This window comes from Cricetulus griseus, chromosome 4 (assembly GCF_003668045.3).
Source record: "Cricetulus griseus strain 17A/GY chromosome 4, alternate assembly CriGri-PICRH-1.0, whole genome shotgun sequence".
NCBI lineage: Eukaryota > Metazoa > Chordata > Mammalia > Rodentia > Cricetidae > Cricetulus > Cricetulus griseus.
The window spans coordinates 186,696,509-186,817,513 of NC_048597.1; the positions used below are offsets into that span (position 1 = coordinate 186,696,509).

At 41.6% G+C, this 121,005-nt stretch overlaps 3 protein-coding genes across 6 annotated transcripts in view; 2 read left to right on the forward strand and 1 right to left on the reverse strand.

Annotated features, from left to right (window-relative positions):
* The window catches only part of Leo1 (LEO1 homolog, Paf1/RNA polymerase II complex component), a 24,606-nt gene extending 6,654 nt beyond the window's left edge, over positions 1-17,952 (forward strand). Inside the window, exons 3-12 of the mRNA XM_027411141.2 lie at positions 54-158; positions 2,096-2,190; positions 3,420-3,565; positions 4,735-4,819; positions 6,549-6,643; positions 7,120-7,254; positions 8,196-8,331; positions 9,655-9,841; positions 12,243-12,340; positions 17,712-17,952. Of these exons, the coding sequence (XP_027266942.1) occupies positions 54-158; positions 2,096-2,190; positions 3,420-3,565; positions 4,735-4,819; positions 6,549-6,643; positions 7,120-7,254; positions 8,196-8,331; positions 9,655-9,841; positions 12,243-12,340; positions 17,712-17,813 (1,184 nt within the window). The 3' untranslated portion in view covers positions 17,814-17,952. The remainder of the gene's footprint in view (positions 1-53; positions 159-2,095; positions 2,191-3,419; positions 3,566-4,734; positions 4,820-6,548; positions 6,644-7,119; positions 7,255-8,195; positions 8,332-9,654; positions 9,842-12,242; positions 12,341-17,711) is intronic.
* Positions 17,953-22,836: 4,884 nt separating this feature from the next.
* Positions 22,837-35,089, forward strand: LOC113839453 (RNA polymerase-associated protein LEO1-like). The gene is given in 9 exon segments (XM_035443812.1): positions 22,837-22,916; positions 23,463-23,690; positions 24,613-24,697; positions 26,472-26,566; positions 28,469-28,603; positions 30,291-30,432; positions 31,323-31,509; positions 33,620-33,718; positions 34,755-35,089. Coding segments are annotated over 9 exon segments (1,098 nt in total). The 3' UTR covers positions 34,802-35,089.
* A 5,938-nt stretch (positions 35,090-41,027) lies between these two features.
* Positions 41,028-104,375, reverse strand: Tmod3 (tropomodulin 3). Of its 4 annotated transcripts, XM_027411137.2 has the most exons (11): positions 104,237-104,375; positions 88,821-88,953; positions 73,473-73,643; positions 69,255-69,411; positions 58,954-59,076; positions 57,685-57,774; positions 56,535-56,665; positions 55,040-55,147; positions 51,859-52,002; positions 48,887-49,031; positions 41,028-43,472 (listed from the first exon to the last, which is right to left on the reverse strand). In XM_027411137.2, exons 3-11 carry the CDS (start codon positions 73,596-73,598, stop codon positions 43,438-43,440), a joined length of 1,059 nt encoding a protein of 352 aa, XP_027266938.1. In that variant the 5' UTR covers positions 73,599-73,643; positions 88,821-88,953; positions 104,237-104,375; the 3' UTR covers positions 41,028-43,437. The 4 variants fall into 4 exon arrangements, with proteins under 4 accessions (XP_027266938.1, XP_027266937.1, XP_027266939.1 ...); XM_027411136.2 differs by lacking the exon at positions 88,821-88,953 and having other exon boundaries at positions 104,237-104,369; XM_027411138.2 differs by lacking the exons at positions 88,821-88,953; positions 104,237-104,375 and adding an exon at positions 104,017-104,126.
* Between the last annotated feature and the right edge of the window lie 16,630 nt (positions 104,376-121,005).

The window sequence follows — 121,005 nt, forward strand, 5'->3', positions numbered from 1 at the left end:
TCTCTATAAAGCTTGGATGTGCTTATGCACACTTCCTAATTCTGCTTTTTCAGAATCTGCCAGAGGCAGTGACAGTGAAGATGAAGTTTTACGAATGAAGCGCAAGAATGCAATTCCCTCTGATTCGGAAGCGGATAGTGACACTGAGGTGCCCAAAGGTAACCCTGTTTCTTTTGTGCCCATGTCTAGTTCATAACTCTGTGCTTTTAACTGTGGTGTACTCCCAAGCCTCAAGACTGCATGACTCACGGAAGGCTGTGTGTGTGTGCTCAGTGTACTCTGCAGCTCACACGGTTAAGAACCTGTTTCTTTGTTTACAGTTTGAGTGGCCTTCTGGGGGGTGGGGGGCTGAGCCTCTGGTCCATTTGGGAGTGACACTGTGTTCTTCAGTCTGAATAAGGATAGTTCTGAACTGACTGCCCTTACTGTTCTCAGACTTTAACAATTTCCTAGGTGATGAAGGAGTGGCCTTTGACTGGGTTACACGAAGAGCTCCATTCAAATAAATGCGGGTTACGGCTGTTGTAAAGGTAGAGATGCTCATCTGTAACCTGTTTGCAGACAGCAGATGGTCACACAGTGAAGATGTTAGCATGGAAATTACAGCAGTCCAGATGGGTGGTGGTGGTGCACACCTTCAGTCCCTGGGAGGCAGAGGCAGGTGGATCTCTACAAATGAGTTCCAGGACATCCAGGACAGAGAAACCCTGTCTCGAAGAAGAAACAACAACAGAAAAAAAAGTTACAGCAGACACGATTGTGATAGATGCTTGGCTATATGCAGGTGTTACTATGCTGCATGGTAATTAGGCATCACTCCAAAGGTTCGAGAAATTATCTTAAGGAACACAGTAACTAAGGCAGATATTTAGAGGGTCAGCTATAGAGAAAAGGAACACTAGACAAAATAGCAAACTCCAGGGTTTACTTAAATGTCTGCTTAGTAGTTCCATGAGTGCACTTTGGGATCAGATAACCTGCTGTGTTTGGTCCATCAAATTTCTTGCTAGTTTTTTCTTTTCTCTCTCTCTCTCTCTCTCTCTCTCTCTCTCTCTCTCTCTCTCTCTCTTAATAGTTCTAGTTAAGGAACAAGCTTGTTTCACATGTAAGTCCCTTCTCCCTCTCCCTCCCCTCACCCCCATCCCTCCTCCGCTAGTTTTTTTTAAGATATAAAATGGGGTGATGCAGACCCTCTTGCACAGTTGTGAGAATTAGGTAGGCTGCGTCTACTGTTTCATCTTGTTCACTGTTGTTTTTTTGAGGCTCTGCTGAATACCGCGACTGTTCTAGACACTGGGAGTATAGCCATGTTTGAATTTGCCAACCGGTACCTAGGCATGCAGATTGATGAGACAATTAAACCTCACACGTACAGTAGTTGGATGGGTTATGAGCTGAGAAGGGAATACTGAGGGAGCTGGCAGGCAGGGACATGTTCCTGTTTTATCATACAGTGAACTTCAGTACTATGGTCCCCTTTGCCTTGCTGCCCAGCAATTTTATTCTTTGCCACATCTCTGTAACTCAGTCTCATAGTTTTATCCTAGATCATATCTTTACCAGTAATCCCAATTTCTCTGATCTCAGTTTTAAACAGATGGCTCTCTGACCACTCATCTGTCTTTCTGTTTACTTGCTGTTTTGATGGGTACCTCAGTGATGTTCTGCCTGTGAGGGTGGGGCCTGGCTAAACACAGATGTGTAACTCTGACATAGAATGTATTAGCCCACATATGAGGGTCTAGCATGGGAGAAACAATTTCCTGGACAATAAGGGAAAATAGAAGAAGGATTCGGAAGAAGGAAGAGGAGCTTCCTGTTCTTGTGCCTGTCTCTGCACACACATGCCACCGTGCCTGTCTCTGCACACACATGCCACCATGCCTGTCTCTGCACACACATGCCACCATGCCTGTCTCTACACATATATGCCACAGTGTCTGTCTCTGCACACATGAGCCACAATGCTTGTCTCTCCACACACATGTTACAGACTTAGGTTTGAGCCATTCTGTGGAGCTGGCCCAGAGCTCTTGGGGATATTAAAGTGAAGAATGGGTGTTAACACTCTATATTTTTTCCTTCTGCACTGAAGACAATAATGGAACCATGGATCTGTTTGGAGGTGCAGATGACATATCTTCAGGGAGTGATGGAGAAGATAAGCCCCCTACTCCAGGACAGCCTGTGGTAAGTCAGAGTACTAGTGTGAGCTGGCCAATATTCAAGTGAGGCAAAGTCTCAGGGGTAAGGGTCTCTCTCTCTCTGAGAAGAGGAAGTCGCTAGCTGAACTGTTGTATGAAAATACAGTGAGGAGATGACGTCCTGTAGGAAACTTGGCTACAAGGAGGAGTAGATGTGGCTGTGGCTGACATGAGGTGGTGCTGTGCCTCACAGCTTGAGATCATGAGGACCCGGCATTTGAGAACCTTTCACTTAATTGTTTTTCTCATTCATGCAAGTAAATGTGTGCTGTAGGGGCTGGAGTGATGGCTCAGCAGTTAAGAGCACTGAGGACCCAAGTTCAATTCCCAGCACCCACATGGCAGCTCACAACTGTCTGTGACTCCAGTTCCAGGGGATCTGACACCCTCATACCAATGCATATTAAATAAAATGTTTTAAAAAATGTGTGCTGTCTTAATAATTTTTCTTTCATTCCTTTCTTTTTAATTTTTTTTAAAGATTTTATTTATTTATCATGTATACAACATTCTGCTTCTATGTGTATCTGCACACCAGAAGAGGGCACCAGATCTCATTACAGATGGTTGTGAGCCACCATGTGGTTGCTGGGAATTGAACTCAGGACCTCTGGAAGAGCAGTCAGTGCTCTTAACCTCTGAGCCATCTCTCCAGCCCCTTTCTTTTTAATTTTTTAAAGTTTAGTTTTGGAAATAGGACCTTGCTATGTAGCCCAGGCTGGTCTCAGACTCACCATGTGGTAACAGTCTTCTCTGATACCATTAGAGTGTTTGTGTTGGTGCTGACTGATCTGAACATTTCTGTCCATGAAGGTTTGGAAGATACTAGATCACAATGCTCTGTGTTGGCACAGCCAGCCTTGTCTTGCTTTTCCTGAGATGGTCTGCAGACAGATGAGTAGTGTTGAGGACTGAGGGTACATTAGCCCTAAGATAATATCTCAGTATGGTTCTTGCTGGGCATGGTGGCTCATATTTGTAATCCCAGTACTTGGAAGGTTGAGGCAGGAGGATTTCAGTAAGTTCTAGGACCGCCTGGATGACAGAGTGAGATACTGTCTCAAATGAAACAAAGAACAAAATAAAAACCACAAAGAACATAACAATAAAAACCAAACAGTGTTTCTTGCTCTCTTGAGTAATAAAATGTGGAGCTTGAACCCTAACCCTGATGCCTGGTCCCCACAGCTCTAACATTCTGCCTTCTTACACTAGGATGAAAACGGCTTGCCTCAGGATCAGCAGGAGGAGGAGCCAATACCTGAGACCAGAATAGAAGTAGAAATCCCCAAAGTAAACACTGACTTAGGAAACGACTTATATTTTGTTAAACTGCCCAACTTCCTCAGTGTGGAGCCCAGGTAAGGAAAATCAAGATGCCTTCTGGGTATTGGCTGGAAATATGTGGGTATTAACCAGGTGGTGGTGGTGCACACCTTTGATCCCAGTACTCCTGAGACAAAGGCAGGTGGATTTCTATGAGTTAGAGGCCAGCCTGGTCTACAAAGTTTCAGGACAGCCAAGGGCTGTTACACAGAGAAACCCTGTCTCAAAAAGAAAAGAAGAGAATTATGTGGGTATATGTGAATGTGTTTTGCTTTCTTTCATTGAGTTGATGAACATTTATATGTCTGAAAAAGTAAATCAAGCATCCTGCTACAAAAAGCATGGCCTAGTGTTTAGGGAGACTCCCTGATTGTGGCTGTTGTTAGCAATTTGATACTCTCTTATGAATGAGGGGACACCAAGTCTCCAAGATACTTAGTAACTCCTGAAGTGAGAAGCAGTGAGATCCACTGGCCACTGTAGCAGCATTGTCACACTAGAAAGCTAATGGTAAAACAGGGCTGATGGGGATTCCTAAGTTAACACTCAAAGTCTTGGGTAATTTTCATATCCCCCCACCCAAGGAAAATGATGTATGCAGCTACAGTGTGTGTGGTCCTTTTCTTTTCTTTCTTTCTTTTTTTTTTTTTTTCCTTTTTGGTTTTTCGAGACAGAGTTTCTCTGTGTAGCTTTGGAGCCTATCCTGGCACTCGCTCTGGAGACCAGGCTGGCCTCGAATTCATGGAGATCCGCCTGCCTCTGCCTCCCGAGTGCTGGGATTAAAGGTGTGCGCCACCAACGCCCCGCTCATATGTGGTCTTTTCTTTGGAAGACTTATATAATATGAAAAATTGTGAAAAAATTTCCTTTAAACATTGTCTCACTATGTAGCCCTGACTGGCCTGGAACTCACAGATCTGCCTACTTCTGCCTTCCAAGTACTGGCATTAAAAGTGTATACCACCACGTCTGCTATTTGCAATGTTTAACCTTGTTTATAATTTATTTCAAGTAATATGTAACAGCATAAAAATTTAAATATTAGTATATTTTGAATACTTTCAAGTTGAGCTTCAAACTATTTTTGAGCATTATGGTTTTTAAAGTTATGACTTTTGGTATAATGGGCTGTGATAACTAACTACATCATGGCAGTGCTCTTTATGAAATAGGATTAATAGCTTATTTTAAAAACACCTTCTAGGCCTTTTGATCCTCAGTATTATGAGGATGAATTTGAAGACGAAGAGATGTTGGATGAAGAAGGGAGAACCAGGTTAAAACTGAAGGTACCATGCAGTCTTTGCTTCCCTTTTATAGAGTGAACCTGGGGACACTAAGCTAAGCCTTGAGCTCTGAAGATCATTTTTTGTGTCCCTTGTTCTACTAGCCAGATTAACCATCTGTCTTCTCAGAATCCTTTTGGTGCTGGGGATTGAACCTGGGCCTCTACATACTCTTCATGGAGCTGCATCTTTGGTCTCTGACATGCTTCCTGGGGACTAAACCCAGGCCCTTGCAGTTTAGGTTTTTTGTTTTTAATTTAAGGCAGAGTCTTGCTATGTAGCCCAAGTTGGCCTTAAACACATGATCTTCTTAGCTCTGCCTCCTGAATGCTGGCATTACAGGCATGAGCCAGCATGCTTGACTTGAGGTTGAGCTTCTGCATGCCCAGTAGCACCATCCTCACCACATGGGACAGCTTCCTAAGTATCTACGTAATATTGGTGAAGATGGTCCCTGTCTAAGGGCACAGGTGTCTAGAGTTGTCAGTGACCATTGTGGAAATGCAGATCAAGTAAGAAGGAGGGGATGAAAATGCCAGTGATTTGCTCAGGATCATAGAACTTCGAGGTTTAGACTGATGGATGGTTTGGACTTTTTATTTGCTCTGCCCTCCACTATCTTTGTACTGCTGGCTCATTTAGCAATGTTATTTGTTTGGAACGTGTGTGTGTTGGTTTAGAATTGGCAGTATTAATTTCTCATGGCCATTTTAATGCCTCTGACTTCTTTTTGCTGCTTTTCATTATTTCTATCATTTATATAAATGAACGTGGTAGATCTTTACTCCTTTTGGAATTTTTCCATTTTCTATCATGGTGCAGCAATACGTATCAATATACTCACTATATGTTCCAGTGTGAACATCATAGTTTAGACATCAGCATTTTGCCCTAAAACCTCAAGTGCTTTCAAGTGTCAGTGTTTGATAGAGGTAGCTCTCCTTCAGACTCCTGGGGTGTGAGCGAAAGTGACCCTAGATTTGTTTCTTGAGTGACGGTTGAGACTAGGTGAACAGTCGTGGAGTTAATTAGTGGCACAGTTAGTTCTTTAGTGAGCCTGGAGCCAGCTGTGTGGCTCTGTGAGGTTTTGTGTCTTTAGAAGTACTTCCATGTGCTCCATTCCTGAGGAAAGAGATCTCATAGTGCACCCTCAAAGACATCTTCTAAAGTGTCTTTCCAGTTGCTAATACCTATGCTGGTTTGAATGAGGACGGCCCTCATAGGCTCATTTCGTTAACTACTTGGTCCTGAGTTAGTGGAAGTGTTTGGGGAGATTTCAGAAGCCCACATCATCCCCAGTAAGTTCTCTGCCTTGTGCTTGTTGATGAAGACGTATGCTCTCAGCTACTGCTCCAATGCATTGCTGTTCACCTGCTGCTGTGCTCCCAGCAATGCTCATGCCATGCTGGACATGAACTCTGACTCTCTGAATCTGTGAGCCACAAATTAAATTCTTTCTTTTATAAGCTGTCTTATCTTGGCGTTTTACCACAGCAATATAAAAGTAACTAAAAAATATATATATATACATGTTCATATATTTATATGTAGCTAACTGTCTTAGAGCTTCTGTTGCTATGATAAAACACCATGATCAAAGAAACTTATTTTTCCCCTGCTCTTAATTTATCTATTTTCTGTCTTGTACCTACATATGCCTATTCTGTGACTGCATGTCTCTGGAGGGGAATGCCATGAGAACGGTTTTCTAAGATTTGGTATTTTAAAACAGGTAGAGAATACAATAAGATGGAGGGTGCGCCGAGATGAAGAAGGAAATGAAATTAAAGAGAGCAATGCTCGGATAGTCAAGTGGTCAGATGGAAGGTGAGTGCCGTGTGCCTGGCATGGAGCACCCACTGGAGCACCCACAACAGTGGGGAAGAGAGAATGTCACGGGCTCCGACCCTACTCAGGAGCCAGCTCCGGTTAGAGAATCTCCATCTTTACTCCTTGTGATTGCATAGAGAACCTGAGAGAAATGACAGCTGGAGGTTGTTGGGGCTGGTGGGAGACAATAACCTGATGTGAGTTTGGAATCTGAAATCCTCCTCTCAGCACCATTGCATACTACTCACAGCGGGAGGAAAAGTGTCCTTCACTGGGAACAAGGTAGAGGCAGGGCCTGAACCCAAGCAGGTGTGACTTCAGGGAAGTCATTTTTCCCTCATGGTATCTTCCTCCTGCATTTTGTATAAAGAGGAAAACAGTGATTAGATCACATTCTCAGGAAAGTAAAGCTGGAGAGTGAAAGCCTTTACATTTTTCACATGCCAAGTGTTTGTTTTTTTATTTCTCTCCAGCATGTCCCTGCATTTAGGGAATGAAGTGTTTGATGTATACAAAGCCCCACTACAGGGTGACCACAACCATCTTTTCATAAGACAAGGTACTGGGCTGCAGGGACAGGCTGTCTTTAAAACGAAGCTCACCTTCAGGTAAGTGCTCTTAGTAATGCCATTTGTTTTTTGAATCCTGGTCCCTGTGAGCTGGTCCACAGCACAGTCCAGGAGCTAGTTCTTGTTTCTGGAGGCTGAGACTTCTGTCAAGGATAGCAGAGGCCACTTTCTCAGGAGCCTGGTCCTTCCAGCCAGGCTTTCGAGAGGCTGTGATGTCAACAGAATGTTAGTGTATCAGTTCTAGTGACTACTGTCCCTCCAGGAGAGCTAAAGTGCTTGTGTCTATTCTGGTCAAATGTACCCTTTGTTTTCAGTAAATGTGACCTGGAGACAAACTGATAATTAGGGCTTGTGTATGCTACTGTGAGAGGAAAGGCACTGAGCTGGGGAATATGAGTCCTGGGGCTGTCCCATTGCCTAGTGCCGTTGCATCCAGACCTTTGTGGGAATGTGTCCCCTGGTAAACTAGACACCCTGGGCACTGGTGAGGGCACTGTGCTTTTTTTCTTGAAGATAAACAGACCCCCTTCCTGGGTGACACTTAATCTCTAGGGAACACCAACTTTCAGAATTGTAATGCTTACACTAGGCTTTGGGATCTGGCCTGTGTCTGTTTCTCCTTGTGTGACCTTCGACAGCTTTCATTTTGTGGGATTATCTCATGGAGTAGCTGTGACAAGTCAGATGCAGGGTGACTTGCAAAGCACAGTGTCTGTCCATAAACAATGCCTGAGTTTGGCTGTCTCCTGCCTCTGGTGGTCATGCTATACAAGCCACTTTCACCCCAACTTTCTCTTTTTCATTTTTCTTGTCCCACTGAGCTAGAGAAAAGAAAGTTCACAGTCCTCCAAGTAGAATATTCAATTCTTGCTTACTTCTTTGAATAGGAGGTAGCTGCTGTCTTTGTGTTTTTGTGATGTGGGTATGACTGGCTCACAAATATATTGATAAACTGGGGAATTTCTGTTCATTTCCCACAGGCCTCACTCTACAGACAGTGCCACACACAGGAAGATGACTCTGTCACTTGCAGATAGATGTTCAAAGACACAGAAGATTAGAATCTTACCAATGGCTGGTCGTGACCCTGAGTGCCAGCGCACAGAGATGATTAAGGTATGTTGGATAAACTTCACTGAGGAATAGTTTTGTGTATTAAGAACACACTGTGGGAGCTAAAGAGATGGCTCAGCAGTTAAGAGCACTGACTGCCCTTCCAGAGAGAAGACTTGTGTTCAATTCCCAGCACCCACATGGCAGTTCAGCACTGTTTGTAACTCCAATTCCAGGGGACCCAACACCCTCACCCAGACATACATGCAGGCATATGAAACTAAGAAAGAAAGAAAGAAAGAAAGAAAGAAAGAAAGAAAGAGAGAAAGAAAAGAAAGAAAGAAAGAAAGAAAGAAAGAAAGAAAGAAAGAACAAACAGAGAGTAGTCAGGTGTTGGTGGTATCCACCTTTAATGCCAGCACTTGGGAGGCAGGGGCAGGTGGGTCTCTGTGAGTTTGAGGTCAGTGTGGTCTATTGAGTGAGTTCCAGGACAGCCAGGGCTACACAGAAAAACTCTGTCTTAAAAAACAAGCAAACAAAAAGGACAGATTGCCCAAACCATGTGTTCTTCTGTATATTGTGTCTTGTTTGGACTTCTCTTCCTTCTCCCAGTGACATGGGCTAGGTTAATTTCCTAAGCATTTATCAAGCAAAGAGATGTTGGGATGGTGATAAAATAGATGCAGGCTGTTGGTTTGTCCCCCAACAGGGCTTGAAAGTTCCACAAAACTGGTCACTGAAATACCTGAGTTTTCAGATATCAAATCTCACTACGTCATCTACACTAGTTTATCCTGTCAGAACTCAGTCATCAGACTGAGGAGGAGGTGCACCAGTACGAGTGAAGACAACCTAAAGCAGAGTCTTGCAGAGTTGTGTGAGTTTTGTTTTACGGTGCTGAGGATTAAGCCTAGAGCCTCAGTCATTCCTGGATTGTGAGTTCTGGGCCAGCCAGGTGTATGCTAAGGTCTTGTTGGAAAAGCAAGGCAAGAAATTTATTCCACTTGAGCCTAACAACCCAAGTTTAATCACCAGCACCCACACGGTGGAAGGATAAAACCAGCTTCTGTAAGCTGGCCTCTGACCTACCCCTCCCCCCAAAACTAAGTAAATAAAATTAATTAAAAAAAAAATTGAAGGCTAGAAAGTTCAAGAACAAGTGAACAGCAGCTGGTGAGGGACTTCTTGCTGCATTCCAGCATGGTGGAAATCATGGTGATGCAGAGAGAGCAAGCTCACTTCTGTAATGGCCAATCACGTGACAGCCCATCAGTCCATTAACTTACCAGTTAACCCATGAATTAACTAGCTAGGGATTAAGTTTCCAACACATGAAATTGGGGTCACTTTCAAACCATAGCAACTGGTTTATTTGCTTTCTTACAGAAAGAAGAAGAACGCCTGAGGGCCTCCATTAGGAGGGAGTCGCAGCAGCGCCGGATGAGAGAGAAGCAGCACCAGCGGGGGCTGAGTGCCAGCTACTTGGAGCCTGACCGATATGATGAGGAGGAGGAAGGCGAGGAGTCCATCAGCCTGGCAGCCATTAAAAACCGATACAAAGGGGGCATTCGAGGTGAGTGTGGCGTAGAACCTCATCATGTGTGTCACCTTGCACATGAGCTTGCGGCCGGCCGTTGGACATCTTAGAGTCAGGGTGACTGAGTGTGTCCTGCCACGTCTCAGTGATGAAGTCATTGTATATTTGTTTGAGGCTGTCCTGGAAGGACGACTGTGGCTCTCTTTGTGGTTCTCTTTCAGGTGTTTTGTTTTTTACGGCTTTCCTTGGATGGGTCCCTCTTGCCTGTTTCTGGGGATTTGGGGTTACAGGCATGACACCACATCAGGCCCCTTGCAAATTTATCTCTCAACCTTCTGATTTCCAGTTTGAAAGTTGACGGTTTTTATTTTGAGAAAGGGTCTCATTCTAGTTCAGGTTGTCCTCAGACTTTCAGCAATCCTCCTGCCTCAGCTTCTTTAGTGCTAAGTTGCTGTTTATCAAGAAACGCAGTTGCCGGGCATTGGTGGTGCACGCCTTTAATCCCAGCACTCAAGAGGCAGAGGCAGAGGATTTCTGTGAGTTTGAGACCAACCTGGTCTACAAGAGCTAGTTCCAGGACATACTCCAAAGCCACAGAGAAACCCTGTCTCGAGAAACAAAAAATAAACAAACAAACAAAAAATGCAGTTACGGAGAACACGTGGTGCTTTCTTTTGCCTTGCTGCCTGCTTTCTCTAAACTGTGCTCTGCAGATCCCCTCCTCTTGGTGCTTATTCACAGTGCTTTGCATTTATTCAGTACATACTGGATCCTAGACAAACACATGATACTCTGTTTGGTCTCTACAGTGTTCTGATGCATTTGCTCTTATTGATGAAACTAATGGCTCACAGCTGTCTGTAACTCAATGCTCTCTTTTGGCCTCTTAAGTACTAGGCACACACATGGTACACAGATATACATTTAGACAAAACACCCACACATTAAATAAAATCAGTAATGCATTAAAAAAAAGAAAAGCAGACTCAGAAGTAGCCTGGATTCCTGAAATCCCCCTGCCTCAGCTTCCTGAGTGTAGATTACAGGCACATATCACCATGCCCATCTAGTTCTGCCACTTTTTACCAGAGTGACTTTTGAAAGGCTCCATAATCTCTGGGAACTTCTCGTGTGTCAACTGAAATAAAAGTTCAGGAGTGCATTTGCTGCTGATGCCAGTACGTAGTAATGGATGTTCCTAAAGCCACTTTGCTTATCTCATCCACTCTTTGAGCAAGAAACCTCTCACTTCTGAATGCCATTTTCCTTGTTTGTAAAATGAGAAATGAGGTCTGCTGATGCTTTGGGTGGTGTGTGGCAAGGGTATAAAACTCAGGGCTTAATGCATGCTAGGGAACTGCTGTAGCACTTGTCTTCATCCCAGCCCTTCCCTGGTTCATGCTGACAGAGCTGTGGAAACCATAGATAATCCATAGGTACCATAGTACGAGGATGTGGATACATGCATCCTGGCTTTGTCTTGGCTGAGTGATAAGTTTTACAAACACCTAAATTCCCCTTTATCTGACTTTTCTTGCAGGACTGCAATTGGCAAGCTGACCTGTTACATCTTACCTATTTAGAGAACTCGGTACAGCGGCCTTCATTTTGCCAATGCTAATTCATCACAAAAATCTTTTTTTTTTTTTTTTTTTTTCTTGGTTTTTCGAGACAGGGCTTCTCTGTATTGTTTTGGAGGCTGTCCTGGAACTCACTCTGTAGACCAGGATGGCTTCGAACTCACAGAGATCCGCCTGCCTCTGCCTCCCAAGTGCTAGGATTAATCACAAAAATCTTAATTGTAACATTTTATCAGAGATGCATTCAAGGATTAGGGTATTTAACATTCAGCTCACTTGAGATTAAAGCCTGGTAGACGAGTTCAGTGGTTTCCAGCACAGTATAGTACTCACCTAACAAGGATCTGGGAAGGCATTATATTTGGAAGAATAGTTCTGGTTCATTTTAACATATTTTAAACTATGAGAAAAGTTTAACTGGGGTGATGGAGGCTCACTTGTTATAGAACTTGCCACGAAAGCATGAGGACTGGAGCTCAGGTCCCCTGTGTGATCTGGGGACCTGTAATTCAGTTTTGGAAGGTAGAGACAGGAAATCCCCAGAGGAAGCCAGTTAGTTAGACCAGCCGTAATGGTGAGCTCTGGGTTTATAGGAAGACCCTGTTTCACTGAGTAAGATGGAAGAACAACTGAGGATGATCCCTGACACCAACCTCAGGCCTCCACATGCATGTATACACATGTGCACACACATGCCTCAGACACACATTCAAGAAAATGCAACAAATACAAATTATTTTGTTCCTCAGTGGAAAATGTACAGAGAGAAGAGAACTGAAGGTATTTATTAGAAGGAAAATTTAGGAATGAATAGATTACTGTCTGAAAATGATTCAGTCTAATTCCTTTGTTTTCAGAGGAACGTGCTAGAATCTACTCCTCCGATAGTGATGAGGGCTCGGAAGAAGACAAGGCTCAAAGATTACTCAAAGCAAAGAAACTTAACAGTGATGAGGTAAGCTGCATGTACTGAATTCTAGGTTACCTTATACTTAGGGCTTGGTTTCTGGGATGACAAAAGAGCCCTGAGACACATACAAATGAGTTCTCCACGAAGGTCCTAGTTCACAAGCTGCATGGGGTAAGGCCCACATTCGTGTAAATACTTACTCCATTCATGAGGCCCTGCCTTTGTTCTGCTTACTATTGTGTGACAAAAATTTTCCCTGGGGAGACACACAAGTCTACTCACCTCAGATAGGGAACTCATGACACACCAAAGTACGGATACCACCAAAGTCCAATTTGGGGAACCAGTATGTTCTTTGGGGATTACAGGAGTATGGGTGAGGGGTTACTTACATATCAGAAATGACTCAAAAGACAGCTGCATCACCAAGGCCCACCCAGTGTGGTGACCGCTCACAGAAGCCAGGAACTTGAGCACATTGCTCAGCCTGCAACAGGTGGGAGAGTGTCCTTTCCAGGTTCTAAAATTCTCCCAGCAGCTCAGCTGGTTTCTGCTTCTTCCTGACAGCTGGTCTGGTCTCAGAGTCGTCTCCACTTGTCTGAATCCTGGCAGCTCTGTTCATCTCAGTCTTTGTCGCTCAGCTTCACTTCATCTTGAGTGGGACTCTCAGCTTTTATTGTTTACTCTGATAGGGACAGGTGTAGTGAGTCTGGTCAGTTTCAGGTACTTCCTCGAGATATTTTGAGTTGACCTTCCTGGTGAAGGAACTTTGTGCAGGATAAAATGTTTGAATCCTAGAAGACTGCTTGCTACACAAGGCTAACCTTCCAGAAGCCCTCCTAATCTTGGGGGTTAGCATTTCAGCAGAAGAATTTTGGAACACAGACTACAGCATCTCCTACTGTTTCTTCCAGCTGTATCTTATGGTACCATATTTTTTTGTACATTCTATGATGGAGTGATGATATTGATTTACTGAGCTCATAGCCATTGGACTATTTTTTTTAAGATTTATTTTTATTTGTCTGTGTGTGTCTCTGTATGTGTGCACATGTATGTGGGTGCCCACAGGAGCTAGAAAAGGGCATCTGATTCCCTGGAGCTGGAGTTACAGGTTTTTGTAAGCAACCAGGTGTTATGAACCAAATTTGAGTCCTTTGCTAGAGCCATACATGCTCTTACCCCCTGAGCCTTCTCTCCAGCTCCTCCACAATAATTTTTTTGGGGGGGCGGGGGCAGGTTTCGAGGCAGGGTTTCTTTGTGGCTTTGGAGATTGTCCTGGAACTAGCTCTTGTAGACGAGGCTGGTATCAAACTCACAGAGATCCGCCTGCCTCTGCCTCCCGAATGCTGGGATTAAAGGTGTGCGCCACCACCGCCTGGCCTCCACAGGAATTTTTGATGTCTACATTGATTCATTTCTCCAAAGATGATTTTTGGGGTTGGGTTTGGGTTTGAGTCTTGGAGTTGCATGTAGTTCATGCAGGTCTTGAACTCACTGTGCAATGTGGCCAACTTGAATTCCTGATCCTCCTGGTAGTGCTGAGATGACAGGTGTGCAAAACCAGCCTGGCTGACTTATAAGATCAGCTGCCCAGGACCCCCTGAAGCTGCGTTCTCAGACTGAGATCTTGCTGATTTGGCTGCCAAGCCCAACAACTAGGTTTGATCTGTGAATCCCACAAAGTGGAAAGAGAGCGCTGACTACCAGATTGTCTTCTGACCTCCGCACGCATGCTGTGGTACATGTCCCTCCCTCCCCCCACTCAACACAAAGAAATACTTTTTGTAAGTTTTCAGACTCCTGGCTCAGAGAAACAGTGCTAGACTTACATCCTGGTCCTTTTGTACACGAAAAGCTTTTGGCTCTTATCTCCTGCCTTGCCCCCCTTGCACTCCATAAAGGCCAGTGTTGATGATCATAGCTCAGTGTCTTGAGGAAGAGCCTGCTTCAGTGCCCTGCTTCTCTTAGTTTTGGCCTCCGCTAATGCTTTTGTTTTATTTTACATATCATTAGTTGCTGTTTTCAGTGAGGGGACTGCTTTAAGTACTGGTCTGCCATATCGCAGGAAATGGGTATTTTCCTGTTTTGCTTTTGAGCTGTTTTAATTATTTTGGGCTTTTGTGAACTCTTTTCTCATGGGAAGCAAAATTATGTTCTCAGGTTAAAGTTGATTACCACATTTAATATTTGGTGATGTTCTTGAGAGTAGCTTGCTATAGACAGAATTTGTTAACATTATTCTGCAGCATATTTGTTGTGAATTAAAAGAAATAACATCTTAATAGTGCATTTACAGTGTGATGAACAGTTGGCAAATGGGGCTCTCATCCAAGCAGATGCTTAATCCTTGGCAAGCGGCAAGTAGAACTGTGAAAATCGAGAGGTGTCATGGAACTATTTAGTCCTCGTAAAAGATATGCCTGTCAGTCCCTCTTGTGGCTAGCTGGGCTGGGAGAGTGCCATCTCCCACCTCTCCCTTACAGAAGCTTCTCTTCCTGGTTGGTCTCCCCAGCACTCTCTCAGAGTCGCTTTGTACCCTCCCTGTCTTTTCTGACAGCTGTGTTTCACCTCTGCCTTTTGCTGCTGCCTCTTCCTAGTGCTGTAGCTCAGGCCGTGCCATGGGTGACAGTGAAGAACTGAGAGGAGCCTCCTGCTCTGTTTTGTACAACAGCCTCACCCCACATCCATATTCCAGGAACCTATGTTTCTAAGCTTAATGTGGGGAAGCGTTCCAGTGTCAGGATGCCCACATCAGGAGCTATGTGAAAACCAGCTTTGATGGTAAGGGCAAGTCTAGATTGCCCAGGCATGGTGGTTCATACTCATAGCTCCAAGATTTAGGAGGCTGAAGCAGGAGGCTACAGAGTGAGTTCCAGGCCAGCTTTGCTTCCTGAGACCCTGTCTTAAAAAAACAAAAGGTAAAAAGACAAGACTATATCATCAGCTGGATTGTTGAATTTGGATGCTGCCCAAACTTGCTAGTTCCCATTTGCATTGCCTTGGGGCAAGTCAGCTCACTTCTCCAGCATGGCTTATACTTCCTTCCTTGGAAAGTTACTATACTGTAGTAAATACGAATAGGAGTGTGGGAACAAAGTGACATCTAGCTATTCAGAAAATGCTGCCTTTCTTTCTCAGCTAAATGGAGAGCAATGTAAAGGAGAGTGCTTTATCCAACTCCTCCATTTTTACAAGTAAAACCTGTAGAAAATAATCTCCTTTCTTTAAAGACAGTGAAACAGAAGGTGGACTATCTGTTGTTGGCTTGCTGTTGCCTGGCAGGCAAGGAAAGTTGAAAGATTCAGATGGAGCTGGAAAGTGAAGGCAGGAGAGGTCCAACTCCTTTCTTAGCAACAGGCTGCCTGCTGAAAAGGGTTAGTTAGAAGGGCCTGGTCCTCTCTCCCCACTTCTGCCTCTCCTTTCTGGAGCCCTGCCTTATGTCACAACCTGTGGACTGCTCGTGTCTGTTGGAGCCTGTGGTCATGACTGCATTATCAAGTGTTAGTTCAGTTTTAGTGTTTTTATTGTTTCACTGATGTGTGGCACAGGGATGTGTGTTTTAGCTTTGTTCAGTAAGGCAGCATTCTGCATGCCTAGTTTCATGAAATAAGGTCATCCTGGAAGCTCCTTTGTAGATCTGGGGTTTCTGTGCTGTGCTGTGCTTGCTTGTAGCTTCTGGGGAGTCAGTCTTGGCAGGGTTTTCACCGCTCTGTTTACCCCTGACCTTGACTTGTTGCTGTTTAGACTTCCTCTGGAGAGCCCTGACCTCAGGCTGCTGCTGGACCTTGTCCAAGAGGTTTTAGAAAAATACCATAAGTGTTTAGAAGTACTGTGGCAGTTCTTTCTGCTACTGAAATCTAGTCTCTAACATTAAAGAATTTTAGAGCTAGACACGGAACACTGTTTATGTGCAGGCATGCAGTGTGTTTGCAAGATTCTACAGCGGGAAGCAAAGTCAGTGTTGCCTTTACTGACAGGACTGGGGAAGGGGGTCACTTGTCACATCCTGGGGGCAAGAGCCTTCCAATATTGTTAACGGGGCTCACTTCAATGCCACCAGCTGGGGTGTACATAGAGGAGGACTTTCATGTTCTTGAATGGGTTCATAGCTTTCTTGAACCCTCCTGTGGCACTTCTAGTCTATAGGAATACATTTGGGAGAAAAAGGTAAGAAACAAGTATTGGCTGTCATCTTGTTCTCAGAGGTCAGCCAAGGAGGTCAGGAAAAACATGGGCATGCCAGGTTGCATTTTGCATCTTGAAACATTCTGTGGCCTTCCCCGACTAACTTTCAAAGTGTTTGTCTGTCCACTGAAGTTGTGTTTGTGGTGCCAGTAACCTGGTCCAGGGTCTCGCTCATCCTAAGCAAGCAGCCTGCCTCTGGGCTATGTAATCCAGTGCCATCATTTCTTTAACTCTGGTAAGGGCTTGGTTTGTGACAATTCTGAAGTGTTAGCCAATGTCAGAGTTTCTTGAAGGAGTGTTGACTTAAATGTGAAGCTGAATTCTTCCTGTCAAAGTTGTTTCTTAGAAAACTTCCTGAGTTATGTTCCTATTGGAGAGCTGTGCAGGACGAATTTAAGTCATTTTAATAGATTCTCCGCTTGTATATACAGGCCTTTGATGTCTTTAGATATTTTCTCAAAAACCTTTATGATGTGGGCTTTTAGTATATCCAAACAAAAAATATTTTTAAAAATTGGCACTTACTAAAATAATGAATTTTAGATGGAAAAGAATGCTGGGAAAGGAGAGATTCCGTTAACAAACTACCTGATTATGAGGAAAAATGTTTAACAGGACAAGTGAACCTTCATTTTAGATTGAGACTGTGTGTGTGTGTGTGTGTGTGTATGTGTGTGTGTGTTGTGTGTGTGTGTGTGTGTGTATGTTTAGGTGTATGTGTGACATACCTGATGAGCCATCTTGCTGGCCCAGATAAACCTTGTTTGAGTCTTAACCTTTTCTAGGGCAGAGCCCATTGCCCATGTCCTTGTGACTTTGTGACTACAGTGGTTTCCTTGTTCAAGACAATTTGCTGAGCTTGAACTCTGCAAAGTTGTCTTTTTTTTTTTCTTTTTCTTTTTCCTTTTCTTTTTTTTAACTATTTGAGAGAGTCCCACTTGTAGCTGGCTGGGCTGGAACTCACTCTGTAGACTAAGCTTGTCTGTACCTCACAGAGATCTGCCTGCCTCTGCCTCCCAATTGCTGGAATCAACCACCATATGCCCTGCTTTTTTTTTTTTTTTGTAAAATTATGGACAGGGGCCATACTAATCTTCCTGTATCATTCTAATTTTTAGTGTATGTGCTGCCAAAGCAAGCACCTGCAAGATTTTTTTTTTTAAAGCTACTTTAGTAAAGAATCATTCAGCTTTGACATTGAGACTGAAAGGTATTTTTGTCTGTTTAGGAAGGTGAGTCTTCTGGAAAGAGGAAAGCCGAAGATGATGATAAAGCAAATAAAAAGCACAAGAAGTATGTGATCAGTGATGAAGAAGAAGAAGATGACTGAAGTACAAACTGTGAATGCATTTTATATATTTATTGTACAGCTTGTCTATAAATACGATGTAAACATGAGTTATTTTGATTGAGATTCATTGATTTGTGTTTGTGAAAATTTAATTGTAATAAAACATTTTAAAAGCAAATCCCTGTGCTTAAGAAATCTGTTTTTCAGGGGTAGCAAGTTGATTTTGCAAGCATTTTGCAGAGTCCAGGTTCATTGAATTTCTCCTGCTCTGCCACCCTATCCTCTCATCCCACACAAAGGAGCCTCCTGGCATGGCTAGGGCAAGACAGAGCAAGGCACTCTCCTCTCACACAGAGTTCGTAGAGTACAGGAAAAAACCCCAGTAATTTGTTTCCTTGGTCTGCCCTAACAGATGATCACAAAGTTGGTTGGCTTAAAACAGTAAAACCAGGGCTGGAGAGATGGCTTAGTGGTTAAGAACACTGGCTGCTCTTCTAGAAGCTGGGTTTCAATTCCCAGCACCCACATTGTGGCTCACAACCATCTGTGATCTCTATCCCAGGGGATCCTGTGCCCTCTTCTGGTCTCCTTGGGCACCAGACATGCACATAGAGGACAGACATACATGCCGGCCAAACACTCAAATTCATAAAATTAAAAACCGTAGAAATACACTCTCAGACTTCTGGAGACTTGAAGGTCTGAAATGAAGGGGAGTGCAGAGCCAATGCCTCCCACAGAGCCTCCCTCCCTTGTCTTCAGCTCTGGCTTGTGGTGGTGTAACACCTGTATGTTGTCAACATCCGTGCTTTCCTGTGCTCCTGTGCACGCCTGTTCCAGGCTTTATACCGCACTCTCTGTTGGCAAGAACAAGAACCCATTGCGCCAATCTAAACCCAACTTGTCCCCGTTTTAACTGATTATATCTGCAGAAACCTATCCCAAGCAAAGTCACATCCTCAGGTTCTGTGTAGACATGAATTTGTGTGTGCGGTTACAATTCAACCTGCTTGAGTCATTACGATAATCATATATAGTTTTTAAAAATTAATGTGAAATGGTTTGCCTCCCAAGTGCTGGAATTAAAGGTGTGTACCACCACTGCCTGGCTAAAATGAATGAAATGTAAAAAAAAAAAAAAGAAAGAAAAAATTAGTTTTAAGATTTTTATTTATGTGTATGTGTGTGGACGGGTATCTGAGGAGGCCAGAAGAGGGCATCAGATCCCCTGGAACTGCAGTTCCAGGTGGTTGTGCGATGCCTGGTGTGGGTGCTGGGACCTGAACGCAGGTCCTCTGCAGGAATAGCACATACTCTTGACCACAGAGACATCTTCCCAGCTCCTAATTTTGATCTTTAAAAGACTGCTTTACAGGAGCTGAAGGGTAGCTCTGTGATTAGAGTGCATCGTAGCTGTTTTTCTTTTTAAAAGAAAAACCCCGCATCACGGTCACAGTCCTTTCCCAACTTAAAATATAAGTTCTTGTGTGTATTTTGTGGCTCACTGAGTTGGAACCCCTGTACCTAACATTAGAACCCTTGTTTGCTTCCATCCTTCCCAAGACAACATGCGCCGGAGTGTGTCCCCACTACCAGCCGCCCCCGTCTCCAAGCCCATTTGTGATGCTGTGCTCACCTTTACCAGCCGCCCTGTTGGGGGCGCCATAGGGAGACTGCAAGGCTTAGACATCAAAGGAGAGACTTGCTCCTTCCTGTTTGCTCTTGGGGGGCTTCAGGGGGCTTCCTGTTGGCTTGGAGTTTCTGTCAGGGGTCCTGCAGTCCTTCCCCTCGGGAGAGGCAGTTCTTCCCACAGCACCCGAGTCTGGTGTGGCGTGTGATAGGAAAACCACCACCTTGTACCCCGGGAGTCGTCAGGACGGTGGACAGCTCTTCCCTCAGGTAGGAGGGATCTTTTAAAATGTCTGCCTTTGAAAAGACTCCCGCTTTGCGATCCTCACAGGCTGACCACACATGAAGTTGTCCTGCCTCAGCCTCCAGAGCTCAGATTACAGACGTGCCAGGCCCCTCGGGGCCACTGTCCTGAGCTATTTGAAGTTTGTTTGTTTTGTGGGGGAGGGTATTTTGGTTGGGTTGGCTTTTGAGACAAAGTCTTATTCTGTAGCCTAGGGTGGCTTCGATCGCACAGCATTCCCGCTCCTGTCTCCCAAGTGCTGGGATTACAGGTGTGACCCACCATGCCTGGCTAAATATTTTAAATTCTACCTGTGTTTTCTCTCAGATCTGGAGTTGAAAGTTGTTCTCTGTATTTAGTTACCTTTCTGATTTTTTTTTTTTTTTTTTTTTGGTAACCTAACAACTTTAAGCTTACTTGTAACTTTGGTTTGTTTGTTTCTCCCGTCGTGACAGGGCTTCTCTGGATAGCTGGGATTACAAGCGTGTGCCGCTACCATCTCGCTGCCTAATTTTAACTTTAAATGTATTAGATTTTTATTTGTTTTTAAATTTTTATTTATGTGGGCAGTGTTTTTGCTATATGGCCCAGGCTGTCCTTGAATTTATGTTTGTTTGTTTTCATTTGTTTGTATTAAGCTCCTAATTGCTAGGATTATAGGCATGAGCCATCACCATGGTTTTTTATTTTTATTTTTTGAGACTGTTTTCACAATGTAACCTAGCTCCCAAACTTGGCCCTCCCTCTGCTTCACCTTCCTGAGTGCTGAGATTTTAGGTGTGCTACTATGTCTGGTTTGCTGACACATTTTTAGAAAGAAAACAACTTAGGAAACATTTATAGTATTTATTTTTTTCTGTAAGGATAAAATACTAGAAAATTGCCTTAAAGAATCTACCACAAGTCTGCTAAATTGATTTGTTAGGGCTCATATTAAGTATGCCCAGCTCTAAAAACCCAATGGAGCCTCTGGACCTCAGGTTTTTATTTATTTATTTTTATTTTTATGTTCATTGTTGTTTTGCCTGCATGCGTGTCTGTGTCAGATCTTGGAGTTACAGACAATTGTGAGCTGACATGTGGGTGCTGGGAATTGAACCCTGGTCCTGAGAAGAGCAGTCAGTGCTCTTAACCACTAGCCATTTCTCTAGCCCCCCCTTTTGTTTTTGTTTCTTTTTTGAGACAGTTTTGCTGTGTAACCCTGACTGTTCTGGAACTCGCTCTGTAGACCAGGTTGACCTCAAGCTCAGATCTGCCTGCCTCTGCCTCCTGAGTGCTGGGATTAAAGGCATTTGATACCTACCAGGCCCAATTTTTTAATTTTTAATTTTTATTTTTCTGAGACAGGGTTTCTCTGTATTGTTTTGGAGGTTATCCTGGAACTTGCTCTGAAGACCAGGCTGGCTTCGAACTCACAGAGATCTGCTTGCCTTTGCCCCCCCCCCCCAGTACTGGGATTAAAGGCATGTGCCTCCAACGCCCGGCTCCCCCTATTATTTTGAATAGCTGCATTTTGTAGTATAGTCCTCTTTTACACAAGGTATTTGTTCTTGGCTTTTAGGAGAGCCACTGAGGTGGCTCAGTGGGTATGACACTTGCTGCCATACCTGATAACCTGTTTGATTTTTGGAAACCACACAGTAGCAGAGAACTGACTCCTTCAAGTTGTCCTCTGACCTCCATATATATACACACAGATAAATGTGCTAAAATATTTAAAATCTACAGTATATTTCAGGGCTAGGATTGGGTTTTACTTTATCAGCAGGCTGACCTGTTAGACTGTTTACTATTTCAGGATGCCAGTCTTCACATGCCCAGGTAATTTGTGTAAGTGTGAAGCGGCGTCTGTCAATCATGGCAATAGCAGATAGCATGGCTTTCCGGAGTTGATAAGGCATATAGAGGAACCGATGCAAAGGCTCCAAATTTGAAAGCAATTCTGAACAGTGATTCTATGGACAGAATTTAAAGTCAGGTGGCCTCTTTGCCCTGTGTCTCCTTTATGTCTTTATTGGACAAGTTGACAGTCACTTGCAAGCTGGTCATTGTGGTGAATCCTGTGAGTGTGGAGGATTCAGCTTCCACTTTAAGTATTCTGAGACTGTAGGAAGCCATTTAGGATCCTGGAGAATAAAGAGAATGGGAAAAAATATAGACAAGGGAGAAAGTGCTTCTTGGGTGACTGTTGGGTATCTTTGCTGCATGATAAATTATCCCAGTGCACAACAGCTTAGAACAACAAGCAATTTCTCGATCAGATTTTTGGGATGAGGGATGAGATGGCTTAGCTCCGAGGTTCTGATTCAGGCACTCTGACAGGGCTGCACTCTTTGAAGGCCAGTCTGCATGCAGCTCAGGAATCTGTTTCCAAGCAGGCTCATACACCTCCTGTTTCTCCTCACATGGGTGGGAGTCCCCATAGGGAGTGGGCATCTTCATATCAAAGCAGCTGCTTCCCTCACAGTGAGTGACCCAAGAAAGACAAGCAAGACAGAAACACACACACACACACACACACACACACACACACACAGCATTATTCACAGTCCAACTTTAGAACTGAGGCTATAGCTCGTTGATCCCACAGATCAGCTGTGACATGATGGAGAAGATGAAAGAAAGGGTCACAATCAGTGGAGTCACTGTTTTGGAGACAGGGACTCATGTAGTCCAGGCTAGCCCCAAATGTTGGGATTACTGGTGTGCACCGCTCTGCCCAGCTCTCTGGGAACTGTTCTCAAAGTAGTTACCCTGGTGACTTCACCTCCTTCCTTCTCTGACTACATTCTAGTGATGCTGCTGAAGGCCAGGCGTGGAGATTTGGTCTGTGAATACTGGAAATGTGTTGAGGAACTACATAGAGAGGCTGGGGAAGCAGTTGCTCTTGCAGAGGACTCAAGTTCAGTTCCCAACACCCATGCCAGGCAGCTCATAGCCATCTATAACTCCAGCTCCAGGAGACCTGACTTCCTCTTTGCCTCCACTGGGCACCTGCACTCGTGTGTGTGTGTGTGTGTGTGTGTGTGTGTGTGTGTGTGTGTGTATCCCCCACCCATGCACATAATTAAAAACAAAAATTTAAAAATAATGTGAGTTAGAACAAATAATAATGTCTGTTCCCTCCACACTGAAGATTATAGTGGGAACATGGATCTGTTTGGAGATATAGATGACATTTCTTCAGAGAGCGATGAGGACCAGAGAACACCTGTTCCAAGACAGCCTGTTATGAGTACAGTCAACCAATCACATCTAATCACAGAATTGAAAGCTAGGAGAAAATGTTCAGAAAAGGTTCGTGAGAGTTTTGTCTCATGTTGAGAGGGTGTTCATAGAGGACTAACTGTGTGGTCACATTCTTAGCTGAATTGGGCATCTGGGGAAATAATTAGAAGGCAAAGGAGGAACCATTAGAATAAGATGAATGCCAAACTTTAGGCACAGGGCTGAGACTCTTGACTTGCAAGCCTTTGATTTAAAAGGTCTTTCTTATCCACGACTGTGCTGTATGAGCAATGTTGATAATCTCTTCTGATTTTAGTAGTTACTTAGTAATGAAGGGTTGAATTATGCTTCTTGAATGTCATGCAAAATAGAAAAACAGCTATGCCAAAAAAATACATCTCCCTAGTAATGCAGGAGAATATATTTTATTCCCCATGTGAGTTGTTGTTTTTCTTTGTGGTTGTGGTTGTGGTGGGGTTTGGGGGAGAGGCTTGGACAAAGGAATGGCTGGCTAGCCCTAAAGTGGTGTCTGACTTGACTTCCTTTCAAAGCTGTGTCTACCAAACGCAGAGCACAGCTGGAACATCCCTCCTGTCTCTTCACGATCTCCCATTCTGACCCCTCCCTTAGGGCGGACGTGGAGTACCTCCGAACCAGCATGTGGAACGGCGAATCTCTGAAACCAGAATAAAAATAGAAATTCCCAGCATCAACTCTGACTTAGGAAACGAATTGTATTTTGTTAAACTACCAAGATTTCTCAGGATAGAACCCAAGTAAGAGAAAAAAAGAAAAAAAATCAAGAGATTGAAAAAAAAAAAAACTGTATAAAAAATGTCAATTAACTGTTACAAGTTGATCCATCATAAGATGAAAGGTTTCTTGTGTGACTGAAAACAAGAGAATAAGTTAGTGCAGAGAATTAGACCGATAGCAGTCTTCCTAGCCACTGGTCCTCCGCTGTAAATGAACAGGTGTCACGTGACAGTGTCACTCGTGTAAAGCTGAACATATGGAATGAGAGTGAGTGAGATGCCGGAAAAATCACGGGTGACCAGTGAAAATGACACTGAATGTAGACCAGATATTAACTTCAACAACAAAATAGTGTTGGCTGTTCTTACTCACTGAGAGAGGCACACAGGTACAAACTCCATGGGGTAAATTTTTACCCCTGAACTAAACAGAGGTTTCAGGTTTTAATTTGTTGTTAATTTTTATTTATTTATCCTTTTAAAATATAAAAATGTCATGCCCAGATATTGGCTAATTAAACTAAGGGACTTTTTTGTTGTTGTTTTTTGAGACAGTGTCTCACTATGTAGCCATGGTTGTCCTTGAACTCCATGCACAGACTAAGCTGGCCTTGAGATCCATCTGTCTCTGCTTCCTGAGTGCTGGGATTGAAGGCAAGTGCCACCGTACCTGGCTCAAGATGTCTTGCTTTTTTTTTTTTTTTTTTTTAATGGATGGGTCAGGTATTCATAAAATCTGTTTCCTCAAAGAGGATTTTGAATTAGAGTTTAGATTTTATTTCAGGAAGTTTGTCTTAAAAAAGAAATTTCAAGAAAGTAGTCATTGGCATATTTCCTGACGATTCTCATGAAGTTATCTGTCAACTGTGACGTATGTAGTAGAGACAAATGGTTTATAGTGTTAATCAGTAATTAATTATGGCTAATTGGCAAACATTTTTAGACCTTTTGACCCTCAGCTTTATGAAGATGAATTTGAAGATGAGAAAGTGCTTTATGAAGAAGACAAAACTAGGTTAAAATTAAAGGTACTATTCCGTTTCCAGTTCCTTTTTTCTTCTAGTCCCCCCCACCCCCCCACCTTAGCCGTCTGAGTAGCTGTGGCCACAGGCATGCACTACCATCCCAGGCTAAGTTCTTCCATACATGTTTTTAGAGACTTACTTAATTCATGCGTTTGAGTGTTTTGACTGCATGTATGTAGGTGCACCATGTTTGTGCCTGGTACCTGAAGATGTTGGAAGAGGACATCCAGTCCTCTGGACCTGAAATTTATGGATGGTTGTGAATCACTCTGTGGATGCTGGGAACCAAACCTGGAGTCACCTCTCCAGCCCCCTAAGTTTTTTCTTTAGACAGTAAACACAGGGATGATAATATGAGACCTAAGCTTGAGAATGTTCCTAATGCTTCCTGCTTACTCAGCAAATAACTCTAGAACATGGAAGTAATGGCCTTTCCAGATATTTAGGGCAGTAAAGCACACACATTTTCTCTGTCCTCTATAATAACATTTTTCTTGTTTTCAAGAAAACATTTCAATGTTTTCAGTTTTTATTTCTTTCCTTTGTTATTTGTTCTTTGTTTGTTGTTGTTGTTTTGTTTTGTTTTTCAAGACAGGGTTTCTCTGTTGCTTTGGAGGCTGTCCTGCAACTAGATCTTGTAGACTAGGCTGGTCTCAAATTCACAGAGATTCGCCTGCCTCTGCCTCTGCCTCCCGAGTGCTGGGATTAAAGGCGTGCCCACCACTGCCTGTCCTACTTTTTATTTCTTTGAGACAGGGTTTCTCTGTGTAGCCCTGGCTGTCTTGGAATTCGCTCTGTAGACTAGGCTGGCCTCGAACTCACAGAGTTCCACTTGTCTCTGCCTCCCAAGTGCTAGTATTAAAGGTGTGCACCTTCATTGCCCGGCTCTCAGTGTTAAACTTTAACGGAAACAAAGGTAGTAACTGTTGAAACTCACTAGCTTCCCTCAGATAAACAATGTTGTAGGTGTACGCTCCTTCTACACACACTTCCTTCCAAGTATATCCCAGCAGCCTCCTCCCACAGAAGTGTCTCGTCATGGAGACTGACTTTGTGCACAGCAGCAGACCTTGCCATTAGGGGATTTCTCTTGAGAATACCTGGGATGACAAAGTACTACCATTGTTCATGCAGACATGTTACCTCCCCAAACTCTAGGTGGTAACTCTAGGTGTGGTTCATTTTTAGTGCTCTTTTGTGACTTGGAGTTTTCTATTTCATAAGTTAATTTGGACTCAAACAGAACTAAGTATAGGTCTCAGCTTTTGTTTTTGTTGTTTCCAAGACAGGGTTTCTCCTGTGCAGCTTTGTATACCAGGCTGCTGCTTCCCGAGTGCTGGGATTAAAGGCATGTGCCACCACTGCCTGGCTAGGTCTCAGACTTTAACTGGCTGCAAGTTTTTTTTTTTTTTTTGGTGTGTGTGTGTGTGTGTGTGTGTGTGTGTGTGTGTGTGTGTGTGTGTGTGTATGAGTGTGTGTAACAGTGCTCGGAATAGAACTGGGGGATCTCATACATGCTAGGCAAGTGCTCTACAGGCTACATCCTGTTCAGCCTCTCCTCCCCTGACCTGGGCCTCAGGAAAAGTAAACGGAATGCAATGTCTGGTTAGCTTAACCAACATGTCCAGACACCTGTAGTAAATTGGTGGGTGGCAGCGCTGCTGAGTCAGCCATTTTCTTACCACCCATCAATCCTACCATATGCCTATGAATCATTTGAGGAACAAAAAAACCAGATAGCTAGTTAAATTTGTTGTCTAATACCTCTTCGAACCAGGTGGAAAATACTATACGCTGGAGGATATGCCGGGATGAAGAAGGGTCTAAAATTAAAGAAAGCAATGCTCGCATAGTTAAGTGGTCAGATGGAAGGTGAGTGTTGGGATGCCTGAGGGAGGCCTGGGTAAGTTGGAATTTCCTGTGTAGAACTTTATTGAGAAAATCTGGGCTGCTGGAATTACCTCAGAAACCCGAGATAAGCAGAAGTAAGGCCTTACTGCTGGGCTAGTGGGAGAGTGTAAATCTGACTTAATTGGATCCGATCCCTTTGCTCTGTCTTCTTGGCTAAAAGCCTAACCTTTGAAACCTCGGTAATTTGAAATAATCTTTGTTGGCAGTGCTGGGGATCAAACCCGGTGCTTCATGTGAACTTGGCAAGTGTTGTACCTGCTGAGCTATGGCCCTAGTCCCTAAATTGAAATTATTTGAGAATTCATTTCAGTTTGCCAATTAGAAGATATAGATTGAAAGATATTGTAAGACAACTCTAAGCTGAAAAGTATCTTTTACCACTTTTTGTCTGAAGTGCGTATTAGTTAATTTTCCATTGCTCTAATAAAACACCATGACCAAGGCAACTTAGAGAAGAATGACTTACAGTTCCAAAGGGATGAGTCCATCGCAGGAACTGTGGCAGCAGGCAGCAGGCATGGTGGTACGAACAGTTTAGAGCTCACTTCTCTCAAGCCAGGCAGGAAATAGCAAGCTAACTGGGTCTGGGGCTTTGAAAACTCAGAACCCACCCCTAGTGACATACTTCCTCTAGCAAGGCCACACCTTTTAAACCTACCCAAGTAGCAAGAAAAGGGGACCAAGTATTCAAATGTCTGAACATTTAGAAGTCATTCTTATTCAAGCTACCACCTAGAGAACAGATTTCATTTGTTTGTTTCTTTTTTGTTTTTCAAGACAGGGTTTCACTGTGTAGCCCTGGCTGTCCTAGAACTCACTCTGTAGACCAGGCTAGCTTTGAACTCACAGAGATCTGCCTGCATCTGCCTCCCAAGAGCTGGGATTTAAGGCCTGTGCCACCATTGCCCAACTAAGACCCTTTTCTTTCTTTCTTTCTTTCTTTCTTTCTTTCTTTCTTTCTTTCTTTCTTTCTAAGATTTTATTTATTTATTATGTATACAGCATTCTGCTTCCATGTACATCTGTACATCAGAAGAGGGCACCAGATCTCATATCGGATGGTTGTGAACCACCATGTGGTTGCTGGAAATTGAACTCAGGACCTCTGGAAAAGCAGCCGGTGCTCTTAACCTCTGAGCCATCTCTCCAGCCCACTAAGACCCATTCTTAAAAAACAAAAATGAAGCCAGGCGTTGGTGGCACACACCTTTAATCCCAGCACTTGGGAGGCAGAGGCAGAGGCAGGTGGATCTCTGAGAGTTTGAGGCCAGCCTGATCTACAGAGCAAGTTCCAGGACAGTCTCCAAAGCAATACAGAGAAACCCTTTCTCAAAAACAAACAAACAAACAAACAAAATAACAAAAAACAAAAATGAAGCTGGGCAGTGGTGGCTCATGCCTTTAATTCTAGCACTAGGGAGGCAGAAGAAGGTGGATCTCTGTGAGTTCCAGGACAGGCAGGGCTACACAGTGAACTCTGTCTCAAAAAATAAACAAAGACAACAACAAAAAAGACAGGGTCTCACCTAGTGTGGTAGTGCACATCTTCAACCTTAGCAGGCTGATCTCTGTAAGTTTGTGGCCAGCCTGGCTTACATAGCAAGTTCCAGGACAGCCAGGGCTACACAAACAAGACTGTATTTCATAGCCCATCCTGGTCCAGAACTCACTTTGTAGCTGACCCTGACCTTGAGCTCCTGGGCCTCTCGCTCCACCTCCCCAGTGCTAGGGTTATAGACAAACACTTGCATATCCAGCTTGGAGGGAGGCTATTGAGAGCATCTTTTGTTTCTATGAGTTCTGTGAGAAGGATCCTGTGCTCCTCACTAAGCGTCCTAATACCTCATTGTCTCTACTCTCCAGCATGTCCCTGCATTTAGGCAGTGAAGTGTTTGATATCTACAAGGCCCCACTGCAGGACAACCACAACCAGCTGTTTATACGGGAAGACACTGGTCTCCGGGGACAAGCCATCTTTAAATCCAGACTTACTTTTAGGTAACTTTCTATACATGTTGCTACTTGCCATTGAAGAACAAAGCAGAGCTGTGATGGGGAAAGCCTGACCCATCGGACTGTCGTCATTCTTATTGTGTAGCTCACCAACAACCATGTGTGGTTCCAGGATGAGTTTTCAAAGTTAACTACAAGTTTCTCAGGGAAGCAGCTCATGCTATGAAAACTTACAAGGAACTGGTTCGTGGTTTCTCAATGGCCGGTACACTTGCAAAAGATGCGCCATTGTAGCTTGCTACTTGGTGTGTCCTTACCCTCTAGTGAAACTAACCCAAGAAAGCTAAACAGTCATCAGAATATGGTACTGGTGTGTGTGTGTGTGTGTGTGTGTGTGTGTGTGTGTGTGTGTGTGTGTAGAGACATAGGGCCAGCTTTGCTTTGGCCCATCCTCTTCTTTTTTTAAATTATTTATCTTATTGGTGTTTTGCTTGCATGTATATCTGTGTGAGTCTTGGCTCTCTTGGAACTAGATTTAGAGACAGTTGTGAGCTGCCATGTGAGTGGTGGGAATTGAACCCAGGTCCTTGGAAGAGCAGGCAGTGCCCTTAACCACTGAGCTGTTTCTCCAGCTCCCTGGCCCATCCCCTTAAGGATGTACCTGTGACCAGGATCCAGCTTTCCTTGAGAGGTACAGCACTTACCATGAGTGGATGAATGGCTTCTTTGAAGATGCTGAAGTATTTTAAATGAGATTGTGGTCATGGTTGCACAACTTTGTAAATTAAAAACCAATTATACCCTGGGGACTGGGGCGCACATCATTAGTAAATGTGTTGGTTTTTTAAAAAGACTGCAACAACTGAAAGGGTATAGTCCTGAGGGTCTCAGTCTCACCAATTTGCAATTTCCTTAGCTATAAAATGTGTGTCACAGGGATGTTGTGTTAAATAGTACATAAACCTGGCAGTAAGTGCTCAGCCTTCCCACTTACGGATGGTTTTTAAGACATATCCTGAAGCATGCGCAGTTCTTAGTTTTTGCTTTCTACCCTTGCTCTGAGCTCTACACTAGGGTACTATTTGATTGCTTGGCACAGTTTCTTTCCTTATGTCCTTACTTTTATCTTCGTGACCCAGTTACAAGCTGTCCTTCTATACTCAGGAAGGAACCTGCTGTTTGTGACAGTGCTGCTATGTAACCCAGGCTGATTTGAACTTACCATCCCTCTTCACCTCAAGCTAGCAATCCTCCTGCCTTCGCCTGGGTGATGTGATTACAGGTTGCTTCCATGCTGAGACCCTTGTCTCATCCTGAGCTGTAGAGGGCCCTCACGCCACGGTGGCTCACTTTGTTTTTGAGACAGGACCACACACTTGGCCACCTATTTTTTTAAAACCATCCTACTTTTATTGGGTGGAGGGAACATCTTCTAGTTCTCAAAGTGTTCCTGTAGTGCTTGCTCCACCCTGTGGATCTGAGATTTCATGATCCTTGTCTATGATTGCAGTTGGGTGTATGTCTTCTTTGTAAAAGCACTTAATCTGGCTGCCCAACTCTCCCCTGGCACTCTGGGTCAGTCCACTTCACTTTCCCTGAGTGGTGAGCAGAGAGAAACTGTGGTCCTCGTGCCTCCTCACTCTGCTCAAGTGTGAGGTCATCATTAAGCATGGACACTTTTGGTGTTCTTGGTAAAACTGAGACAGATTATTTCCTGTTCATTTCCTGGCAGACCTCACTGTACAGACAGTGCCACATATAAAAAGATGACCCTTTCATTTGGGAACAGAAGCTCAAAGACACAGATTCGAATCTTACCGATGGCTGGTCGTGACCCTGAGTGGCCTCGCACAGATTTGATTCAGGCATGTCGGGTAAGCTTTATGTTGGGACCTTTTGTACATTAAAGGCTGTTTTCTGAAGTTAAAAAAAAAAAATCACAAAGTTCTTTGGGTACAGCTTAGTAGCTTCGCCTTGTATGTGAAAGGCCTTGGGTATGACTCCTGGGTACCACGGGAGAAAAAAGAAGAAAACGGGAAGGTCTAAAGAACCTTCCTGACTCGTTTGACACTGGCTCAGCTCTTTTAACTCCAAAGTGTGCAATGCTGGGCAGTTCTAAGAAGTTGGTAGTTGGCAGTCTCCTCGGTCTGTTGTCAGAAGCTGGGGTATATTATTTGCATTGAAGGCCACAGTAGGAATGTCTGGGAAACTTGGGAACTTGGCAGGGGTGGGGGTGGGGGGATGGGAGGGTGGGAGCCTCAGCAGGTCCGGTATCTGCAGCTTAGGGATGGCCACAGCCAGCTTCCACTGCCCAAGAGGGTCGTCTCTTTTCAGAAGGGGTTTCTCAGGCTGGCCACTTCTGAGCTGTGAGTGGTATCTGCAGAGGATGTACACAGCTCCCAGGAGCATGCCTGTGCTAGCTAGCTTTGATCAGGACAGTGCCAGGGGCATTCTCAATTAGGTGTTGCCTTTACTCCACCAAACCATTTACTGGGGGGGGGGGTTACAGCAATGCAGGGTAGCAGACTGCACACTGGAGACACAGGGCATCAAACTGCTTTAAAAATGGGTTTGAATGGGCACAAAGTAGCTCCCTCTTCCCTTTCCTTCTTCCCCTTTTCTGTTGGAGGAACTTTCAGCATATTCCTGGGCTGGTCTTGGACTCCTAGTTTAAGATGTCTTCCTGCCTCAGTTTCCACTACAGGTGCATGCATCCAGCAGAAAATATTTTTTTTTTAAAGTCTAAAGCTTGCTTTTTTAACAGAAAAAAGAACGTGCCAGGGTGTCTACACAACGGAACTTCCATTTGAAGAAGAAGAACCAGCCAGGTCCAAGTTCCACCATTCAGCAGCCTGACAGTGATTATGAGGAAGAGGAGGAAGGAGAAGAGGAGGAAGGCAAGGCCTCCAGCCCAGTTACCATTAAAAACCATTACCCAGGAGCAGTCCACAGTAAGTCAGTGTTGGTGTCAGATCTCATTTCAGTAGGCAGGGACTAGTTTTGCTCTGGTGGGATCTTCATCTTGCTCATATTATTTACTTAAGACTGGAACACACAAGCCCTTCAGTTTTGCTTTGGTTCGGGCCACTCACCCATAGAAAAGGTTAATTGAAAACAAGACATCTCCAGAAACCATAATATCTGTTCTACATACGGTATATACTTGTGGAGAGAAATGAATATATTAACACAATTACGTACTCAGTATTTGGGGGCTGGGAAGATGGCTCAGTGGCTAAGAGCACTGGCTACTCTTCCATAGGACCTGGGGTTCAAATCCCAGCACCCATGTAGCAGCTCACAACTGTCTGTAACTCCAAGATCTGACACCCTCACACAGACATACATGTAGACAAACCACCAATGCGCGCGTGTACACACACACACACACACACACACACACACACACGCACACACACACACACACACACACACACACATATATATATATATATATATATATATATCCTCAGTGTGGGGTCCTCTTTCCTTCTTAGTCTATCAGCCTATCAGTCCAAAAGGGGAAAGAGGCAGATGGGGCAACAGAAAGCTTTGTATGTGGCCCCTGAGCATGAACAGAGATGGCCCTCAAGGAGGTGAATCAGCTCAATTTTATTCCAGAGTCTAAGGAATACATAAGATTGGGAAACCTGGGACAAGCCCTAATTTGCATTAAGTGGCACTCTCCTTTCACAAGGCTTAGTATGTGGCAGTAGGGTCCCACAGCAGAGCCCCTAGAACAAGTCTTCTCAGCAGGGATCTGTGCCAAGGATCAAGCTAAAGATAAATCCAGGCATCTGGTTTAGGGACAGCTTGTAGATAAGGTCAGTCCTGCAGGCCCAGGGGCATTGTCCAGATAAGGGCAGGTAGAGAGCAGGAAGCCTTTTGGGAGAGGGAGGGAGCTTCAATTTTGTCAAGCTCAGAGAAAGCTGCCAGGCTGTGGTAGACTGTGACCTGTAACCGCCCAGCAATGTATTCCAACAACTCAGTATTAAAACCTCATTATCTCTAAAGATATTATGAACAGAAGAGATGGCTCAGTGGTTAAGAGCACTGACCGCTCTTCCAAAGGACCTGGGTTCAATTCCCAGCACCCACATGGTGGCTCACAGCTGTCTGTAACTCCAGTTCCAGGGGACCTGACACCCTCACACAGACATGCAGGCAAAACACCAATGTATTTGGAATAAAATAAATTATTAAAAAACAAAACAAAAAAGATATTATGAACAATTGGACAAGGTGGCAGAAGCTTCCAGTCAGTACTGTGCAGGCTGAGGCAAGAGAATTTGAGTTGGAGGCCAGCCTAGGCTGCTACTTAACAAGTACCAGGAGAGCCAATAGAGACCATCTCAAAAACAAACAAATGAAAACTCCCACAACAATATGTTTATAAGGCTTCGGGGTACCAAATAGTGCTCAACCTGAGACTGCTCAATCTGAGAACGTCTCAAGCTGTCATTCAGCTCATGTGAAAGTTCTATTTGCCTTTCTACTGAAACTTAAAAAAAGGCAAACAAGCAAAGAAAACAAAAACAGCAAAAACAACCAAACAAAAGCCAATTTCTTGTTTATTTCTCAAAAAGTATAGTTCGAGTGACAATTTTCAGCAAAAGTAAAAGTCAGGAATAAGTCTTCCTCTTTGAAGGCTGTTCTGGGAAAATCCAGCTTGAAGAGCCTGGCAGATCATGCTGGGAGTAATGGGGCAGGTGGTCAATGAGGACTTTGTAGGAGTTATGGGCAAGGATGGCAGCAAGAGTGTTGGATCCTTGCAGCCTGGGTGAGAGGGCAGGAGCTTATGTAGCAGTTAGGACAGCAGGGGACATATATCAAAGGTGTCACCACATTCCTCGTACTCACAGTACTGGGTCTGAACAAAAAGCTCCATAGCCATTTTAATGGTTGTGTCATCTACAGTGCGCTGGAAAGTGGCAGGGAGGGCAGGCGAGTTTTACTTAAGCAGGAGAAATCATGGTAGTTACAACTTAAGATGGCTACAGCCAGGTAAGGGTGGGTCCCTCTCAAGGTCAACCCCATTCCTAAGAACCCCTTTGCTTTCAGAGAAACAAGCCCAGCCTTCCTCGGCCAGTGATGATGAAGGATCTGAAGAAGATAAGGCCAGAAGACTACTTAAAGCCAAGAAACTTGTGAGTGACATGGGTAAGTTACATTTATTCAGTTCTGGGGTGACCCTGTATCCAGAGCCAGCTCAGAGAGCAGGAGCACAGCATATAGTTCACTGACACTCGGTGACTCAAGTGCAGTAAGAAGAGTCAGAGACTCTGCTGTCTGGCAGGGTTGGGTCTCGGGAGGCCACACAGACTCTTGAAAAATTAAGAGAAATTTTCAAAATCACAAGCAAGGGCGAGGCATTTCAGCTACACAGAGAAGGTACAAGGCAGGACACAGGGCCCTGAGACAGCAAGGCTCCTTTAGAGAATGGCAAATGCTCAGTGTGGAGAAACAGGTGCCTGCTGTTTGAACAGAGCAGCAATGGAGAGCTACTCAGTCTGCTACTGAGTCTTTTTTTCCCCCATAAGATCGGGAAGACATTGCAAGTCTTAAATTACGTGAGGGGCCCCATGCTGCTGCTCCTGGGACATTCAGTGCCTCCGAGCACGTAACTTGCTCCAGGTTCCACAGTTGCATTAATGTTGAAATAGTGGCTACTTGCTAATTTATTTATATGTGTGTATACATATGTAAACCTTTCTAAACAAAACCACAAACATACCTAAGCATTCTTAAGACTCAGTCTTTATATATATATTTTTTTATTTATGAGTGTCTTCCTTCCGTGTACACCACATGCATGCAGCACTCATCTAGAGTTACAGAGGGCATGAGCTGCCACGTGGGTGCTGGGAACTGAACCTGAGTTCTCTGCAAGAGTCATCTCTCCAGCCTCTAAAACCAGACTTTAACATAAGTAATTTTATAGAAGTACTGAGACAAAAATTATGTACTTCAAGTCATGTGATAGAAATACGATACTGAATGGAAAGTGTCCCTCCCATCAGGACAGCCACCCAGGGAAACCCAAGTCCCAGGAGCCTAGCTGCCCACCCAGAGATGATGCTGTGTGTGAACACAGGTCTCTAGGGCACATGTCTCCTGTCAGTTCAGAACTACTTTGGACAAGGCTGCCAGAAACACCTTATATGAATTTTATAACCCACCTTTCATATTTCTTCAGGAGATGAGCCCTCCAGAAAGAGGCCAAGGGATGAAGAGGAAGAGTGAAATGTAAAAAGAAATGTCCACTGGTGTCTATCAAATCCAAGTCCTTAGTTTTCTGTTTGTGTTGGGACTGAACCGAGGGCGCCCATCTGCAGGGCATGCATTAGACTGCTTAGGGACACTCCAACTGCTCAAATGTAAAGCAAGAATGATTGTTTTGACCCACATGAGCCAAAGAGATGGGCCATGCAGAAACCATTGGGTTTTTCTGTTTGTTTGTTTTTGAGATGAGATCTTACCATGTAGCCCTGACTGGCCTGGGACTTGCTAGATAGACTAGGCTGGCCTGGAATCTGGAACACACAAAGATCTTCCTGTTTCTGCCTTCTGAGGGCTGAGATTAAATGTGTGTGCCACTACACCTGACCTCCTTTAAACTTTTATAGCACTATTCATGGCTGTATAGTAAAAAAAAATTTTTTTTTGCTTAGTATTAGCTCCAGAAAAAGCATTTAGACCCATTTAGAATTCAGGGGTCACATATCAGGTATCCTGCTTAACAGATAATTTGCATAATGATTCATAACAGCAAAATTACAGTGATGAAGTAGACAAAATAATTTTATGGTTGGGGGGTTTACAACCTGAGGAACTGTGTTAAAGGATCAAAGCATTAGGAAGGTGCTGACTCTGATGTACCCATGAACCTCCAGGCCAACTCTACAAACCATGCAAAAAAAGCTTAACGTTTGAAGGGCAAAACTATTTGGCACTTTTGTATTACATGTGGTTAGCCATACAAACTGTTGGTCCCTGGACTCAGCACTTTTACCTGGGATGTTTCAGAGAACACATGGAAGCACTGATCAGGCACAGCCTGTAGCTGGCTCCTCCTCTCATACTTAGGATAGCTGCAGCTTGGACATCATCTGACTCACCATCCCCAGAAGGCCAAAGAACATGGCCACTTTTACTCATAAAACAGTGATTTTGGCCAGGTATGGCTGAATTACAGCTCATGCCTAACTATAGCGCTTGAAAGACAGAGGCAGGAGGACTGCTGTGAGTCTGAGGCCAGCCTGAGGTGTAGTGGGACCTTGTCTCCAACAAACAAAAACATAATTTCATATGGTTCAGTTGAATATCAATACTCATTCTTGTCTGTCCATAAAACTAAGCTAACATATACAAAAGACAGATTTTATAGTAAGGCAAAGGACATTGGGTATCAGTCATCCATTCCCCCACCCATCCCCACAGACATGTTATGGACAGACACAACTGAGCACTGATGAAAAGATGGCCAACTAGTGACCATTTTGTATGGTTCAAGAGGGAAATGCATGGTAGTGCAGGCTACAGACTGAGTGGCTCCAGCAGACTTAATTCTCATATTCCCAGCATCAAGGTTCAGTCCTAGTGAGGGCTTGGAAAGACCTAGCTCCTTCTTGCTGGTCCTCACATGGTGGTGAGACTTCTGTCTCTTCTTAGACACTAGGTCAGGATGAGAGTCCCACTTTGGGTACCTTATACACCCCTAATTGTCTTCCAAAGGCTCATCTTCAAGTCTCACACTACTGCATGTTAGGACTTCAGTGTAGGAATATGGGAAGGATAAAAATACTGAGTCTGTAACAGGCAGGAAAGAGTAGCTTGGGAATTAATAAGCTTTATCTCTTAAAGGGTTTATTAATAAATCAGATTAGCATACACAGCAATGGGCTTCACACAATGCCATTGTCATTCATGTGTTGTTATACTTTGTTCTCATCTACTCCCCTCACCAACAATAAGCTTGTTCCTCAAGGAAAATGTAATGAATGTTGGAATTCTAAAACAAAAGTGTTTTTTAAAAAGTCTGAATATTTGATGAGCTTTAATAAAGTTACTTGTTTCAGTATTCAGTATGTTTTAAATGCCTATAGTCTTGTCTTCAAAAGAAACTTTGCTTGGTTATAAACTGGATGGATAACACTTATTATTTAAATGTCAGAAAATTCGTTGTTTTTTTTTTTCCTTTTTTCCTTACAAAGCATTTAGTGTTTTGATATTTTAGTATCAGAAAAACCTTATTTAATACCTAGCTTCAAAGGACAGAGAAACATGCATTAACATAAAGCTCTATTCAGGCTTCAAGCAAAACCAAACCAAATATAATTCATCCACAAGACTGAAACAGAAATAAAGTGGGAATGTGGAGGCACAAGGGCTTTATGTGTGTGCATACCCCTCCTCCCCCTCCAAAGGCCATCTTCAGCATAAGGGTTTAGGGAGGATACAAGGATTGAGTCCTCAACTAATAGGAAAGAAAAACTTGGGAATCAGTAAGCTTTCCTTTTTTTTTTTTTTTTTTTTTTTTTGTTTGTTTGTTTGTTTCGAGACAGGGTGTCTCTGTGTAGCTTTGGAGCCTGTCCTGGAACTTGCTTTGTAAACAAGGCTGGCCTCAAACTCACAGAGATCTACCTGCCTCTGCCGCCTGAGTGCTGGGATTAATGTGCAAGTCATCACCTACCGATGATTTTTTTTTTTGTAAACTTCCTTTTTAAAGAGTTTAATCTTTAGGTTAGCACACAAAGCAGTGGGTGACCCTGGACTGGACTCTGCTGCCTGCCGGGATTCCACCCCAGCCAGGGAAACACTTTGTAAACAGCAATCCCTAAGCACACAATCTAACATCTCAAAACTATTAAATAAATGTATTGCTCAACTGGGCAAAGTGATGCATGTCTGTAGTCCCAGCTACTCAGGAGGCTGAAGCAGAGCTCACTGAGCTCTAGAGTTGGAGGCCAGGCTAGGTAACATGGTGAGAACCTGTCATAAAAACTAAACAAAAAAAGGAGAGAAACCTCACCATCTTCTTTTTTCTAAGCAGAGATGAAATAAACTGTTACAAATTGCCACACATACCAATTGAGAAACACCTAGAGGGAACCTGCTACTTCTTGTTCTGCTAGGTCAACAGTCAGTGAGGAGGACATTTGCAAACCAGATCTAAGTCTGTTGGCATCCAGGCCTTGGCTTTCCAGCCTTGAGAACTTGAAATTTCACATTGCATCAAGAATAGTATTTATAAGCCACAAGAGAAGGTAAATGATGACCCCTGCTGAGGAGGAAGGGAAACCAGTCTACTGATGTTTCAGTCTCTGCATCCAAGGCGGTGGTACCTGGAATGTTGAACCCTCAGTAGCACAAAGCTGATAATATCCTACCCTGCCAGTGCACATAAGACATGGGGAATGCTGCATAAGATGGGTTGGATGGAGTGTAAGAGCCAGGGACCAGAGTGGGATTTTGTATCCTATATGTGGCAGGGAACCTTTACCCAGACTAGTAATCTTAATGCTGTGGTTGCCTAAATATGGTTTGGGAAATTACAAACCTTATGTGACAACAGGTGATAGGCTAAATGTGAACCTTGCTATCAGGCCCTTAAAAAAGACACATTGCTGGAAACTAGAGGAAGTGGTGGTGTTAAAGCAATATACAAAAGGATTCTATAGTGCCAAGCCAGACACCGACATAAAGATACACAACAACACACAGTTCTGTTCTCAGTGACCTCAGTTTGCTATGCCGCCTTTACTGACCGGAGAAGACACTGTTTCAAGGGCTACAGTTTTTCTCAAACAAATCTAATCTGGAGAAACTAGATTAGTTTCTCTTGGCAGGTGGAACAGCTCTGCCTCCTACCAGGATACTTCTGTTGACCAATGCAAAGAGGAGTCAAGAGCTGGAAGTGTGTTGAGGACAGAAGATAGGTCTCTGGGCTGTAATGGGCTCAACTTGACTTTGGTGGCAGGAAATTGTGTTCTCTGAGGTGGATACAGCTGTTGGATAATGTGGTGGTTTGAATAGGAATGGCCCCTATAAACTCACAGATTTGAATGCTTAGACACCAGGGAGTGGTACCATTAGGTGTGGCCTTGTTGAAGGAAGGGGTTGGGCTTTGAGGTTTCAGAAGTTCAAGCCAGGCTCAGTGTCACTCTCTTCCTGCTGCCTGCCAATCTAGCTATAAACTCTCAGCTCCTTCCCCAACACCATGTGTGCCTGCATGGCACCATGCTTCCCTCCATGATGATAATGGACTAAACCTCTGAACCGTAAGCCCGCCCCTTTATAAGAGTTTTCCTTTATAAGAGTTGCTATGGTCATGGTGCATGGTCTCATTTGTGGAACAGCAAAAGAAGATATAGTGAGTATGCTGAGCAGATCCAGAAGGTGAACAAAATGCATGCCACCTTCTGCCTCACCCAGAGAGCAGGGGTCATCAGTGTTACAGATGGAAGGCTAACAGCAGGTCCTAGAGAGTGCAGGCTAGAGGTCTTCAGTGGGAAGCCAGACTGGCTCTGACTACAGCATTGGCAATTAGGGCTGGAGATTTTCAGGAAACTCAGGCATTCTCTAAGTGCAGAGAGTGGTTTGTCCTATACAACCAGCTGCCTTAACCCTACATGGCCTCAACTGTATTTTCTTAATACCTGAAGTTGAGACATCTGAATTATTAGGAATTGTATAAGAACTCAGCATTAGAAGTTATTTCTTTTTTTTTTTTAATTCAGTTGAGAGTATATAGTGTAGCTACTGGAACAAAAACAAGTAGAAATGAAGAAAACTCTTAGAAATTGTGTCCTTGGTGCCCTTGTAAAAATTGTAATTGGATTCTCTGGATTATGGGTTGTAAATATAAAAATCCAGCTTTAAAAAAAGTGGAGCCAATGAACTGGTATGGAGGGTAAAGAAGCTTGTTTTGATTTCCAGGAGCCCCCCCCCTTTTTAAAAAGAAATAGTGAGAATTCATTCTTTTTTTTGTTTTTTGTTTTTCGAGACAGGGTTTCTCTGTGGCTTTGGAGGCTGTCCTGGAACTAGCTCTTGTAGACCAGCTGGTCTCGAACTCACTCACAGAGATTCACCTGCCTCTGCCTCCCGAGTACTGGGATTAAAGGCGTGCGCCACCAACACCCGGCGAGAATTCATTCTTAAGCTTATCTGAATACATAAATCTGAAAGATTTTTATGGGATTTGCTCTGTATCAAAACACTGACACCCTAAAGGTGTGAACTTGCATCAGTTAACAAAAGCAGAGCAAGTGGTATCTTAGTGCTACAGTCTGTTTTCACCTGGCCTTTAAAGTAGGTGTCCCAGGTGCAATCCTTTACCTGTTAACTAAGTTTTCTAAAATACACGACAAAGTATAAACATAAAAATAATATGCTCAATGATTAAAACAATTTACTTAGAAGTATTGTTTTTTCCTAGTTAACCCCTAAGGTTGGCCCTTCTAAATGACAGACTGAAAAGTTCAAAATTAATGAAATGTTATGTTTACTATAAAACCTGCATATGTTTTTGATATTTTCTGTGTATGTATGTTTGTGCACCTCCTTGCACATGTGAGCAGGTGCCCACAGAGGCCAGAAGAGGGCATCATATCTGGGACTAGAGTTACAGGAGATTGTGAGCTGCCTGATGTGGGCTCTGGGAACTGAACCTGGAACCTCTGAAAGAGCAGCCAATGACTGCTAATGACTGAGCCATCTCTCCAGCCCCTATCTTTAATTTTTATAAGGAAGGACTCATGGAACCAAATTATAGTGCAGAAAGGTCAACATGACAAAAAGGTAAGGACCTGTGGAAGGCACTTTCTCAATGTAACCGCAACTGTTAAGTGTGAAGAGGGAGAACTATCTAGAAATCAGAGTGATCTGTGAGAACTGATGGAGAGACAGTTCTACAGACAGATGTTCAGATCCTCACACCTGTGCCTGGCAGCAGCAGCAGGAGTTGTCTCTCAAACACCCACAGGCTCATTTCTCCTGGGTGCCATGTCTTCAGTTGATGCTGTTCAAAGAGAAACAGTGCTGGAGGAGCACAGCCAGACACAGCAAGGCTTTAGGGTGGCAGCGCCGTGACTCCAGCTGAACCAAGACTCACCTACTGGGGAACAGTGGGAACAGTAGGTCCTGAGTTTATACAGAACAAGTGACACAGCCCTGGGAACCACAGGTTTTATGAAGCTTAATAACTTATTTTAGTGGTATTAAGGGTTAAACATGATATAGTACACAACTGATACTTTATTAAGACATTTTCTTTTATAATCTTGTTATATTGACTTTAAAGGAAAACACATGAGGGGATCATCAGTAGGAAAACACTCTTTAAAGCTCTATTTACACGTAACTTTTCAGGAGTGCACCCCTTGGATAAAGTACACGGCTAATTTGACTAGTGATGATGTACAACTCAATAATCAAAGACGCTGTCCTTAAAATCACCAGCAGCCGCTAATATGGTTAACACAAAATGTTTATTTGGTCTTTGGAATGACAGGCACCTTTAGAAAAATGTATTTCATTTATTCTTTAAACTCCAGTAGATTTTAGCTATAGTAAGTGTATAGCACCAAAATCTACTTTCAAAGTATTAATATTAGAGACTAGCATTGAATTTAATGTATACAATTTCATGTAGGCATACTGAAAATTATAACAAGACAAATACAAATGCACAGTTTTATAAAATGGGCCATTTAAAACTTTTTAAAAGAGCAATTTTTAAAAGAGCTTTTCAAAATTTGAATGTTATTCTTAGATAACCATTTAACTTGACATTAAACTTGAGGGTTTAGAAAATTGCTGACTTGTAATTAAAACAGTTGCAAAGTCCTAATTTATTACTATGTCATAAAAATCTCAGAGGAATTTGAAAATACTGAGTTAATAAAAAGTCAGGAGGTGCCAGACTTTTAAAGATCAAGGTAAACACTGTTTTCCATTATAATTTTTTTTTTCAAGACAGGGTTTCTCTGTGTAACAGCTCTGGCTGTCCTGTAACTCACAGAGATCTGCCTGCTTCTGCCTCCCTACTGCTGGGATTAAGGGTGTGTGCCACCATTCCTGACCTCCATAATAATTCTTAAAATGTATCTATTTAATTGGATAAGTTCATATTTAAGTTACTTATAAAGAAGTATTTTGTTCAGTTATATAATGTATTACAGAGCTGGAATGGTATAAGCAAAACTCAACTTGTTATGCCTCACTGGACCTTTTCCTCTCTGTTGTCTGTGGCTGTGAATGCCTCTCCTACTCCTTCTGCAGGAGCTGCCCTGGGACAGGACAAAGATACAAACCCAAATCCTCAAGTAGGGCATCGGTGTGCAGCCTTGCCCAACCCCACTCTTCAGTACACTGCTCAAATCCTCACTCTAACACCTGGGTGATAACGATGACCTATTATGCTATAGAAATTTTTTTTTTTTCCCATGTGGATTTTTAAAAGTGTAAAATGAAAGGAAGCCATCTACTAAAGTTGGACTTCTGAAGAATAGCAGGTTTTGTGATTGGCTAGAATACTGTGGAGTGGGATTAACTACAATGCTGTATTGCACCTGTGGAATCATATATGGAATATCTTACCATGTGGTACAGGTTTTTGTTTTCTTGACAATGAGTCTCACATTTATAGCCCAGGCTAACTTGGAATTTCCTTTTTAGTTCAGGATGGCTACAAACATCTGGAAATAGTCCTTTCTCAGCTTCCCAAGTGCTGGGTTTATAGGAGCGACCATCATAGCTAGCTCATGTTTTAGTTTCTAACTGACAAGTACTCATCAGTTTAATGGCCATTTTTCGAGTTTCTTGGGTTTGAACTACCTCCTATATCTAACAGCACCTTTCTCTTTTTCTTTTACTCTAAGTAACTGAGTATTGACCAAGAGAATTTTTATGGGGAAGAAAATAACCTCTCTACTTTGATGCTTTTTAACCACTAGCTTTTACAAAAATGTAATGTCCACAGCAAGATGAAATACTGTAGTAACCTTAGATATAACTATACTTTTAAATAAGGTAGGCAGTGGGGTAGAATTAAGGACTATTAGCAAAAAAACCAAAACAAACAAACAAACAAACAAACAAAAAACCCAGTGTAGCTGAGGCCCACTGGATGAGTACAGAAACCTTCAATGAAGAGGACTGTTCGGTCTCCCAGAGGAGGACTGATCCATCTTCTGGAGACCTGTTTTGGCTTATGTAGATATATCAGATCCTGAGCCATCTTTTAAAATTCTGAAATTTTATTTCCCTAATAAGGAAAAAGCAAACTCTTGCCAAATTCATAGTTTTCTTTGGGGTTTTTTTTTGAGGCAGGGTTTCTCTGTGGTTTTGGAGGCTGTCCTGGAACTAGCTCTTGTAGACCAGGCTGGTCTTGAACTCACCTGCCTCTGCCTCCCGAGTACTAGGATTAAAGATGTGCACTACCACCGCCGAGTTTTTTTTTTTTTTTTTAAAGGAAACAGCCATGTGCTGTATCCTTTATCTATAAGGAGCAACATTAATATCAAGTGAGCAATATCCCTTTTTGCTTTAAAAAGATTGGTCCTCAAGGTGTTCAAATTATTCTTACATACATGACTTCTGAAACTTTTCCTACAACTGCATTTTTATCTAAAAAATACAAACCATTCAATTAAGCTAAATTAAAATGATTTCAGTAGAAAGGCTAAAAATATAAAATACTACCCATTACTGATTTTACAAATCAAACATAATACCTTAAGCTAGGAAAATAATGCATATAGTTAACAAAAAAAAGGATTTCCAGTCTTTCCCCTTCTACCCAGGAAGTTTTTACATCTGTTGTCACCAACAGGAGCCTCTGGTCATCTGCAGGCTTCCAAATGTTACCCTTGGCACTCTTACTGGTGGTCTCCTTCAATTCGCCTCTTGCGCACTGAGGAAAAAACAAAACAAAACAAAACTGTTATGAATCCCTACTGGTTTATAAAATGTTAGCTTGCTTGTAACAAGGTTCTGTATAACACAGTTAATGTCTCATCACCAACTGAGTTCTGATTCATTAATAAAGAGGGCTCGGTCATCTGCCGTTGTCATTTGCTTTCTGAAAATCAAGGGGCTTCTAAACAAGAGCTATGTATCTTATAATGCAGGTGTTTACATAGCAGCTAGGTAAACCTAAAGCCCAGTATTCAACATAGTATTTATTCAGTGTGCATTTAGCACTCAGTTTTCAAGTCATTTGCTTATAAGAAAAAAAAGTATGCCTAAGTTTAGATACATGATCAGTTTATACAATAATGTTTACGATGACACTGGCAAGCTGTGGTTAACAAATTATATTAGGGACCTGGGGAAATAGCTCAATGCTCTTCCAGAGGACCTAGGTTCGATTCCCAGCACCCAAATGGCAGTTCACAACTGTCTATAATCCCAGTCCCAGAGGATCTGACACCCACTTCTGGCCACCACAGATACTAGGCACATACAAAGTACAAAGACATACATGCAGGCAAACACCAATACATAAAATAAAATTTAAGAAGTTTTACTAAAAGTATTTGCATGTTCCCCTGGATAGATACATTTCCTTACACTGAAGGATCTAAAATTACTTTCATCATTTCTAAAGGTGATAGCTGATTTGCAACTGTTTTCCAAAATTTCCCCTCTCTTTACATATTTCCCTTCTGGCTATTATAAATGTTGGCTGCACATGGCTAGTCAACTAGTACAGATGATAGAGCAAACGATACATATGCCTGATGGTGTTCAGCCTTTTCATGGACTGGTGACATTAAACTGTTACTGAGCGCGCCAGTAGCAAGTAAGGTCTTCAGGTGTCTATCAGTCAACGAGGGCATTTACCAAGAGCTACCATTTCAGTACTCAACACTATGGCTGAGCACTATTCAAGAAGACAGAACAGCAAGTGGCAGAGTCACAAGGGAACATACCCATAGTTCTGCCACTCTTGTGGAATGTGTGCTGTGTGTGTGTGGCAGCCAGCCTCTCACCTTGCTCTGCAGCAGGAGAATAATGGGATCTCACACTCATGGCCATGTGATAGCATGCTGCACAGAGCAGTGCTTAGTACAGAGGGCTCTGCTCCACCCACCATGGCAAGACTACACGCTGGCCCTGAGGCTCAGCCATATTTCTACTTGGCTACCACGAGGATCTGCACTCCTGTGCTGTTGGTTTTGCTACTCTGCATTCAGCCTTTGATTACTGATTCCCCACTTCCCCTCTGGAAGCCAGTCACAAGGCACCACCGCTTTCTAGCCTGAATTGGCTGTCCGAGGAGCTAGTCAAGAAAATGCTACCTTCTACCCAGCCACAGTAATGGCTGCTCCCATGCTATTCTGACTGTTGGATGCTGGAACCAGATATTTACTTGTGTGTATAAGGACTGGCTGAGTGGAGTCAGAAAATAAAAGCAAAGGCTACTGTCTCCTCCATGAACTACACTTACCAACTACTCACTTTCCCCAGATTCTGATCTAACCTACAGTAATGAGGAACAAGCTTCAAGTGTCTACTGAAAAATTAAGGGAGGAAAAAGCCAAGGAGACCAGAATACAAATATACAGCAAAAAGGGAAACACCAGGCAATTGTTAGGGCACGGTTTGGCTGGTTTTGGCAAACCATTTCAGATGTTAAAATGCATGCTAAAAAATATTAAAGATATACAGACAGGATCTATAGGACAGAGCACAGCAAACAAAACTCCACAGAAAGCTGATTATGCAGTTAGCTAGTGTACAGATGAACAACTCAGTGCTGAAGTGACTATTGTATGTGTACCATACAACCTCTTTTCTGTTATAGCTGTGACACTTCTTAGCTGGAGAGATGGCGAGTAGGCAGAAGGATTTCAATGGACAGCTGAGAGTAAGAAGACAATGAAAAGATATTATAAAAATGAGGACAAAGATCTGATATAGCCCCACTTGCAAGCTGAAGGGACGTTATCTGTCAAGGAAACTGTGTCAGGTCAGGCTCTGGGACCCCTGTGTTAGGAAATATGGTCCCCAAGCTCTCTGCCTGAGTCTATGGACAGAGGCCACAATGCACTGAAAGAGAATGAAGCTGGGAGCAGATCTTAGCAGCTGCTGTGTGCACAAGGCAGAGAGCAAAGAGCAGAGCGCTAGTTTTGATTATTCTTTGTCACCTGGAGTCCGTATTTTCTACCTGGCCCATTTTTTTCAAAAACTACTTCATGAGTAAGATTCTTTTTTTCTTTTTTTTTCCATGAAAAGTTTTATTAGAAAGAGGATTGAGGGGGAAGGAAAGAGAAAAGAGGTAAAGAGACACTGAGAGAGAGGGAGAAGAGGGAGACAGGAAAAGTCCTGTCTGCCCCAGGGGAACAGTGGAAGAGAGAGTGGAAAGAGAGCTGGGAAAGAGCAGAGAGAGGAGAGCAGAAAGATTCTTGATCCTTCACAGGTAGCCACTTGTTAATAAGTCTTAACTGACTTCACTTTCAGTCTCTAAAACAACAATGTTATTTTTTTCTTTTAAAGTGTTGTGTTAATCATATAGCCCTAGTGCCCAAATGCTCCAACATAAAACAAACAACTAAGTTTTTTGGCATGTAGTTTTAGCACCTTCTATTAACACCCTGCTCCATTTTCTCACCCATCTTCCTAAAGTGTTGACCTCACTTCACGCTCATACATGTACACAATGCATTCTGATCATTTCCACCCCACCCTTCTTGTCTCTTTCCCACCCATATCAATCCCATCCCCTCTCTACCAGTGATAGCACTTAAGAAATTCTGTATTTATTCAAACAAGTATATGCATGGGCAGTTTTTTTGTAGAGCTGCTTGGTTGCACATCCAACCTTCTATATATGCAGTGTCCCCTAGGAATGTCCTTACTGTCACTTTACATGTGTGACCCATGTCTGTAACTCTTAGTTTGCATCAGAATGGAAGAGCATGAGTAGAGTCTAGAAAATTCCTAGCAGAAGTGTAGGTTTCTCAATTCCGTTTTGTGAATGATCACACCTTCTTCCGTATGGCCTCCTTATCCTCACAGTACACTGCTGTGGATAGCTACTCAACTGTCAGTGCCCATATAAGACAGCCCAGGAAGTCCTTATCTGTCCCACTCATCCACATGCCCTCCAACAATATTCTTTTCTGTAAGCCTGGGCACAGCATCTGTCACAATCGGCTTGGCACAAGAATGTAACTTCTGAGACCTTATAAAAAGGAATTTCCCTGCTATCATGTTTAGGGGATGCAATTACACAATTCCTGTGGGTGTCATCTACCTGTAACAGAGAGGAATAGGGTTGATATATGTTGCTGGCATTTTGGGATGTAAGGTAGTTTCAGAGGAGAGGAAAAATGGAAGATTTGTCTGGTTTAGTTTAAAATGATTCAGTTACCAGAAAACTATAACTGAATAAAGACGAATTCCATTGCCTTATTCCCTTCCTTCTCCCCCTACTTTAAACCCTCTTTCTCTTTTTGGTTTTGTTAGAGACCAAACCTGGGACCTTGAACATGCTAGGCAAGCACTCTATCCCCTGAGCTGTCCCTTAATGCATTTTTACTAAATACCTGCTATGAGTCAGACATGATTTTTGCATGGCTCCATAATTTGTAATGTTTGAAAATAGACTATTTTTTTAAATTTGTATTTATTATGCTTGTGTATGATTTGTGAATGCATGTGTATATATGTGCAATGATTGTGAGTGGTCAGAAAACAACTTTGTGACACTGGGTCTCTCTTTCCATTGTTACATAGGTTCTAGGGATCAAACCCAGGCGGTCAAGCTTCAGTGGCAACCACTTTACTCAATAAGCCATCTTGCCTGCCCCCAAAGACTTTTTTGGTTAGCATATTGGCTCATGCCTATAATTTAAAACACTCTGCAGGTGGAGGCAGTAGGGTCACCAGGAGTTTGAGGCCAGCCTGAGTTATAATGGCAAGATCTGGCTCAAAACAAAAAAACAAAAACAAAAATCAAAAAACAAAATTTGGGGCTGGAGAGATGGTGGCTTACAACCACCTTAAATGAGATCTGGTGCCCTCTGCTGGCACGCAGGCAGAAGATTGTATACATAATAAATAAAATCTTTAAAAAAAATTTAAAAAAACAAAAAACAAAAACCCCAAAATTTATTTGGAGACAGACACTTTAAATGAACTACAACTAACTTATGAAGTAAAAGGTAATTTAAAAAGTGTGACAAATGTTAAGTAGAAAATATATCCGGCACATGTGTTCATGATATGTATTAATGTCAGACTCAGAAACTCCAATGTCTCCTGATAACCAAACTAGCATGAACTGCTCACCACAGAATCAGAGTACTTGTTAAGGGTCACAATGCCCAAGTTCTGTCCTATTCTAACCCTGAATCTCTAAAGGCAGGAAAGACAATAGTCTGGGTTTTGAAAGTTCTCTATTTACAAAGTTCAGTCCAGACTTGAGAAACACTGCTCTGAACATCAAAGTCAAAACACTTGGAGGAAAATAAATGATGAGAACCAACACTAAGACAATTGACTGAGAACTATACCACAATCAAGAGTACAGCAAAGCACCGTTTTCTCTTTTGAAGAACAAGTTGATAAAATATCCTATGGGCAACTGTCATAGAAAGGGAATTAAATAATAGGGCTCGTGTAACTAGATTAAAGGAATGTAACTACACCAATATAAATGCAAATCTGGCTGAAGCCTAAAAGAACTACTTTGCCTGGAAACACCACTCCTATTGTGAGGACTTAATTTTACTTGTTGCCTACAATGAACCTTGTAAAACATTTTAGTGTAAATAGCATAACTTAAAAGGGGAGTCACTTTCTGGAAACAGAGAAACAAATTTATGAGCACCATAATTATTAACTCATCCAGGTCAGAGACCACAAGACTCAGTAGGAAAAGGACCAGGGTAGAGTGGATCACTGAGGCAGGCAAGTGCAGCAGGAGCACACTGCACACATCAGAGAGGCTAGGGAGATAAACTATACTCAGTCTATATTTCATAATATAAAATTGATTTTCTGTCTGGGTCTGCTTGATAATTGGCAGAATGCTTTCTGGTGGTGTTGAACTCTTTGTTTCAAAGCACAAGGAGTTACTGTCAACCAGAACCAAAGCATCTGTCATGGAAAGCTTCACTTAAAGCTATCACTTGTTTATCCTAGAAGTTGGTTTAACATAGACACGAAGGCCACTACAACCTGGCACAGCTCTGACTCACTGTGTAAAGGACCGAGAGGCATTGGACACTGAGGACAGGCTATTTTTCTATGTTAAAATTTATTTCTAAAAATAGTGGTGTGTTTTGAAAACTTGACTTAGTATCGCATACATCTTACCTAAGTCGTTGTTTTTCGTTATAGCATTGGCTGCCCTGGTTCGGGGTCCCTGCTGCGTGAACCGATACCCAAATTTAAGGATATTCGTATTCTCTTCAAGCATCTTGGCCATTTCTGATTCTACAGCTGTGCCCAACTGCTGCCTCTGGAAGGATCAGAAACAAAGAACAGTATTAACAAACAAGATCAAAACACTCTTTAGGTAAAGAAAATTTAAGACCCACTCTCATGATGATTCTGTTGGTCTCTTAAGTTTTCCCAGTTTCTACAACATAATAAACACTTTTTTTTTTTTGGTTTTTCGAGACAGAGACAGGTTTTCTCTGTGGCTTTGGAGGCTATCCTGAAACTAGCTCTTGTAGACAAGGCTGGTCTCGAACTCACAGAAGTCCTCCTGCCTCTGCCTCCCAAATGCTGGGATTAAAGGTGTGAGTCACCAACGCTCGGCTAAGAAATACATTTTTAAAAGTTCAACAGACACCAAAAGTTCATATAGAAATAAGAAAAGTGTGGCTACTGTGCCACCTCATACCCACAAGGATGGGAATGATGAAAGACAGAAAGGCTGAAGAAATAGCTCAGCTGATGCTTGCCTAGCATCCACGGAGCTCTGGGTTCAATCCCCAGGACTGCACACACCAGGTGTGCACGACCCCAGTACTGGGGGCTGAAAGCAGAACTTTAAGGTCATCTTCTCATATAGAGAAGCTTGAGGCCAGCCTGGGCTACATGAGACTTGCCCCCAAACAAACCCAAACCAAGCAACTAACCAAACAAGAAGATGGACAAGCAGCAGGCATGGTAGTGTGCACATATAGTCCCAGGTACTGGGCAGGGTGATGTGAGAGAAATGCTTGATCCTAGATCAAGAACAGTCTAACTCTTTTGTTTGTTTAAGTGGCTGCCAAGCATGTAGCAAAGTGGGCGCTTAGGAATTGCTTGAAATACAGAATTCTCTTACTCTCCAGTAGTTCTTACTCATAAGTATAAGCCCTAAGAAATAAACATTTATGCTCATAAAAAACTTAGACATGAATGTTCACAGAATTATTTTTCTTAATTTTTTAAGATTTCATGTGTTAAGGGTTTTGCATGTATGTATGTATGTATGTATGTATGTATGTATGTATGTATGTATGTATGATATGTGCACCATGTGCATGGTTGGTGCCATGAAGATCAGAAGAGGCATCAGATTCTCTGGAACTAGATTTCAAGATGATTGTGAGCCACCATTAGGATGCTGGGAATAAACCCAGGTCCTCTCCAAGAGCAATAAAGGCTCTTAACTGCTGAGCCATCTCTTCAGCTCTGTATTTTAATAGCCCAAAAGTAGAAACCCTAAAATTTAGTCATGTACAGACGAGTTTTGACATGTATCGCAACATGGATGGACCTCCAGGACTTTATGCTAGGTTGAAGAAGCCAGTCACAAAACATCACATACTGAATTACATCTCAATTAAAAAATTGAGATCATGAGCTGGGCGGTGGTGGCGCACGCCTTTAACCCCAGTACTCATGAGGCAGAGGCAGGTGGACCTCTGTGAGTTTGAAGCTAGTCTGGTCTACAGAAAGAGTTCCAGGATAGCCAGGACTGTTTCACAGAGAAACCCTATCTCGAAAAACAAAAAACAACAAAAAATCTTGGTTCAGTTTTTAGATACAACCAAATCTCTTTTTTATCTTCACATTTACAAAATTTATTTATTTTGAAGGACTCAGGGAATCATTTGCCAAATATCTTTTTAAATAACTGAAGTTTTTTGTGTGTATGTGGTGTGTGCACGCATTTGCCTGTGCATGTGTGTGGTGGCTAGGGGTGAACACTGAATATTTTCTTCTATCATGCTCCACCTTATTTTTTGAGACAGGGTTTCTCACTGAACTGGAAGCTCATTGTTTTGGCTAGGCTAGCTGGCCAGTAACCCTGTGGGATCTGCCTGCTTTTGCTTCCGTAAAGACGGGGTTAAAGATATACATTGCCACACCCTGCAATGACTATGCAGCAGGCACTTCACCACTGAACCATCTCCCCATGCTATTTTTCAAATAAAAAATTAACAGTTGCTCTGTATGGAAATATTTCTAATATATTTCTAATATTTCTAATATTTCTAATATGTATATTCTCCTCTCTTTTAAGTTTGTCTGGGGGACTGATGAGTTGGGTTTGCAGCTAAGAACATTTGCTGCTCTTCCTGAGGACCCAGGTTCGGGTCCCAGCACCCATATCAGGTGGCTCACAACCATCTGTTACTCCAGCTCCAGGGAATCCAACACCTCTGGCCTCCACATGCACACACGTGACATAAAATACAAAACCATAAACAAAAGTATGTGTAGGAATAGGCGGTCCCACATCTGTGAAAGTATTAGCATTATACTTGTGTGATGAAGATGGTGCCCTCAGAGCAACCTGGGTACTGGGATGTTTCTCTCATTGGACTTGACACTTGTTGCCTTGGCTATCACGCTCCAGGGTTCTGCTTTTTCCTGACCCCCAATGCTGGAGGTGTTCCAGGAGGATATGGCTGTGGCCGGTTTCTTTTTATGCAGGTGCTGTAGACTGAACTCAGTTCCTCTTGAAATCATGCAAGCACTCTCACCCACCTAGGCATCTCCTCAGCACTAATTTTCTTCTTTCATGCAATCAATTCTATTTATATTCTCTGTATTTGGGACTGTAACACACTACAGATATAAAAGTGAGTGGTTCTCTCAAAGAGCTGGGAGAAAAGTGTACTAAGTCATGTGTAAAAGTCTTTCCAATTCAAATCAGCCACCTATCTAACTCTAAATTGACTTAGAGACTCTCTGTATTCACCTGCTATACATTAATATTCTGGATCCCCAAGTGTTTCATTACCCCCTTTCTGCTACCATCTTTCCGAGAGGGCTCCAGCCTTCTTGCAAACCCTCATGGCAGTGGGGCTGCAGTTCCCTCTGAACTGCTACTGTAGAACACCAACCTGATTGTCAATCTTGAGCTCTGTCAGGGTCTCATTGTCTCTCAAAGCATCAATCAGTGCTAAAACCCCAGTGCCTGTGATGAAGTTGGACTCCATATTTAAACTCTTCAAAGTCTTGTTCACTTTCAGCATATCTGCAAATGCCTAGAAATTAAGAGAAAATATTTGGAGCTTAAAATCTGATAGCACCTATTTTTTTTTTCTTTTTTTGGTTTTTCAAGACAGGGTTTCTCTGTGGTTTTGGAGGCTGTCCTGGAACTAGCTCTTGTAGACCAGGCTGGTCTCGAACTCACAGAGATCCACCTGCCTCTGCCTCCCAAGTGCTGGGATTAAAGGCATGTGCGCCACCAATGCCGGGCTTAGCACCTATTTTTCAGTGCATATACCATAAAAGTACATTCATAAATTGAATTTTCTTAAGTTTCTCTTTACATTTTTCAGCTTGTTACATTACTGCTCAGGTCTTATATGTATATACTTATCCCATGTATATTATCATACATAATTTTTTTTAAAGGATTCAGGACCTCTGGAAGAAAAGCCAGTGCTCTTAATCTCTAAGCCATTTCTCTAGCCCCACCCTCTCTCTCTCTCTCTCTCTCTCTCTCTCTATATATTATATATATATATATATATTATATATATATATTTTTTTTTTTTTTTTCCCCCAGACAGGGTTTCTCTGTATTGCTTTGGAGGTTGTCCTGGAACTCACTCTGTAGACCAGACTGGCCTCGAACTCACAGAGATCTGCCTGCCTTTGCCTCCAAGTGCTGGGATTAAAGGCATGAGTTTGAGACCAGTCTGGTCTACAAAGCAAATTCTAGGACAGCCAGAACTACACAGAGAAACCCTGTCTTGAAAGGCAATTTAAGAACAAACAAAAAAAAGGATAGGGTTTCATACATCCCAAGCTGGCTCAAACTCTCTCTGTGGAGCTGAGGATGGTCTTGAACCTCTGATCTTGCTGGCTCTACTTCCTGAATGTTGGGAATAAATCCAGGACTTTGTGCATGCTAAATAAGCATTCCACTATCTGAGAGACATCTCAAGCCCTCCTCATCCTCCTCTAAGACAGGCTTTACAAGTCTGTCTGGCCTAGTACTCAGAGATCAACCTGCTTCTACTCCAATCCAGACAGTCCCAATGAAGAGTTGTACCACTGCACCACTGCACCTGAACCTAGGCCATTAAACAGATATGACTGTGTCTATGTGTGTATTTACAATGTGCGTAGATACATATGCATTATGGTTTGCATAAGAAGGTCAGAGGACAACTTTGTGGAGTCAAGTTTCTCTTTCTGCCTTTACATGGGTTCTGAGGATTGAACTAAAGCTGTCAGGCCTGTGTAGCATGTGGCATTACTTGCTGATCTAGCTCACCAGCCCCATGTTTCTCTCTTTTTTAAGAGAAGATCTTATCATGTGGCTCAGAATAGCCTGGAACTTGCTATGTAAACCAGGATTCACTCAAACTTAAGGCAATTCTCTTGCCTCTGACTCTATTACCTGTGTGAGCCAGCTTGACTATCTGGATTCTAAAAATATTTTGAAGACAGGACTATTAAATATATGCTTTAAGGCTGGAAGTTAAGAGTGATTGCTTTTAATCTGTTTCCTGCCTACCAGGGAAAGTAAACTGATGCTGCCATTTAGTGATAAAGACTGTGAGAAAGGCAGGCATGGGATAGAGGTCAGGAGTTTAGTCTCTGACGTGAGAAGTTCATTAGACATCCAGGCACAGCTGGATGTCAGTGCACGACATAGGTACAAAGGGGACAATAGCATTGGAGTCACCAGCAAGCTTGTGTAAACAAGCGATAGCATTGAAATGATGAGCTTGCCCAGGCCGCAATAAAGGTGAAAACAGGAGAGCCCTGGGCCACTCCAATGTTCAGAGGAAGAGTATGTGGGAACCTGGGAACTAGTGAAGCTGGAGGAGAACCAAAGAGAGTGAATTCTGCAGAGCAAGTGAAAGAAAAAGACACTCAGTGTGATTTTCCCAAGGAATGCAAGGCTTGTTCAATACACACAGTTAGTGTTGGCTTTTAAAGGACAAACACCACATAGTCATCTCCAGAGAAAGCATTTGATAAAAATCCCAAATCACAGACCCCTAAATGGGACCTTGTACAGATGTTAAGGATATAGCAGACCTTTGTATGCTGACACAAAAAGACCTCTAACATAAAGCTTAATGAAAAATCAAAATCAAGTATTTTTTTCTTTTCTTTCTTTTTGGTGGTTCAGGAGCTTGAAGACAGGGACTCAGACTCACATAGTCATATTTCCAGGCACCATTTATGTTTAAAAAAATGAGGAGGCCAAGGCAGTAAGATCATGAATTTGACACCAGTCTAGGTTACCCAGTGAGTTGCTATCTTGGAATCTACCTCTTTCCTGCCCAAAAAGAGGGAAAAAAATATAAATAAAATTTTAAAAGTACAAAAGGGTACACAATGTAATGCTGAATAATGAAGTAAAATTCCAGATGAAAAAAAGAGAATATGGTGGAGAGATGGCTCAGAGGTTAAGAGTACTGCCTGCTCTTCCAGAGGTCCTGAGTTCAATTCCCAGCAACCACATGGTGGCTCACAACCATCCAATATGAGATCTGGTGCCCTCTTCTGGTGTGCAGATATACATGGAAGCAGAATATTGTATATATAATAAATAAATAAAATCTTTAAAAAAAAGAATATAAATATACTTATATATATAATAATATATATATATATATATATATATATATATATATATATATTATATATACATTTATATATATATAAATAAAAATCACAGTTTGGGCCAATGAGATGCCAATGGTAAGGGCATTGGCCATGAAGACTGACAACCTGAATTCCATCCCTGGGACCCACATGGTGGAAGGAGAGAACTAACTCTTGCAAGTTGTCCTCTGACCTTCACATACATACTGTGACACATGTACACACACACACACACAAATAAATAAATAAATAAATAAATGTGAAAAGAAGTCACAGTGTAAGAGGGTGCAGTGGTTCAGAAGAACTGGGGAGTTCAAGACCATCTCCCACTACACATGGAATTCAAGGCCAGCCTGGGCTATGAGTGACAAAGTGGTTTACCCTCAGAATAACACTGGTCTATAGACATCAGCTGGGCATTACTGACAATGTCAATCACAGCATACTTACCACAGCCACGGGGTCATTGCTCCTGGTGGCTGCAAGACTGAAATGTCTCACATGTGTGTTGGTTTCCAGAGTCTTGGCAAACTCTTTTAAAGTTGGAATTGGGATATTCTTGAAAGACAAAAATGTGAAACACCATCAACATTTTAGTTTCCAGGAAGTTAAATCCATTAATCAAATACATTTATCCTTACCATTTGCTTTGAAACATACTCAGGAAGTATGCAAACAGTCTAGTCTACAAAGCAAGTTCTAGGACAGCCAGGAATACATAAAGAGACCCTGTCTCAAAACAAACAAACAAACAAACAAACAAACAGTAATAATAATTTGAAATAACAAAAAACAAACAGATCCCAGAAAGCCAATTTCTAGGCATTTGGTCAAGAGAAACAAAAACCTGTATTTTTCAAAGGCCTCACATGTAAATGTGTGCAGCCACTTTACACATAACATTCCAAACTGAGCCTGGCATTGGTGGCGCACACCTTTAATCCCAGCACTCGGGAGGCGGAGGCAGGCGGATCGCTGTGAGTTCGAGGCCAGCCTGGTCTACAGAGTGAGTGCCAGGATAGGCTCCAAACCTACACAGAGAAACCCTGTCTCAAAAAACCAAAAAAAAAAAAAAAAGAACATTCCAAACTGGAAGCAACTCATATCAACTACTTGACTCATGGATGTACAAACCATAGCATATTCTATGAGAGAATGACCACATGAAAAAGAACAAACTAGTGGCACCTTCACAATATGATGGTGAGTCTCAAATGCATTACGCCAAAGGGAAGACTCATTTGGTTCCATTTACAAGGCTGGAGAAGGCAAAATGAACAGCTGTAAGGGGCAAGAGTGGACAGAGAATAACAAAGGGGCCTGAAGAGCTTCTAACATTACAGGTGGGCTTTATATCAGTCAGTCAGTTCGGTGTTTACTTTTTGTTCTCAACATGACAGTGGTATTTTATAGCTTTATATCCCAGGTCTGCACATTAAGAAATTTTACCTAACTATATTAAAAATACCTTAATAAACTCAATTAAAATAAAAAAACAAAGGCTAAAGTGGGCAGTACTTTAAAAATTAGAATAACTTACTGACAATGTATAGGGCCACATTCCTATATGATAAACTCTTTAAAAAGCAAGTAACTATGTATACTTTTTGGTTTTTTGAGACACAGTTTTTCTGTGCAACAGTCCTGGCTGTCCTGGAACTCACTCTATAGATCAGGCTGACCTCCCAAGTGCTGGGATTAAAGATGTGTGCCACCACTGCCAGGCTAACAAAATATTTTCTATAATGTTAGAATGTATAAACTTTGAAGGAATTTATGCTCATATACTGTTAATAAACGTGACCTTAAAGCAGAAATTAAGACTATATACCAGAACTACCACATTACTGACTGAGTTTGGTTGACTCAAAGCAAACATCATGTGTTAATGTTGATTATATATATATATATATATATATAATATATATATATTTAACATACTTACTTTTATATTATTCAAATTAACTTCAACAAGACGGGCATCATTTTCCTTAATTCTCTTTAAACTCTCCTCAACGTTGGTTGGATTTGGTGGCTCATCAAACACTGGAAGAATCGTTTCACCTTTTACCACATCTGTAGGAACAAATGGAAGAGCAAGGGTTGACTTCGGACTCTACAAGAGCAGTAAACTCTTAACTGCTGAGTCATCTCTCCCGATTTGAGATGTTTATTTTGTAGTATATTTATTTATGTCATGTTTAAATATGCTACAATAGCATATATTTACCTGGGGAATTTAACTACATCCTATATTTTTAAAAATGGAACTTTGTCAGAATTTCCATGGATTCCTTAAAACTAGCAACACAAAAATAAAATGTTGACAAAAACTAAGTATGGTTGGACTGGGGCTATTCAATGGCAGAGTTCAAGTAGTATGTTTAAGGTCCTAGGTTGACTCCCCACACTGCAAAAACAACTGATAAAAAAAACTGAGACAATTAAAAACCCTAAGCTTATCCAGTTTTCATACTGCTCATCATTACTATTTATATGGCAAAAGCAGTTCCTATTACATCTGCCAACACATTAAGACTAAAATACTGCCAGGTATGGTGGCTCAGACCAGAACTCAGAGGGCAGAGACAGGCAGATCTGAGTTCAAGGTCAGCTAAGGCTATACAGTGAGACCCTATTTCAAAAAAACAAAAACTAAAATACTAATTATTCTATTTTTAAAATTTGATTTAAAAATTATTTTAATTACATGTATGTATGCCATGTGTGTGTAGGAGGGGGGCGGCTTCCGGAGGCCTGGACTGGGCGTGGGATTTCCCTGGAGCTGGAGTTATGGGTAGTTTGTAAGCTGTACAAGGTTGGACCCGAACTTCCATCCTCCAGAAGAGGAGGAAGCATTTCTAGTGATGGGATTATAGACATGAATCACTACACCTGACTAAATTTTATATTTTAATGGTTTTCTGTAATAGTACTATTAAACTTGAATTTTAAGTTTAATCCATATATATATACATATACATACATACATATATATATAATATTTGGTGTAATAAATACCAAAGTTAATAAATGGAGGAAGCAAAACATATTTGTCAAAGGACTGAAATTCTCAAGGCATTTTAATTACTCACTTGAAAAATGTTCTTGGTTGACACCATTACTACTTCTCACCACGTCACAGAACTGTGTGTCTGTAATCAGATTGTGCATCCCAAGGATAGCTGCAGAGAGAACAGAGTTAGTTTTCTACTTCTACCTGCTCTAAACTCGTTCATTTTTATATTCTTAGATGGAGTCCTGCTGTGTTGCTCAGGCAGGCCTCTAACTCCTGGGCAGCAGCAGTCCCCCGCCTCAAGCCTTCCAAGTAGCTGTGCTTATAGAAATGTGCCCAGTTCCCAGTTTGCAAATAAAAAAATTATTAATACTTTTAGCATTCTCCAAACATTTTCCTATTAAACTAAAAACAAGAGAGTGGGGTGGTGTAGTGATTAGAAATCACCGCCAATCTCCCATTCATTTTCATCAATACCCTTGTTATTTCCCAGAACCTTTAAATTAGACAAGTGTGGGCCAGGTGGACCCTAAAGGGAAATCTATGCTTTGCTCCACCTGGTGGCTAAGAGAGGAAACAGAAAAGATCTACTTGCTGTTCACTGTCTAGGTTTCTAGGAACAAAACAGTCCAAGCAAGGCTGGGCATGGTGGCACAGCCCATGACTACACTAAAAGTCCTGTCAAGGGCTTTCATGTAAGGTAATGTAGCACCCTCAGAAACATTCAAGTCTTTTGATGTCCTCTCATCTACAAACCCACCAGACTTTTGTCCCTCAAGAATATCCCACTTCTCTAGCTGTGACAGCACATCTCACTCTGACCCTTCCCAGGAACCTCCACTCCACTTTGCACATGTCGGTTCTCAGAGTCTGGTATGTGGGTCTTCCTACACATCACATTCTCCACCAGGGGAAATGGGTATTTGCACAGTAAGTGGGGAAGGGTGGTCTATGTAAAAACTGGCTATGTGCATTCAGGAAGTCTGCAGTGCTCCATGTCACTTGGGCAAAGTTGGGGACGTGAACACAGCTTTTGATTTCTATTTACTCTCCATGAAACAGGAGAGAAGCTGACACTGATGTCTGTTTTAGCACTCAGATGGGACAGACAGATTCACAAGGTGGTGACATGGCTTTTGCTGTTGTTAGAAAGACTTTAAAATACAGCAACACAGGAAAAATTATCAAATAAGAAATTTTATCATGATAAAATTTCATCATAGAGGGTACTTAAAGGAATCCTACTGCCAGGTTTACTGTATAAAGTACAAAGTAAGTGTATAATAGATGCAGGTGTGCCCTGCATGGTTCTCCCCACACCACTCTCATTTAAAATTTGAGTAGATACCTGCAAGATCACACAATTCTGTATCAGAGGCACTTGTCAAAGCTTCTTCTAATTCTGGATCAAGGGATATGCTTTCTTCTGCAAAAGTCTGCACAGGTTTCTGTTTGGGGATAAAAATTTTCCCTAAAAACAAGCACATACATTTTGTTATTCATTTCTACTAGTTGGTTACATCTTTCCCTTCTAACAAACAGTAGGTAAGGCATGTGCAACTGCAGTAGACAAGCAGGCCAAATTAACACGGAGAGCCATGTATTGGCTATACATGGAAGAATGGAAGAATCTCTGAGAAATTTCCCCCTCCTGAAAATAAAAATGTCTCTTTTTGTTTTCTGTTTTGAGATAGAATTTCACCATGTGGCTGAGACTGGCCTAGAACTTTTTATGTGGCCTAGATTGGCCTTGAACTTCTTATGTGGCTTAGACTAGCCTTGAACTCATGATCTTTTCACCTCTGACTCCTGAGTGCACAGTGCTCACGTTCTTTTAAGGAGTTATTTCACAAATCTGAACCAATAGTCAAATGAAGCTCGTTGAGAAATCTGAGCAGTCTGGAAACTAAGGAAAGAGGACCAGAAGCCAGCATGGGCATAGGCTCCAGGCCAGTCTGGCATGGGAGACAAAAACAAGATCCAAACCAACTGGCGCATACATGCACTCACACACGCATGCACATACACTAAAACCCAAGAAAATCTATAAAACTTGAAAATTAAAACAGGATCCAATTTCTTATTGCTGTTATCATCACTTAAGAATAGCAGAGACAATTATGCTAACCGAGTTCTAATTTAAGGAAATTTCTCTATGTCCTGAGTGGTGTTCTAAAACTTGACAAGTGAAGTAAGAACACTAACAAGCTGTGAGGTAGAAGAGGATCAGAAGTTCAAGGTTACCCTGAGCTGTATGAGATCTGTCTTAAAAAAAAAAAAAAAGAAAAAAGAAAAAGAAAAAAATCAAAATGAAGTTATTTCATGTCTCTGCTAAAGCCCCCCCCCTTTTTATATATGCTGCTGTATACAATCCTGTAAGATTCTTTGGTCATTTTTAAGCACAGGTAAAGATTTATTATTATTATTATATTACATTATTATTATAATAATAATTATCAATAATAATAACTGGAACTCACTATGTAGCCCAGGCTGGCCTTCAATTGGCAGAGACCCACCTGTCACTGGCTCTGCCTTGTGAGTGCTGAACATATCAGGAGTTTCCTATCAAGATCTGAGAGTTGGACCCTGAGATTTTGGGGGAGCGCCTACTTTTCTGTGAACTGAGAGAGACTCCCCCCCCTCCAGTATAGCCCTGACTACAAACTCTTTCTCCAGGTAGCTAACAGCTGTTTCTTACTCCCCCTTCTGCCTTTTTGCACCTTGGAGGACAATGTGATCTGCGCTTATCTTGTCTACCTTCTACCTGAAGAGGGTGAGGGTCCCCTCTTGAGGGCTGTACCTCTGCTGCCCTCCCTCAGTCTCTCCTAGCTGACAGTCTACTTCTGCTCTTCGAGTACCATCCCCATGCCAAACGCAGACTCGAAGTCTGTCTCTATTGCTGCATTGTATCTAATGCCATAGCCACTAGCCATTTGTGGCTACTGTAAAACTTCAGCCATCCTTCAAGTGCTCAGTAGATACATCTAGTTTGATATCTGGGCTAATTAGTATGGCAGATATTAGCCAGTTATAGTGCATTGTTTATTTTGGTCGGGATGGCTTGACTATAAGGTACCTCCAAAGGTCATGGGCAGAAGTCCTGTTTTCCAGTTGGTGATCCGGTCACAGAATGACTGGATCATGAGGGCTGTGACCTAATCCCTGGGTAGATCCACAACATGGTGGCCCTGGAATTTGGGGTGGTGGGTGGTGGAACTAGTTACAAGCAAGTTACTGGAGTGTGGCCTGGGGGGATATAACTCATTTGTAGCCTCTTCCTGTCTGTCATGTGGCAAGCAGCTTTGTTCCACAACATGCTCTCATCACAGTGTTCTGCTTTATCTTAGGCCCAAAAGTAAAGGAGCTGGTTGGCCATGTAATGACACTTCCTGGGAGGTGATCAAATATAAACCTTTTAATAACAGGGTCTCACTGTGTAGCCCTATCCTTGACCTCACAGAGATCCTCCTGTGTCTGCTTCTGTCTCCCAAGTACAGGAACTAAAGCTCTGTGCTACCACACCCAGCCCTAAATTTTCCCTCTAAGAGCAATGAAGATGTTTTGCTGAGGTCTTTTATTAAAGTGACTGACATACATGCCATAGAGCATGTAGTTGAGACATAGAGCTTGAAGTCTTAGCTATTGCTATTAGACAAGAGGAAGACATAAAGAATATACATCTCAAAATGTACATTCCAGTCACTGAGGGAGAGTTGGGTCTGGGCTTCTGAGTTTCTAGTTGTGGTTTGAATGAGAATGGCCTCCATAGGCTCACATATTTGAATGCTTGGTCGCCAGCCGGTAGAACTATTCGGTAAGGATTAGGAGGTGTGACCTTGTTGTAGGTGTGTCACTAGGGGTGAGCTTTGAGGTTTCAAAAGTCTGTGATATTCCCAGCTAGCTCTCTGCCTTGTGCTTGTGGATCAAGATGCAAGCTCTCAGCTATTGCTTTATGGCCATGCCTGCTGCCATTTCCCTGCTATGATGATCATAGACTCACCCTCTGGAACTGTTTTTTCCAAGTAAATGCTTTCTTCTGTTAGTTGCCTTGGTCATGCTGTCTTATCACAGCAACTGAAAAGTAACTAAGGTACTAATCAACCTCCCAGGTAATGCTGATGTTGCTGATTCAGGTCAGTCTTGAAGCAGACAGAATGAAAACAATATGAACTCAAGTAGTATTATAAGGTAGAGGCAGGTGGACTTCTGTGAGTTCAAGGTCAGCCTGGTCTACAAAGTAAGTACCAGGACAACTAGGGCATCACAGAGAGACTCTGTCTCAAACAAAACAAAACAAAACAAAAACTCGTTAGCTTCAGTTGGTTTCAAAGTGCTAGGTCAAGGATTCCATTTTCCTTTTTTGGTTATTCCCCTCACTGTGTCCTTTGTCCTGGGCTTCACAGTCTCTTTTGTAGCACTAAGTAAGAATCATGCCCCCACACAAAAATGTGAGGTGAGCTCAAGTAGGACACAGGGAAGGAAAGTATTTTATAAGGGAACTAACCCACAGACTTCTATGGTCCTACTGAGCATCACTTGGTCACACGCTCACACTTTAGCTGTGAGGGTGAAAAGTAAGCATCTGAAAAGTAAGCATCCCAAAATCCCAAATAGCAACAACAGCATCTGTCTTCTTGATGAGCCAATAATGAAGTGCATGCCCATGTTCCTCTGATCCCTCCACATTCCCTGAACAAGGTCCCAGGCATACAGTGTGTGCTTCCCTCTCCTGAGTTTTTCAAGAACAGAATCTATGCTCTGGTTGTCTCATATTCTTGCTTAGAACATACATAATAGGCAATCCAACTTGCTGAATAACTACTCAGTGAGCGACACTTTAGTCCAAATAGCCTTGCTTTATAAAGCACAATTTAAACATGCTAGTTCAAAGGTGAGATAACCACCTAGAAATGATTTTATTTTATAAATATGGGTGTATGGGTGTTTTGTCTATGTACCACACAAATGCCTGGTGCCCACAAGGGCCAGAAGAGGGCATCAGATCCTCTGGAACTGGAGTTATAGATGGTTATGAGAGCAAGTCATGCTCTTAACCACTGAGTCATCTTTCTAGCTATGGAATACAAGTTTCCAAACTCTTATGCCAGTGTGTCTTCCTATAAGTTGAGTGCTTAAAAATTTAATTATTTCTAGTAGGAGACCTCCCCCACCCCAACAAACATATGCCAAGATATATGGCAGTATGCATAACCGATCTCAACACCAAACTTTGGGGTTCTGGTGATTAGATAATTTCTTTTTCCTATTTATTTTATTTTATGTGTATGAACATTTGTTCACGCATTTACATTGGCATGTTTGGTTCCCACAGAGGCCAGAAGAGGGTGTTAGATTTCCCAGAGCAGGATTTACAGTTGTGAACCACTGTGGGTGTTCTGGGAACTAAACCTGTGTCCTTTGTAAGAGTAGCAAGAGCTCTTAACTCCTGAGGTATCTCTCTAGCTTTTTAGGTAATTTTTCATTATTGGTTCATAATTAAAGGCAAATCCAAATAATTGTGTCCTAAATCCTCACAGTGGTTATAATTATAATGAAAATGGTATACAGGGGGCTGGGAGTATGGCTCAGTGATAGAGTATGTACTTAACATGCACAGGCTCCAGGCTTGACCTCCAACATAAAAAGGGTGGGAGCATATATATGTATACAGTTTAGTAGGAATGATACCTACTGCTATCACATTTTCCTGGGCTCAAATTTGCTGGCATCCCCTGCTGTTCAGAGCTGGTTCTAAATAGTGAACGCACACTGGACTTGGCAACAAGTTTCGAGAAATTCTAATATTTGAGTTCTCTGGTGTATTAGTTGGACTGATGTGCTGGTGGTGGCATCTGCGTTCCAACAGACAGCAGGCAAGGTTGAGAACCACTGTATTGTGGTATTCACTGACTAAACAAAACCACGTGAGTTATTTGCCACAAGAAAATTTAAAAATATGTGAAGCAATATATATGTCAAATATCTTGATTTTGCCATCCTATGCTGTATACATATATAAAAAGTTTTGTTGCATATTATAAACATATATAGTTTCTGTTTTTGTCAAGTGAAAAAGAAAAGCTGGTGTGGGCTTCTGTGGGAGTAGAAGTTCAAGATCATCCTCAGGTCTAACACAAACATAAGTTTGAGGCCAGCCTATAAAATATTTTTAAGACGTTGTCTTAAAAAATAAAAATAGAAAAGAAAATGAGAAAGAATACCACCCAAACTACCAAATAGTTGTCCACATCCTAGAGGAACTGAAGGAATCTAAAGCATTGTAAAAATCTAAGATGTTTATTTTTGTAATCTTCACCCACAATTCTTAAAGAGGTATTATTCATATCTGATTTTCTACACCCACAAACTTTTGCTAATGCTTAAAAGCACAAAATAAGTCTTAATAGGAAAAAGACAAAACAAAAAACAAGGCAAAACAAAACTTCTGAAGACCTATGGAAATTCTAACAGATTTTTATCTTTATTTTTGGAATCAAACTCACTTTATCGATTCTCTGATAAATAGAGATATGGCTACACATTTTTAAAGGCACTAAAGATAACAACAGTCTTCAGAGGGATAATGACTTATGATGAATTCACATTTCCTTCCAAGTTTTAAACACAACTTAATGTCTTATTTCTAAATAAGTTCAGCTATTAAAAATGAACTGTTGTAATCTTCCTAGGATATTAAAAATGATAGTGCACAGACCAAATGTTATTTTTAAATAATTCCTGACATGGACTGGTACCTGTCTCAGCATTCTGTTTATGATGATCTCTCCATATATAGAAATGTGTTAATACAAAGTAATTACTTCATCCTGTTCCTTTTTAATGAAAGACAAAAAGGGTGTGGACCCTGAGGGGAGGGGAAGTGGTGAGGAATTGGGAGGAGTAGAGGGATGGAAATTGTAATCAGGATATACTGTATGAGAGAAGAATCTATTTTCAATAAAAGGGGTGGGGAGAAAAGAGAGATCCTAGGAATTTAGCTCAGCGGCACTGGCTTGCCTAACGTGTGAAGTCAGGGGTTGGATTGTTGGTACCAGAAGCAAAAAGGCAAAAAATACAAAAGACCACTACTATTCAATAATTAAAAAAAGCAATTACTTCATATCTTTGTGAGTACTTTAGCACTAGTAAATAATTAAGAGATTAATTTTATAAGAAAGTATAGAACTCAGATATTAGAATTTCTTGAAACTTGTTGCCAAGTCCAGTGGGATCTTTCCAAATTTATTTTTTGACTTCAGTCTTTTTCAAAATCCTAAATGGTCACTTTACATGAAGTGACAAGCTGATCTGAAAATTCATATGGGAACATATGTAAGCCCGAAAAGCCATATGAAAATCTAAGTAAGCCAGAACAGCCATGCTACCTTGAAAAGGAACAACACCAGAAAACTCACACTTTACCATTTTAAGATTTAATGCAAGCCTACTATAATTAAGCCAGTATTGTTGTGTAGAAGAAAAGATATTTAGATCAATGGGATAAATCTATAAGTAAACTCTTATACTTGGGCAATTGATTTATCTACAAGGACATAAAGACAATTCGGCTGAGAAAGATCAGTAAGTAACTAGACAGTCATGTGCAAAATCCCATTAATTTGGCCACCCCTCCCCTACCACAAGTATTAATTCAAAACAAATCAGAAAGCTGGATAATGGCTCACACCTGTAATCCCAGCATTTGGAAGACTAAAGAGGGGGATCCCTAGGAGTTTGGGGGTTAGCCTTGGCTATAGCAATAACTGTCTTAACACAAAACCAAAAGGAACAACAACCATTTGTACACAATATTCATTGTAGCATATTAATAACCTAAATTTCAGAAATAACCCAATGCCAGAGAACAAGATATAACAATATGATTCTACTATTAAAAGGAATGAAGGGTTGGGAATGTAGGTCTGTTGTAGCATGCACATGCTAAGTGAAGGAAGGCAGTCATTAGCTCATGTTATATCATCTACTGATGTGAAGTGTCTAGAACAAACAATTCTACAGAGCCGGAAAGTAAGTTAGTGGCTGCCTACAGTTATGGAGTAGAATGGGGAATGTGGCAAGCTTTCTTTGGGGCATGATGAAGACTAAAGATTGTTCTAGACTAACTATTGTGGGGATTGTTGAACAATTCTCTGAATATGATCAACATTACTGAATTATAGACCTTAAATGGAAAGGTTTTTATGGCACAGGAATTTCCTTCTATATAATCTTAATAACAAAACATGGTTTTTAGACACCATTTTATTTTTAATTACATGTATGTGTTTGTGTATGTGCTGTGGCAATGCACATTTGAATGCAAGTGCTCTCTATTTGACTGACTTTAATTTCCTTGTTTAACAAAATCCAGAACTGGAATTTTTAAATTGAAATTAATTTTTTACACTGCAGCAAAATATAAACAATGACTACACCAGGAAAAATGATCTCTGGAACAAGTATGAAATTGGTCCTACATACAGCTGCTGTAAGGGCATCTAAGTACATCTTTCTGACTCACTCAGGAGCCAAATGGTCTTCAAAGAAGTCACATACTCAACAAGATGCTGGAAGTCTCTTTTAGAATAATGGAGAATACAAGATTTCTGGAAAGCTGAGGCAAGAAGCCATTGACTTAAGACAACCTGGTTAATTCACCCTTAGGAAGCAAGGTGCAGTATATGGGAATCACGGAAAGGAACCCAAGGATATTACATTCTAAAGTTGGAAAGAAAAAAAAGACAACAATAAAGTGCAGAGGGCTCTACCCTAAGGATAGCAGAGAACAGGAGTGTTCCCCAAAGGAATGGGAGGGGCCCATTCCTGATGAGTCAGAGTTCAAACAATGGAACACACCTACCTGCAGCAAATAGATTGCAGTCATGGCACTGAAATAATGGACATAGGATAAAAAAACAGTCCAGATAAGAGTGAAGCATGGCATGAGCAAAATGGAGAAGGATTCTCACAGCAAAGCAACATAAAAGACTGGGCACAAAGTTTATCTGAGTGATTAATTCATGTGACAGCTCAATGCCTTATTTAATTCTGAGACAGACTAATGATGACATGTAGAAGTATGATGGGAAATAGCCATAGTCAGCACTGTGCATGTTCATTGTTTTTGGAAAGAGCTAGATAAATACTTTCATTCATCTTTGTCTTTGACTATGCCCAGCTATCCATTTTGCAATTTTATCTTTATTTATTCATTTGTGTATGTGGTAAGACATGGGGTCTCACGCAGCCCAGGCTGGCCTCATACCCTTGATTCTCTTGCTTCCACTTCTCAGTGTCAGGCTTACAGACTACACCACCACACCCAGTTTATGCAGTGTTGGGAATTGAACCCAGGGTTTCTTTTTTCTTTTTGTTTTTTTGAGACAGGGTTTCTCTGTGTAGCTTTGGAGCCTATCCCAGAGAACCCAGGGTTTCTTATATGATAGGCAAGCTTCTATCAACTGAACTATATCCCTACCACCATTTTGCAAGTTTAAAGAGGCAAAAAGCCCATGTTTTTCCACATTTCTACTTGGGTTTAATCCAGTGGTTCTTAACATGTGGGGGTCAAATGACCCTTTCACAGGGATCACCTAAGACCATCAGAAAACATGATATTTACATTATGATTTATAATAGTAGCAAAATCACAGTTAAGAAATAGCAACAAAAATAATTTTATGGTTGGGGTCATCACAACATGTATTAAAGGGTCAGAGCATCTCTAGCGCTACAAAAGAAGAACGAACTAAAACAATTCTTAGTGAGGCATAGTGGCTCACACCTGTAATCCCAGCACTCTGGGAGGTGGAAGCAGGATGATTAGGCCAACCTTAGCTAGTTCCAGGCCAGTCTAGACTAGCAAGACACTATCTTAAAAAAACAAAAAAACAAAGAATAACAAAAAACCCCACAACCATAATTCTTCCCTATTAGGTAACCTAAACGTTGTCTTACAAGGATGCTGGGTAACTTACAAAATAGCTTTCATGGGCTGGAGAGATGGCTCATAAGTTAGGATGCTTTCCACCAAGTCTAATGACCTGAGTTCAATTACTAGAACCCACAAAGTAGAAAGAGAAAACCCACTCCCTCACACTGTTCTCTGACCTCCATATGCACACTCACCCACACATATATCCACACATACAAACAGAAAATAAAATAAATGAGTGAATGCAATAAGGAAAAAAGCAAATCTGGGGCTGGAGAGATGGTTCAGTGGCTAAAAGCACTTGCTGCTCTTTCAAAGGACCCAAATCTCAGCAGCCATATTGGGTGACTCACAACTGCAGCTAGACAACTCCCTCGCCTGGCCTCACAAGAATACTTACACATGGCTGCATAAAACATACACAGATACAAGCACATACACATTTTTTAAAACAAACCCTCAAATTTACAAAAAAAAAAAAAACAAACAACCTGCTTTTATTATATTAAGGGACCTACCTAATGCACGTAATTGTACCCTATATGTTCATATATTTGGTTCTTGTTTTATGTACTTTGATAAGTTTTACTTATGAATTTGAAGGGGGTCCCCTCGGAGGCCAGAAGAGGGTGTTGGGAGTCTTTGGAGTTGGAGCTACAGGCAGTTGTGAGTTGTACCACATGGATACTGGATACTGGGAATTGAATACAGGTCCTCTGGAATAGCAGCAAGTGGTCTTAACCACTGAACCATTTCTTTTTCTTTTCTTTCTTTTTTTTTTTTTTTTTTTTGGTTTTTCGAGACAGGGTTTCTCTGTGGCTTTGGAGGCTGTCCTGGAACTAACTCTTGTAGACCAGGCTGGTCTCGAACTCACAGAGATCCACCTGCCTCTGCCTCCCGAGTGCTGGGATTAAAGACGTGCGCCGCCACCACCACCACCTGGCTTTTACTATAACTTCTCTAGCTAAGCCATCTTGCAGAATTTTCTATCTAGTTGTCCTTTAAAAGTCTACTACCTGTCCTTAGTTCCCCTGCCTCCTGGCCCTTCACATATGACCCACTTCTAAGTTATTTACGTGCGCCACTCCTTCTGGAGCTGCAACTTCAGCTAGAACTTTACTCTGAAAAGTAAAGGTCAACCTAAGCCATGTCTTCATGTATTGTTTGTTTTTGTTTATTGATTAAGGAAGATAAATGTAGTAAAGAAATGAATGAATTAGATACAATATAAAAGAGTTAAGACTAGAAAAATTTCTTCAAACTCACCATAGGGAACATTAGCAAACAAAATTATGATGTATTAAGAAAGACAGATAAGGAAGGCTATCTTTTAAAAAGCATGAATTATTTTATGGAATTTCACTCTAAAGAACTTTAAAGAGTTAGGGAAGAGCATTCCTTTGCCATTGGTTGTGCTCTGTAATAAATTAGAGGTTTTCAATTTGCTTTAACAACTTGTAGTGTGAAGTAATGTTATACAAAGTCTCTGTGTAATAAAACCTCACTAATGGATAATTAAGACAAAATCTCACTAGATAAGTTGATAAAAATATAAGTGAAGTGTCTAAACTATCTGATAAACTTTTAGATTGACAGTATTATATCTTTAAAGGCTGCTGATTATGTGCATCTATCTAAAAACAATTTTTTCCCTGGGTATCCATTATAACAAGAAGCCAAAGCTGCTAAATGATATCCAATCCTAGACTCACCTTTTTTCTCTCCAGTGAAGGGCACATAGTCTTCCCGGTCTTTATGTTCCAATGCTTCCTTCTCTAGATAAGAAAGCAGATGTTCTCTATCAAAGGGTCCCGTGGCAGACTTTGACGTCTGGTTCTTCTGCCGAAACCCTGCAGGCAGAAGAGCATTCTGCCAAAGAGAATGAGTTAGCCATTATGACCACCAAATTACCAAGAATGCCATACTATATGCTTCTATAGATTTACATTTACATTTACATCCATACTATATGTAAGGAAAATCAAGAAACTAGCATGGCACAGGCATTGAACACCTCCTTGCAGGATTTTAGGATAGTCATGTGGGATGTATTACAAATTTTTTTTCTTTATTTAAACATGGATTTATTGATTTGGGTGTTGGGGAATGCATGTGCCATGACATATTTGTAGAGATCAGAGGACAACTTTGGGAGTTGGTCCCCTCCTTCCACTGGAATCTTTCATAGGTTGTCAGACTTACTGTAACTGCCTTTACTGCTGCCCGACCTGCAACAACAGCAACAACAATTTTCTTAATGCCTAATAAATGACTACTAAATATGTACGTAAGGGGCTGGAGAGATGGCTCAGCAGTTAAGAACATTGGCTGTACTTCCAGGACCTAGGTTCAATTCCCAGCACCCACATGGCAGCTCACAACTGTCTGTAACTCCAGTTTCAGGGGATCTTCACACCAATGCACATAAAATAAATTTTAAAAAATGTGTACATAAACTAAGTCTATCACAAAGGAACTGCAAACTACTATATGTTATTCCTTGTAACATATGACTTCCATTTGATCACAGAGCTTTTATCAAGACAAAAAAACATACACAGTCCAATATAAGACTGTTTACTTGACTTAAATCTAGTACAAACCATTCACTGTGTATGTGTCCATATGTACATATGAGCATTAGTATATGCTAGTAGCAATTACTGTCACTGCAATGCCTGCCTCATAGCTCCCTGAGATGCAAAAGAGCTAAGTCCTCTGGAGTGCACACAGCACAGCCTTGAGCACACGGACTGACCAGAAGTAGAAAGGGGAGGAATAGCTGAAGCCGCCCCCTGAAGTCAGGACTTTGAATGTGTATTAAGACCAGGAATAACAGGGTGACAAGACAAAGTGAGCACCATCCTGCTTGCCAAAAGTCAGCCTCAACCAGGCATGGGGGCACATGCCTGTACTCTCAGCACTTGGTGGCAGAGACAGGAGGATCTGGAGGTCACAGCCGGGCCAACCTGGGTTACAAGAGATCTTGTCTTAAAAAACAGACACACTGCCCTGCATCGTATTCTTGAGTATTCCTTGCTCTACAACTGACAACACCTCCTATTGCTAGTGGTGATGGTCAACCTCACAGATGGTATACATTTTCATTACAAAAGGTGATTTTTCTATGGACAATAATAGGAAATGATTACCTCATAACTAAAAATATTATGTTTATACTTTGGACAGTACCTGAACTCCACAAAAATTTTCATAAAATACTCATTAATTAGAAAGACTAACCACAAAGATCTGTTCCCAACCCTGAATATTGAATGTATTTACAGTTAAGAAAGTGACTGGCCGGTGGTGTCCCACACCTTTAATCCCTACACTCGGGAGGCCAAGGTGGGCGAATCTCTGTGAGTTTGAGGCCAACCTGGTCTATAAAACTACACAGAGAAACCCTGTCTCAAAAAAAAAAAAAAAAAAAAACAAACAAATAAAAAAAAAACACACAAAATCAAACCAAACCAAACCCAAAACAAAACAAAACAAAACAAAACAAAACAAAACTGACTGTGGAACTATAAAGAATAAATAGGAGATTTCTACCTTTAGATGTTAAACTCTGAGAAGAACGACAAAGAACACATTCAGCCTGCAAAGTATCCAGTTTTACTTCCCAAAGAGTTCAAACATCACTTCCCCATCTCTGATGGCATGACTTGGGTGCAAGCTCTGGTGCAAGCTTGGCTGGAATGTTCCACTAGTGTAACTGACCTCAGGACATCCATCAGGTGCCTGCTCTCCTTCTTTCACGCCACTCATTCTCTTAGTCCAGGCTGGGCTCACACCTCCATTCTTGATACACTGAACTATTTCCTTCCTTGCTCTTGTCATACACCTCCTTCAACTACAACCTTTAAATATGTGAAACGTTTCCCTTCCCCTGAAGGTTCTGTCTATCCTTTCCAGTTACTCCTTCTTCAGGCTGCAGCATTGTGCCCTCAGAAACGTTTTTCCTGATGTCTCATTCATAAGTTACTGTCTGTAGCACTCATCATTCTTTTAACACAGTTTTGTTATCTGAGTCAAGTCTAGTTTTCCCCATACCTACCAGCCTGCATAACAGGGGCAAAAATTACATTTGATTTGTTTAATCTTGAGTTTCCCGAGGGTAGCATACTAACCAGGAACTGCAGGTTGTCCTCAAACATTTACTGAAAAAAAAAAAAGATTTCAGAGCTGGGGAATGAAGCTTAGTATAGTGCACACACCTGAGTGTAGGGAGCAGAGGAAGTCTTAAGGGAGTGTAGTCTTGAGTGAATGTGTACTGTTGACATAGGCATGGACATGTCAAGGACCCCATAGTCTTAGACACAGGGAGAAAATGGTAAGGCCTTCTCCTTGGGGATGGGCTTAGAAGTAAATGGTGAGCTGTAGGGGTCACCCTGACCACGCCTCCTGGGGCTGGCTACAGGTATACTTGTAGGGGCCCTTCCCTTCTGGTCCATGTGTGGATGTTGACAGTGTGTGCAAAAATGTCCACCATAGTTTTCTCTCCCTGGATATTCACAGCCAGAGGACTGCTCCCCAATGGAGATTGGTCCTACTGAGGCAAAGTGCTGCTAAACATTCTGCAATGCACAGGACAGCCCCTTAAAAAAGTCATAAATCAGGTTGAAAAAAACCAAAAACTAAAAACACCCAGGCTAGACAGTCTCTTACATGCTTTCTAGTTCTTAAACCATTTGATTTAAATTGGTTTCATTGACTGACTGCCAAATATATTGTTGACAGCTCCATTATCCTGAACAATCCCTCAGACTTAGGTATGAAAAGTTTTCCTTCTAATAGTAATTGTGGTCAAAGGACTTGACCTATGGTATAGACATACCACCTAGCAACAAAAACAATCTTATAAAGCACATTTTTAGAGTCCCTGCCTAAAAGTTCATGATACTGAAATGGCTGTCCTGGAATTCACTCTGTAGACCACACTGTCCTTGAACTCACAGAGATCCAACTGCCTCTGCCTCCCAAGTGGCTGGGATTAAAGACTTGCACCACCACTACCCAGAGATACCTCAATTCTTAAAGGGCATATAAAAACCAATGGCTTTAAAGAAACATGGTAAAGCTTTGCAAACAACCACTACCTGACAGTTCTTCCTGCTGCCCGCTCCTTCTTGAGTCACACATCAAAGGTTAAAGGGTTCCACATTAGTCTTGTGTAGCATATGAGACAATTAACAACCACTTAGCAAATACAGACAAGTGTACATCTACAATGTTCTTGCCTTAACAATGGCTCAACTCTAAGATGGTGTTGATTCTCATTTTCCATATAGCACACAACTGACATGATGTATTCAATAGTTTATTACAAATTAGGCTTTACATTAGATGGTTTTTCCCAAATGTTATTTAAGTGTTCTGAGCACACTTAAGGTAGGCCATGCAAAGCTATGATGCTGGTAGGTTATGTATATTAAATGTACTTCATTGTATAATATTTGCAACCTAGGAGGGGCTTACCAGTGACATAAGAGCATTGTTAAGAAATATGTATGCTCAGATCTGCATCTTAGAACTGGTCTACCAATGCTAATAACTTAAACCATTTGGTCATCCTTTCTCATGTACTGTCATAATTTGGTTTAGGCCATTAAGAACATTTTAGAGGCACAGTATACTAGCACCAGCCTGGTACAGGAACTTTGAAGAGAAACAGATTAGCATAAATTAAAGAGCTAATTAGCTATTACTACTTTCAATTACACAGGGAAGTTTGTAGTTGAGAAAACGATTGTGTAGATGTTTAACAATAGTTTAGAATGTCTGTCATAAGATGTGAAGACCTGGAGAAGAAATAAAATGCCAGTTCATTTGGATAGAAAACAGGTGAAGGGTACTAGGGAGAGCTATGAGAAAGCAGTTGGCAGTCTGAAAAACTACTGCATTTCTCTTCTTCAGTTAGCACCAACCTCGGGGTCGAGATCATCCAGGACAGTTTCAAGCTGTTTCAGCTCTGTTTCTGACAGATTGTTAAGGAGCTCATCTTCATCCAGGTCCTTATACTCAGTTAAGTCCTTCCGGAATGGCAGTGCCATGGTTCACAGTGTAGGAAGTCACGTGATTTGCCCCAATTCTTTTACCTATGGAGAGAAGAAACACCATTTATAAACATAAATCTAGTTGCATCTATTATTGGGGAAAGGGAAATGCTGTCACACACACTTTTTTTGTTTGTTTGTTTTCGTTTTTAGAGACAAGGTTTCTGTGTAAGCCCTGGCACTCACTCTGTAGATGAGGCTGGCCTTGAATTCACAGAGATCCGCCTGCCTCTGCCTCCTGAATGCTGGGATTAAAGGTGTGCACCACCACCGACTGGTTTGTCATACATTCTTGATCATATCATCTGCTATTCTTACCTACAGATCATTCATGCCTTCGCTATTTTGTCTCTGTAGAAAAAGAATCAGGTGGGAAAAAGGAAGTGAACGTGAAAACCATTAAAACAGTTACTTGATAGAATAACAATTCCTGCCAGGAGTTGGTGGTACATGCCTTTAATCCCAGCACTCGGGAGGCAGAGGCAGGCGGATCTCCATGAATTCGAGGCCAGCCTCGTCTCCAGAGCGAGTGCCAGGATAGGCTCCAAAGCTACACAGAGAAACCCTGTCTCAAAAAAAAAAAAAAAAATCCTGATAACTGAATTTTAGTGGCAAAATAATTTTTTTTTCAAAAACAAAATTCTATCAATGATGTCAAATTATCTCAATGAATAACATCTGTTTTACTACAAACTGTTTAGGAGGGCAGTATGCTACAATGTCAACATAGGAAAAATAGCAATATGTGATGGGGAATGTACTGTGTATGTTTATCTTATTGATTGTTAAATAAAGTTCTGTTTGGCCAATGAGACAGCAAGTTAGTCAGGACTAGGAGTGAAACAGGATTCTGGGAAATGTAGTAGAGAAGTGGTGATTGGGCAGGAAGTGACATAGCAAGGAGACTCATATTTAAGCAAGAAGAAACAGGAAATGTCACTTTTCCCTCAGTGCCTCCTCTGGCAGCACCATGTGAGCCACGGGCAAGAGAGGGAGCCAGCAAAAGGCATCCTCTATAAGTCTTATAAAATATATAGATTTATGATAATTAAGACTAAGCTAACAGATGAAGAATCCTAGCCAAGCAGCATTTGAACCTAATACAAGTTTCTGTGTATTAATTTGGGCCCTAACTCAGGCAGGTGGCTGGCGTAAAGCACCATGGCGGTGGGGCTTGGCGGCTTTGGAGGAAAGATTTATCGTAACAAATATGTGCCTCACAGGAAGGAGTAGTTCCCTTGCCTCTGGGAAAATTAAAAAAAAATATTTTAAAAAATATTATCTTAGGAGCTGGAGAGGATGACTCAGGAGTTAAGAATACTTCCTGTAGAGGGTTTGTGGTCAGTTCTCAGCATCCACATGGGGTGGCTCACAATTGCCTGTGTTCCAGAGGATCTGGTACTATCTTCTGGCTTCCAAGGGTACTGGCACACATGTGATACACCTACATATATGCAGACACTCACAAGTGCACATAAAATAAAGGCAAAGGAGCCTTTCTAAAAAACACACTTTAAAAAGGGAAATATTATTTTGTTATTATTAGGTTGTTTGTTTAATTTTTTTTTTAAGACAAGGTCTCACAATATAGCCCAGGCTAACCAAGAACTCACTACATAGACCAAGATAGCCTTGAATTCACGATGAGCCTTCAACACTGGCCTCCTGAATACTACGAATACAGGTGCATACTACCATTCCCAGATGAAAAGATGTTTTTAAACAACAGCAAAAAGGCATTCTGAAAACACTTCATTAAAATTCTTTTTTATAATAATTACTTATTTTTATTTTATGTGCATTGGTGTTTTGTCTGTTGAGGCTGTCAGCTCTTGGAGTTACAGACAATTGTCAGCCCTGTGGGAATTGAACCCAGGTCCTCTGGAAGAGCAGTCAGTACCCTTAACTGCTGAGTCATCTCTCCAGCCCCTTCATTAAAATTCTTAAAACACACTGGGATGTGTTACCCAGTAGTTAGCAGAATGATCAAGAAGGCCTGACCACAGGGAAGGCTCTTCATTTGGTCAGTGGCTCTGCCTAGCAACAGTTAGGAACAGCAGCTATCCCCTAGATACAGCAGGACTACTCTAGAGGAAAGAACACTGGAAACATGCCACAACAAAAATGGAAAGCAGACAATCAAGTACTTCCAAATTTTCTGTCAGTATACTTGGGCCACCACATAAAATGTTCATAGGAGATAAGAGACAGTGCTTGGACTAGTGATTTGCCTAAATTTTTCTTCTCTGTGAAATAAACAGTATGACAAGGTCTGATTTGTATCCTTTCTTCCAAGAGTTTTTCCAGCTTAATATTTTAGCTGGTATATCTTCCTGTACAAATTCATTAAGGATCTTTTTGTCTCATGTATAGAAAGTAAGATTTACCCAAAGAGCCTGACAGCTGCTAATTTTACTAGTATAAGTAATTGGACAGCATTCATTTCTGCAGATGTTACATTGCATGCAGGCATTTTGTGTAACTGCAAAGACAGGCCTGGCTTACACTTGTTTAATGGCAATTCCTCTGGGCTAGCAGGTATTCTGGACTTCCTGTAGCAAAGCTGGCACTCCTCTTGCTTTAGCCTCCCACATACTAAGGATAAGTGTGTGCTAGGGTGCTTGGCTTACTTCTTGTTGTTGTTATTGTTTGGTTTTCAGCAGGTTATCACTGCTAAGCAACTCCCACTTTGTACTTCCAACTTTAAGATAATGGTTTGCTTTTATTTTTTTAACTGTCTACCCAGAGCCTTATGAATGCTACACAAACTCCCTACCACTGATCGACAGAGATCCCTTCCAAAAGTTCTCTAGCTTGAGTGCATCAGAATGCAGCCACACTTGTCAAGATCCAGATTCCAGAGCCTTACCCCAGTTTCCTGATTGACTAGTCCGTGTAAGCATAGGTCTGACAAGACTCCATAATTTGCATTTCTGGTAAGTTCCCAGAACTTTCAAATATATTAGCCATAAATGTAATGTTGAAGGATGTGATGGATAATTTTGAGGGGAAATTGCTTAAAATAAGATGGCTTTGAAAAATAGTCCTTTCATAAAAAAATCAGTAATGTGATGATTTGAGACAGGTAAGGGTCATAGACTGACAATTTTGCTAGCTGGACCTGTTGGCACAGACCTGTAACTTCAACCACTGAGGAGGGGATACAAGTTTGAGGTCTACCTGATGGACTATAGGTTGTATTCAAAACAAACCAGACAACTTAATTAAAAAAAAAAAAAAAGCTATAAAAGGAGGGCTGGGAATGTGCCTCAGTTGTAGTACACTTGCTTTGTGTGAGGCCCTAGGTTCAATTCCCAGTATTACACACACGTGTATACACACACACACACACACACACACACACACACACAGCAATTTAGCTTCCACTATTTTTCAATGTTTGGATACTCAATAAAAAGCTTTAAAATCAGCCATTTAAAATATAATAAGCTGGGCCACAGGGGCATACACCTTTAATCCTAGCACCTGGGAGGCAGAAGCATGCAGATCTCTGAGTTCAAGGCCAGTCTGGTCTACAGATTTAGTTCCAGGGTAGCCAGTGCTGCATAGAGAAACCCTGTCTCTCATATATATATTCTTAGCCAATAGTTGTTTCTCTAAAAATGTCCACATACAAAGATTATAATTATTTTGACTATTCTCTTAATTCTCTAAAGTGTCTCAATAAGATCCATAAATTCGAAATCACCATACTAAAACATTCTCAGGCACAATGGCAAAAAATGACAACACATATAAACAGTTTATTCCAGTATATTCCTTTTCCTTGTCCCAAGGTAAAATCTATCCTATGGTTTATGATATTACTTTAAGAATAAAATGAACACCCACAAACACACTCAACACAGAGACATTACCAGCACCAAGACATTACCAAAGGAGCTAGTTAGTATACTGAAATTATCGGTGACTCGCTTGCTCCCTAGAGTATGCATGTACAACTCTTTTGCAGTTTTTGTTTTTCCTTTTTATTACACCTTATATAATAAGTCCTCCTAGGACTGACTTCCTTTTTTTCATTTACCACTGCTTTGAGTTGATGCTTAGAGTTATACTTACTTCTACTTCATGTCAACATACTATTCCATCCTCTGAACATTTAACTTCCTAGCAGCTTCCCCCTCTATTTCTTTGCTATGATAATCCACTTATTTCCTGGTAGAGATGAACAATTCCTCTTTAGCTCAAACCTAGGAATGGAATTGCTGGGGAAAGGGAAGGCTTGCTTACTGTGGTGGTTTGAAAGAAAATGGCTAAAGGGAGTGGTACTATTAGGAGATGTGCCCTTATTGGAGTAGGCGTGATCTTGCTGGAGAAAGTGTGTCACTGTGGAGATCTCACAAATGCTCAAGCCACACCCAGTGAGACAGAGCATTTTCTGTTGCCTACAGGTCATGTAGAATTCTTAGCTCTTTCTCCAGCACTATGTCTGTCTACACACCACCATGTCCCACTGAACTTCTGAACTGTAAGCCACCCAATTAAATGTTTCCCTTTAAAAGAGTTGCTATGGCCATGGTGTCTCTTCACAGCACTAGAAACCCTAAGACACTTATACTCAACTTTGTTAGGTAAGGCCAAACTATGTTCAAAGTTGACTATGCCAATTTACATTTCTAAAAGATTCCATACACAACAATTCATGTTGCTCCTCTTTGCTTATTTTTTGTATTATCAGAATTTTAATTTTTGGCATTCTGGAATACATGAAATTGTATTTCACCATGGCTTTAATGTGCATTTGTTAAATTATGACAAGGTTTTGCATTGTTTTAAATGTTCATTTACCAATGGCATTCCTTTTTCTTTGGATCATCTATTGTTCATATTACAAAACACATCATCTTTTGTGTGTGTGTCATTTGTGCTTGTTAGCATGGATGTATACCCATGTGCAGCTATGCAAGCATATGCATGTCAAGGCCAAAAGTTGATATGGGGTTTGTTTCCTTGATCTCTCCATCTTTTTATTTATTTATGAGACAGTCTCAAAACAAAACAAAACAAAACCTGGACCCTACTGAAGTTCAATGATTTGGCTACACTGGCTGGCCAATGAGCTTCAGGGATCCATCTGTCTTTCCATTCCCAAGCAGTGGGGGTAGGAGGATATTTACGGGCACTCACCACCATCCCAGCTTTTTTATGTGTGTTCTAGGAATAGGAACTCAGAGCTTCATGCTATGATGGGACAGGGACTTTACCTTCTCAGCCACCTCCCTAGTCTAGTGGCCCTTTTCTTTTTTTTAAAGAAGTCTTAAATTTAGTCTAGATATTAAACTTTGTTATCAAGTTAAATTTAACAACTCTCATTTTCTATATTCTGATTATTTTCCCTCCCCTAACTCCTTCCAGCTCTCCACCCATTCAACTCCACACCTTCTTTCTCTCTTTAGAAGACAAATGAGCAAATAAAAATGCAAACAAACTAGAATAATAACGATAATGATGATGCCGATGATAAAAAAAAAAAAAAAGAGGAAAAAGGAGCCAAGTGGTGGTGTCACTTGTGTTTAGTCCCAGCACTTGGGAAGCAGAGGCAGACAGATCTGTTTGAGGTCAGCCTAGTCTACAGAGCTGGAGTTCCAGGATGGCCAGGGCTATACAGAGAAACTCTGTCTTGGTGGGGAGGAGAGGAGGCCGGAACTCCCAAAACAACAAAGATGAAAAAACACAGGAAACATACACACACACCAAAAAACACAAAATCAGAAACTATAGCATTCAAGCAAAAGATCGGTAAGATTAAAACAAAACAACCAATCAAAAATGCCCAAACAAAGCAACACGAAAAATAAAAGAAACAACAACAAAAACCCTAAAAAAAGGCATTCATTTTGTGTTGGCCTTCTACTGCTTGGCATGGAGCCTGCTCTCAAGTGTGGTTTGTATACTCAGTGAGACTCCATTGTAGAAAACTGGTTTTTCCTTTGCAAATGGTTGTCAGTTTGGAGATAGCTTCTTATTAGTTAAGGAGCTCTTAGGAGCTCATTTCCACTTCTCCCTCGCAGCTCTGGCATCCAGTCTGTGGAAACTGCAGGCCCTGTGCATGCTGCCACAGTCTCTGTGAGTTCATAAGTGAGTCAGTCCTGTTGTGTCTGGAAAACACTTGTTTCCTTGGTGTCATCCACCCCCTCTAGCTATTACAACTTTTCCACCTCCTCTTCTGCCCTGAGGGGAGGGATTTAATGAAGACATTTAGGACTGAGTGTTACAAAGTCTATCACCCTCTGCATGTGGCCCAGTTGTGGATCTCTGTATTAGTTCCCATCTATTGTAAGAAGAACCTTCTCTGATGATGGCTGAGCAAGACACAGACCAATGGGATACTGGCTAAGTCTTATGTCAACTTGACAAAGCCTAGAGCAGGGAACCTCAATTGAGAAAATACCTCCGTAAGATCCAGCAGTAGGGCATTTTCTTAATTAACAATTAATGGGGGAAGGCTCAGCCTACTGTGGGTGCTAAATATCGGACTGGTGGTCCTAGGTTCTTTAAGAAAGCAGGCTGAGCCAGGTGGTGGTGGCACATGCCTTTAATCCCAGTGCTTGGGAGGCAGGGGCAGGCAGATCTATGTGAGTTCAAAGTTAGCTTGAGAGTGAGTGCCAGCACAGGCTCCAAAACTACACCGAGAAACCCCATCTTGGAAAAGGAAAAAAAAAAAAAAAAAAGAAGAAGAAAAGAAAAAAGAAAGCAGGCTGAAGTCATCATGAGCAAGCCAGTAAGTGGCCCTTTTCCACAGTCTCCATCAGCTCCTGCTTCCATGTTTCTGTCCTGCTTGAGTTCCTGTACTGACTTCCTTCAGTGATGAACAGTGATGTCAAATAAAATAAATAAATAAGTCAAATAAGCCTATCCTCTCCAAGTTGTTTTTGGTCATGGTGCTTCATTACAGCTATAGTTACCCTAACTAAGATATAGGAGTATAGTAGAATGCCAGTTACAGATAATTTTATTGCTATGTTCCTTTAGCAAAACAATAGTATTTGGTTTTTCCCCAGGCCTATCTAGTCTCAGATTCTTAGCCACCCAAGCTGTGTCAGGGATGGGTTCCTTCTTAAGGAGTGGCCTTAGATCCAATCAGATAGTGGATGGTCACCAGTATATCAAGCAGGAATGTTATTGCTGTAGATCACAGGGTCTGTAGCTGTGTTCTATTCACTCTCACTACTTTTTATGTATCAAGGGGGAATATGTGTCTTTGTGGCCTTTACTTCATATTTGTTTTTCCTTTTCAAAACAATGGAGAAGCTATTTCCTTGAGATTTAGAGGATGGACTTTTTCCAAGATGAAAGAACTTCCAGTTGATACAGCCAACTTTTTTTTTAGAAATTTCAATTCTATTACAGGAAAGGGTCAACAACTGGTGTTCATGCTGCCTAACCTTGCTGAAATCTCACAGCAGCGCTCTTTCTTTTACCCTGTGTTCCCACTCTTAGATTATCCACCTTGACTGCGCATTCCCCTCAACTCTCCTTGACTGAGGAGAAAGCACTGCATACCGACAAAGTCCCAGGACAGCAGGGGTTCAGAACTTGCTCTGGAAACTGCAGCCCTTTGCTACCGTTCTGAGGATGACAATGCTACTATCTCTTGCTTGTCCTCTAAGGACACTTCATTGGAAAAGAGAACAAATTCTGAATGATGATGAGGGAAAACACATATGCTAGATATGTGCAGCAGCATGCACTAAAGGACTGCATTTAGAGCAATAAGCCAATCACAGAAAGTCAAATACTGTAGGTTCTCACTCATAAGTAGAAGTTAAAAAGTTAATTTCATAGACATCGAGCAGAAGTTTGTACAGGCTAGAAAGGTTATACTCAGGAGGATGGTAATGGTACTAAAACACAACTAGATAAGAATAAGTTCTTGTGCTCTGCAGCAGTGACTTGCATTTGGCTTTCTGCCTGTTTTTATAAATGTAAGCTGGAACAGCTACATTATTCATGGATGTATTGTCTATCCCTGTCCATGTGCCGCAGTGGGAGAGCTGAATAATTATAATGGCTTACAGAGGCTAACACATTTACTATTGACCCTTCACAGAAAAAATAGCTGCCAACTCTTTGAGAAAAGTGCAAATACCTTAGTACAAAACACAGTTTACAAACTGGTTATAGCTAGCTTTCCAGTATTATCTCCAGCTGTTCTCTATTACAACATCCATGACTCTAAACAGGATACAAACTCTAGATCCTCTTGTATATCATGTTCCCCTTTTCCAGATGAAACACATTCTTTAACCACATCTGTTTCTTCAACTGAAGCAGTATACATTCTTCAAGGCCTCACTGAACATAATAACATCCCTAGAAATATCCTGAGGCTCCATTCTCATACAGCTACAACCTAATTACTTGCACCTGTATACCCACATTCTTGCTTCTGTGGATAAACTGTTCATACCACTATCCATAGTGATTTGTGTCTCCTGTGACCATATCCCATCAATAAACAGTTCTGCTGTGTGTGTGTGTGTGGGGGGGGGTGTTTTCTTTTGTTACCATTATATGGCCAAGTTGGTCTTGAACTCAAAAGATCCTCCTGTCTTAGCCTCTAATGTAGGCCCCATCAACAGCATTTCAGTTTTAGTAAAAAATCATCAATGAACACTAGGATACATTTTTTTTCCCTTTAAAGAGAGTTTATAAATCATGAAACATTGGGCTAATATGATGGCTCAGTGAGTAAACACAATGCCCCTGAGCCTTATGACTTGAGTTTGATCCCCAGGACCCCACTGGTGAAAGGTGATAATTGATTCCAGCAAGTTGTTCTTTGACCTTTAGAATAGCACACATATCTCTACTACAAACGAACAAACAATTTTAATTATCTAAGTGTGAAAAACATTACTGTACCTAACCAGTCTCTACTTATTTTCTCCCAACTTCTATTTTTACTGAGGAAGGTCTTAACACAGATTATGCTATAAAGCAACTGTGGAGTTACATGATTCAGATATACAAGTTGTTAATCCCCATTTCATTATCATTTCTATAGGGTACACGCAGTTTCCGGACGCTTCTGTCTGTTCTCTTTGCACACACATGATCATGCTGTTCTCTGGTTAAACCTCTATGCAGATTCACCTCTCTCCAACAGGACTGGGCAAACTACAGACAGTGACCTCCCTTCTTTCCTATGCTCACCTACTTCCTTGATGCTTACATACTGACTACTCTTGAATTTTACCCCTAATCTGGACCTCTCTTCTGAACTCCATACCTAAAAATAACAACCTATGTAAAATCTTTACCTGGGTGGCTAAGAGCAATCGTAAACATAAATATAAAAGAACCTGCTAGCCGGTGGTGGCACACACCTTTAATCCCAGCACTCAAGAGGCTCTTGAGGCAGGTGAATCTCTGTGAGTTTGAGGCTAGCCAAGTCTACAGATCGAGTTCCAGGAAAGCCAGGGCTGTTACACAGAGAAACCCTGTCTCAAAAAAAACAAACAAACACACAAACAAATAAACCCCAAACCAACCAACCAACCAAACAAACAAAAAAACCAATAAATATACAAGAACTCAAACATCTAATCCCCCTACAGACACTCTTGCCATCTTGCTCATAATGATAAATATCAGCTTCATTCTCTTTTGGCAAAAATGGCTGAATGTGTGACTTCTCTCACATTCCATATCTGAATCACCAATCATCTTGCACTATGTGCAAGATGGTCTCAGTTATGATCTCATGCTTGGACTACTGCAGTGGTTTCGTAAGGAGCTAGGTCCTATTCTAATATCTTAGTCTATCTTCTAAAAAATATCAGTTATTTTCTTTTTTAAATGGAAGGATCCCCCCCACCCCCGTGTGTGGTGTGTGTGTGTGTGTGTGTGTGTGTGTGTGTGTGTGTGTGTGTGTGTGTGTGTGTGTGTGTACAGAGGCACATGTATGGAGCTCATAGGACAACCTCGGGTGTTAGTCCTTGTCTTTTTTTCGATGCCATGGATGAGACTAGCTGGTTCATAAGCTTCTGGGGACTTTCTTGTCTCTGTTTCCCATCTCAATGAAATAGTACTGAGATTATAGATAAGTGCTACCAAGCCTGATTTTACATGAGTTTTGAAGATTCTAACTCAAGCTTTACCCACTAAGCCATCTTCTCAGTCCAACTCAAGACTTTTAAATTATAAACTGGTGAATTATAATTATGTATATTTGTGGGGGCATAATGTGATATTTAAGCCTTTACCAAGATAATTGCACACAATAAAAACAAACAATATAGAGGGATTTCTTTCACACTGTGTCTAGTTCCCCTTGGTAACATTTGGCAAAACCACAGAATCACAAGGAAGACACTGGCCTTGATACATTCTATTGATCTTATTCTGTTTCCCCAGTTTACATGCAGTCCTATGGTTTGTGTTATAGTCTAGTTTTTTCACGAGCACAAATTCATGCATCTACCACCACACAGGATTCCTCATGTTGCCCTTTTATAGCCACACCCACCTACCTCTCTCACACTCAACAACTGTTGATCTGACGGCTTTCTAAAATTTTGGTTGTGGTGGTTCTTGCCGGTAATCCCATCATTCCAGAAGCAGACACAGGATTTCTACAAGTTTAGGGCCTAGTCTACATAGTTCCAGAGCAGCCAGGATTACATAAAGAGACTATTTCAAAACTACAAAAAAGATGTTGGATCATAAATACCTTTGAGACTAGCTTTTATTATCAAATATAAACTCTAAGAATTCATCCAAATTACTGCATTAGTACTTTGTTCTCTGCTATACTTCACAGTAATATTGTATATGTGCCATTAATATTCAGCTGTTGGCAGTCATCTGGAATGATTTTACTTATTTATTTATTTATTTATTTTATGGGGGGCAGGTTGGAAATCAAACTTTGGACCTCATGAATGCTATACCTCTAGCACCCAATTCCACATCTTGACTATTACAAACAAGGTGGCTTTGAAGATTCATGCACATGTTTTTGTGCAAACATAACTAATAGCATTAATTTACACTGCTTATGGTATCTAACAGCATCAAATCTCAATAAAAAGAAAAGCCAAATGGTCTTACAGTGATTCACAGGACTCAAAAGATTACCCTAAGCCCTCACTCACTCATTCCTAACAGTTCACCTCTCAACTCAAAAAGCTCCAACAATTCTGATCTTATCGCTCTTCCTCCAGAAAATCAAGCACACTTCTGCCTCAGTGCCTTTGTACCTAACTGTTCCTTTACCTTTAATACTCTTTATTCAGACAGCTCAATGACCTATTCTCTCTTTCTTAGGACTGTTTAAATGTCAACCGATTGTTGGGAACCGTTCATGATTACTTCTTACAAAATAGCAACCCTCACAGGTCACATACTATTATGTTTTCTTTCACTGTATTTCAGGCATTGTAAAATATATTTACATTATATAATATATTTACATTGTATAGTATATTTACATTGTATAGTATATTTACTGATTCATTGCCTATTCTTTTACTGAACTGTAGCTATAGTCAGGCAAGGACTTTGTTATGCTTACCACCTAGAATAAAGCAAGACACACACTACGGACTAAAATGCAGCAAATATAATTAACTCCAAAGTTGTAACTAATACCCCTAGTCTCTTAATATACAGTTATCAAGGTTATTGAAATATTAACCTTTTAATTTTACATGACAGTACTTTTTGAGCATTTCTCTATTATTTTATTTTTCCCTAGCTGGCTTAGAACTTGTCATGTAGACCAAGCTAGCCTTGAACTCAGAGACCTGCCTGCCTCTGCCTCACAAGGGCTGAGATTAAAAATGTACACACCCAGTTCAGGAGGACTTTTGTTTGTTTATGCAGGGTATCACTGTATCCCTTGGCTGGCCTGGAACTATCTACATCATTTTAAAATAGGATGATTTAAACATTATATATATATATAAATATATATATATAATATATATATATATATATAATAAATATATATAATAAAACCTTAAAAAATAAAAATAGGATAAAATAGGATGGGCTGTGATGACACATGCCTTTAATCCCAGAACTCAGGAGGCAGAAGCAGGTGGATGGATCTGAGTTCGAGGCCAGCCTGGTCTACAGAGTAAGTTCCAGGATAGACTCCAAAACTACAGAGAAACCCTGTCTTGAAAAACAAAACAAACCAAACCAAATAAATAAATAAAAGTAAAATTGAGGTCTGTAGATCCTAGAAGTGTAAGGAAAGTCTGAAGTTATGGGGCATCCCAGAAAACTTGTTTAGGACCAAAACAAAAAAAGAGACTTAATTAGATTCCGGTTACAGAGGGCAACCTTAGAGCAGAAAGCATCCAGATCACTTCAGTGACTATTACAAGAAAACACTTCAACAGGTTACTCACACCACTTCAAAAGCAATCCCAATTTGAACCTGAGAGATTCTGGGGATCCCATCTGAGTAACATACTTCCTGTCCTGGCTCCTACCTCCCAGTGACCCCGCCCATCTGGAGTCATGACAACAGATGAGAGAAGCAAGGTGAGGCAAGAAGCCACCCTGAGAACCAAAGATGAATGCCAAAACAGGCACACCCTTAGCAAGCTCAGTGTCAGCGCCCAATGTTTATATTCCTTTTACCTCTGGTTAACTTAGCCTCTACCAGTTATCCTACGAATAAAACCAAATAGTGCTCAGCCATCAACAAAATGGAAAACGGTGAGTCTATTCCAAATGCATAGTGGAGGGATTAATCTAAGTGTTGGTTTGTTTGTATTCCCATTTCTCTCTAAGAGGAAGGATAGTTATGACCAACTCTTCCTTTTGCAAGAATGTTCTTAATCTACCAGTTAATAAGCATTGAACTATTTACAAAAACCCTAAAACTAGGCTAGGTATATAAGAAATCACATTGAGAGTATGTTTAATTTCATGTAGTGAACAAAAGTAGTATGTTATCTCAGCTCTATCCCTTCTTGCTTTCTTGGACTTAAAAATGGATTTATTTATCTTTTCTTTATTTTGGGATGGAGCCTGAATTCTTAAATTCTCTAATTTTTCAACTTTACTTATTTTCCTATTTTCAAATCAATACAAACATTTATTAAAGGCCTACCATATTTCATGTGTTACGGGAGGAGGGCTAGACTGGCAGGACATGGACAGGAACAGGGCTGTGGGAATGAGAGGAAAGGTCTTGGAGTAAATTACACAGAACAGAGTCTTCTTTTCTCTTCCCCACTTTAGAAATGTTTCTTAAACTAGACTTTAAAAGATAACAAGGCTCCAAGATAAGGCACAAACAAAACTCGGTATTCCATACTCAGCTGTTCCTTAAGGTTGAATCTAAGTTCAGACACAATATTCCTTTTTTTTTTTTTTTTTGACACATTGTTGCTGTCTCTGAATACAGTGGTGACCAGCCAAATTTGATCAAGCAGCAAAAGCAAATTTGATTCTGCTTCTCCTCCTCCATTTCCTTTTCTGCCCACAGATAAGCAGAGCCCCGTCTCCTAGCAACACCAGACCAACAATTATGCCACAGTGAAGACTAAGAAGTGTGTCACTGCTCATATGAAAACCTGTTCACAAACAATGTTCCCCTAAATGAAAACTGTATGGAGAAAAACTATTCTCAACAACAGATGCCTGAGTGAGTGTACAACTGTCATCAGCAATACTTGAAGGCTGGTTAACAGTTAATAAGGCACGACTGGATATTCAGACAGAAAGATGTCCAGCAAATTTTAGACAATTTAATCAGATAAGGTTTTTGGTAAAGTACGGCAAAAAAAAAAAAAAAATGCTTTCAGAGATTGCCAAAACACCAAAATAAGCCCTCAAGATGTGGATATAAAAATATTTTGAGGGCAATTTTATATGATGATTTCCCAAAGAAAGTTGGGTGTGTTGGTGTTTACCCGTAATCCTCGCACTTTAAGGTCAGCTTGGGCTGTATAAGACACTGTCCCAGCCGGGCGTTGGTGGCGCACGCCTTTAATCCCAGCACTTGGGAGGCAGAGGCAGGCAGATCTCTGTGAGTTCGAGGCCAGCCTGGTCTCCAGAGCGATTGCCAGGATTGGCTCCAAAGCTATACAGAGAAACCCTGTCTCGAAAAACCAAAAAGACACTGTCCCAAGGCAAAACAAAAACCAAAAGATTCCCAGTTAGTGATTGTAAAACAAATACAATGAACACACATTGTCTTTTGAGGGGGCAGAGAAAAAAGGCTTCACTATGTGGCTCTGGCTGACCTGTAATTAGCTACGTAGACTAGGCTATCCCTGAGCTTACAGTGATTCTCTTGCCTCTGCTTCCCAGATTCTCAGATTACAGGCATGTACCACAACACCTGGAGGGTTTTTTTGTTTTTTGTGTTTTTTTTTTTTTTGTCTGTTTTTCTTTTTTTGTTTTTTGAGACAGGGTGTCACACAGTCTCATCCTCCAGCCTCTACCTCCTAAATTCTGAGATTATAGATATGCATATTACCTATTACTTGTATTACTTGCAAAACAATGTTGAACTTGGCCAGAACGTTAAGCCATCCACCCACACACAAGGAGAAAAGATGATAGATAGATAGATAGATAGATAGATAGATAGATAGATAGATAGATGATTGATGGATGGGTGGATGGATGGATGGATGGAAAGATAGACAGATTTTTAATACCTAAAATAAATAACACTCTAAAAAGAAAAGAAAGGAAGGGAATATCAGCTCTATCTTTGTACTAGGGTCAGCAGATCCATGGCCATTACTGGCTCTGTGGCTCTGAACAAGTCAATCACCTCTCAGTTTCCTGCACCAGACGAAGAACAGTCAAAAGGTGGCACTAGTCTGGCAATATATCCCCCCATATTCATGGCAAACACTGCAAAGACCTTTTTACCACTGAGCCCAGATTCTGCCTTAGCCCTCAAGGGCTGAGATCTGTTCACTTCTCCAGATTAGAGGGGCTCACATCTTTCTACATATAACAGGCATGATCTTAAAGAAATACTATTCAACTGAACCGCAAAAAAAGGAAAACATAATACTGACTTGCCCTTATCAGAGCCAATATGAACAATGTACAAACAGAAAGGAAAAACGTGAAAGTTTAATCATTCTAGGTAAACACAAAAACTTCAAAAAAGTGACTTGAAAAACCAGATCAATTAAAAGAAGCAGAGAGAGAGAGAGAGAGAGAGAGAGAGAGAGAGAGAGAGAGAGAGAAGAAACTAAGTTAGACACTGGCCTGCTGTGAAGTACTAGAGGAAGAAAAGTTCCTGTGGCATGATAACACTGGTCAAAGCTTCCACCACACCAAGCAGATGTCAACAGATCATTTCTTATCTTCCCATGGACTCCATCATAAAATTAAAATGTCTCTATGGAAACACAGATGTACAGCACACTGGTAAGTCACAGGAATAAATGCAAAAACATAATCATAAATTTACAAATGTGACTAATGCCATGATGAAAACACTCAAATGGACACACTGGTTTCTTCCTTGTGCACACTCACAGATTCCTCTCTAGCTCAGCCTCCAGAGCCCTGCCTGGGATTACAACTTGAGGAGTGAGCCGCCACGCTCAGCTACCTTCTCTTACTAAGATAAAGTCAAGTTGTTACTGCCCAGCCTGCTACTCCTTGCAGTGTACTCGATAAACCTGTTTGTGACATTCTCAATAAACCTGTTTTCTTCCTACTTCGGTCTAAAGAGGAATTGATTTACCATCTGTCGTGGTCAATTTACCACATTTTCTCCTATGGAGAAAAAAAGTTGGGAGTGGTGGTGCACACACCTGCAGTCCCAACAGTGGGGAGGCAGAGGCAGAAGAAAGGGCACAAGTTTGAAGGACAGCTAAGTCTATATATCGAGTTTCAAGAAGCCAGAACTACATAGTGAGACCCTGACTCAAGAAAGGAGTGAAGTGGGGAGAAGGGAAGTTGGAATTTAAGAAAGGGGCCTCTGGAAAACAGGTCTGATCAAAGCTTAAATTTAATTTCAGGTCATATTCTAAGGAAGATTAGCAGCCCTCCATTGCTTATTAACATCTGTCCTTTAAATTTGACCTATTTTCTTTGGTACAAGAAAAAATCTTTCCCCTAGTCTTTTGAGACAGGTTCTCATGTAATTCATGCTGGCCAGAAATTCCTACATAACCAAGGATGGCCCTGAACTCCTGATTCTCCTGCCTTTATCTTCCAAATGCTGGGATTAAAGACTTGAGCCACCACATTCATATAGAAGCCCTAATGGTCCTTCCAACTCTAAATACTGAGCTTTTAAAAATCAATGAATTTAGACTAACTTTGGAAAGTTCTATAACACAGGAAAGAACTGGAAATACAACCAGAAGAGTATCCCAATGTTCACTATATAACCAGTGTTTTAGCTTCTCAGTTTTGTATCGTGTTCAGTCATTCATTTTTAAAGGGTATCTTTTGAATTTTGATTCTGCACATGAAGAAGCAAACATTGTCCCTGATTTCTAAACTGTGCACATCACACTCAGGTAATAGCAAAAAGTGTTTTGATGGAAAGAGCAAAACAAGAACCACAAACTACCCGACAGGCCTGTTATAGACTCTCAGAGGTTAGCCATAATAGCACGCACGTTTAGCATTAGTGAGGCAGTGGGGTCACTCCTCAGAACCACAAAAGAGCAAATGAGAAGAAAAAAAATTCTAGATCAGAAAATGCTTCACAATCTATAAAAGCAGTATCAGAACCTTAATCAAATGTGGGTGATGATGTAATCTCCCAAGCTCCCCAGTCATGAGAGTATAAAACTGGGACTTAGGCCAGTTTGGGGATATTTTTTTTCCTCAAGATTTTTTCCCTAAGGAAACACCAAGAGAAACAACCTCCACAGCTCCACAGCTCTAAAAATTAATTGAAAAACAAGCAACAGCAACACACACAGCACTCTTATCTCCAGCCCTTGCCCCTTCCTCGGCAAGGTTCCATGATATTCACAGTCCAGGGTCTCACCAGGAGGAAGGGGGTGGCCTCACACAGCCTTCCCAGGCTGGACACCAGCAGGCTCTGCTGCTGGCTTTCTGCTCCCTGCAGCTCCCACGGAAGCACTCCTTTTACCACCACACCCCTGTACTTAGGAACGCTCGTGTGTCAGGTGATTTTGGTGAAATTACCCCTCCTTGAACTAAGGATTACTAGGCCAGCTTCCTCGAGGGCCTCCTAAATTCACTGTCACCTTTGGCTTCACTTGTTTCCCAGAGAGGTGGTGCCATCTCTGCAGCAATCCCCCAAGCCATCACCAGATTTTTCCATCCCATCCAAATGCCTCACAGTGTAAGTCCAGGTCAAGTCTGGTCTTTCTGAGGCCTTTTCTGTCCCTTCTGACAACCTGTCTCTGTCTCCTTGAAAATTAACCTTCAGGGGCACTATTTAGCCCCATTACATGCCATTGCTTCATGTGTTTTGGGCCTTGGTTGGTATGAATACATGCTTGTAAAGAAAAGCATTTCCTACATACCTCAGACATACAGCATGCTTGTGACTTTTAGAGGACACCAATGGTTATTACACTAGTTAATTTCAAAAGGCTGGACAAAGGAAGCTTTGTCATCACAAATTAATTTTCTGAGTAAGGGGAAGCAGTCTTCACTATGTGTGTACATGTGTGAATGTACACTGGTACGACTTAGCAACTTTTGTCAGTCAGTTCTCTCCTACCATGTGGGTGTCAGGGATTGAACTTAGATTGCCAGGCTTGGTGGCAAGTACCTTTACACTCTGGGTCATCTTGTTAGGTACAGAGGCAATTATTATAGGTGTTATAAAAGACATAAAACTAGAATCTACATAATATATCTTGATGCCTTATGGCATTAAAAAATAATTTAGTGACTAAGCTGGAGTAAGTGAGTGTGGTCCAGTAAGATGTGGTATTTACAGGTGTGTATTGGAAGTTTTAAGACAAAAACAAAATCTCTAGCACAAAGTGAAAATTTCTTGTGATACTAAAATAGAAAAGCTCATTTTAAGTGATTGGAAACTCACTATAAGCCAGGTGTTGGTGGCAAATGCCTTTGATCCTAGCACTCGGGAGGCAGGGGCAAGCGGATCTCTGTGAGTTCGAGACCAGCCTGGTCTACAGAGCGAGTTCCAGGACAGCCTCCAAAGCAATACAGAGAAACCCTGTCTCAAAAAACCAAACGACAACGACAACAACAACAACAAAAAACCTCACTATAAGCTGGGCAGTGGTGGCACACGCTTCTAATCCCAGCACTAGGAAGTTAGAAGCAGTCGGATTCAGAGACCAGCCTGATCTATAAAACAAGTCTCAGGACAGCCAGGGCTAAACAGGGAAATCCTGTCTTGAAAATAAAACAAAGTAACAACAAAAAACTCCTTACTATAATATAGCCTTAAAAATACATATACCTGGGGGTGGGGGGTAGAGAAAGGTTGACCAATAGGCATTAAGTTACAGTTACATAAGATGAAGTAGTCCTGGTGTGCTTTGGCAAAATGTTGTAACTACAGATCAAAATGTATCAGATATTTTTAAAAGACCAAAGAAGAGATTTTTAACAGTGTTCACCATTAGGAAATGATAAATGTTTGAGGAGACAAAATTTACCTTATTTGGACATTAAGTAATACATGTAATATGTATATCTACCACAATATCATGATGCTATGTATAACTTTTATGTTTTTACACTGGTTCAGATAACTTACAAAACATAGTCACATATAACACAAACAAAGCAAAACCATGAAGAAATGACTAAAATAATGAGAACCATACAGTTAGTGGAGGCAGTTTCTGGGAAGAGGTGGGAGGGAGTGGAGGTAGAAAGAAAAACAAATCGATATTAAGGCCTGGTGGCAGCTGAAGAAAGCAGAACTGACGAAAGAAGGGAAGTCTCAAAACTGTGGCTTTCAGCCAAAAAGTATGATACAAGGCCTGCTTTGGCAAGGTTCTTTAGGAGGTTAAAGGACACTTTGCCTTCAATAGTGTGAGAACTCAAAGAGACCCGCACAGAAATAAAAGCCAATGGGAAAGGAAACAAAGTTGCTGAGAGCCCAAACAAAGCTCTACAAACCCTAAAACTATCACAACTGTAACTTTTTTTTTTTTTTTTTTTTGAGATGGGTTTCTCTGTATTGCTTTGGAGACTGTCCTGGAACTTGCTCTGTAGACCAGGCTGGCTTCAAACTCACAGAGATCCACCTGTCTCTGCCTCCTGAGTGCTGGGATTAAAGGCATGTTGCCACCAACGCCCGGCTGTAACTATTATTTTTAAGTGACAAGAGTGAAACTGGTTGTATTTTAACTATATCATAGGGAAACATTTCAAATTTTGTATTCATTATTAGCGTGTGTATATATGAACATGATATGTATCTGTGAACACAGGCATCTCTGTGGCATGAAAGGCATGTGGAAACCAGGGGGGACAACTTTGGGAGGTAGTTATCAGGCTTACATAGAGAGCACTTTCACCTGCAAAGCCACCTCACCAGTCTGAAGGCTTATTTCTTTACTTGAGCCTCCAGATAAGGGACCACATGCCAAACTTCAAAACAATGAAGAAAAGGGGAATATATTTCATTTGCATACATTGATATACAAATTTATCTATGACACAAGAATAGTAGTCCATAATATAAAATACAATACACAGCAATATATTATTTAATTATCCTGCATATTACTAATGTCCTATATAATTTGCTAAAAATGATCTGAGGCTCAGAAAGAAAAAAGAACCTGCTCAAGAGCATGTCCTTCTCAGTGTAACAAGATTTGAACAAGACCTCAGAGTCTATAAAACATTCAATTTCTATCATGGTTTTGATGTCATTAATACTTCACATCAACGGAAGCTACTTAAATCAAAGTGATGGAGAACAAGCCACAGCTGGGTATAAAAGAGAAGGAAAAACAAAGTAAAATGGAAAGTACAATGCAGTTGAATATATTTACAAGAACCTTTAAACCCCAGAAGGCAAATGCACACTATATTAAAATGTTATGCAAAACAAAACATTAAAATACTATGCCAAGGGGCTGGAGTAATGTTCCGTGGTTATGAGTACATGCTGCTCTTGCAGAGGCCCTGTACTTGATTCTCAGTACTCATGTTGGACAGCTCCCAACCGCCTATGAGCTTCGGGGTATCCAACAATCTCTGGCCTCCAAAGGCACTACACTCAAGTACACACATATATACACAGTGAAAAATAAAGAAGAAATCTCAAAAAAAAAAAAAAAATTCGGTCGGGTGACTGCAGCGGTGCACATCTTTAATCCCAGAACTCGGGAAGTAGAGGCAGGCGGATCTCTGTGTTCGAGGCTAGCCTTGTGTACAGAGTGAGTTCCAGGACAGCCAAGGATACATAGAGAAACCCTATCTCGAAAAACCAAAAAATAAATGGATAAATAAAAAATCTATACTCCACAAATCACCTCAAATTAGATATGACTCAACTAAAAAGACCTGAGCAACACAGTGAGCCTGTCTTAGGGGGAAAATATCAGCTGTCAGCTTTTTGACTTTGACAAGGTACTGAACTACCTACAGGGTTGATAATGTTAATTAAATGAATTAAAACATATAAATCACTTTAAACAGTACCTAATATATACCCAAGTACTAATAAAAGGCTAGCTAGTAAAGTCACTATTATCTTTAAAGTTTATTTTTAAGTAGCTAGTCCATGTTTGGTAAATGAGATGTTACCAAATTCTAAACCACTTACTTGCAGAAATTAGATGACAAAGATAAATGTTAAAAATGAAGCTAGCATGGTAGTGCTTATCTTTAATCCCAGCACTTGGGAAGCAGAGGCAGGAAGCTCTGTGAGTTTGAGGCCTCTCTGGTCTACAAAGTGAGTTCCAGGACAGATTACACAGAGAAAACCTGTGTTGGGGTAGGGGGTAAAAAAAAAGGTCAGCCTGACTTACAGTTAGTTCCAGGACAGCCAGAATTCAGAGAAACCTTAGTCTTGAAAACCAAAAAAAAGAGAGGGGGGTTATACAAACAAAACCATAAGATGCACATTACCTACACACATATGAACATCAGACACACACACACACACACACACACGCACACGCACACGCACACGCACACACACACACTACTTTTAGAGGCTAATCACTACTTTTTTTTTTCCCAAGAGATTATTTTTTTATTAGTTCAAATTAGAAACAAGCTTGCTTTGGCTAGTCACTACTTTGTTCATATTTTTATCAACACAGTTTTAACATAACATAATCATTTACGTAAGTCTCTTTCTTTGCCACAGACTGAATATTCTGAGAGTTGGGACCTATTTTTACATTATGAGGCTCTAAAGTAGTGCCAGCAATATATAAGCACTAAATTAATGTATAATAAAATAATCTGAAGTCTCAGTAAAATTTCAGATCATCAACAGGAATACCTGGCTTTATGATATCCCAATCCAGCTGGAGGTAGAGTAAATTTTGTTTAATTATCAACAGTCTACCTTCAAGCAGGGCTCACACCTGTCATCCCAGACTTGGGAGGCTCAAACAGAAACAAATCTGAGGCTCACCTAGGCTATGTAGTAAGGCACTGACTGTCTCAAAAGAGCAAAATAAAAATTAATAAATATACTTTTTCTATTCTTCCCAACCAAGCAGGACATATCAAATCTAACTTGGATAGCTGGGAGATAAACTCCAACTCAAAAGATCATATATCACCAATCTGTAGGTAACTCCATAAAACAAGAAGTCACACTTGTACTGAACCAAGGGGTGGAGTGATGGTTCCGAAGCTAAGAATACCTGCTGCTCTTGCAGAGAACCTAGAGCTGGTTCCTAGAATTCACATGGCATCTCACAGCAGTCTAACTCCATTTTCAGGGGTCCACTGTCCTCTTTGGGCCTCCACAGGCACCAGGCACACACTTGGTGCACGTACAAATAAAATAAAATTTCTTTCAAAATAAATCTTGAAAGAAAGCAAGCTGAAGCTGAAGGATTGAAGGTACAGTTCAGTCGGAGAGTACTTGCCTAGAAAGGACAAGGCCCTGAGTTTGATCCTCCACACACAAATAAGCAAATGAATGAATGAATAAGATAAATCAATAAATAAAACCAGGTGTAGTGGTTCACACCTATAATCCCAGCCCTCCCACTGACTCTGAGGCCAGCCTGGGCTACAATGTGAGTTGCTGCCTCACAAAGCCAAAAGACAAACTGAAGCTTGAGGGAAACCAGAAAATGCCAGTTTGGGGGGAAGAGAATGGAGAAGGGCTGTGCAACAGAGTGAGGCCAGACACTTGCTTTAAATTCAAGATTTAAGACAATTCCAAAAATCTTAATAGTCAAGATAAATTGTAATTTCCACTATTAAAAAAAAAGTAATATCCTAGAGTGGAGAGAAGACACAGAAAGAGCCAAAGAGAACTCAAGCAAGCCACAGATTCAGGAGGCTGGCATAGGGGGTGGGCATCTTTCTGAGATCTGAGTCCAGCTGTAGTTCATTTCTGGGAGCTCAGCGGCCTTATAATAATAATCCACTACAACCCAACACCCGGCACCACAGTAGGCAAACTTAAGGGGGTTTGTGTTCCCTGAGATCTAAGAGCTAGATGAATACCATCTATTTGGGAAAATGAAACACAGCATAGAGCGATTTTTAAAACCAAGGCAATACATGATTAGCAGCCCAAACCCTCAGGCCTGACAATTAGTGGCCTGACAATTAGTGCTGCAGAAGTTCCAAGATAACTGTGGGTGGTCAGAAGAGGCTGATTCAGCTAGGGGAAGGGGGGGAGTGGGGAGCAGAGTAAGCAAAGCTCAAAGCCTAGGCTGAAAGGCAGCAGGGACTGGGGCCAGGGGAAGGACAGGAAGACAAAAGTGAAGAGAGAGAACTGATAAAAAAAAAAAATCATACATGGGACCTGAAAAGTAGTTCGGGGGTAAAGACATTTGCTGTCTGACAACCTAAGTTTGATCCCTGGGACTCACATGGTAGAAGGAGAAAACAGACTCCTGAAAATTGAGTCACCCTTTGACTTCTACAACTATGCTGAGGGACACACAAATGAATGTTAAAGAAAAAAATTAAGGCCATCTAGGGCTACTTAGGGAGACACTGTTTCAAAATACGACACGAAAGAGCTAGAGAGATGGCTCAGTAGTTAAGAGTGCATATTGCTCTTGCAGAAGCCTGAGTTCAGTCCCCAGCTCCCATGGCCAGCCACTCACAGTCACCTGTAACTCCAGCACCAAGGGATCTGACAATCTCTTCTGTACTCTAAGGTGTCCCACACTTAATAACACTCTCTCTCTCTCTCTCTCTCTGTCTCTCTCTCTCTCTCTCTGTCTCTCTCTCTGTCTCTCTCTCTGTCTCTCTCTCTGTCTCTCTCTCTCTCTCTCTCTGTGTGTGTGTGTGTGTGTGTGTGTGTGTATCTGTCTGTCTCTCTTGCATGTGCATGCACACATACCCCTAAATAACCTAAAAAAAAAAAGGGACAAAAATATAAGTCCAGTCTCCATGCTTTTCTATGGCCTCCTTAGATCACAGTGCTTTACTACAAGCTAAAAAATCCTTTCCCCTTTCAAATATTTTTACATTCATCAGAGAGCAGTTCAAACACTTCTTTGAAGACAGTTCCCTAGGGTCCTATTCAGAAGACAGGGGCCAGACCCAAGGTTTAGACTTGGAGATGGGGGAGTGAGAACAAATGAGTAAGATTTCCTCTGCAGCAAGGGGGAAACAGAGGCTGAATAAAGTAAGGACAACAGCCAGGAATTCTCCCGTGAGTGTCTGCTGGAGGTAAGACCACACTGCTGTGTCTCAGCCGGAGGTAAGACCACACTGCTGTGTCTCAGCCTCCTCCCCTGCATGTTTTGTGGTTTACAGCAGTAACTGTACATTTTAGGGGACACTGCAGGAAAAAAAATGAGGTGGGGGTCAGGGATGAACTTTGAATCAATCGTGCAGTTAAAGCCCACCAAGAAGAAAAATATGCCTCTAGTTGTATGAAATCTTGCCATCTTTGCCCAAGGTAAGGTTTGACTGAATGGTGCATACATTTAATTTGAACCTGACTTGATACATACATATTTGAAGGACAATCTCCCTTTTGCAGGTATGCACAAGAAAAATATTCCTTAACAATTCCTCACTTGTTATAACAAAATAGCCAAAAATGCAAACTATATTGTTTACATATGGGAATCTAGAGTATATAATTATTAGTAATAGAATCCCGATGAAGTATCTTCTCATTCAGTAAGTTAAGGACTAAAACAATTTTCCTTACAAGTCTATGCACAGATTAAATAATATGTACTTGCCAAATATTTACTACTGGAAAAACAAACAAACAAACAAACAAAAAACCCCTAACTAAAAATTTCAGCAAGAGTTTAAAAATCAGGAACACACACACACACACACACACACACACACACACACACACACACACTTTGAAACAGTCTTTTGTAATCCCGGCTAGTCCTGAATTTGTGATCTTCCTACCTCAGACTCTCTGGTGCCTGGATTACAGGCACGCTACACTACTCCAGCATACTTAAGTAACTTTAACTTGTAGCCAGACATGATGGACATGCTTGTATCTCAGCAGGAGACAGAAAGAGGAGGATGCTGTGAATTCAAGGCCACCTTGGTTTGTGTAGTGATTTGCAGGCCAGCCAGAGATACATGAAAGACCCTGTCTAGAAATTTAAAGTCACCTTGCCACTCTTGTTCACTCAGCCTTCATTTCTCCTAATTTATCTTCCATCTGTTTTTCTCACATACACTTGAGGAGCTGTGTTCTCTTGAATGTATTTGCAATGATACCAGAAGTTGAGATATGAAAGTCCAGGTATGAAACTGCTTATCTGCAAAGGGATTCTGCCAGTTACCTTAGTTTGTAAGTTTGTGTTCCTTCTCTAGTAAGTGCATTTAGGGATCTGGGCATACAAACCTTAGGGAGTGTATATCTTCACAGGTCAGAAGAGGTCACACGTATGGAGGAACTTTAATAGTATTTTAGCAATTCTCTCTTAGGAGCACAAAGGTTGAGCTGGGGATGCAGCACAGTTGACAGAGTGCACACACAAAGCCCTGGGTTTGATCCCTATCACCACATAAAACTAAGGGTGGTGGTATATGCCTCGAACCCTATCACTTGGTAGAGGAAGGCAGGAGAATCAAAAGCTCAAGGCCACCTTCAGCTACACAGGCTAAAATGAAACCCTGTTTCAAAGCAAACAAACTAGCCAGCAAGATGACTTGGTGAGATCAGGGCACTTGCTACCAAGCCTGATAACCCAAGTTCAACTCCTGGGACCACAAGGTAGAGAGACATAACAGGTTCCTGTGGGTTCTCCTCTGACCTCCACACATGTACCATGGTGGCACATTGACACCCGCAATTCATATCAAAGACATATACAAAATAAATAAATAAATTTAAAAAGGAAACAATGGAGCAAAGGTGTCTGTCAGACTTGGTGGCTAACTCTATAATACCAGCACTTTGAGGGCTGAGACACTCTTGTTAAGGTAAAGAAGAGTCTAGGGCTACATAGTGAGTTTCAGGCTTAGACTGAACTACACAGTGACCTGTGAAAACAACAACAAAGAGTACAAGTGAAAGCAGCCAGTCACAAAAGATCCTGTGCTGTATGATTTGATCTATGTGAAGTATCTAGAGACTTAGTGACTACTAGTGGGTAAGGGGTTTCTTTCTGGCATGAGAAAAATGTTCTAAAATGGATTGCAGTACAGGCTGCTCAACTCTTAAGAATACATTAAAATCTGTTGATTTTTACAGCCACAGGCTTATTATTTTGTTGCAATTGCTCTGAAACAGTCTCATTTAGCCCAGACTGGCCTTGGATTCCATTTACCAAGTGCTGGATTATATTGCAGGGATTACTGTCTCTTTTCCTTCTTGGGATTAATTTTAAATGGGTAACCTGTATGGTATACAAATATTTCAACGAAGTTGTTTTGAGATAGGATTTCTATATATCGTCCAAGCTGGCCTTAAACTCAAGATCCTCTTGCCTAAGTATCTCAAGTGCTAAGATTACAAGTGTGCACCACTGTGCCTGGCTTCAATAAAATCATTGTATACTAATGAGAGAGAAACATGAAGATGTGAATGAACAGAAAGTGGACCTAACCAGGCATGATGGTGCACGCCTATGATACCTGCACTCGGGAGGCAGAGGGAGGGGGATCTCTGTGAGTTTGAGGCCAACCTGGTCTACAGAGTGAGTTCCAGGACAGCCTCCAAAGCCACAGAGAAACCCTGTCTCGAAAAACAAAAAGCAAAAAAGAGAATTAGAAGAAATCAGAGTATCTTTACCACCTTAAGGTAGGTCTAAATTTCTTGGTCAGAATGTAAGAAACACTAATCATAAAAAAAGCAGCATTCCACTTCAAGATATAGGTTAATGATGGGGCCACCAAGATGGCTCAGCAGGTAAAGGTACTTGCCACCAAGTTTGATGACCTGAGTTAAATTCCCTGGATGTGCATGCTGGAGAGAACCAACTCTCACAGGTTGTTCTGTGACTTCCACACATACATGATGGTACATGGGTGCCTATACACACACTAAATAAATAAATGTAAAAATTCTATTTTCAAGATATGAGCTGCCGTGCGTTGGTGTCGCATGCCTTTAATCCCAGCACTCGGGAGGCAGAGGCAGGTGGATCTCTGTGAGTTCGAGGCCAGCCTGGTCTCCAGAGCGAGTGCCAGGATAGGCTCCAAAGCTACACAGAGAAACCCTGTCTTGAAAAAAACAAAAACAAAAACAAAAACAAAACAAAACAAAACAGATATGAGCTGATGATTTTGTTCCCAAAGAAATTATAGAGTACTATAATGCATGCATTTACAACTATTTGCCATTTTGGATTATTTGAACCTCTATTCCTTCATTACCATTAACTATCAAAACAAAAGGAACTGACAGAGGTCTGTGGAGACCACTCTGCTGTGAAGTACTCACCATGTAAACATGAAGACCAAAGTTTGATCCCCAGTACCCATAGAAAAGTCAGGTAGGGTGCACTTGTAATCTCAGAGTGGGGGAAGAGGAGATAGGAGGATCCCTGGGACTCAGTGATTAACTAGTCAGCCTTACTGACCTGAGCTATATAGAGAGACCCTGTCCCCTCAAAAGGCACCTGGCTTAGACACAAACGCACACTTCCATGTGAGTATATATACATACATATACACTTGATTTCAGACAGATAAAAGAGTATATACTCAGATTTAATTGTTTTTAATAATTAGCAAACAGAATTTGACTCACAATTTTAATATCTAAGGCGAATGGACCATCACAATTAAATAACATTTCTGTTTTCTATATTGTTTTCCTTTCAACATGATTTTACACTTAAAATTTTAAAAGGATTTGACGTAAAACCATGAAGGGCAAATGTAATTCCAATGTCAACAAGGTAGGTCAATGACCAGTAATGACACACTGCTTTGGCTACAATTATAGCCAAAACACAATAATGTCCTCCTGGACAGTTCTAATCGGGAAAACCGAGCTAGGTGTGGTAGCTCACATTTGTAACTCCAGCATTTGAGAGGCTGAGTGGAGAAGGCTGCTGTAGTGAGCAAAACCATGCATTGTGAGTTCCAGGCAGACTGGGCTACAAAGTAAAACCCATGACAAAACAAAATAAAACAAAATTTCCTGAGAGGTGGCACATGCTAGCACTCTGGAAGCAAAGGCAGGAAGTTCATGAATTCAAGCCTAAACAGTAACAGCAGAGTGCAGACTGACATAGAACACTGTTAATAAACCCATTTTTCCCACTATCTCTATCTCTTTAATCTTTCCCCTCCCTCTGTTGATCTCTATCCCAGTTACACATTTACACCTGGAGACTCGCCCCTACTGATAACCGTGCTTAGGGCTAGTTGATCTTTCTGTGTTCAGCTCACCTTAAATTCCAAATAAATGGGCAAAATTGCAAGAACTCTATGCAGATACACCACATACACTCCAATAGTACAGAAACAGATGATCTGGGAGAACAGATGACTATCTCTCAGGATGTGGAGGCAGAAAGATCAGGAGTTCAAGGCTAGTTTTGGCTACATTATAAATTGGAGACCTGCCTAGGCTACGTGAGACCCTGTCAGAAACAAATTTTTTTAAATTGAAAATTAGACAGGTCCTTAATATATATCGGATATCACAATTATCAGCACCCGTCTTAAAAAAATCCATCCTAAGCACTTTAAAATATCTTCAGGATTATCTTCCCATCTTGGTTTTCAAAGTGTGATTTCTACCAACTTTGAGATATGTAAATTCCAGACTTCACTCAAAATGAACGGGTATAGTGATTTACGAATGTTAAGTTTAAAAAGTATTGTCCCTACATGATATAGGCCCTTAGGCCCTTTCTGTTGTACTGACCTGTTGTTTAAATAAGCCAGTAGCTGGGAGTTAAAAATTGTCTTAGCTTTTTGGTGCTGGAATCAAACCCAGGTCCTTACACTTGCTAGGTGAGCATTTAATTATTGAACTACAGCCCCAGCCTGAAAAAAAAGTTATGATTACACTGAAAACCAAGAATAGAGATGGGATCTGACCTATAAGTATTTAATGTTGACCACTAAGTATTTAATATCAGGCAAAATATGGCTTAATGGTCTACCACAAAGATGAAAGAAAATTCAGCTATAGAGGGTGGTAATAGCCTCAAGAACTCACTTTTGTTTGTTTTTGCCTAGCGCAGGGGTTGGAATGATAGACGTTTAGCCAAGGTTTCCCAAATGAATTTTTTTTTTTTTATAATTATTGAAGGAGGATCAAGGGATATGGTTCAACAGATGTGACCCAGGAAGACATGACATTAACTTCCAGGTTTCCACGTGCATGTTCAACACATGAACATGCATTGACCCAACTGCACACAACACACACACACACACAAAGCTAGAATAATCATGGAGTTACCTGGCCACCATCAATCTCATTCTAAGAAAAACTAGAAATGCAAGGCAAGGAAGATCTAAGATCTGGAATACAAAGGAATGCACACTGTAGAGCCAGAGATGGGATTCTAACTGTAACTGTGGGCTCTTTTTAAAAATTCTACTTATGTGTATGTGTGTCCCAGCTTGTCTGTATATTTACCATGTGTCCAGGGCTTGTGAAGGCCAGAAGAGGATACCAGATACAAGTGGAGTTACAGATGGTTGTAGGCTCTGATGTGGAGTACTGGGGATTAAACCAGGTCCTTCAGAAGATCAATATGTCTTAACCTCTGAACCATCTTTCCAGACCCTAACTGTGGGCTCTTAAAGACTTAATGGCCCCCGCCTGTAATTCCAGTACTGGGAAGCTGAGGCAGGAAAAGAATGAGCTAAAGGCCAGCCTGGACTACATATTGAGATTGGCTCAAAATACCAAAAAGTCGTGTATGGGTGTGCAAAATGAGTGACAGGACTAGGAAGAGGCAACTAACAAAAAGGGGTCTGAGCAAAGCTATTTTTCTAAAATACCAGCATGTGGATTGATTGATTAATCAATTTAATCTGCCAAAAAACTATGCTGAAGGATTCTCAGAAAAAGAACAAACTGCACAAAAATGTCAGAAACCAAAGACTGCACATAGCTAACAGATCTCCGCAGGCTCATTTCCTGTTTAAGTATGACCTCTTGGGATAAGTTTTACTGCTGTGTTCATTACCAAAGAGACGACTGTGGGTTTTAAAGAAAGCAGAGGGCAAGCTGGAAATTCGATTCTTAGTTAAACATGAAAGGGGGGGGGGAGAGAAACGGGGGAAGGGATTCGAAAGGGTAAAGGATATGCTTAAAACGAATGAGAAGACAAGAAAACAGAAAAGAGAGGGGAAAGAGACGAGAAGAAAAGGAAAGTAAAAAAGTGGGGTTGTTTCCCATTTCTGTCTGTAACCAGAATGCAGGCTTGCGAAGGAAACACATCAACTTCTGTAAGCACAAATATAACGACCCAGTCACGTCCTCAAACAAACCCGCATCAGCCTCACAGCCGGCCCCAGCTGTGCTGCACGGGAGCCAGAAATTGATTCTAAGGCAGAGCAGAGAACATAGATCAAAATGGCCAAAGTAAGACGGCCAGATTTCAATCGCGAAAAGGGTGTGTCCCGAGTTCTGTGGGTTCCCTCTCCACCAACAGCCAGGGCAGCGAGATGATGGCTGGGATAGAGAGGGGCTGAGGGGAGAGGCACTTCCCAGGCGACTTCCCCAGCCCCAGCCGGTTCCAGAGCATCAGCTACTCCCAAAGCCAGCCGGCCGATCCCGAACCCTGGGTGACCGGCTCCGAACCCCAGCCGGCCGGTCCCGAACCCCAGGTAGACTGTCCCGAACACTGGGGAGGGTTCTCGAACTCGTGGAGGCCGGTCTCGAACCCCCGCCGGCCGGCCGCAAGCGACTCACCGACAGCCCGGAGCTTGCGTGCCTGGCGGCGAGCGACACCAGGCACACCTCGCTGTCCCGGAACGGCACGGCGCCCTCGGTTCCTTAGCGAGGCCCGCGGGGAAGGCGCCACAGCCCGGCGGCGGGAAGCACAGCCGCTCCCTCCTCGGTCGCCCAGGCCGGAGCAACCCGCTGCCGCGCCCGCCGACGGACTTCCTGGAAAGCACGGTGCTGAACTCACCTGCTGGCGTCCGGCCGCCGACCTCCTGCACAGCCCGCAAAGTTTAACTCGCTCTTCTCTGCGCCCACGCTCCGCGGCGCCTCAACTTCTGGGAGTTGCCGAATCCCTCCTCCAGCTGCCCCCAAAACCCGACCGCGCTGTCTGTGTAGCTAGTTCCCCCGTCCCCTCCGATGCGCTTGCGTACTCTTGGTGCAGGCTGCATGCTGGGAGTTGTAGTTCGAGGGAGAAGGGCGCGGCTCCACACGGACCTGGTTCTTTACAATGGGAAGGGTTTTATAACAGGGTACAGACACCAGGAGTAAGCTGGAAAAAAAAAAAAAAAAATGCTCTCAGCTCCTGTACATACCTGCCCTCTGGAATCCAGAAAGACTGTCTAGAGGGCTTTTTTGATAGTACGTTTCCTTCTTGCCTGGCGGGCCTTTTGTAAAAAGACATATAATACGGAGCAAGGCTTGTCTTTATACCCTTGGTTACTAATGCGACGGCATGATACCAGCTTTTTAAACTTGTCGTGGAAGACAGATAAAAGCTAAGGGACTGGGGATGTAGCTGAGTTGGTAGAATGCGTACTCAGGCACACACAAAGCTCTAGATTTGATCCCAAGCACTGCATAAATTGGGTGTGATGGTACATGCCTGTAATCCCAGCACCTGAGGCAGAAGGAGAGGAATCAGAAGTTTAAAGTAATCTTCATCCAGCTACATACGGAATTAATTCAAGACCAGTCGGTGCTACATGAAGGTTTTGTTTTGATTTTTCAGACCAACTCGGGACAGAAAAGGCCGTGAGTCACTCCAGGGGATGGTGCCCCTAACACAAAGAGAGGAGTAAAGTGGAAAAGCAGAAATAGATTTCATGAATGTGCACGCTCAGGAAAGGAACAGACAAAGAGACAAATAAGACCACGTTTAAGGTTTAAGCAGAGGAAGAACTGGGGCAGGGAGCAAGAAGTACGTATAATTTAGCAACGCTAGTCATGATGTGTCAGCTGGTCATTGCTTCAGTCTGTTTCTGCAAAGTGGTCCAAAGAGTCACCTTTGCCTGCGGGGACAGTATCATTCTCAGAAGATGCTCCAGGGTGCAGCCTCCCTAAGGATCGGATGCCCTCATCTGGGAGCTGTTCTGACCTGGGATGCTCTGATGTTCGTGGAATCCAAGGTGACTCAAATGCCTTTGAGGGGTGTTGTGGGTTAATCTTTTTGTATACAGTGAAAATGTGTCTCTACCAAGGCACCTTCTGATTGGTTTAATTAAGAATTGAGTGGCCAATTGATAGGCAGGAGAAGATGGGCAGGACTTCAGGGCAGAAAGATGAAGGGGGGAAGTGATCTGAGAGGCAGGGAATTTGCCAAGGGCTTGGGGAGTTGAACGTACAGCATAAAGAAGAAGTAATGAGCCACGTAACAAAATGTAGATTAATATTAATGGGTTAATTTAAGTTATAAGAGCTAAAGCTAAGCTTTCATAATCAATAAGAAGTCTCTGTGTCATTTTTTGGGAGCTAGCAGTCCAAAGAAAGACCGGCTACAGGAGAGTAATTGTAAAAGCTGACTATAAGGTGTCTCATTTACTTTATTTTTATGCCTTTATCCTTGTTGGGGGATGGGATATCACGGGTTTCTGGATAGGCATCCCTTGAATGATGAACATGCCTACATGCAGAGGTAACTAGGCAACCCAAAACAGGAAGGCAGACACAAAATGAAAGCAGAGATGCTAGGCTTTATCCTGCTTTTAGTTATCTTATGGGTCCAAGTGAGGAAACAGTGCTGTTTAACAGCTTCCTGTGAGGTGGCAATTGCCTCATGGTCCTGGTCAGTTTCTGCTCCATCCCATCCTCTCATTCCAACTTCATGTTCCTTATTAGTCAGTGAGATTGGGCTAATGTGAGTGAGAGTAAATGACAGAAGCAACTGGTCACAGGAGGGAAATAAAGTAGATAGTTTAGGGAGGGGAAGATGAAGAAAGTGGAAACACCCCAGAGGACTTTTTGATGATGTCCTGTGTTGTAGGGAAAGACCCTGGATACCTGTACCGCTGATCACACCCATTTGGGTAGATAAAGAGCAAGGAGAGGAGGCGCTCCTCCTCTCTCAGGGTTCAGGCCAGGTCTCGGAGGCATCTGAGACTAGGCTTCTCGGAGTGCCGATCTGGTTATCGTCTACACGTGTGAGTTGTTCTCATTGTTATAATTTATAATATACCTTCAATAACCATATCTGTGTACGGTTGTGTTTCTTTTCACTGTGTAATAGCTGTCTCTTGGGAAGGGCTCTGAGAAGAAGATCCCTAAGGAGTGTAATGGCATGGATAGAAATAATGTTCTGTCTTGATAACCTTCTGAAAATGCAGCCCGGGGGTCAGACAGTGGTGGTACACACCTTTAATTCCAGCACTTGGGAGGTAGGGGCAGACAGATCTCTATGAGTTTGAGACCAACCTAGTCTACAGAATGAGTTCCAGGACAGCTAAGGTTACACAGAAGAACCTGTCTTGAAAAAACAAACCAAAAAAAAAAAATGCAGCCTAGAAGAGGACTGGAGTGCATGCTTGAGGTAAATTCCAGCTACACCCAGAATTGGGAGTCACCCAGCGGTTAACCTTCTGGTATCTACTTCTTCCTCTCAGGGCAGGGAGTAGTGCCCTTGGTTAAGTAAACACCACAGAATTTTGTGCAACTGGCACCCACTGCACATTACTGGAAAACCTCTCTCTCTCTCTCTCTCTCTTTGTTTGTTAATTTGAGACAAGGATTTCTTATGTAATCTGGCTGCCCTGAAACTTGCTATTAGACCAGGTTGGCCTCAAACTTAAAGCAATCTTTTGTCTCAGCCTCCCAAGTACCAGGACTATAGGCCGCACCACTGTATCTGGCTAAGGGAAATCTACTGTAAATTAAAATATCCAGGAGCTGGTTTCCAAAAGAAATTTCCTACAGTGCTCAGGTTCAATTAATATTTATTGAATATCTAATACATAACAAGAAATGTACCAGTATTTGCAGTGTCTGGTTGAACTTTGAAACAGCTCTATAAAGAGGAAATTAATATCCTCTAGTTTTAAATATGAAAATAAAAACAAAGAATTGAGAAAGTTAATTTTCATAAAGTCAAATGACTGGTTACTGATTATTAGTAGTACTTTCTTGTCAGACTGCCAGCATGTAAATAATGACATGAGATTTATTATTAATTTTAAAAGCTTGGCCTAGCTCACACTAGTTCCTTACTAGTTCTTGTTTTTGTTTTGTTTTGTTTGTTTGTTTGTTTGTTTGTTTGTCTGTTTTTCAAGACAGGGTTTCTCTGTATTGTTTTGGAGCCTGCCCTGGAACTTGCTCTATAGACCAGGCTGGCCTCAAACTCACAGAGATCCACCTGCCTCTGCCTCCCGAGTGCTGGGATTAAAGGCATGCGCCACCAACGCCCTGCTCCTAGCCTATTTTCTAACTGCCAATTAGACTGACATGTCTCCTAGATCTCATCAAATTCTTTCAAATATGACAACCTGTGGCTGGGTTCAAGGAATATGAAGAAACTTCTCTAAGATATTCCAGAAGAGACCATGTTTTGAATGGATAAATATTTTGGATTTTTTTGACAGTTTGTGTGATAACAAAAACAAAACAAAACCAAAACCTGATTTACTATTGATGTATATGTATGTAAGCCTGCGTGTGTTTCTGTGTACCATGTGTGTTCAGGTGCTTCATGAAGGCCAGAAGATGATATTGGGTGCCCTAGAACTGGAGTTACAGGCACTCTGGAGCAGCCAAATGTGGGTGCTGGGAACTGGACACACACTCTGCAAGAGTAATACATGCTCTTAACTGTTGAAACCATCTTTCTAGCCCATTTTGTGTGTCTTTTTTTTTTTTTTTTAAGAGAAGGTCTCGGGTGGCTCAGGCTGGCCTTGAACTCTTTATCCTTCTGCTTGCATGTCCACGATCCTGGAATTACTGGCATGCACCACACATCTGGCTCCTTTGACAGTTTTGTATTCACTCTACATTAGTATCTTGGTATTCTGGCCTGAGAAAAGAAGCTGGTTCTCTCCTTCCACTATTTTAGGGATTTAACTCAGGCTGGAGAAAAGGTTCAGTAGTTAAGAGCATTTGCTGCTCTTCCAGAGGACTTGGTGCCCTCTTCTGGCCTCCAAAGTACTTGCACACAGGTGATGTACACACACACTCAGGCACACATACATACACATAAATGAATCTTTCTCTCTCTCTTTTTAAAAGATGGAACCCATTACCCAAGGGAGTCCCTTGGCTTCCATATACACCTATTACCCCCTACCCCCACATGAATAAGGGCTTGGTTAGAGTGAAAGATGACACTCCAATTCTACTCAATGCATTGTAAGCCCTCATTAGTGTTATCTTTATGCCTCCAGCCAGAGCAGCTCATAAAGCCTGTGTCACACTGAGTCATCATAAGCAAATTAATACCAGAGGCAATTTGCTCCTTATCAAAAGAATCCTTTAAGAAAGAGCTTCCCTTAAATACTTAAGCAGTTTTTAAAATGTAATTTGCAAGATAGCTGTGAAATCTTGGAACTATAGACCAAAAAGGAAAAGGAAAGGATTTCATTCTGGGGCCTTGCAGTTGGTTAAAGTGGAGGGAGATGTCAGAGGAGGCAAGCACCATGGCTGGTATTCACAAGTGTATGGAAAGTTTTCTCGGAAACTGAAAAGCCAGCCTCTCTCCATCACCCTGTGTCCACTTGCTAAGTGACTCCTCATGTTTAACTATCCAACTCAAACACTGTCTATTACTTCTGTTCTTCCAACATCATCAGCTGAAATTAACTTCCCCATATCCCTGTTCTGTCCTGGCTCTGCTAATTCTGAAAATGCCAGAAGACCAAGAACCAAAGTCATTCTCCAGCTGGCTGTAGAGGTTGTATGCTTGTGATCCCCAAACTGGAGGGAGCTAGAGGCAGGAAGATCAGAAACACAAGGTCACTCTCAGTTACTCAGGGAGGTTAAGGTCAGCCTGGACCAACTGAGACTCTGTCTCAGAAAAGACAGGAAATGGGGAGGGAGGAAGGAAGAAATGGAAGGCAAGGAAGAAAAAGGTTAACTTTGTACAGATGAAACACTGGTCATGTAAAGGTTCAAGTGTGGCAGAAATCACACTGAAAAGGAGATCCAAGAACTGAGAACCAAGGCCAAGGCACTGATTTGTTTGCCCAAGTACTATGTCTCTTTGTCTAAGACCACTTAAAATAGAAATAGCTTGCCGGCTGGAACTATTCACAGTAAGCTTTCAATTAGCTAAACTACCAAGTTTATACATGCTAATGATAGCTCCCACCCCTCTCTTTGTGTGGTGTGTGTGTATGTGTGTGTACATGTGTCTGAGCGATGCACAAGTGTGTTCATGAATATGTGGAGACCAGAGGTTGACATCTAGTGTCTTCTTCTACCACTCTCCCCTTATTTTTTTTAAGACATGGTCTTTCACTGAATCTGGAACTTGCTGTTTTCAGTTAGACTGACTGATCAGTGTACCACCAGGATTTACAGCCCACTTCTCCAGTGTTGGGTTTGTAGACACACACACACACACACACACACACACACACACACACACACACACACACACACACACACCCCGCCGTGCTTGGATTTTACATGGCTGCCAAGGTGCCAAATGCATGCAGGCCTCCTGCCCCAAGCACTTTACTCACTGAGCCATCTTACTAGTACCTGTTTTTGTCTTCTTTTTTCGAGATAGGCATTTTATTCTTTGAGCCTGAAAAACAATCTGCCGGAGGAAGTATTAAATACAACAGGCTTACACTGAGCCAAAGATAAAGTGATTTCCAAAGTCTTTCCCCAAGTTATCCCGACCACTCCACCCCCAGACTTCGGTCCCAAGGATGCTGGGGGCCACTCCTGCCAGTTCTCCCTGACCCTACAACTGATACTCAGATTTCCCAAGACCTGCTCCCAGGCAGCCTGGTGGTGTGCATCCATCAACACCCTTGGCCTGTTTTTGTTTTCTTGAGACATGAGCTTGCTACGTAGCTCTTGCTGGCCTGGAAACTCATAATATAGACCAGGCTAGTCCCAAAAACCCAGCAATCCTCCTGCTTTAGTGCTAACCATGAATTTATGATGTCCCCAAGCCTGGTTTTGACCTCCCAATCTCCCTTCCTTCTCCCTTAAAATGCTGGGATTATAGACATGAGCAACCACAGCAACCTAGCATGTTCTCTAGTCCTTACTCTCAAGGTTTCTATCATGTATGCCCAGTGAATCCCAAGCTAGCTCTTAGAGATAGATCAGTGCTTTACTTCCATGTGCTTACAAGCCATTATTATAGTAGATACTAAAGTTTTCTAAAATTTGCTAAGGATTGATAAACCCAGGAGTCCAAAATTTGTAGAATCCCCTTCCCACCTTCAAGCCAAGGACCTGTGTGTTTTTCCTCTACCATCTATTGCCTAGTCCAACCTTATTCAATTATTTATTCATCTGCTCCTCACCGAGGCCCAGGGAATAAGGACTAGAGACTATAAGCATCTGCTCTATCATGTTTCTCTTTTTATTAGCATGAAAAATAATGGATTTCTAGGTTGGTAGTCAAAGAATGAAGAAAGGGAATGGGCTACCACTTCTTTTTAGTCCTAGAAACAGGCTGAACTATCACAGTCCACAAAGGAGAAGGCATTCCTCAACAAAGCTCAAACATAAGATATTTCCAAGTTAAGGAGTAAATTGAGAGTTAACTGCCAAATCCAAAAGCCATTGTCTAGAAAACAGCAAGCAATCTCAGATCCAGCATAGGGGAGTAAGCAGGAGTCTAGTCAGGTGAGAGGATGGGTGAGAGCAACTCCTGAGTCAGCTCTGTCTTACTTGTATGCAGTTCTTGGGGCTGTGGGGGGAGGGCCTCTCTTCAGAGGTAATGAGCAGTACAAACAAAATGAGTATGCTTTTTCTTTAAGATTTTATTTATTTATTATGTATACAACATTCTGCTTCCATGTATATCTGTACACTAGAAGAGAGCACCAGATCTCATAAGGGATGATTGTGAGCCACCATGTGGTTGCTGGGAATTAAACTCAGGACCCTTGGAAGAGCAGTTGGTGCTCTTAACCTATGAGCCATCTCTCCAGCCCCCCCAAATGAGTATGTTTTGAAGAAAGAAAAAGCCAGATGTATTGGAACACTTGGTAGGTAAGGGTAGGGGAACCAGGAGTTCAATCAAGGCCAGCCTTGGGTATATAGTGATTTTGACTGAGCCTGGGCCACATAGGACTTTGTCTCAAGAAAGCAAAACAAAACAGAACAAGTGAATGAAATAGGAAAAGGAAAAAAAAAAAAAAAACAAGACTCTTTTGGTCCTTCTTAGGAACAGATTTATTTATGTGTATGTGCATGTGACTGAATGAATTTATGTACCACATGCATACAGGAACAGGCAGAGGCCATTGGATCCCCTGGAATTGGAGTTAAAGGCTGTTGTGAGCTGCCCTGTGGGTGCTAGGAATCAAACCTGAGTCCTCTGCATTAAGCAGTCTTAATCACTGAGCCGTCTCTCCAGCCCAATTTTATTTGATCACTTTATGTATATGGGTGTTTTGCTTATTTGTTTGTCTATATACCATGTACCTGGTCCCTGCAGGAGTCAGTAAGAAGGCATCAGATCTCCTGAATCTGATGTGACATGATTGGCTGTAAGCCACCCTATGGGTGCTAGGAATTGAACCCTTGTCCTCTGGAAGAACAGCAGATCATGGATTTATCTCTGCAGCTCTTCCCCTCTTCATTTAAAAGACAAGGCCTCACTATGTAGTGCTGACTGACCGGGAACTTGCTATATAGATCAGTGTGGCCTTGAACTTGAAACCATTCTGTCTCTGCCTCCTTAGTGCTGGGACTACATGTGTATCTCACCACTTGGGGCTCTATTTACACGTTTGACCTTGTCAGCATGGGGAGTTGTGTCAGCATTAAGATCCATGGATATTTTTACTTATTACAAGTTAAAGTTGTTGGCTGAATAGGCAGCTACTCTTGCAGAGAAACCAAACTCAGCTCTCAATACTCACATCAGGTTGCTCACAACTGCCTGTCAGTCCAGTTGCAAGGGACCTAATGATTTCTTCTGCTTTCCATGGACACCTATGAGCACACAAAATGCTCATACTCATTTTTTAAAGAAAGGAGTAGTAGTTAGGGCTGTAATCCGTAAGTGCTTTCTATAGGCCAACCACTCTTCCTAGTATTTTACACGTGGACATCTGCACTCATGTGTTCATACTCATATGTAAACACATCCCTACATAGAGTTTTTTTTTTTTTAAACCTTGAAAAGAAGCACTAGTGTAGGAGGTAGGGGCTGGAAAGACAGCTCAGTGACTAAGAGCACTGACTGTCTTTCCAGAGGACCTGGGTTTGATTCCCAGAACCTACATTGCAGCTTAAAATCATCTGTAACTTCAGTTCCAGGGGACATGGTACCATCCTCCTGTCTCCACAGGCACCAGGGTATACATACCTAGGTGTAGACAAAATACTCATACACATTTTTTTAAAGGGGTGGTGGTTAGGAGTGTAATCCATAAGTGCTTTCTATAGGTTAAGCACTATTTTCTGTATTTTACATATTAACCCTTTTTGTAGTTCTATTGTGGTGCATTATCACCTACTGTTCCTGTTTTACAGATGAAGACGCTGGACTAGATAATTTCATATAATATATAAATATATGAAATATTCATAATATACTTATATCATACATATATTGTACATATACTTATATGTACAAATCATCTATACCTATCATCTATCTATCTAAACTAATGGTCATGAAATTTGAACCAGACAAGGATGATCTCAGTGTGTATACTTGTAATCTCTACTACCCACAGTGCCACAGACTGTAAAGGGCAGGGTCTTCTAGCTCAGACTGGAGGCAAACTCTTCTGTGTAGCTAAGAATGACCTTGAACTCCTAATCCTCTTGCCTCTACCTACTGAATGCCAGGCTTACAGATACACACCACCATACAGGGTTTTATATGATGTTAGGGATGGAACCCCAGACTTCCTCTGCTCTACAAACCAAACTACATCACTAGCCTCTGAGAGGGAGAATTCTTTTTTCTTTTTTGGTTTTTTCGAGACAAGGTTTCTCTGTGTAGCTTTGCAGCCTATCCTGGCACTCGCTCTGGAGACAAGGCTGGCCTCAAACTCACAGAGATCCGCCTGCCTCTGCCTCCCGAGTGCTGGGATTAAAGGTGTGCGCCACCAACGCCCGGCTAGAAGGAGAATTTTTAAGCAAAATAGAGCAATATATTTCCTCTTGGAGGTGTGTGGCAACAAACATAAACTAGATGTAGGCCCTCTCTGTTTTTCAGATTATCATTGATGAAAATTGGGGATCACCAAGCTGGGCCAGAACTCAGGAGGGAAGCAGGAAGTGTAGTTTTTTGTGGTATTCCAGGTCAAATCTTTATTCAGAAATTTGGTTTTTTTTTTTTTTTTGTGTGTGTGTGTGTGTGTGTGTGTGTGTGTGTGTGTGTGTGTGTGTTAGCTGACAGAAAGTGTTCACAGCTCCATATAACTGTATTACTGCTCCCCACTATGCTAACAAACTTCAACTGTGTCACCACATGGGAGCCTTTTGGTTTCAATGTTTCCATTTCCCCTCTGGCTACTGTGCTTGTGTAGTTTTGTATTAAGGTGTAATTGTTCTTTTAGCAAATGTTCTTAAGTAAGAACATAGTATCAGACATTTCTTTTGAAGAGATACTCTAAGAATAGTCAGGAGCCAGGACTTTTCATTTAAAGTTTATTGATGCCCCCCCTTTATTTTTTACATTTTCATTTACAATTATCATTCCAGACACAAATGAACATAAGACATCTTTGAAAGCAGAAAGATCTTGATTAATTGAAAGTTTTTATTTAACTCAACATTAGCTTTTGGTGGCTAATTCCAAAGGGCCCCAAATTATACCTTTTGGGGCCAGTGGGGTTCCTTATTATGAGGATAAAATTAGTTTAAAAATTCATACATTTTCCTTTGTTTCACACTTTTCACAAGATGTTTAACTTCACATTTAAAAAGCAGGTTAGTCTTTAGTTTCCTAGTGAACTAACCAATCACCTACTTTTGATGAAAAAACATCAAATGAAAACTAAAGCCATGTGGCTTTTCAGAATCTGCTTAGCTAAACAAGTGTTACCAATGAAGTTTACAAGTTTATAAGCGTGTTATGTCCCTTAGTCTCTTCAACACCATACAGCTAACAGTACAGATAAGGTCACACTTGACAGGCATAGAACTGGTAAGCCATTATGACTGGTGGCATGCAAATATTTTACATTTTTATATGTAATGAAAAATGCTGCTTGTTTTCTGGAAAAAAAACACGAAACAAGATTAAGATAAAGGCTTACTTAAAATATAAATATGCTTTTCCATGTACATAGTTTTGTTCTTAAAAAGAAAGCAGAGATTAAAAATCACTTTTATTCCATTTATCTATTTATTTTAAATTTTAAGACAAAGAAGTCTCACATGTCACAGGCTGGTCCTGAACTTGCTATGTTGCTGAGGATGCCCTTGAACTTCTGATCCTCCTGCCTTCACCTCCTAAGTGCTGGGATTACAGGTGTATACTACCATACCTGGATTAGAATAATTTAAATAAAGATTGTCATGGCTAACATTTGGTACTAAAGTAAAATTACTCAGGAAGTATACTTTCTATCCATCTCCTTTTTTTCATTTGGCCAGTTTCTGCCTACCTACATCTAGATTGTGTCCACAGAAGTTTAAATTCCTGGGCCAGTTTCTTTCAATGCACAGTGCACTTTTGATTGTCTCTTGGTATGCAATCAATATGTGCTTGAAATGCAAAAACACAGATATTAAATAAAAGCCTATTAAAAACATACTGGACAGTTTCTTTCTTTGCATTTCCTCCCCTTCTTTCTCTCTGATTCTGAGAAGGAAAATCTTATATATACTAAGATAATCTTTCTGCTTTTGAGGGAAGTGTCCCCAAACTTTTTAAGTTTTTTATTTTGTAGTACTGAGGATTGAACTCACATGCCAGGAAATGTTCTACCACTGAGCTTCCTTCCCAGCCCTGAAGTAGCTTTTCTGACAAGGCTGCTCTTCCAGAACTACTCTGAGGTTGCTAAACACTGCTGACAAGGAACAAGCAACTGTCTGCAGAACATTCCTGGAGAGAGCTGGAGCTGCTCCTGTTCAGAATCACAACAGGGTTGCAATGTTTGGGAATCTCCAAGGGGCTTTAGAGAACACATCACTTTATAGATGAAATGAAGATAAGCCAGATGGAAAATCTTTTCCAAGGTCACATACAGCCAGCATCCAAATCAGTATCTATATATGCATATATATATACACACACACACAACACATATAAACATATATATCACATGGTTGTAAACAGAATATAATTCTTTTAGGGCTGGAGGACAATGATGTACAAGCAACATTTATAAAGTACCTACTATGTACAAGGCACCTTATTAGATGGTACCAAAGATACAAGGACTGATGAGACACCATCCCTGTGAGGCCATGCTTCAATGCTTTTCTTGGCAGAGATAACTGGCCAGGGCTGAGTTGCTGGTGATAGGTATCTGCTGCCCCAGAGAGCTTTCTCCCCTTCAGTGTCAGAGCTGGCACCCTGTACACAGAAGCCAGGCATGCAAATTCTTGGAGCCCCAAGGAGATGCTCTCCGAAGTTACCAACAGTACCTTGAGTCTTAGCTTCCATCACCTTTAGTGATGACAGGAAGGCAGCAGTGCTCTCGCCCAAATTCTTAGTCACTGTTTGGGTTCCTCTCTTGGATCCAGTATTTCTAAGGATTGTGACCACTTCCTCCAAGGCCTTTTATTTTTTGAGACAGGATCTCGTATAGCCTAGGCTGGTCTCAAATTTACTATATAGCCCAGGATGAATCTGAGCATTTGATCTTCCTGCCTCCACCTTCTGAGTGCTGGGATCACAGATTCATGCCTCCCTGCACAGCTTATGCGGTGCTGGGGATCCGATTGGGACTTTGTGCATACAAGGCAAGCACACTGCCTTACTGAGTTACTCCCCAGCCCCTTTCAAAGCACTTTCAAAGTAACCCAGCAAAATGATCTATCATTTGTATCACTGAAATACAACACCCACTGCCACCACCAACCACCTCTCACTGCTGTTTAAAGTAAAACAGTTCTAGTCCCTTACATCATTCCAATTCTATCACTCCATGTTCCATTTTGCCCTACTCCAAAAGACGAACCATTGATCAGAATAAAACAGACTCAAAGGCAGTGGGAAACATTAGTGAATTGATAAAAGTGATCTACTTTTGAATAGTGCTTTCTAGTTTCTATGGTGTTTTCATCCAATGATCTGATTATATATTCTCACTACAACTCTGTGAGGTAGTTAGTGGAGATATTATTCCCATTTAATAGCTGGGGAGCTTTAGGCTTGAGAGATCAAGTGGTTCCCCAAAGTCACCCAGCTAACAAAGTGGAGAGTCAAGTGTCAGGTCACTTGACTCCATTTCCGGTGCTCATCCCCCATATAATCTATAATTGGCAGGCAATTAAATGAATTGCCCATGATCATACACCTGCTAAGTGTGGGTAAGGGGATTGGGATTTAGCCTCCAAATCTGTTAGTATGGTACCCATTCACCATACTAACTAGCTAAGCCAATGTGCTCGGAATAACTGCCACAAGACATAGCCAACCTGGCACGGTTAGCAGGTTGCTCTTTTCTACCCATGACTTCAAGCCCTCTCCTTCATCCTCTCCAAGTCAACAATGTGTCCAAAATAGGCTTACCCTCTGATTCATGTGCTGTTTTCAGTGCCCAGGATACAGACTTAAACTTTGTAACCCATCACTCATCTATCTACTGATTGGTTGTTGCTGTTAAGCTAATAAGAGAGAGAGATTAAGAGCAGTGAGCAGAACAAAGTTCTGCCATTAAATTAATTTAAATATTACATTATCAGCCCTTTCACACTTTGTAAGAATCTTGAGCCATAAAGTACAGTCAGTTCTAGAACTGGGGAATAAGGAAACAAAGCCAGTGAGGTTCTGGGTACTTTTCTCTGGTTAGTTAGTTCCAAAATGCTACTCTGTGACTTACCCAGTGGGATCAGCCTGATACTTAGCAAGTTTTTGTACCTTTCCTTTATGTGTGTCTTACTGAGTCTTTTAACTGAGAATGGGGTGAATAGCAGGGTTGTGGGAACTGAGGAAATAAGCAAACTCGATATCTACTTTTTGAAAAGTCACTCGGTCTATCATCCCAACCCTGAAACACATGTAAACTTCTCTCAGACCAGAATTCTTAGGCTTCCTGTCTCTTGCACAGTATTTAGGAGAGGGCAGAGTAAGTCTCAGCCATGAGAAAGGAAGTACGTTCAAACACTCAAACACGTCTATCAACTCTACGGGACTGTCTGAGCATGCCAGATCTAATCTTTGTGCTCAGAAATGTCATGTGGCAGTTATTCTGAAGACAGTGGCTTCCATAATGCTGGTGCCCACCAGGGGCCACATCTGTGTGTGGAAGAGAAGCAGCTGTTTATGGTCTGGTATACCAGTCTTCCTTTAAGAAAACTGACTCCAGGGGTACAGGCACTGTGATTTTTTTCTGAGCTGCATCATGGAGATGGGATTCTACTGGAAGATGAGCTGTGTGCTGAAAGATGGATAAGCCACACTTGCCCCTCCAGGCATGTGATTCTCTAACCTGGGCCCACCACAACCCTGAGAGGGGCAAGGAAAGCATGGTCCCGTCAATCCATGGTCCACATGTAGCCAAATACATCACTACAGTATTTGGTGATCCTTATGTACAAAATATTTATAGACAGTGTGTCCTACAGAGATGAAAGGAGAGGGGCTAACTGATGTTCATGAGTATGAAACGACACACATTTGAGGCATAGAGGAAGATCTCATGGGGTAATGATCCAGTGAATTTTCTAAGAGTAATCCTCTACACAGCCGTGAAATGTGGTGGTGGGTGACTCCAGGGTAATTTCCCATGGAACCCAGGTCTGTAGCAGCTCTAAAAGGGGCAGGGAAGTGGAGCTGGGGAGAGAGCCTCCCCTTCAATCTGTTGTCCAGATGTAGCCAAATACCTAGTTAGATATTTGACAACACACACACACACACACACACACACACACACACACACACACACACGGGGGGGGGGGGGGCTCGGACAGGGTTTGATTTCACTCAAAGATGAAAGCAAGGGATTTGATCATGCTGAAAAGGATGAAGGAGCTTCTGCTGTGCATATAAGGCAGACAGAGAGATGCACACGTATTACTGAGCTAGACACCATTTCTAGACTTGAGAAATGTATCTGCTAAAAGCCATCTATCTACATATGCCGTGACAAGACATCAGTGACAGGAACCTTCAAGTCTAGGTGAGTAAGTTTCCATTTATCATAGGCCTGTACAACTGGAAAGGGGAAGGGAACAGCGTTAGGGAAACACAAGCTCCCTCTAAACAGCTACTCAGGCATAAGCAAATACTCAACATACTAGCTAGCAAAATATATACATATAAAAATAATTTACACATATTATGTCTCATCATGATGAAATTAATTGTCCACTTTGGGCAGAAGGGAGGCGAAGTCTTAGTCTAATTATATGATTTGATAGATTCTCCAAAAATGTATGTTTTATCTTCTAGTAGTTATCTTCAATATGTAAATACTTATGGAAATGTCACTTTATAAGCCATTTGAAAATCCATAATGATAAAACAGCTCATAATAAATAATCTCATAAACTAATCTTATAAGCTAAAAACAATATGATTTTTAAAATAATGTTTTATCTTGCTTTAATAGTATTGTTTGTTGTTGTTGTTTTGTTTTGTGAGACAGGGTTTCTCTGTGGCTTTGGAGGCTGTCCTGGAACTAGCTCTTGTAGACCTAGTTGGAGGCTGGTCTCGAACTCACAGAGGCTTTAATAGTATTAATAACTCCTTATAAAAACGAATAGCCATAGCCAGGCATTGGTGGCACACGCCTTTAATCCCAGCACTCGGGAGGCACAGGCAGGTGGATCTCTGTGAGTTCGAAGCTGGCCTGGTCTACAGAGCAAGTTCTAGGACAGGCTTCGAAGCTACACAGAGAAATCCTGTCTCAAAAAACCAAAAAAAAAAAAAAAAAAAAAAAAAGAGAGGAATAGTCATGATTCAAATCTGATTTTTTTTTCTTGCTTTTTGCCAGGGTGTGTTAATGACTGCAACCCACTCTGCAAAATGTGGGGGTGGGGGCTGTAGACAACACTCTGGGAGGTCAGGGTTTCTTAAGAGATGAAGTGAATGAGGAAAGGAAAAGGATTACTTAAAGAAGTTTGCTAGGGACTCTGCTTTTAAAGAAGTCTGTGACCAAGACACAGTATCCTCCCTTTGGTAACATGGTAACCAAAAATTATGATTAAAATACATCTTACATATTTCACCCAGGTAGAACTGATGACTGCTTATCAGCCAACAATCTAGAGGGAAGAAAGGAGACAGTTACTTACACATTGCCAATTCCCAAAGACGCTTCTTATCATGGCTAAGGAGTCAATGCTGAGAGCTGGGAAGATCTGTGCCATAGCACACCATCGGTAGTATTTATGCCATGTAGGGACAACATGCATAAACAATCTCAAGAACAAGGTTTTGACTTTACCATAACTGATTTAACTGTAAGTGCATGCCACTTAATGTTTTGGTTGGGGGAAGGTGGGCTAGGGGTTTCATGTAGCTGGCTGGCTTCAAATTTCTATGTAGCCAACCCTGATCCTGCCTCCACTCCCATTGTTAGGATCACTGATACATGCCACCACACCTGGCTTCCCTTAATTTTCAGTAGTGCTATGTTGAGCAATAATTCACAGAATTCTTGAAAACTGAGCAACCAGCAAACCAGCAAACCTGTACAAACTGGCTATAGCACATCCAAATGAGTGAGAAGGAAAGAAAAATCAGACTGAAAACCATCAAAGGGGATGTGCTAATACATTTTCAGATTGACAGGAAGATAAAGGATTGGGGATGACACAAACAAATGTCAGCACACCTTCCTTATTATGTCCTGACAACTATAAAAATGAGTCAAGAAAATGAGACGTTTCAAAGGACTTCTGCTTTCAGCTAGGGGTATTTATAGAACAAGAAAGTGTCCAGCTTCTCCCTCCAAGTGTCCAGTTTTTAAAGGCTTCTCTAAACAGATCCCAAGTGCTTTTCAAGCTAAATTATTTACACACTAACCACCAAGCAACTTAGGAACCCCCAGTAACTAAAACTATACAGGACTGGTCCCATGATCTGCCAGGGACAGCAGCTTCTATTGCTCTGTCAACAGCACAAGAGGTGTCACCTTTGTAAGACTCAGAATCATGAAGAGAAGGGAAACAAGAGGGAAGGAAGAGAGGGAGATGCTATGACAGTTATCTTCATTATCAACTTGGTGGGATTTGGAATCACATAGGGTATTTGGAATCACAGAAGAGAGAAGTTATTACATAGATAACAGCTCGTGGCAGCTGTTATCTACGACAGAAGAGAGACGTGATTATTTGCAGCCAAACACTTCTGTTATTTGTTACCTTAATTTTGCACTTCACTGTCCAACTATTATACTAAGAGGAGGGAGGACTCACCCTGAATGTGGGTAGTGACATCCCATAGGCCTGGGGCTCAGACTGGGGAAAAGGAGAAATCGGGCTGAGTCC

Coding starts and splice junctions, on each gene's coding strand:
- Tmod3 (XM_027411137.2), bottom strand. CDS start 73,598: ATGGCACTGCCATTCCGGAAGGACTTAACTGAGTATAAGGACCTGGAT. Junction 52,003..55,039: donor GCAATGACCCCGTGGCTGTG/GTAAGTATGCTG, acceptor CTTAATTTCTAG/GCATTTGCAGATATGCTGAA. Junction 43,473..48,886: donor AACGAAAAACAACGACTTAG/GTAAGATGTATG, acceptor TTTTTTCCTCAG/TGCGCAAGAGGCGAATTGAA.